The sequence below is a fragment of the Hippoglossus hippoglossus genome, chromosome 3, assembly GCF_009819705.1.
Source record: "Hippoglossus hippoglossus isolate fHipHip1 chromosome 3, fHipHip1.pri, whole genome shotgun sequence".
Classification (NCBI taxonomy): Eukaryota; Metazoa; Chordata; class Actinopteri; order Pleuronectiformes; family Pleuronectidae; genus Hippoglossus; species Hippoglossus hippoglossus.
The window spans coordinates 4,415,492-4,529,658 of NC_047153.1; the positions used below are offsets into that span (position 1 = coordinate 4,415,492).

At 41.4% G+C, this 114,167-nt stretch overlaps 5 protein-coding genes and 1 long non-coding RNA gene across 9 annotated transcripts; 4 read left to right on the plus strand and 2 right to left on the minus strand.

Moving 5' to 3' along the window:
- The first annotated feature begins 29,523 nt into the window (after nucleotides 1-29,523).
- On the plus strand, nucleotides 29,524-33,846 carry slc35c1 (solute carrier family 35 member C1). Of its 3 annotated transcripts, none has more exons than XM_034581137.1 (3): nucleotides 29,524-29,620; nucleotides 30,648-31,159; nucleotides 32,946-33,846. In XM_034581137.1, the coding sequence occupies exons 2-3, from the start codon at nucleotides 30,655-30,657 to the stop codon at nucleotides 33,524-33,526; spliced, it is 1,086 nt and encodes a 361-aa protein (XP_034437028.1). In that variant the 5' UTR covers nucleotides 29,524-29,620; nucleotides 30,648-30,654; the 3' UTR covers nucleotides 33,527-33,846. The 3 variants fall into 3 exon arrangements, with proteins under 3 accessions (XP_034437028.1, XP_034437027.1, XP_034437026.1); XM_034581136.1 differs by lacking the exon at nucleotides 29,524-29,620 and having other exon boundaries at nucleotides 30,546-31,159; nucleotides 32,946-33,546; nucleotides 33,588-33,846; XM_034581135.1 differs by lacking the exon at nucleotides 29,524-29,620 and having other exon boundaries at nucleotides 30,546-31,159.
- On the minus strand, nucleotides 33,653-33,936 carry LOC117759180. The gene is made up of 2 exons (XR_004613443.1): nucleotides 33,815-33,936; nucleotides 33,653-33,774 (listed from the first exon to the last, which is right to left on the minus strand). It is a non-coding gene; the product is annotated as an uncharacterized LOC117759180 (long non-coding RNA).
- Nucleotides 33,937-35,600: 1,664 nt separating this feature from the next.
- LOC117759178 (inactive serine protease PAMR1-like) lies at nucleotides 35,601-43,732 on the plus strand. 2 transcript variants are annotated; one of them, XM_034581133.1, is made up of 10 exons: nucleotides 35,601-36,186; nucleotides 36,704-36,874; nucleotides 36,966-37,091; nucleotides 38,151-38,265; nucleotides 38,923-39,140; nucleotides 41,045-41,236; nucleotides 41,341-41,541; nucleotides 41,741-41,944; nucleotides 42,228-42,568; nucleotides 43,098-43,732. In XM_034581133.1, the coding sequence occupies exons 1-10, from the start codon at nucleotides 36,093-36,095 to the stop codon at nucleotides 43,650-43,652; spliced, it is 2,217 nt and encodes a 738-aa protein (XP_034437024.1). In that variant the 5' UTR covers nucleotides 35,601-36,092; the 3' UTR covers nucleotides 43,653-43,732. The 2 variants fall into 2 exon arrangements, with proteins under 2 accessions (XP_034437024.1, XP_034437025.1); XM_034581134.1 differs by having other exon boundaries at nucleotides 43,141-43,317.
- Nucleotides 43,733-51,684: 7,952 nt separating this feature from the next.
- Nucleotides 51,685-62,696, plus strand: slc1a2a (solute carrier family 1 member 2a). The gene is made up of 11 exons (XM_034581333.1): nucleotides 51,685-51,750; nucleotides 53,905-54,044; nucleotides 54,701-54,853; nucleotides 56,211-56,461; nucleotides 56,562-56,670; nucleotides 57,199-57,325; nucleotides 57,432-57,665; nucleotides 58,181-58,375; nucleotides 58,734-58,868; nucleotides 59,782-59,992; nucleotides 60,949-62,696. The coding sequence occupies exons 2-11, from the start codon at nucleotides 53,912-53,914 to the stop codon at nucleotides 61,021-61,023; spliced, it is 1,623 nt and encodes a 540-aa protein (XP_034437224.1). The 5' UTR covers nucleotides 51,685-51,750; nucleotides 53,905-53,911; the 3' UTR covers nucleotides 61,024-62,696.
- Nucleotides 62,697-65,142: 2,446 nt separating this feature from the next.
- Nucleotides 65,143-68,113, minus strand: LOC117759330 (putative uncharacterized protein DDB_G0290521). Its single transcript, XM_034581395.1, has 5 exons — nucleotides 67,956-68,113; nucleotides 65,988-66,266; nucleotides 65,808-65,903; nucleotides 65,424-65,705; nucleotides 65,143-65,309 (listed from the first exon to the last, which is right to left on the minus strand). Exons 1-5 carry the CDS (start codon nucleotides 68,026-68,028, stop codon nucleotides 65,143-65,145), a joined length of 897 nt encoding a protein of 298 aa, XP_034437286.1. The 5' UTR covers nucleotides 68,029-68,113.
- A 9,612-nt stretch (nucleotides 68,114-77,725) lies between these two features.
- apip (APAF1 interacting protein) lies at nucleotides 77,726-87,326 on the plus strand. The gene is made up of 8 exons (XM_034581313.1): nucleotides 77,726-77,873; nucleotides 80,589-80,659; nucleotides 81,761-81,861; nucleotides 84,870-84,918; nucleotides 85,049-85,166; nucleotides 85,779-85,914; nucleotides 86,537-86,704; nucleotides 86,811-87,326. The coding sequence occupies exons 2-8, from the start codon at nucleotides 80,594-80,596 to the stop codon at nucleotides 86,902-86,904; spliced, it is 732 nt and encodes a 243-aa protein (XP_034437204.1). The 5' UTR covers nucleotides 77,726-77,873; nucleotides 80,589-80,593; the 3' UTR covers nucleotides 86,905-87,326.
- Nucleotides 87,327-114,167: the final 26,841 nt, after the last annotated feature.

Consider the following 114,167-nt stretch of genomic DNA (forward strand, 5'->3'; position numbering starts at 1 on the left):
TAATGAGTTCTTCTTTGGGTCAAACCACTCCCCTCAAAACAATTTCATGGAAGTCGGTTCAGTAGTTTTTGCTTAATCCTGCTTGCTAACAAATCGACAAACAGTGCAAACCTTGCCAAGAGCCCAACAGTCCCCTCATGGAACCACATCTAAATTCACTCGATCTGAAAGATGTGATTGTTTGATTGTCTGTGAAATCAACGAAAGAAATCCCCTCTGTAGAAATGTCAAAGAAAGTGAAAACAATTCCTGGATTAGCCCCAAATATTTAATGGGTTCTTTCCTCACCCATGTGGCTTCCTTCCACCAAATCGTGTTGTAATCCATGCAGTAGTTTTTGCATAACCCTGTGTGTGGGTGTGTGGGTGTGTGTGTGCGTGTGTGTCTGTGTCTGTGTGTGAAGAACACAACTGGTTAAATGGTTCTCGTGCCACTTTTTAAAATCCATTCCTGGACAAAACACAACTAATCGACGATGCATCTCATTAAGTGAAGTGATTATTCTAAGTGTTGTTTCTACGTGTTGTCTTTCTTCAGGAGCGCCGCTGAAACACGACTGGAATTAATCTTGAAGCTCTGTGAAACCAAGAGAGAGATCCCAAGGGTGCGTGCGCTTTAAACACTGTGTTTATCGGAACATATGAAAGAGGAAAACCTATTTATTGCGACATATATAAAAAAATATCTATAATTAAAAAACGAAGATAGTGATGAGACCCCACGTAAGAAGCGAGTTCCGCTCTTTTAACTTCCTGGAGTGTTACGGTAATTATAATGATGGTGGCGTATTATCACTTTTTAAGTGGTTACTCACATCAGCCCATGAAACACATTGTTCCTTTCACACAGAAACTAATGGAATAAAAAAACTGACTCACAATAATCAAAGAGACAACTTTAGACCTTTGTGTTAAGACGACATCTCCGTGATGATCTCATTAAATATGGATATGTCAGTTTATAATGAGTTCAAAATAAACCAAGGCTGAATTAATGATATTTATAGAGAGCTGTACAAATATGCAGGTTTGAACAATGGTTTTCCTGCCAAATCTGAGGTATATAATGTCAATACTACATTTACAAATCTCCAAATTTAACCAAAGGCCGTCACAAAAGAATTCCCGTTCACATTAGGGTTTAAACAACTTATTTAGAGTTATCTGCTGCTCAGTTTATCCTCGACTTCGTGCAACTGCCTCTGATGCTGTTCAGTCCCATTTGACTCAACTTAAACTGTCTGTTGAATGGAGACAAATCCAATTTCAAGCTATATCCAAAAGGCTGGTTCAGCGCTGCTTTGTACCGGTAAGAATTTGGTCCAAGTCCGAGTCCTGCGTCTTTAAAATTACAGTGTAGTCCACTTTAAAGGATCAGGAAGTAGCTCTTATGGTCACTGTGGACGCTCCTATAAGTTATTATTGAAATTCTGCTTGGAAAATTGTATGTACTGTATGTTGTGCACGCATGTGTATGACCTGTATTTGTCTGTTTGTATTGATTTTATTGATTTTGCTGCCTTCTTTGCCAGATCTCTCTTGTAACAGAGATTAGAATCTCAGTGAGACTTTTACCGCGTTAAATACAGGATATATATCAATTAGAAAAGTGCTGCTCTAATTAATACAAATGAAAGTCAGGAGCAATTAAATTTAATATAAATTCAGTGTTGGTGCCTGCATGTAGAAATATGAAGTTACTGAGGAGCTGGAGGTGATAAATTGTGTGAGAATACAAGTCTATAAATGCTGTGTTAAATACACAGAGAGAGTCTGATCCAGTAGGATTTTGAGTAACAGAAAACATGATGAGTAAAACACTGTATTCACGTGTGGAGCGAGCGGTGGCCGGTTTGTTTAAACCGTGTAGTTTGAGAAACAGATTACGTGGAGAGGAAAATGACTTTTTGACCCCTCGAGGAAGGTGAGCGAGAGCTTTTTGCAAATTGTACCATGCGGGCAGAAGACTGTGTGCCGAGAGAAACAGAAAGCAATAATTCAGTTTCACCTACTGGGGTGGTGGGGGGGGGCAAAGTTCAACCTGCAAGGATGGAAAACAAGTGCTGCTGTTGGAAAAACTCAATTTACCGAGCTGCCACACTGTGATATGGTCGCAAATTAGGCGCTGGAATAGGAGAGGGAGCAGCTTTCGTAAGAGTTAAATAAATAACACAGGCTGTTTCACACCCACGTAGAAACATACAGGCCCCGGTTCATTTTATTGTGCTTTGTCTTGTTTGTTATTTTTCTAAAAAGGCCCAGAGACCTATACATGTTTCACAGCAGCTTTATTTTCTGAGACTACATACGAGAGTGAGCTGGGTGGTATCTTTAATTAATCTGTGAGGAAAGGTGAACAGTGTCTGGAAGATGAATTACTGTTCAGACAGGGAACGATATCACGTGCACACACAGGAACAACAAGCCCAAACTAACCCAGTCAACATTACACACTGTGTAATTTAAAAAAGGTCACATTTACAGCGCTCGCATCTTTTGTCTTGTTCTTGTTAATTAATACAATGTAATACGATAGTGGCTCAATAGCTGGTTTTGAATTTCGAAAACACAAAAGTAAAACTCAAATATAAGACATTAACATGATACATTTGTTTGCTGATAAAAAATTGGCTGATAAAAGGCCTTAATAGACATAGAATGGCCATAGACACCAATATGAAAATGATTTTTACATTATAAAGAATACAGAAAAGAACTAGATTCATGTTTTTACATATTACATTATATATCATTTAGCTGACACTTTTTTTATTTATAATTCATACATGGCTAATAGCATTATTGGCTTTGTCATCAGTCCATATTGGTCAGGCTTGAATATGTAAGAATAACTATTTAATAAACCAACAATAAATGTGTCAATAAATAATTATATAATCAAAAGCTGAGCTTGTCTTCATCTGTTCACCTTCGGGATACATGATTGATTTTAATGATAAAAGAAAAAGGGGAGGAAAATGATATGTTCACCTGAGAACTTTACTTTTTCTGTTAGTGACTTATTCATTTTATTTAACATTTCTATTAGCTAGAGAATCTTGTTTATAAAAGTGGTATCATCTCAAAAAGGACGACCTCGGGTGGCGATACAAGATACAGAATCCAAACAGCCGACATCTGACTCAAAACTTTGCTCAAAGCCTGTTTGGGTTCAAGAAAATAAAAACATCTGTTTGCTCCAGATGCAGGAAACATTTTTCTTTCTTTAAATTGGGGCATAAGTGGCAGAATTAACATTGTGTCTACAAGATACACGTTGAGTAAATGAAAGAACTTCTCCTCCTCAGCCTGGCCTCATGTAACGCCCCCTCAAAGGCCAGTTCTCTCAGAGTAAAACTATTTTTACATCGACCTGAGACAAAGCTTTTCAAGGTGCTAAAAACATCTGTGGAACCAATGTGCACCAAAACAAGCTGCATCCAAACTGGTCGACGTAGAAAAACATTCTCCTGCCTCAATATTTGTACTTATTTTTATAGAAATAGGTGCATTAGACTGTTTTCTGTATCACTGCATTAAAGGCTGTTGTAATATGTGTAGTTAAGCTAATGTTTCCCTAGTCCTTGTTAGTGCTGTCTTGGCAGTGTGTGTGTGTGTGTGTGTGTGTGTGCGTGTGTGTGTGTGTGCAGATGCTTTGGCTCTGCATGTGTCATCTGATAAATGTGCCGCCTCTCTGGCACTGAGGAATGTCTCGCTCCCACGGACAGTCGGAGTCTGAACATCCTGACAGAGGCGAAGGTGAAACAGCTTTCGGCCATAATTAGAATGAATGTGAGGGAGAGATGTGGGGAAATGAACCGTCACAACAAAACATCACTTCTTCCTATGAATCACTTATTTAGTTTCTTTCAAAAAGTGTAACAGAAATTGCTTTTAAGATGCTCAGATCTATCTTCCTCCATCAGTTTCTTTTCCTTGTCAATTAGGATGCAAATTCTGTCACTGCACGTGTTTTGCATGTTTTACAGGTTTTCCAGGGGTCAACCTCGGAGCCCGTTGGCTGTCGTCTGATTACAAAATAGCTTCTGCGTGGAATGGACAATATTTGGAGGCATCCGGTGCCGTTAACCGGGTCAAGACTCCATCTTCTGTTTGCCGTACACGGTTTACAGTCCGAGTTAAACGCGTCTCCACCGTGATGTGTGTCCCCAGCTGCTCATATTCCCACAGGTAACTTCTCTAGGTGGTCAAATGAGTCTTGTATTAGAGGGACGTGAAGTACGACTGTGTTCAGGTTCGACTGAAATGAGCTCCTTCCCCTTATCGTCTCCACGCCAGAGCTGCTCATTACTCTGCAGCATCTGAGCAGAGACAAATGCAATTTGTATGGAAATGCGCAGCGCTTAGTTACGGCACTGTCTGTGGGTAGCGGCGTGTTGTGTGTCTTCTGTGAGCTGATGGCGTGTTCACATCATATCAGAAGTCAAAGACAAGGGACGACATCTCACTGCTGCAACTTGGAATCAGTCATGTGAGTAACGTGTGGGACGGGTCGCGTTTAAATGAGTTTGTATCTGCGTGTGTGAAGTGCCCGTCAGCTCAAATGGACCAGAGAGGAAAACCAACACATATCACTTTAATTTAAAATAGTCTGGACTGTAAATAGAGATTTGGTCATTTGCAGGTGAAAGTTGCTTTAGTGTATAACATGAAACTTAAAGAAATTATTATTATTTTATCATATTTTCATATTGAGCTCTTTCTCTCTCTCTTTTCTATCACATTTTCTACATTCGTTCACCATCAGAGGTTTCATCTTGCATCGCCCTCTTCTTCTTCTTTATCTTTTTACTGACACACATCTGGAGGATTAGCGGCTCCAGCTGTTCCCATCAACAGGATAACTCTTTAGGTGCCCGTTCTATGTGTCGTATAGTTTTTATGTGCATATTAAAGGTGAGCGACAAAGGCCAAAGTCTGTGGCAAAGAGAGTCCTCCTCTCCCACAGAAAATGAACTTCAGCAGTGCTTTCCTTCTGTAATGGAACTACATCCAGAAGTAACATGCAGTTTTTATCACGACGTGGGATGAGACGATTACAACATTGCAGTCAAAATATAGAAAAGAGACAGAATCTGTGAAATCTCCTGCTCAAATCATTTTTACAAAGATATAACTTATATTGAGCAGTAAAAGAATGAATCTCTAAATGACTGAAACATGTGCACTTTAATGTTCACATTACAGCCGTGGATGGAAACACAGTAATTGGCTTTTTCTTTGGCTGAATTTATTTAAAATGTGCATTTCATTGGATTTCATACAGGAGTCTTTTCTCTTCTCTCTAAATGCTTTAATAGAACCATTATCTGTAGGTGGTTTATAGATAGACAGACAGACAGACAGACAGACAGACAGACAGACAGATAGATAGATAGATAGATAGATAGATAGATAGATAGATAGATAGATAGACAGATAGATAGATAGATAGAGAGATAGACAGATAGACAGATAGATAGATAGATAGATAGATAGAGAGATAGACAGATAGATAGATAGACAGACAGACAGACAGACAGACAGACAGACAGACAGACAGACAGATAGATAGATAGACAGATAGATAGATAGATAGATAGATAGACAGATAGATAGATAGATAGAGAGATAGACAGATAGATAGATAGACAGACAGACAGACAGACAGACAGACAGACAGACAGACAGACAGACAGATAGATAGATAGATAGATAGATAGATAAATAGATAAATAGACAGACAGACAGACAGACAGGGAGATAGAGAGATAGGATCTCGGTAAGTCCTTCTTTCAAGTGCTAATCCTATCGTGCGAGTTCATGTAAGAGGCTGTAGGAGTGGATTTATTAGACAAACAAAACAGTGAACCTCAAGAGAAATAAACATGAAATTGATTTAAATAAATCTGAATTGATTAAAATAAATCTCGGGGAGAATGCGCTGCAGTGAGTGGTGGAGGCGATTTAAATCATCTATCAAGTTGCCAGCAGAAATGCTATTTTAGCATAATTCAACTAACCAGAATGGAGGCACTTAATAACTGTGCTCTCTGGAAAAATATGAACTGACAATCACATGAATTTAATGTGCAAGGTCAGTAGGAAACAGATTTGTGCGCTCGGGATTTACCCAGTTGAGTTCAGCATCCGCAGGAACCTTACACCGAAACCAGCCATCGGCTTTATCGCCGGGCCACAGACGGTTTCTTCTCCGTTCCACAAACGCCAAACCGCTTCACCCTCACACATGTGAAGGTCACAAAGTGGGATTACACGCTGAATTCACAAACATGAATATGTGAGCGTTCTGAACCAGAGGAACCTTTGAATCACGTGTCCCCCCCCCCGGTGTCACTGCACCAGGAGCTTCGCAGGGCAGCTTATAGAGGAAAATCATTTGAAACCAAACCAGTGGAAACCACACTGCACATTAAAGAGGTGATATAGAGGCAGATGAGAGCAATTAAGGAAAAGCAGGAAACACATTTGGAGGCGAGCTGCTTGATTTACTGTTTAATGCAGCGTTGCAATATACTGTCCGTCAGGCAAAGCTAATACATTGAGCAGGAAATGCGATGTGATTTCATTTAAATTGATGAGATTGTCTATTAATGTACAGAGGACGTGTTACTCGTGTTTTGTGTTTGGCTGTTGTGTCTATAAGAAAGTTATAGGAAAGCATAGCTGATGTGATGAGACTGTGACGTTAATGGGGAAACTCTATGCTCCTTATATTTATGGATGAATGGTCTGATAATAAGTGTAATGGATTTGCAAAATTCCATATTATTCCAACTGTATTTCTTACAGAGAATAACTAAACAGTTTTTAAGGGATTTTTGTGCAGCTGAGTTTGGGGAATAAACTTGCGACTTTGCTTCAGCCGTGCAAAAACCAGGTTCAAATCTTATCATTGAAGCTGAACTGGTACAATTTGTTGATGCTTTATCTTGTGGTATGTGTGTCAGGAAGTGGAGCGGCCACCAGGGGTTTCAGAAGTTTGCTGGTTTGATTCCTGCCTCCTTGTGTCCTTGTGTCCTTGTCTCCTTGAATGAGACACTGAACCACACACTGCTCCTGGAGCTGAGTCACGAGCGTGTGAGTGAGACGTTCATCTCAATCGGCCTTTTGGTCGACACTTGAAAAGTGGTGTATGAATGCAGTCCAGTTTAATGCAGTCCATTTAGCATTCATGCATATTTCATAATACGCACGGACCAACAATTTAAAGTGCAAACATGCTCACACATAAAAATGTCTCCATTGTCAATTCGGATGTGCTCAGGGATGAAACAACCCAGAGTGTGTCCTGCAGCGAGGCTCCTGTCTCCATGTTTTCCACGGCATGTTGTGAGGGAGCCGGCAGATCATTTATCTCAAGAGAAGTTTTTTTCAGACACGCCGAGTTAAAAGAAAAATGAATAAATATTATGAAACAGCGACTGAACTGAATCAAACATTTGTGGCAGCCTAAGATGTAATGAAGGCGAGACGAACAGAGAAGCATGAACAGCCTCAACAAGTCGTCCATGGAAGTGAAGCCGTGATGAGAGATCATAAGATTCAGAGTCTCGGCTTCAACGCAGAAGAAATAACAAACGACTCGTGTCGGTCCAAGTTGTCTGTGTCCCTCTGTTCCTCCCTCTCCTTGATTCCAACTTAGATGTGAATGTTTTTGTTGAATCAAATTAAATTTAAATAGATCTGCCATATGTATTCATTTCAGAGAAGATTTACTTTTTTGAAGTTTTCTTTTCCCTCTGGACAGCGACTGCATTACCATAATGCACGTTGGGCAGTTTCCATAGAAACAGTCTTTCTGAACCTTTCTTTTATGGAGCTGATGTTTTTTATAGAGTCTGAGTTTTTGTCATCTGACAAAAATAAAATTAATTTTAGAAGAAGTGAAAGTAATTAATTAAAATGACAGCTTGCACAATAGTTTGTTTTGGGCTTTGTATGAACCCACAACACTGTCTTTTCCAGAAGTATCATTTAATTAAGGATGTATTGTCACAAATATTGATACTTTTATTGTTATAACTTTATGAATCATGGCTTGTAAACAAAAACCGCATGAGACTGACACCTCAGCAATGTTATTGGGTATAACAGCTGATTGTACTTGTCCTTAACTAGAACATTTTAATAATTATTTTATATATTAATGCTGAATGACAGATCCATACAATTACAACTGCAGTTCTTGGTCGTGATGACAAGTTGTGCATCATCTGCGTAACAATGTCATTTATTGCACATGCGTTCTGAATGACATGCAGTCGTCTCTGATGTCATCACCTGCACAAAGATCTTGGTTGTGAAGAAAATAATCTTCATCATCTGCATAGAAATGTAATTTGTATGTAGCTTTTTATACATAATGACAATGAATGAATGGCAGCTGAACTGACATGTGCATGTTTAGTGACAGAAGGATGATTTATTTATCAAATCTAACATTGTAAAAGTTATGTGGGTTTTAACTTAATGCAGTTTTTTGTGCACTCGTCTTTCAGGTCTGTGTTTTTTTTACCTAAATGTGCCACAGTTGATTGAACTTTGATGAAAACAGAGCTGCTGTGTCACCTGATGTTGTAATAACGATAAAAACTGACTAAATCAAGTTGCGCATATTCAAAGGACCATAATTTCCAAGAGGAAGTATTTTAGTTTTCTGCATATATACACACCTATGTGTTTATACTGTACATTGCACTCATCAATCCAGGTCAGATTTGCCCTTGAAAACTGCTCTAAGACGTGTTATGCAATACAGAGAAGTTCACGTTGAGTTTAATTAATTCCGAGGGCGTTGCAGGATTTTGCCAGACAACTCTCAGGATTTCCATGAGGGAATAATAACACACTGACGTACAGTGCGCTGCTTCGTGTACACATTTAAGTCTCTCTTTATAGATGAGTCTCTGTGGTGGCACATCTTTTAGTGATGTAGTCTGACGAGGTAATTACCAGCTCTGACTATCAAAAACATGAATAGTCGGCTAATCATAGTACATCCTCGTGTAGCAAATCCAGACAGGACACAGAATACAGCCACAGCTGATCCCCGGCCCCAAAAGAAACAGGACATGTTCAACATGTCAGGCAAATGAAATGGAATTCAATTCTTTCTCATATTAGCCTACATCTAATACACCCCCGTTCTCTTTGGCCTCGCCGGAATATCTAATGCTTGGGGAAAAAAAGGCTGGAGAGGATGTTTAAGAGAAATTCTGTTTGATATGTGCCTCTACAAAGATAAGAGAGTTAATGAAGTTGGAGATAAGTAATTTAATTTCTCTGCCACCTCGGCGCGGCGAGATAAGAGGAGCATAATGGAGAGAAGGGAAACTGGAGGAAAAGGCCGAGCTGTTCGCCTGCAGGAGAGGATTTCTACCGGTCAATAATTAAACCCCATTTGCCAAATGAGAAATGAACTTGGAAGCTACCGTCGAGCACCACCATCGAGTAGTTTGGATATTGTATTGTTTATTACATCCTTCTACATCAGCTGGGCTTTGTTCTTGCTAAAATAACCTTGGACTCCTCTTTTTGTTCCGACATCTCTAATTAAACACCCGCTGATGCTGTGTATCGACGGATCTTGTGTGTGAGCAGCGGCCAAGCTCGCTCCTTGAGCGTGTTCATTTGAAAACAGGTAAATGTGTGGACATAATGAGCATCGTTCTAACAGCGAAATAATGAGGTTAAGTTGCATTTAGTTTGGCTGCAGGAGTGGTTTTCCACAGTCCCTCCACAGACAAGTTTCCCTGCTGATGAGAGTTTCTCTGTCTGTTGATCCCAGAATTACAAACTTTCACTCAGATACTTCTTCACCTCAAACAACAACAACGTCCAGAACAAATCTTCTGCTCTTCTGTTGGTCTCCACTGGCGTCTTAGCCATCACACACTGGGAACGGGCTGTTTCTTTGAGCCTGTGGTGATGCTGGTTGCAGTTTTCTTAAATCGTAAATCAAAAGTAAAGACCAGCTGCTGGAACCGAGTTGAGTGAAGATGGACTCATCCCCAAACTGGAGAATCAGTCGTCCTTGTTCCACATCACTTCTCGACGCTGCTACAGAACCCTGCTCGCCTGTTTATTCACAGTTTATTTAAATATTGAACATCTTGTTTGTCCAAATTTCACCGAATTCCACGCTGCACTTCCTTGGGCCCTTAATACTCACACACAGTGTGCAGCTGATCAAATGAGCGGTTGTAGAGATTTGTGATCCACGAGTCTCTGGTCTTTGCATTTTGCTCTGAAAAACCACTCCTGCCCAGAATGAAGCTGCTCGAAGGAGGAATATCAAATACATATTTTTAGAGTTGAATTTGTCCCAAGTGTATTTTGGTGGTACTGAACCGTGGACTCTTGTATTATGAATCAAAGTGTGCTGACTGCATCAATGCCCCCCTCGAGAGGACACACATTTTAGTGGAAGCAACAGGACCTTCAGTGGAGGTCGCGCCGCAGCTCCAGAAGCCAGATTTTATAGAAAAGACAATTAATCGCTATTTGACATTTAGTGTGGGTCAGTGTTTCTGAACACTCCAATAAAAGTGAAATAAAAATCCTTGTGGCAGCAGCAGACAGCGAACACCACATCGTCAGAAAGTCTCAATGCTCCAAGGGGCCTTCTTTCTTTCTTTCTTTTTCTTTTTTATCCGTAAGAAGATGCGATTGTTTCAAAAATCGTTTTTCAAGCTGTCTGTAAATCGAAGAGGTGTCACAGATTCAGGACAGGAACAAACTCATATCTCATCTCAGAGTAATAAACGTTCAGCGCGGCGTAAACCTACAAGACACCCCCGACGTGGAGTCCGTGGAGCACACGGGGAAACGGTGGATTTAAGAAAGAGGCCAGTGTGATTTCCCAACGGACCAGAAAGGATAAACTCCGAAGGGATTTCTTGCCGCATTTTCTCTCCTGTTGCAGTTTGTCTGGCAATCGATCCAGTGCCACACGACTTCCTCCCAAGAATGATTACTACTTGGATGCCGTTTTACCTTTTATCGCTCGCTTCCTCTTTTTCTCCGCTGCTAATAACAGAGATTTCTATTTTCGAGCGGCTGATGAAGTGCTTCATTTCCTCTGCAGAGGAAAGCAGATATAATAATAGATCGACAGCTCAACCGACAGCTTCTTTGATTGTTAAGTGATTTCAAATTGTGACACCACAAAAAAAACATGAAGTATTAGGTGCATGATTTTACATTTTTCTTTTTGCTATTCGTTCCTTTTTGTTATATTTACTGCGGGGAGTTTTGCAGAACGTAGTGGGCGATGAATAGTGCTGCCAATTAAGGTAATGCATTAACAAGTTTTTGCTTTTGATTTATTTTTCAACAGTTCTTTACTTCACTCCGGTTTTACAGTAAAGGCCAAATTCGCTCTTTGCTCTTTCCTCTTTGAAGGTTTTCGGGTAAAGGCAAAGTGTGGGAGGTAATTGTGAAAACTCCCGACATGAAATTGCAAAGTGAAAGTGAAAAGTAGAACATGACTGCGACACGTGCACTGCAAGGTCGACAAATCTGAGCGAGGCGATCGCTCAATGTTCAAAGCGTTTGATTGGAAATGCTGCATCGTCAGCTCTCTCTTGCGTTATTCTACCTAAAGCAATTCTTTCAGCGGACAAAGGAGTTTATGGAATACATCCGGGGGGTGGGTGGGGGGGGGGGGTTATTAACTTATAGAGGCTGTGGTAAACCCACCTAATAAATGCAGCCGAGCAAATGGTACATGGTAAAAGCAAAGAGCGTTTGTACAATGATGCAAAGTGGATGATCTCACCTTAGAAATTTACAACAGCATCAGACAGCGATGAAAGAAATTTACTGAGCTTATCACTGCTACACGGCCACGGTCAGCTTCAGGACTTTGTTGGAGTGACCATGATCACAACCTGCATCCAGTGGAACTGCTGTTACACACACACACACACACAATTTTATCTAGCTGAATTCGGAGGACATTACATTTACTTAGATTTATTACCGTGAAACTTACTTTAACGTTAACCACCATAACCCTTAACCTAAACCTAACCAACACTTGAGACATCTATCTAATAAATCTGTAACCCTAACCTATCCTAACTTAAACTAACCTGACCTTAACATTACCTAACTTAACCTAACCATAACCTAATATATCCTAACTTTAACTAATCAGACCTTAACCTAACCTAACCAACACTTGAGACATCTATCTAATAAATCTGTAACCCTAACCTATCCTAACTTAAATTAACCTGACCTTAACATTACCTAACTTAACCTAATATATCCTAACTTTAACTAATCTGACCTTAACCTAACCTAACCAACACTTGAGACAACTGATAAATCTTTAAACCTAAACCGTACTTACCTATCCTAACTTAACCTAACCTATCCTAGCTTAAACTATTCTAACTGAATCTAACCCTAACCACTCCTAACTTATCCTAACCTTAACATAACCTTTCCTAACTTAAAATTACTTGATCTTAACCTAACCGAAACCATTCTGACTTAAACTTACATTAACCTAACTTAAACTAACTTAACCTTAACCTTAACCCCAACCTCACCTATCCTAATACATTGAAACATGCCTTCAACCAAGAATTTGAGTCCCTAAAATGTGACAGTGTAAACACAACACATCAGTACTACTTAGACAACACACACACACACACACACACACACACACACACACGCACACACACACACACACACACACACACTTGTGCTCCCCAGTAGGCAGGAAGTCCTGAAACTGTCTGCTGCTAGCCCATGAAATAAGCTGCTCCCACACTGTTCCACCATGTGCTTTAATTTTTGGCTTCACTGGTCAGAACCTCATTGTGTGACCTGGTTTTTCTCAGCTGAACTTCACAGCTTTGGTTTCTCTCCAAACTCACTTTTTGAATGTCTTTTAAAAGTTAAAGTGGAAGAAGTGTTGGTATATAACTCCTCATTATTCATACATCACGGAGGGAAAATGATTACATGCGTGTAGTTAATTGAAGGTGAGCGATTGCTGTTATACATTAACATATAGACACTTATAAATAGATGTTATATTCAAACTGCTTTATAAGCCAAGAAAATGAAGATGAAATTAAGTGTCTACTCATCCTCGTGTTCTTCATCCAAATGTTATACTGTAATTTAACATCTACTTTATGATGGTAACTGGTAAAACTAAGTTTTGGAGCTATTTACTTCCGTCCGACCTCTAGATGTCGATTCAAGTCGTTTTCCCTGCATGTAAAAAGCAGATCAGATAATTTTTAATTCATGAACATTGTATTTCGTAGGCCGTGGATCAGCTGCAGCTGGCAAATTATAGATTCTGGCTCGGCTGGAACCTTTCCAAGAACTCTGCATTGGGCCGGAGCCACATCTGGAGCTGCTGCCAAGTTTGTGTCATAGAAATATGCCTAGTATGGGTGTTTCTCGTTTGGGTGCTGCATGTATAATACAATGCCAGGACACATGCAGTGTGATATCAAGCGTGATTTCACAAGCTACTTAACTAGCTCGGCTTCCCGCAGCCGCTTATTGACAACCTACTACAGTATCCTGGCTCCTTTTCACATGGGATTATAAATCACAAAGTGCAGCCATCACGGTTCATTTTATCACCAATCCTGCTAATGAAATCACTGAGTCGCTGCGAGCTTTTTATTCTGTAAATAGTTAGAACCACTTAGTGTGAAGAGTGTAGAACATAAAATGTCTGTGGAAATCTACTAAAATATCTGTTCTTATCCTGAACCCAGTGATCTACAATCGTAAAAGGGACATGTGTTAATTACTTTGGACTTTCAAAGACAGAGGAAAGTATAATAAAGTTGCTACAGTATCCCGGTGGAGCTGGATGTACCGGTGTACTTTTTTTTACATTTACAAGGCTCCTATTCTCCAACAGATCTCTCCTACTTTTTAATTTATTTCATGAAACAAATTATCTCACTTACTTTAGTGGAGGATAGTGTCATTGAAATAGTCATTAAAATTACAAACGTATTGGATTTTGCATTAAGCAAATCTCCTCTAAAGCTTAAAGCATAATCTTGGTAGAATCGAGTAAATAATTGATTAATATGTTAATATTAACCACGGAATATGTACATTTTTTATATTAATTCAAATCATAGTGTAATTTATCTTGCAATTTCTTTTCAAACTTTCCACGGCCAAAGAGCTTAAGGACTCTTTAATACCATTAAATAACTACTTAGAACCAAACGTTTCAGAAACAAAATATTATTGGCCAAACATCTGTGTGATATTAACGACCTAAAATGACAGAAACAATCTTTCTAACATGATCTTCGACTTTTAATCTTGCTCATTTATTAGACAGCGTGAGATAATTGACACTTTCTCTAATTAGACTGTTAAAGTAATAATTCTACACTACGCACAGAGTTGTGAGTAAAATCTGAAAAGTCCCTTTTCCTGAAATACAAAATTCAATAGGATCAATGTGAGGAAACTGACGTCCACAGAGCTGCTGACTCTGGTTACAATGAAATCAGTCTTGCGGTGCAGAGCCCCCCCCCCCCACACTCCCTCCATTCCCAGTCAAGAGCCCATTAGTAAACCTGTGACAAGAGTCCATTCTGTTCCAGTAATATATGGCCCTTCACTGACCTTGTTTGATTACATCGCTGCTCACCATTTCTCTTTTGTGTGTCCAAGACAGAAGCTCCTTAGTCAAGTTACAGTCCCTGAATTGATCTCTCGGTCGCTCTTCCCATCGAGTGTACGAGAGGATTCCCTGAGAAAGCCGACGTGGACGGGTCCTTTGCATTTTCAACCTACAGCTTTACAGGATAATAAAGAAACTGCCTCATATATTACACAGAAATACCACAAGACAGCTGCAAGGAGCTGATACTGATCAATACTGAGGCCACATGGCACCTTTAATACCTCCCCCCTGGGTTTGAGTGACACGTGGTTATATAGTGTTAACTAGAAGAGCTCAGAGAAGTGAATACACCACATGTAAATTGATTTTTAAAAACTAAATAAAAAGCTGTTTTAATTGGATCTGAAAAATGCAAAGACATCAACAAATATGTTGAAAAACACAATATGTTAAAGAAACTGAAGAAAATATTCCTGGATCTCGAGCTGCACCAACATTTTCACGTTTTGTGTCGATCGGTTCTTTAATTTTTCCGTAAACTAACAGACAAACAAGGAACACTTAGATGTGAGGAACCAAGATGAGGGATTGATTTTTATTTCTACTGGATCTCAGTATATTATTAGACCCACTGGAAAACCGGGTAGGACTTTCTGGCAAAGCGCTATCACTGGTTTAAATCCTAGGATTATTTTTATGTTTATTGGTAATTACACATCTGAGCAAATAACATGTGGAATCCCTCAAGGCTCCATGTTGGGGCCCCTTCTGTTCAACATCTACATGCTTCCACTTGCTCAGAAAATGGAAAATATCCAAATGTGTTACCACCACAGTTATGCAGATGACACATACATTTACATAACTATACCACCAGGGGACTATAATCCCGTACAAATATTGATTTAGTGCAATGAACAAATCAATGATTGGATGAGTCAGAATGTTCTACAGCTAAACAAAGATAAAACTGAAGTATGTGTTTTTTGGAGACGGTGAGGAAGGATTTAAAAGTCAGTGCTTGGCTTGAATCTGTAAAGTTAAAAACCTCACACCAAGCCAGAAATCCTGTTGTAGTCATAGACTCTGACCTTAACTTTAACAGCCACATTAACACAATTACAAAGTCATCTCATTACTACCTCAAGAACACACATAAAAGGACTTAGCACCTAGAAAGTGGATCACATCACACTTTTAAAGATATTTACACTTGCTCCCTGTCTGACAAAGAATCAACTTCAAAATCCTGCTGTCAGTTTGTAAAGCACAATAATATATCTCTCACCATATGTTGTTGAAATGTTCTAGACAAATAAACTTGCCCGGCCTCTAAACAATAAAAGAGAACAGCAAATAAAAATAAACTCTCCATATAAATATGTGACGAGCTACTTGTCCTACCTGCACTGATTTATAAGCTTGAAGGGCATTTGTCAGGCTTCACACGCTTCAATGCAAATCCATCATTTCCCGTTTGATTCCTTGCATCTGTGCACATCGCAGACGACTGTGAATCCACCGACTTTAGTGTAACACAATGGCGAGATGGGAGATGTGCCCACCGGTCCCTTTCCCGTGACACTTCCTGAATGGCGAAGTAGTGAAGAACGGAATAAAGGACGAGACGACGACATTGCTTTCCGGGCTCAGTCATCAGTGTCACATTTCACGAGGCAACAAAAGAGATTCGCTGGCAGTTCAGTTGAGCCAGCACCCCGGCTCCCTGCGCTCATCCATGATAACAAAGAGCAGAGTTAACAGGCCGTTTTGTCCGGGACGGGCGGCTGTGTGGCATCTCTGATTCATCCAGGGCACATTGAAGACACAGCCTGTGTTTGGATACCAACCTGTTATACTATACACTCCGCTATACTGTTACAAATCAAAGCTGGTCCCAGTATCCACATGCAGCGACTCATATTGTAATGTGGGGAAACGGCAGCCTCCATCTTGTGATCCTGACCCTGATGCCACGGCAGCTCAAAGAGAGATGTTTGTGCTTTGTTAGCCTTTTTAAAAAGCAGTGGCATGTCCGGCTAAAGAAGGAATGCAGTCCTCTGACCGCGGAAACAAATTATTATCGTGCAAATATTTCTACACTGTCCCAATTTTGACTGCCGTTGAGATGAATATTTCTCGAGATGTGTTCCAAACACACACAGACAGACAGAGTTATCTGGAATTTGTAGACAGATACTATCACTTCTGTACACTTCTGAATATTTAAAATAAAAACAGGCTCTGTAATCATCAACTTCCCAAATACAGTAGACGTGTAATCATCTGGTAAATGACATGTGCTAGACTCAATATTCACTCACCCTCAAGACTCAATTTAGCACAAGATCCAAAACGTGTTTGTCGTCACCTTGAATAACTGAAGCAGTTTTGGCCTTGAAGCACACGCAGCTCTGGAAACTTTGCAAAAGGGTCACCCACTTACATGTGTGAACTTGGGAGGTGACAACCCACCACAGCAAACAGACAGATCCCAATAACAAACAAACACGGCCATGTTTGCCCTGCAAGCTGAGCGGCTGCGATAATTCTCCTCGCACAGCTTGTTGTGCAAACAGGTAACAGCACATGCATACATTACCAGTTTACGACTTTGAAGTGATCCGTGGATGCCAGAGCGATATTAGCAGCGTGATAGATTATTTATCCCTGCAGGGGAAATGTTTTACCTTTTGTCTCCCTCGACTGAAGTCAGGGGGTCAGCTGTGAAAATGTTCTGTCCCGAGAACAGACGCACTCGATCCTGGGAAATCGTTGGAAGGTATAACTTCAAATGCATTGCTCGTACATCAGAACAATATAAAAATTATGACCAGATTATGACGAGCGCATTTCCCCCGTAGTGTCGGATATAAATCTGTCCACGCAGCAGGGAAGTGTTTTCCATATGAATCCAATGGTCTAGTTTTTACCTGTGGGCTTTTATTTTCGGTGTCGTCCTGCTGAGATTCCATATGTCGCTGCAAACTGCTTATCAAATTTTATGAGTCATTCACAGAGCACACAATTCGCATCCTTATTCTGAACTCCATGCAAAGCTGTTTTGTTTAGGCCAAGTCAGTCTCATACGGAGGCACCAACCACAGGGACAAAACAGAGAGTGTATTGGTAACGCAGATGAAACGCAACACATGAATTTTATAGTATATATATATATAATTATAACAATAATAAAAATAATATTTTTTTGCAGGAAGTCATCCATCTAGACTAGGTATCCTAAGGCCAGAGTCTCCAATTAATCTAAACCCAATCTGTGAGAGAGGCTGGAATACCCAGAGAAAACCCACCAAACACTGGGACAACATGCAAACTCCACACAGGAAGACCCCGGCCGAACCTGGATTCAAACCGATTCAAAAGTCCTGCCTACCAGAATACTTGGACCGCTGTAGCCTGTAGGACAATCAAATGTCCTCCCTTCCTGATGCAGTAGTTTGCAGCATTGTCCCTGTGAGATGTGAAGAAAGAAGAAGAACTACATTGAACTGCAAGCAGCCACTGGCAGCTGAACAGCATGAGGAGGATGGTTAGATGTCAGTCAAACTCAGCTGAGGGAGACATGGTCTAATGTGATTTGGGTGGAAAACAAACATCAAGAAACATTACATCGCTCCAACTTTACAGGCTCCATTAGAATATGCACCAGTGGTGTCGGAGACATCACATAATATTATTCATCTTCTGAAAATGATAAGTTGTGCTTACAAGAGAAATATTTCACACACGTCTGCTGCTGCAGCTTGCGTCGAACATCTGCATCGACATCAACAGCACTTAAGTGCAAACTCGTAAATCGCCCACTGTCTGCCATCTGTATTTCCTTCGTCCCACTCGTCGCCGATGTGCTGAGGACAGAAGGGCAGATTGTTTTTGATCATCTCATCAATCAAATCCATAGTTAACCCAACGATTCTATCCCGAGCAGGGAAATGAAGAGATACAAACACTTTTCTGTAAATATTAACCTGCAGCATGATTCACACAAAGCTAAGAGACTGTTGCTGGACAGAGTGATGAATTCCACAGATCTGTCTCTTCTATGTTTATTTAGCTGAACACTGGTGAGTATATTCAAATCCGTATGTGTTCAATCTGAAGAACTCTTTATACATATATAGCCTTTAAAGATGTCTTGTTTGATTATTTATGTGCTATATGTATTCATGGACGCCGTTGGGACATTTGTAACTTTGTGATGACACATCTGTCACCACCGCAGAGTCTATATAAAGATGGACCAAAACCTCTTGATCGCAAAAACCCTGCCTCCTCCATGTTAGTGGATGAGACGTGGGCCAAACCAAAAGGGGATCTGTTTGTTTTAGATGTTTGATGGTATAAAAAGATGTGAAACGTCTTCATTGAGGATTATGACTGATTCAGGATCTCGACCATGATCGCTGCTGCACAGACTGTGGCTTCAAATGATGTCAAGAAAGCAAGATGGTGGCACCTGTATATGCAATATTTTGGATTCATTTTTGACACGTTCATCTCTACGCTCTACGGCCCACCCAGATCCACAGTCCACTTTGCAGTTGCTATATTTTATCCAATTTCCATTACGGACTCTTATTAGTGTTTTATTGGACAATTTTTCCAGCTTTCAATCATATTCTTTTCAGTTCTTCTTTTATGACTTTAATTCTTAAGATTCCTGAGTGACTCTTGGACTGAAAACTTGATTACTTACAGGATAATATCGGCTCCCTGGCGTTGGAGCGCTGAAAAATATAAAAGCTAAAGTAAGTTGTTAAGTAAAAGTGAGTAAAGGTTAAAGTTAAAGTACTTCTCCTGGTAATCCACTCACCATGTTCCACCCCTGCTGTCCCAGCTGCTCAGTAACACACCTCAAGGATGTCTGTGATGGTCTCGTATTGTGCAGCCATGTATGCTTCCCTGGATGACCTTGACACAAACTGGCACCATACGAGCTGGGGAATTTAAAAACCGAGGGGGGTGAGCACGAGGCAGTGCCAGTTGGCTCCAGCACCCTTACATTGGACCTGAATGCTGCAACAGTACCAAATGGTCCAGGGTGTTTGGATAATGGCCGATCAGAAGAGAGGACTCTGAACGTCCCCTCTGATATTCCAACCAACCTGCTTTTACCAGCTCTCCAGCTTGAGAGGTTGAGAAATACAGATGTTCCCAGATGATGATATTTTTTCCACTCTAAATTTCATATTATATAACCTGTAGGTGAATCAGAAAGTTACGAAACTAATAAATAGATGAAACTACTGCAGTTTACACGAATGACTGTCAAATATATCTAATACACAAGGAGACAGATAAGTTATTCCAGTTTTCCACATATCAGCACATGTGCGTTTTCCCAGCAGTGCAACAGGACCTATGTAATGCTATTACAATTATCCCACACTACCCGGGTCCATTGCACAATTCACCCTCTGCCACCATAAAGCTCACTTTCATTGACGCGTTGAACAAAGGTTCACATTTAAAAGCCGCCGCATATCAGAGGGAACGACCGTGTGGCTCAGATCAAAACCTCCCCTTGACTGAGGAGAAAACTCAGCTAATTAAATGCTTCCTGATTAATTCAGTCACTCTAATTAGATGGGAATTTATTCCACACTGTGTCAGCAGAAACGCCGGCGTGGCCACGAGAGAACGGAGAACACAACTTCTTTCTACGCGCCCGCCTGGTCCGCCCCCGCCACCCCATCACACTCCGTGACACACACACACACAGACACTCACACTGTGACTGTGAGCACACACACACACACACACACACACACACACACACACACACGCCTAAGCTGTCCCACTTATTTAATCATTTGTCTTCTCCCTCTGATGAGTTATTTCCCCTGGTGACTGATTTTGAGGTACGGGGCTGATGCAAGAAATGAAAAGTCAAAAGTTCACCAAGTCAGACCAAACTGCAACTGAGCAGCTTTTAAAATGATGATGACTGCAGACGTGAAATCAAGTACAAGATGCTCTCCTGCTTTATTAAAGTAATTATTATTCTGAGAATTCAATCATTGTTACTTACCATAAAGATATTTATTGATTAATTCCACTGGTTTAATCATATTCTGCAGGCCGATGCCCCTGCTGTTACTCTTGAGCTGATGCTGAGTGGATACAGATCCGTTAAATATTTTAATTTTCTTTTCTTCAAAATGAGTTTTGCTGGGACTTTAAGAAATAACCGACTTTCTTTGATAAAGTTCCAACAGCTGTAATTGCTCGGATGCTGGAGGCCTCCACATTAAACCTTAATGAGTTTGGGCTTCGTCCATGCAGAAAAAAAGGCTTTGTTCGGCAAAGCTGATCCCAGAGTTTATTTAAAACTTCTCTCAAGTGAAATTAAAAAGGTATTTACTTTGTGCAGTTCTACATTTGACTTGTTTTACAGTAGCAGTTTTTTTGGGGGGGCTGTGTTTGTTTTAAAGACTTTTTCCCACATGTAGTTCTCAACACAAGGGACCAGAAGAGAAAAGCTGCATATATGCTTCTGGTTTCGTCGTTCATATCCTGATCGTGTTCAGATCATAGCTGCTGGTTCTCGTTAACTGTACAATGAGGATTATCACAAACAATTCAGATGATCTGTAGAGTCTGTGGGCATCACCACAGCACTTAAGGATCTCTGCTACACCCTGGAGACACATACACACATACGATACACACTCACATTGGGAAAAGGTATGAAAGAAAAATAACTTTATCATCTACCAAGGGTGGAAAACGGCCTTCGGCTCACCAGTACAACTTAAAATCAGACGAACAAGTGAAAGGTCAACTCATCAAAATTAGTTTCTGTGGGTTGAGGTACAACTAGTGGAAAAAGCAGTTACAACAGTTAAAAGTGCAGTTTGGTGTTGAGAGTGGAACAATCTCAGAGCTGAGACACTTTAAAAACAGTCAAAACCTTAAAAAAGTAGGACAAAGACTGAGGGTTAAAATGCGGCGATCGCTAGGTTGAGTTAAGAAAGTCGATGGCACATGGGATGAAAAGGCTTTTTGAAAACATCAGAGGAACTCTGTAGCGTCTCCCAGAGTTCAGGAGCTCAAACTGGCTGCTGAGAGGACGAGAGTTCTCTGTTCCCTCAGTGAAAAGTTGGTTCAAAGGTCTCTTCTTGTCTGCCAACTATCTTGCTACAGATCAGTACAATGTTTGAACGTTTTGCTTTTGTTCTTACAGTTAAAATGACCGATACCAGGCAGGAGGATGGGTTGTTAGAACATTCTCAACAAGGCAAATGCAGAGAATCTTCCTGCTGACACCAAGGCTTCTTAGAAGGTAGATGCGCTGTGAGCATTTCTTTAATAAATTGTCTGTATATTCCCAGAGAAGCTCAGCTGGTAATCCAGGACAGTCCCGAGATATTTGAAGTTCTTTCGGATCTCTACTCGTTGCCCGGTTAGTGAAACTGTCTCCGTATCCAGATAGATTTTTGTTGTGATGATCATTTCCTTGTCTCTCGGGCGTTGGAGTGGACCAGATCGGGCAGCTTACATAAACTCACAGGAATCTTCTAGTTGTGAGAATATTGTGTTTTATTATGATGTTTGATTTTAAATGTTAAATCATGTATTTAATGTGAACAAATGTGACGTGAGTAGTTAAGACATCCTTTATCAATGAAATGAAATTTGAATTTCAAGGGAAATTGGGCTGAGACAACAATGGTCCAACAATGGAACCCTGGGTAACCCCACGGTCGGACCTTGTTAGAAGAGAAACCTTCGACACTAACAAACCTTCCTCTGATATTTTAACAGTTTAGAAGCAGTATCATGAAAACCACATTCCCAACATGGCACTTCACTCCACACTACAAACAGGAGAAGAGGCCTGATGACGCATTTCAGTTCCTAATGGAAGAAATAGATGAAAATATTAATAATTAAATCACAGGTGTTGAAATAAGGTGACTTCTTTGTGCAGGGTAACCCTCCTTCTTGGGTGTAAAGCTGAGGGCTCAGAGAAACTTGGAAAATGAAGCAGGAAAGTAAAAAAAATAAGCAAGACAAAAATAGGGGGAATGATTGAATGGGAGAAACACAAGAGTCCTATTATCGATCAAGCACAAACGGCTCATTCACCCCTCTAACAACACATTCAAGGCTGGTGTGAGACCAATTTCAAACAAAGGAGATAATTAACCAAGCCCGTGGGCAGCAGTGCAGGAGAGTGGAAACACAAGCGTGCAGTACACAACCACTTTAGCTTCATTAGCGGTGTTGTAACCAGTGAGTCACTCAGTGAGCTGCTCGGCTCGTGACCTTTGTAAAGCACTCTTATGCACTTTACGCGCTTTGTTCCGTTCCCCGGGACGAAAGTAGTTTAACTTAATTCACCAGAAATTATTACCTCAACCAGAAATGTGTAAAACAAACGGAAACGACTTGTGTGTATTCGCTTTTCACTGGTATCATGAGGCTTGAATCATGAGTGTTTCAGGAAACTACGATATAACTGCTCAGTTGTTCTACGTCTATGTGTGATTGACTGCTTCTCATTAAAGGAGTTGGCCTTTCTTCTTCTTTTCCTGGTGAGTCATGTTCAACATCACAAACAACACATGCCAGTGTTGTAGCATGATGTTCCCAAGATGTAAAATATCAATAAGTACACAAAGGTAATGGCTGTTTACACACCAGCACAATAGTCAGAGGATTCATCTTTTCTGTCTTTCACCTCATCACATTTTATGCAACGACATCATCAAGTTTCGTTGAAAAACTTTGTTGATACCACACGGTGGCACCAGAGAGGAGCAAAAACAACAAAACAAATAAAAAATGTGCATTGTTTAAGTTTCTGTAACTAGAAATCTTTGGGATCCGTGTGTTTTATGTATTTATTTAGCAGAATATGGTGAGAAAGATTTTTTGGTTTTCATAATACTTTTATTCCATACTTTTGTAATTTATATGGTTTATTAACTTACATAACCTTTTAGCTTGAGTTGTACAGAGTTTATACCAATATCGCCAACTTCAAAGAAAATGGCAGACCAATAAATGAGCAAAAAGAAAATTAAAATCTCTCAGGATTTGCTTCACTTTCTCTCTTTTAGCCGTGACTTTGCTTTAGTTGATAATGTGTTTGAGTGTTATATTGTTTGACCGCTAACCTATCGGAGGTGTATCGCCCTCCCCCACTGCATGCTGGGATAGACACCTGCCCTCTCCACGAATGAATGGGAGTCACAGAAGATAACGGATGAGTCTCCTAAACAAAACGACAGCAGCATTGTCATCGCGCTGCTCCTTTTGTGCGACTCACAGAAGGATGAGTCATCATCACACCCGTTCTGCCAAACATGTCGGTCTGACAGTGACGAATACAACATCTGCACACACTACGCACTGCAGCTGTATTTCATGTAGCCGAGCCAAGAGGACGATGGCCAGCGTATATACTGAATAGTTAACGAGGTTCTTATTAGCTCTATCGTACTATTTCATTCTGAGAGGACGGCTCATTCATGTTTTATGATCTTGGTTCTTCGGGAGGATGTCGTCCTTTCTTGGCTCTAAAACTTTTACAAGGTTGGGATGTTTTATGTGGCATGATGGCCGATGAAATGTCCCCTCATGGGGGATTGTTGCCATTAGCTCTGCACTCGGGAGGTTTTCGACTCGCAGATGAACAATGAATGTGATGATATATTGTGAGAAAAGGCAGAAAATCTAACCGTGATATGTGGTGCGATGGGAACAAACACTAAAAGCTTCGGTGGGACGGTAAAACAGGTTTTTAGTATTTTCTCTATTGCACAATTTGTTCCTGTCTTTCTCAACAGTCTCCAAAGAAGAAGAACGACTCAGGTTGTTGTGGTTTATCTGTTTTTAAATCAATATGATGTCTGGGTAAATAATGTGAGCCACCTCTGAATAAAACTAAAGGTGTTTTATCGCTAATAAATAACAGCCTGAATGCTAATTAGCTCATTTAGGTCATCAAACAGGACTATAAAAGATTTTACAAGGAAACTATTTTATTCTGTCAAGTAGTCACACAACATAAATTGGATATTTAAGTTGATTGTACTTTTATTTTTTATTTTTCAGTGAATTAAAATCAATGTAAAAACATCGGCAGGGTTCAACAATACAGATGAAATAATGTGAAGGGGCCAGAATCCGTTTTTCACTCACTGCTAATGTTGATGAAATTTAAGCTGTTCATCATTTCATAACTTGATCAGAAATGGGAACAACAGCATCTCTGGATTTTTAAAATTCATCTGTTCTCCTTACGGGGATTTGGAAGTAAAAAAAAATAAAGTTTTGCAATGACTCAGTGCAAAATAAGTTGGTAAACAACATAAAAATTGTAATTGAGATTCGTGCGTTTCAAGTCAGACTCTCCTTTAAACTCTCTTCAAAGCCAAAACTGTTTGTTCAGGTACTTCTATAATTTAATATCAGTGAAAGATTTGTAGAGTTTTCTTTTCATTGCAAAAATAAATCCAGGGCGCATTAGTGTATTTCTACAATTTGTTTTTTTCCTTTATCTTTTTTTCAAGCCCGCTTCAACACTCCAGCTTATTGTGTCTCGTTTCGACACAGTAAGAAAAACAGAAATTGTCACAAGCACAGAAATCAAAGTGGTAAAAGCAGCATCACTAGGTAAACCAGCGTTGGTCAAACATGGAGGACGATATATGTTGTTTTAAATGAATCTGCCCCGTGAACTGTGTCACGTCACAGCCTCACCGGCCCGATATCAGCTCCCACTACTCGCTGGGCGGTTCAGCTCGACTGTAGCATTCAGTTCTCCGTGCTGATACTGAGACTGTAGTCACAACGGCCTCATTTAATGATGGCGGTGTCATTAATAATACATAACCCACGGCTCCTGGGATAAAGCTGCTTCCTTGACTTTTCTATTCGCTCGGCTCTTTCACCAATTAATCATTCATCATCCGACTTTAACAAATAACAGAATGTGGGTTTTTCCCAGTTGCTTTATTTAATGTTGATTTATAGAGTTGATCCTGGTCATACTGAAGAATGTCCTCGACAACAGGTGTGGGACACTGAAGACGGACGAGGAGGTAAACTGCTCTAAAGCAGATTATGTTTTATTCAAGCTGATTTAATTATGATAATCATCTTCTTATATGTGTGATCTTGGCATATTTGTCCCTGTTAAACAACCGTCCACGGCCCTGCACCACTTTCTTGAAAAGATGGTACAGTCCAAATGGTACAAATGCCCATTGCTGGCCCGTACGTGGGCCACGGTCACACAAACAGGGATGCAGGTAAATATCAGGGGGTCAAAGTTCACCAAAGTTGTTGATTTGCTTCACCACAGGAAGTGAATGTTTTATTCGCCCACTTGAAGGAAACAAGAAGCTGCGTGTCTTTTTTGTGTGTTTATTTTTGCGTTGCTCGCCATGTCCTCCGTACCTCAGCTGCTGCATTGGCCTCATACAGAGTTCTGAAAAGGACATAAACCGATGCGCCTCTTACCGTGACACTCGAGCAAACAGCAATGAAGAGGTTGTTAAGATGAGCACATTTGTCATTTTGATTATCAAGTGGCCGTCTTTCACAAACGTTTGTTGAACGAGGCCCTTGACATTTAACAGAAGGGTTGCGGGAGGAAAAAAAGCCTGTAAATTCTGCCCTTGACGCGAACATGTGGGGATTCAGAGAACTCGTGGTGATATTTCACCCGCTGCTCAATGACCGTGGCACTTTCCACTGATTGATTTGAGCCGACGGAGCGGCAGCATCACAACAGGTTGACTGATCTATGTCATGTTTCAAAAGAAGGTGATGTCTTCATGAAGGTGTCGTTTCTTTCTGTGATTACAATCTGTGATATATCGCACAAAAGATCTCTTCAACCCGTAGATCAGACGCAGGATTAGTGTTTCGCATTAAATGTTAATTATTCGGAACAATCACTGGAGGAATCATAGATCACTTCCTGTTGTAAAGGTGCCATCTGGACGGAATGTGAAATATCGTCTCTTAGGAGGCAGAAGCTTCAAGCTGGAATTCATTAAGACGGTTTTTATAACATACAATTTGCAAAGGCTCATCAAAGTTAACGCAAGTCACACAACATGAGAATAATCTGGAGGTTTTAAAGTGTTAAAGTGAAGCATTAGGCAGTTCTGTGGCTGTCAATCAAATTATATTTGTATAGCCCATTTTCACATCCTCACATCTTCGCCCTTAACCGTTGAAAAGAGTGAGGAAAAACTAAACAAAAGCTTTTGTCAGGGGGAGAAAAAGAAAATATTCCCCACAGTAAATGGAGAGCTGTATCAGCGTTTGAAGTATTTATACAAAAGAAAATGTCCAACAGAGATAAAGGGAGCAATAATGACAATTGTGGTGATAGCGGTATTGCCAGTAATAGTAAAATATGATATATCATTGTAATCAAAATCCACGATCAGCTGCCACCACCAAGAGACAATGTCTATTCCTCTGTTCACATTAAATTTGGTTTCACTCTAATTTTCTCAGTTTCATTTGTTTCTCTATAAGAATCTCATGATTGACATGTACAGTGCTTTAAAAGGGGCAAAAATAAATAAAGATATCTAGAATGAAGAACTGTGTTGCATTTCATCCACTTTAACTATTATGTAAAAAAAAATTATATGGAGCCACTAAAGTCCCAATAGCTGATATATATATATATATATATATTTTAATCTTGTTATCTTATGCAAACAAATCATTATCTTGCACACACAAGAAAAGAAAATTACTTGGCGGGACTTTATAGGGGCTCCGTAATTTTCAGTTTGGAGTTGACAGTTATTACTTATTTACTTTACACACTGACATGCTGGACGGACCTGTGCTTACACACACTGTAGATGCTTCATGATTCACCTGCAGCATCTTCCCTCACTTTTTGTGCTTGCTTAATAAACCCTCCTCAGCTGCCAGGGGTCGGGGGGGGCAGGACAGTAATGTGAATACTAAACTCAGCTGCAGCGTGACATGTTTCTTCTTGAAAAGCCTGAGCAAAGGGGGGGAACAACGAAGGGTCAGACACCCTCTGATGGACGCACAGGCTGAGTCAGGCTGCACACACGCTGCCTGTGCTCCTGTAGGAAGATTGATGCACCAGCAAACTGACTACCTATGTATTGTTGAAGAAGATACTGTGTGTGACACCAACACACAACGTTCACTCACAGCAGATTTCCAGCATCTTCAGTGTTGCTACCGGAAAGTGAAGAGCAAGTTAAACCTCACTCGCTAGATTTTAGTGAGACGCACTTATCAAGATATTTAGAAAGCAGCATGAAAAATAAATGTTGCACGCTCTGCTGTGACAGCACCGACTGGATTCAGCTGGATTCACTGCTCCACCTGCTTCTTCAACATGATCTCTGTCACAAACCAGACTAACAAACACATAACCCACACTGCTGCCGACAACATACGTCCTCCCACACCCGACATCACTCCCCCACTCCACTGCCACTTCTCCGTAATGCCGTCAAGACGCAGGTACATGAGAAGCAACCGGGCCCTCGTCTGCAAATACCTGGTAGACCTGCAGCCGTAGAAGCACTTAATGAGACATTCAACCGCTAACTCAGCTTTGCCCTTTTACTGTATGTCACTGTGATATCCTTGTTTATTATTACGATGAGGTGCACTGTCTGCTGGGACGTGGTTTCACAGGACGTGGCTTGTCGGGGGTTATTGCACTGAAACTGAATTTCCTCCTCCAGGACAATAACTAACTAAACTAAACTAACAACTACACGTAAATACATATGTGTGCAAATGAAACGCAGAGCACACACTCGATATTCAGACAGTATAAAAGCAATCAATACAACTAAATCCTACATGAAATGGGTTTTAGGCAGTCAGCAGCTGCACCTGATATAGAAAAATGTTTTTTATGATTTCGCAGCCACTTCTATAGAATTAAGAAAATAAGGTGTTGTAGAGCTTGTAGAGAAATTAAAAAAGTGTCTTAATATCTATTGTAAACTTGGGGCGTGCTCAGAGTACGTCAAATAAAAAGTACTGCAAATATAACTGTAGGCTTCTCTCATCACAAGTAACTGTTTAAAATGTAAAAACTGTTTTATACTATGTGTTGCTTCATGTAACTTTGATACAGAAACAGGTCATCATCACTATGCAAGTACATGTTGTCTAGTTGTGTGTGTGTGTGTGTGTGCACCTGAGTTCCTACAGACAGAGTAAACATTTATGGTGTTTTTCTGCCACCTCCTGTCCTGCGGCAGTAGTACAGGCGGAGTGGATCAGAGGAGCTTAAATACCTGTTGCTGCCTCTGTACAACACACAGCATGAGACTCAAACTATTCTTTTCCATTCCACAACACACAAACATGTTTTAAAGTCAGTGACGGGGAATCAGATAAATGACGACTGGAAGAAAAGTCTTTATAATAATTGATTCTATTAATAGTACTAGACTTCATTTGTTTTGTTTGCACATTGCTTTTAAACACCACAAAGATACGTCACGACTCCTGCATCTGCTCGACTCTTATTTCATTCAGTGATTTTCCTGTTCAATCATCTGCTGACTGATGACATCATTCATTTCCTTTTCCTTGGTGGCCTGTGGAATTTTAAAATCAATAAGGATTTCCTATCTTTAGGGTGAAGTCTGAGATGCTCAGATTTAAAATCAAACAGATACAGGTACATTTAAATTCCCCTAATGCCTTTGCACACATCAACCCACATGGAAATCAGTTGAGCACTGTTGATGATTCTATTTAATTCATTTTAATCCTCCCTCAAATCCCACGTATTGTCTCCTGACGTGGCAGGACGTGTTTGACAGGAAAGTCTGGTTGTTCAAACTGCACCTGTCCTGTTTCCTCATGGGAGGAGCAGCACGAACACACGCACACTTCCTTGTTGAAGTTTCCTCAAGCTGGGCATCACGTACATAATCCAGGACAGCTGAAGGTATGGAGACAATTTCTAAATATCACAGCAATAAATCCAATGAAGAAAAATACAAATCAAAACGTGATTAACTCACTTCAGCAGGTTATACATCTGGTTGGTAATTGGATGAGAGGGTAAATGCAACAGTGCAACTTCAGATGGAGCAGAGAGGAAATGGATGGATGAGTAAACTAGTTTCAATATTAACAAGCTGGAATTATTTATTTTAAAGAAAAGCGCATAAATGAAATAGAGTGAAATTAGTTATTTTAAGGAGCCTGTGTCTTTAAATTAATATAAAGAGTTAGTTCAAATGCGGAAGTTGTCTCGCTCCAGATTTCTGGTTGGGGCACCTGCCTTCAAAATAAAAGCATTTATTCATTCGTTCAGTGAAAAGTTGTGTGTCGTGAGACAAAATGTAAAAATGTGGCTCGGTGCAGTGTAAAATTTAAATCCAAAATGTATATAAATTTCTTCCACATACTCTTTCATCATTATGCTTGTTGTTTTGCTTTTGTTAAATTATTTTGATATTAAAATACAGTGGTACTTGTACAAGAATAAAGCTGTACTTGCACAAGAATACAGTGGTACTTGTACAAGAATACAGTGGATATCTGCGAGCATGGGTTCTCCTTGCTGCTTATCCCCTAAAAAAAGTATTTATCACTATTCTTGGTTAATCACGACTTTATTGTTGTAAAATTACCATTTATTTATCCTATTATATATTTAAAAAAACAGCCTGTGGACACTGCACTGATGTCATCGCTGTTTCTTTCTTGTGTTTTACTTCATACCCTGACATGCTCTATATTTGGGCCTTGGAATTAAATACAGTTGTTTTGAATTAGTACGCGAGGAGTGGGGGGCGCTTTTATTCTGAAGAGGTCTGACCGGAAGTGTTAGTTGTTGTTGCCCCAGGCGGAAGTCATGTCCGTGAAGTTCCCTGTTAGCAGTTAGCACTTAGCTTCCGTAGCTAAATGTAAATGCTCCGCTACTCTAACTCCGGCCGGACCTTCCCGCTCCGTGTCGCCATGAACAGGACGCACATGAAGCGGTTCAATATCTTGAAGATGGCGCTGTGGGGCTCCGGGGGCTCGGAGCCGGGCGGCCAGGAGGAGACCTTCCTGTACCGGTCGCTGAAGATCGCGTCGGTGGTGGCGCTCTACTGGTTCATCTCCATCACGATGGTGTTCCTCAACAACTACCTGCTGGACGACAAGGACCTGGAGGCGCCGCTGTTCGTCACGTTCTTCCAGTGCCTGGTGTCCGTGGTGCTGTGCGGCTTCATGCAGCTGCTGGCCAAGCTGTGCCCGTGGCTCATCGACTTCCCCCCGGTCCGGTTCGACCTGAAGACGTCCCGGGAGGTGCTGCCCCTGTCCGTGGTCTTCATCAGCATGATCACCTTCAACAACCTGTGCCTGAAGAACGTCGGGGTGGCCTTCTACACGGTGGGTCGGTCCCTCACCACGGTGTTCAACGTGATGCTGTCCTACGTGATCCTGAAGCAGACCACGTCCCTGCAAGCTGTCATGTGCTGCGGCATCATCCTGGGTACGTGCCGTCCCTTGTTTATTACTCATTATACTCTATTGTTTATTACTCATTATACTCTATTGTTTATTACTCATTATACTCTATTGTTTATTACTCATTATACTCAGTGGTCTCCAACCTTTGCGAGCCCAGGATCACTTTTTAATTCAAAACGTAAACCGAGATCTACCACCCTGATGTCTTCCAAGAAACCCACTTAGGAGGCTCATACTTATAAGTTTTTTTGGCAATTTCTGTTAAAGGCTGAATGTACGAGCATTAATATACACAAAGAAAGGCGGTTGTGCAACTTTATCTATTCAATGCACAATACTCACATTAATACCAAATTCATATTTACAGCATCTGTTCAGTGCACAATATTTAGCTTCAGTTCAGCAATATGTTCTGCTACTGCAGCACAAGGTTTTTACATAAGATTTGCCTTGAATATGGCCATAAATATGAATATTTCCTTGTATGAAAATAGTCCCTTGTACTCAAATAAATACAAGTTCTGTACAGTATGAAGCCGTGTGTCTTCCGCTCCTGCTAATATTTCACAATGAAAGAAACGTTGCTTTTAATTTGAAACGCATACAGAAAGTGCTTTTAACATTTTAAAATGCATGTTTGAGACATAATTTCAACAGATAAACATTAAAACTCAGATGAAATATCATTTTCTCTGTTTATTCTTCTGTGAAACACAACGTTTATCTGTTTATGACACAAACGTATTTACAACTCCAGCGTTTCACTTTCTGAAACCATTCATTTGTTCTAACGGGGCTTTGATTGTTATCAACAGACCAGAAGATGCACGTCTTCGTACCGTAGTGTCCTGGTGTTTAGTTTAGTACATAAAAGGACTTGTTTTGAAGGAGATCGACAGTGAAGACTGCGAGATCAACCGGTAGATCAAGATCGACGGGTTGGCACCACTGCTCTATTGTTTATTACTCATAATACTGTGTAAATACTGTAATACTGTTCCTGAAGCTAATGTGAGTATCTGATATGTCCTCAACGAGGTCAGGGACGGAACGTAAAACCTGCCACTGTTAGTGTTCTTCAGTTAGATTCATCACAGGAGTCACCACAACAGAACAGGGTTGTGGTTTTATTAGAATAAAGTCGTGGTTTTACCAGAATAAAGTTGTGGTTTTACCAGAATAAAGTCGTGGTTTAACCAGGATAAAGTCGATACATTTACATTTAAGTTTCTAACTCTTTAAACAGCTAATATTTGCATTGTCATATCAGTCAAACATACGTACCATTGTTCAAGTTATATTTGATGTTAGGCTGAGTCATTGTTGACTCATGATTCATTTAATGTCAATACAACATAAAGGGCATCCGATACGTTGCTGTTTCAGAAAGTATATGTTTGGAAATGTGGCAGAAGATTAGTGCTGATCTGTAAACCTACACAAGTCTCCTGTCAAGCAGATCCGGGAAACGTTTGCATTTGCAGGATACGACACAAACTTAAGCTTCAGGAAAAGTAAACTTCCTTGTACCTGAGAGGAAACTTGTCATCGTCATACTGCTACACACCTGGACAAGAATTCCAGGGGTTGAAAGAAAAGATTCATATTCAGCACAAAAAAACATTATTATTGTTCTTTAAAAAGGGGAAACAAAGAATTGTTGCAGCTCTAGTTTGATCAATAATTCAATTTGTGCCTGAAAATATCCATTAATCCAATTTAGAGTTAATAATTTGTATGGCTCCAGTTGTGAAAAAGCTTTATTGTGTATTGATGTGACTGATATCCTGTGTGCTCTGTCTTCTCAGGTGGATTCTGGCTCGGTGTGGACCAGGAAGGTGTAGCAGGGTCCCTCTCCTGGTCGGGGATTTTCTTCGGGGTCATTGCCAGCGCCTGTGTTAGCCTCAATGCCATCTACACCAAGAAGGTGATGCCAGCAGTGGACGGTAACATCTGGAAACTGTCCTACTACAACAACATCAACGCCTGCCTCCTCTTCCTGCCGCTCATGCTCGTCTTCGGAGAGTTCGGTCGTCTCTACAGCTTCAACCGTATCACTGACATGGGCTTCTGGGGCATGATGATCTTCGGAGGAGTGTTCGGTTTCGGCATCGGCTACGTCACGGGTCTCCAGATCAAGTTCACCAGCCCGCTCACACACAACGTCTCGGGGACAGCGAAAGCCTGTGCGCAGACTGTCATCGCAGTGGTGTATTACTCGTCGACCAAAAGCCTGCTGTGGTGGACCAGTAACATGATGGTTCTCAGCGGCTCGTCGGCCTACACCATCGTGAAAAGTCGAGAAATGAAGGGCAGCCCCCGTAAAGAGCCTCAGGACTCAACCAAAGAAAAACTGCTTCCAGAGGAGAAAGACGGCGTTGGAGTTTGACCACCGGCTGAGAAACGTGTAGCATTTGTCCGTGTGGTGAAATGATGTGAACTGATGACACAGTAATAATGTGATATGATGTGATACTTTTCCTTCGTGGAATCAGAGTGGGGTTTGTGGGTCTTATTTTTTTGTATGCACCTTAACTCAAGGTGTAAAGGAATTTGTACATATTATTAAATTAAAGCTTCATATTCATTTGAGGCCTCTTTTAAATTCTTTTTTAATAGAGAAAAATTATAATGTGTCTTTAATGGTGTAAGCTACGAGTGAAGGAAAATATATGACGTTTTTTTATTCAGCGGGAGGGGAGAAAACATTTACTTGGTATCACGTTTAAAATAGCTATTTAATTCTGATTGTTATATTTTTAATAGAAGGGATGTTGAACATGCAAATTGCAGTTAATTATGAAAAATAATGAAACAATCATGTCAATGATTTGAGCCTTGGGCTATAAATCTATTAGTTATCGCAAATATGAATAAAGCCAATGTTTAATTGCTTGTTTTTTAACAAAGGTTTGCAAAGTTCATGTAGCTGCTGCTGCAGATCTTAGTATCTGTGTCTCAGTGGGAGTCCCCACTGTGCATTTACGTTGTTTGGTTATTATCAATGAGTCTCCAAATGGAATATTCCTCCGGGCAACATGGAGGGTTGAAAATAGCTCAGGGCACCAGGGGTAATTACACGAGCTGAAAAACACTGGTCTCTGATGTCAGGAGCTCATTTCAACAGCGAGTTTGGCCTCGTGACATAAATGAAAGTTTTGTAACTGTCAGAATTGGGACACATAATCTCCCAGGCTTCCATCTTTCTCACGATCAGTGTTGAGTCCAAGACTTTGATTCAAAGGTTTCAAGAATCAAAAAGAACCCACTCGTGTTTCTGTATATGTGGTTGTGAAAAAGTCCCTTAGTTAATTATTGCCAGCACGTTTTCAGTGTGTCACAGTTTTATCTTGTGTGCAGGAACATTTTATATTATATGTTATGTTGTAAACACCTGTTGTAAAAATGATTTCTTACGTGGTTAAATATCCTGAGCAGCCATCTCGTCAAACTGAGACTGAACCAAAAGAGCAAAGCTGCAAGTTGTAAAACAAAAGCAAGGAGCTGAAAGACACTTAACATCTCACCCTTTGTTTTTATACCATCAAATAAGTAATTAAATATATTCTTAGTGTGAAAGTAAACACCTGAATACATCAGCGGGAGAAGAACTACCTCAAACTACAGAAACCATCTTTCAGGAAAAAAATTAAGACCTATATACTGCCGCCAGCCACCAGGGGACGATCAAGAGGCTTTGGCTTCACTTTTAGGGAGCAGTCATGTCGTCCATCTTCATATAGAGTCAATGGTTTTTCCCGTTCCCCCTGAACTTGGTCCTACATGTTGTTGAAACACTTTGTGGTTTTCACCGATGCGATTCTATGGGAGATCTATGTCCTCCATCCATCTATCATCCATATCGCTTATCCTTTGAAACAACGGGGCTGGAGCACATCCCAGCTGGTGAACGTTCATGTTCACCTAGGTCGTGGAACAGGTTGTCAGCGGATCACAGGGCTGACAGACTATTCACACCTATAGGCAACTTGTGTCAAAGTTACCTGAGCTGCATTTCTGTGAACAATCATAAAACAAAGAAGAACACAACCAGAGTCCCAAAGTGTCTCAATCCTGTCTTGCAAGAACAAAATAAAAGATAATAGTCTTTCTAAAGAGCAGTTGAAGTCACATCTCTCCGTCAGTCCATCTGCAACCTGCTGTAATGCAGAAGATGAGAACTGGTATCACAACATGGAATCTCTCAGGTAACGTAATGTCTTAGGTAATGGAAAAGCAGCCCTGGTCCTGCGATGGGCTGTGACGCTGCTATCAGCCTCATTGCTCCTGGCAGATCCGCGGAGACTGACATCATAAACATTTGAACGGGGTCATTACAGGCAACATCTGGTATTTGTCTACAAAGAAGCTGCGAAGCCGTCATGTCTGGCGTCTGGCAGCTGGTGTGTGATGACACATCAGTAAACTCGTTTGTCTTCGTGCTCGTGCACGCACGCACAGCGCATATTTTATATTTCTAATGACTGACTGTTTGGAGCAAGAGGAAGCTTCTGCAGCTTCCAAGAAAAAAAACATGTTTCCTCGAATCCTCTCCCTGAACTGATAGATTTTATTTTTCCTCTGCACTTTCTTCATCACTGCTTTTCTCATTAGCTTGTCTTCATTTCCCCTCAAATGCTCTTTCCACTCACTTTGCCAGCGAGTGTCCCCCCCCCCCCCCCCCGTTAGTCACAGTGTGCTCTGATCAGTCTGAGCTCATAACGGGAGCAGAGAAAGTGGAACCAGTTGCAGATGGAACACTGATTGGGAGCCGAACAATCGCAAAGCAAATGAAAACATCCCGGGAGGAATGGGTTAATGATTTCTGTCCGTTCTGCCGAGATGGAAGAATTCATCATCCGCAGCTACGCAGTGTTCTGAGCAGGAGAGGATGATCTGACTCGGAGCTGGAGATACTTCCTCTGAAGCCTTGTTGGACGGCTGCTGCAGCTGAGATGTTCCCTTTCCTCACGAGGAAGATGAACGTGGCCCCTGAGCTCTGCTGCCTCCTCTTAAATATCTGTTTTTGTGTCACAGCTTGGCCACGTGGTGAGTGAAAAAGCATTTGTCACAGCTTCGATTGAATGTTGTTCTTACTTTACACAACTTTATATTGATTGCCTTCATATTTTGTTAGAATTCTGCTAATTTTTTTTTACAGAGAAGCCTGTTTACTGATGTGATGACTAACTGTGGAGGTATTTATTGGTGATGAGTCATTTCCTCTGCTCCCAGTTCGTGCAGCAGACTGAAATCAGAAAAACACTTTTCTTCTCCTGCTTCAACCTCTGTTCAACCCTCTATTGTTAATAAATGTAGATATCAGACGTATTAGCGAAGGTTCAATATCTGGGAGGATTTGTTATTTACACTTAACACAGAAATCCATAGATATTGATGGGTTGAATTAAACATGGGACGATGACAATTAGCTGTGGCCTCATCTGAATCAGGGGCGTAGGAGGAGCAAAGCAGGGAATGGCCCGGGGCCCTGAGGACCAATAACTAAGAGGTCAGATGTTTCTTGTTAAGTTTGATCCAATGGTCTCTCGTCTGGTTTCCACAGCTCCCACAGGGGACACCTGTCCGAGCGCTGAGTGGAGCATCATGTGTCGTCCATGTTGTGAGTACCACCTGATCCAGTGCCAGTGTCCCTCCAAAGGGTCGAGGGTGGGTTACACCGTCCCCTGCTGCCGCAACGCTCTGGATCAGTGTGACCCCTGTATCATCCACCCAGGTACTCTCTCACTGTGGCTCGTACAAAGTGTTGTTGGTCGATGACCTGAAATCGTTACCGTCGTCCTCTTTGTGCCCTTTGACCCCGCGAGGCTGCAGCCTGTTCGAGAACTGCAAAACCTGCCACAACGGAACGTGGAGGGCCAACGACGACTTCTTCGTCAATGGGAAGTTTTGCACCGAGTGTCGCCAAGGCTGGAGTGGAGGGGACTGTAAAAGTGAGTTGCTGTAAGCGCTTATCTTGCTATAGTATAGGTCTGATGTTCTGAATATCATCGATGATAAGAGAATGCATTGATCACATGGGGCAAACACTGCATTTGCCAGTTTGGTGTCAATGTGGTTAGTGAACATTTGACATTTTAAGTTTATATGCAACTGCTGACAAGTGAGTGTAGCCAGTGACTGCGACTTATATTCGATTAATTCAAACTTCTTCATGTATTTCAAAGTTTTACAATCTTAATTTATAATTTCCAGCATGTATATTTAGACATTTATTTTAGTCTAAAGTCTAAAAACATAATCCTCCACTTAAGATTACATTTCTTTAATATCTATCATAATATATAATATACACATTATTTTGGGGATGTAATCTTTATCAAATCTGTGTCGTCACCCTTTATAAACTTCAACTACACATTTGTAATACACCACATGCTCACTTGGTGGCGACAGCGTCCTTTTTTTGTAGTATCTCCTTTTTTCTTTTAATAAACATAATCATCAGCATAATGTTTTGCCGAAGCTCCCGCAGCTAAATGATTTGAATAAAGTGTGGGCTTGTGACGCTCATGGTTTAATAATAGATGAACACAAACAGGTTGAACACGTTGCCACTCCTGCTTTTCACTGTGAAACCTTTCTCTGGTGGAAAAATACCTCACACCTGATGGAGTTATTTCACACAAGAGGATCCATTGTGCTGCTTCTGTTGTCCTGAGCAACCTGTGTGGTGTCTCACTGTCAAACTGATAAAAGATTTTTAATTAAATTGGCTGATTTATTTGACTGATGATTTGGTGAAGGAGGAAACCTTTGTGTATTCTTTTAAAATTCCAAAGAAAACCTTAAACCCTCAATAGTGAAGAGTGATAGAAATCAAATTAGAGAATTTACCTTATCTTGTTTTTGCTTAATTACTCAGTAGTCAATAATCATGGCTTTTGAAGTTGGTGGTTGTTTCCCATCATGTCTCCACCTGCCACATTAAAAACACACGACCCGTGAACCCATGAATTTACCAATCGGAAGTGACTACGTTTCTCTTGCAGCATGTGGAGGCGTCATCCAGCGAGCCCAGGGTCTCGTGGTCCTGGAGAGTTACCCGACAAACGCCCGGTGTGAGTGGAGAGTGCGAGTGCAGAGGGGCAGAAGCATCGAGCTCAGGTGAACGTCACTCCTCCACAGCACAGAGAGAGAGAGAGAGAGAGAGAGAGAGAGAGAGAGAGAGAGAGAGAGAGAGAGAGAGACCAGTTTCCCAAACTACACAGACAATATGTATTTAATCTGAAAAGCCCAGCATGTTTTTGAGAGGACTTGCTGAGCCCCTGGTGATACCAGAGTGAGTCAAGCCGTCAGAAGATGTTACCGTCTCTGTGTTTGACTTCCTGGATTCCTCGGGGTTACGTTTGGCTCCAGTCGGGGAAAATATTTACCATAAACACAGCGAATAAGCAAGTCGTACATGAGCGGCATCATTGGATCTCACTCGAAACCGTGTTCAGATTAGAGTGAGGAGTAAATACCTGGAACATGAAGTGACATGTGTGTTAGTGCAGTACTGGACCAACAACCCACGTAGAGTGTGGTGCATGCTGGGAAGGGCCGAGTCCCTGAACATGATAAGTGATTATTAGTAAGTTGTCGGACTGTAAACTGCCACATGCATGAATGACTGGGATCATTTCTACCATCAGCCAAAGAGGTTCTGATTCAGCCCCATGCATTTGTTTGTTGGTTGGTTTGTGTGTCTGTAAGCAAGATACAACAAGAACAACACAAATTGTAACCTCACCATAAAATCTCTGTGTGTTTGTGCTGCAGGTTTTCTCTGCTCAGTTTGGAGTCCGACCACACGTGTCGTTACGACTACGTCGAGGTGCGCAACGGCGATGACCTGAGCTCCCCTGTGATTGGCCGGTTCTGTGGGGATCAGCTGCCTCCACCGATAAAAAGCTCCGGGAATCGCCTGCACATCCTGTTCACCTCAGATGGCTACAACAACTTCGATGGATTTGCTCTCACTTTTCAGGAGAGTTCAGGCAGGTATAATATATATATATATTGACACGGCATAGGAGAAATTACACAATCACTGACCAGTTTAATCAACTGCTTCCTTTCAAAGGTTTATGATGTGTGTCTTACTTTGAGTGAGAAAGTTTCTGCATTATATTGAATTATAAATCAAGACAGATTCATTTTTGTAGCATGTTAAAAACAAAAGTAGTTGATTCCCAGTGCTTTACATTCATGGCAGAGAAAATAAAAAGCAAGTATGGATAAAAATTTACTGTACAAGTAACTGTGCGACAAAAAAAACAAGATAAAAGTAAATTAGATACAAAAATTAGGGGCATTAACAGAATCATGAGACAGAATCAGGCGGAAATAAAAGCAGAATTAAAAATACATATTTTTCTATATGCTGTTCCTTCTTATTTTGTCCACACAGTCTTGGCAGAGTCGTCTTATTCCCCGTATGAAGCTGGTTTCCTCTGTGGAGTCCACATACACAGAATACTACCGCACCAGTCTGATTTATTCTTTTTCATGGTATACTGAAGGTGTCTACTTCAGATATCATGAATACACGATGATTCTCCGCTGCCCCTCCATGCATAGTGCAGCACCTCTCTCCTATGAAATGCAGCACATTTGCTTGTGGACTTTTTCTTTGTGTGTGTGTGTGTGTGTGTGTGTGTGTGTGTGTGTGTTCAGCGATGTGAGACGGGCAGTCAGTGACACAGATTTATCACACTCACCTCTCTCTCTCTCTCCGTTTCTCTGCAGCAATTCATGCATCTAACTTGCATCCCATTTATTCTGTGTTTTCTCCTCATGGGCATCTCTCGGCCGCTCACCAAACCGTATCATTTCACCGCTGCTGCTGCACGAGAGGGCGTTCAGGCATTTTTTTCAGAAAGATTTCTGGAAAGATTTACATCAATAAGTTACAGAAGAGTTTTTCTTTTTAAGCATAGAACCTCTTCCCTTGGGAAAAAGAAGGGGCCTTTGAAAAGCTACGAGATAAAAAAAAGATCAAACTAAAAGGTGGTGGTTTTCAGAGATGCTTCAGTAAAAGAGGTCAATTTCTCTCTCAATGTTAAATTCTGTCAGGTTGAAATAACCTTTTTTTATATTCGCTGCATAAACTTCTGGTTAAAAAAGTCTCAGTCTGTGTTTTTCCAGCTGTTTCTGAAATTAAAGCCTTGGACAAAAAATAAATGTAAATGTTTCAGTCCCTAAACACATTTTTTCACCAAGACCCATGAATTATTCTCCCTAAGATTTTGCAAACATATTGAAAAATTAATCCTGGATCTGCCTCCTGATACAGGCAGAGGGTTTTGTAAAAGTTTGCAAAAGAACCTGCGTCAACCTTCAAACCGTCAATCACCTCCAGTGCTGCAAATAAATCATTTATTTAAACCCTTAAAACATATATTTTCTATATTTACTCAAAAAAGGTGTTATCTTTTTACCTTGGGCATCTTGACACGTTGTACGATTTAAAAACTGTTTCTATTAAACTGATTGAAAAGTGACATTTTATTACTATTTAAACATTTCAGTCAAAAATATGCTGAACACACAACAATACATTTGTATTCATCACATTTTCAACAATTCAAACCCAATATGTCAAATATCTGCAGAGTGGAAGATGTGTTTTTTTGTTTTATCATCTGTATTTTTCATATTTCCTCATATATATATTGTACTTTTACTTATTTATTACTTTTACTGATGGTTATATTTTTACAATCTATAGTTTTAATACATTTGTACAATCAAATGTCCCCATAGTGGGACAAATAGAGGATTATCTTTACCTGGTCTCATTTTCAAACTTCATAATCAGTTTTTTTACTGTTGATGGTAATAAAATGTAATAAAACTAACCTGTTGATTGAGTGTAAGTTTGTTTTCTCCTCCACTTCAGCCTCTGGGGATCCAGGGTGTGCACCTCCAGATGAACCAGTGAATGGATACTCGCTGCCAGTGTACGGCCTCCAGCAGAAGCTTGTGCTTGTGAACTACCAGTGTCGTCCACCTTTCACTCTCAGCGGCTCCCAGCAGAGGAGCTGTCTGCCTGGTGGCCTGTGGAGTGGCACCGCTCCCACGTGTGTGAGAGGTACTTTCTTCCACCAGGTTTTCTCTGGGCTTCATTTCTGATACTAAAAGCCACACGGTGCATTTGCTGGGAAATTCTTCGTCTCTCCTTTATTGCTCACACAGGCCAGACGAGCAGAGTCCAGTGTGCCCCTCCACCCAAATTGCTCAACGGCTACTACAGGCCGGCTCAGGACACAGCGGGGGGCGCGGAGGCGGAGACGATGGAGTTCTTCTGTAAAAACTCCTTCGTTCTGAGTGGAAACCACCAGAGCACCTGTCTCTCTAATGGATCCTGGAGTAGCAGGCCACCAAAGTGTGTGAGAGGTTAGTTGTTTTCAAGAACACACCAGAGGTCGACCACTCACACGCGCTGGTACACACACGATGGTCACACACGATGTTTCCACTTCATCACAAAGACGAACTCCAATTGTGTAGTTGTACCTTCTGATCATCTTTATTCATGTTATTGAAACAGTGGAAGTGATTCCTATATAACAACAGTCGCTCTTTTGATTTGCAGCCTGTCGAGAGCCCAAAGTGTCTGAACTTGTGCGACAAAGTCGACATGACGTCTCTTTGGACGAGCTTCCTCGTGGCTTTCACTCAGTTCACACGAGCATCAAGTACAAGTGTGCCTCGCCTCTCTACCGCCACACGGGGAGCCCCCGGCGCACCTGTCTGAAGAGCGGCAGGTGGAGCGGGCGCCACGTCTCCTGCTCGCCAGGTGAGAGCCGCCGCAGGTCACACTGTGAAGTGAAAGATGAGTTAATGTCAATGTATATTCTTCTTTTAAGTGAGTAATGTGAAGCATTAAATAGATGAAAAGTTCAATAAAACATGTTTCATCAATGTAACATACCTGAGTGTGAAGGGCCTTGAAGTATTTATTACAAATGTCCTTGTTGCTACAGCAGAATTATGTCTAAACCTATATTCTTCACATATTACTGCAGTTTTACTTGTACCTTTTGAAACTTCTTCCTCTCTGATTGTTGCTTTTTCCACAGTTTGTGGCAAATTCGACACTTTCAGTCCTCACAACCTCTCGGAGACTCAGTGGCCGTGGCACGCAGCCGTCTACGTCCGCTCGCCCCCTGACCGCACGGCCCACGGCCACAGGTCCCAGGGAGTGAGCGGCGGACGGGAGGCCTCGGAGGAGTCCACGTTCTGGCTCCTGGCCTGCAGCGGGGCTCTGCTCGCCCAGCGCAGCGTCCTGGTGGCGGCTCGGTGCGTGGTGGACAAGGACGAGCAGCGGCCGCTTCACCCTGCGCACGTGAAGGTCGTGATAGGCGTGCAGCAGCAGCACCAGGCGTCCAGGGCTCAGTCGAAAAGCCTGCACCACCTCAGGGTACAGCACAGTCGATAACAGCCCACACATCTGAGGGAAACTCTCTCACATGTTTGCATTTAATTACTGAAAATAACTGTTTCATTGTAAAAGGTTTGTGTTGATGGTGGATTTTATTCCATTTAATTAAACAACATTTATTTTTACTTTTAACCTCGAAGCATAAACATGTTTTCACATAAAGTCTTCCACTGACACTGGTTCTATTTTAAACATTTCACAAAGTTTCCCTTGAGCAAACAGCAGATGCAATGAAGAATTAAGCAAGAAATCTTCATTAAATAAATATAATCCTCTGGACAGGGTTTTGTTTTTACACGGTGACAGGGAGAAATCCTTCCGGCATCAGCATGTGCACTTAAAGCTTTACCGGGATACAACTGTATTTGATTTGGGTTTTAAAAATAAGTGCACAGCTTGATGCATATTATCTGATCTCAACACTTATTGCAAAACTGAAAAATGGTGGAGACAGGTTTTCATCAGGTATTCTACTTTTTAATTCCATTTTTCTCTTTTTCCTCACCAGGTCTCAGATATTTTAGTCCATCCAAACTTTGACTTCACACCAGACGCCAGCGTGGCCGTGCTCAAGCTGAAGGACAAGGCCAGGATCAGCGAGCGCGTGCTGCCGGTGTGTCTACCCAGAATGCACGGCGGAGATGTGACGGAGCGGCAGGCCTACACCTCCAGGTGGATTCCACCGGACAATCACAGGCACCTGAGCCGCTACGCTGCCCCGAGCCAAACGGAGCTCGTTGAGTTGAGTGATGTGGCTCATTGTGAAGAAGCTCGGGGGGGAACACGTACCGCAGCAAGCACACTGTGTGTCGTCGAGAGGCCGTCCAGTCCTGAAAGCCCTTGTGCCGTCCCGGGCCTCACCACCCTGCCAGCTGTGTTCCCCCCCACAGGTCGAGTCTTGTCGGGTCAAGAGGAGACTCGGGGAGCCTCCAGCAGCTCGGGCTGGCAGCTGCTCGCGTTGGAGGGTTTCAGCTACGAGGAAAACAACTGCCACCGACAGACTCACTCAGCTCAGACACGAGTTGGCAGTTTTCAAGACTGGATAGAGGATAACATGAATTGAATATGTTTATCATCTTTAATCTGAAATTAGTTAAATCTCAGAGTTGGTGCAGACAAGTTGTGTGTTGTGCTTCCTGTGTGTGTGTGTGACTGTGTGAGGTGAGATCTGTTTAAACGGTAAAGTTCTGTATTTGGGTCACCTCCACTTCAAACACAAGGTGCACATCCACCTTCTTATTAAATCTACACCTTATGGGTATGTGGCTTATTTTTCACAATAAATTCTGTCGATAATCCTTTTTTCAGAAAATAAATTCCCCATTTTGACAGTTGGACTTTTTAAAAACTTTACTTGTTGTCCTGTTTTTGCTGATTTCTTTTGCCAAGTCAGTGCCGAAGCCACTGTCAAATCTAAAAAAGTGCGCAGGAGCTCAGAGTGTCCATCCTTTAATTCCACCTCTCCGTCCTGCTGACGTGTCCTTGGCCGCTGAATCTCTGTCGGCTCCAGGCCTCTGACCTCTGACTAACCAGGAGATAACAATTTTCCAAGAGGGATGAGTCTCTATCTGCACATCGAGTCGTAATGTTCATGCTGCAGGAGTGCAAAACGTGCATGTATTTATTTTCTGCTGAATTGATTTTATTATTCAGTTTACATGCATACTTTTAATTTACACATTAAAAAACATGCACATTTAGTCGTCAGTTTAAGAGCACGATCACGGAGGGGCCATTCGCCCTTACTCTGGAGCTATGCATGTGTGCACGTGCATTGGCGGCACACCGTGTACAGACTGCATGTTCATCTTAATATGTACAGTTTGTCTGCAGCGTGTTTGCATGTGAGGGCATTGGGAAACAAACACACTGAGAGGATTTGCTAAACTTAGCTCTTACTCCTGAGACGCAGACACCCGCTGGGCCGTCCGCGGCTTTGTGCAGGACACCTTTTAATCCCAGCCAATTAAACAATGAGTATAGTTCAGTAGTCACTCTCTGCGAGGGGGAAGACAGAATAAAGCAGGAGGGATTCTGTTGCTTTCTTCTCACACAAAGTAAAGTCACACACAGAAGTCGAGGCTAGTAAAATGCCTCATTGATTCAACTGCAGAAGAAAAATTCAGTGGCTCCGCCGCACATTTGAGAATCAAAGAAACGTAATGCATGCACTGTAAAAACAAAGGCATTTAAAACTGTTATGTTTATGAGGCGATTTAACCGACGTTGGGCCTTAATGTCTCCTACTAGCAGGAGGTCTCCATTTTACTGTCTGGTGTCACGCTGCTTAAAACAGGGGCCAAACTCTGCTAATCTGCTCCTCTTTAACCGAGAGGAGAACACCCCACCCACACCTGACGGGAGGTGCTGACCTCTCATCTCGAGTCCCCACCCCTCAGTCTGTGCATCAGTGTGGATGTGCAGGACGCTCGTTTAGGTCGCAGGGGGGAAGGAGCAGGGATTTCTGCACCTTAGCGCGGGAGAGGAGGAGAAACCTGCTGCAACACCTGTATGAGCTCACTCCACAGACTCTGCACATTATTGATTTAAGGAAATTACCTTTTTTTTTTTCAAGTCAGGAAAGAAAATTTAAAGAATGCAAGACTTCCACAGGTGAGAATTATTATTCAAGGATGTTATGAGGTGCAGAATTAGACGATACTTTTCTTTACATGTTCATATGCGTAGAACTTTTACAAATAACTTCCATCAGTGTTTCTTCCTCATGCTGGTTTCTTGGTTCGAGACAATTCAATCGTAGCTCTTGATTTGCTGTGCTGTTAGAGCTGTCACCCATTTCTACAGATACCTGAGTGTACTGGTTGGTGCTGTGCTTGGTTTTACTCCCACTCCCCTTCTCCTGAATCAATGGCTCATTGCAGGTCACGTTAGGAAACTGGCGAAATGCCTGTACCAGAAAAAAAAGAAAAAAATCATCATCAGCGCCCAAAGTCTTGAAATAAGCTGCGTTGGTGAGAGACACATCTGTTCGTGAATTAAAAGATTAATGACTTTACATCTCGGGACAGGAACGAGTCAACTCATGCATTTTTTTTTTCTGGAAGTGACAGTTTCTTAAAGCAATGCAAAACTGATGGCCCCCGGGCCACATGTGCATCATTAGAGATACTGGCGCTCTTTGAGATTCAATCCCCCCCCCCACCCACTCCACACACACACACACACACACACACACACACACACACACACACACACACACACCCTTCAACTCAAGAGAAGATGAAGTTCAAAAGAATCGCCAGAAGGATTACACTGTGGATCCCAAGTGAAATTAACTGGATGAGTTGCACATCACTTTTCTTTTTTCTCTCTTTCTGCGTCTTATTAGTGAACGTGACCAAAGACACGATCACATCTTCTTTTGACACAGTATAAATTAAACAATGCATTTCGTACCTTCAATGCAACTTTGTCGTCCGCGTGTTCTCTGCAGACTCTGACACACAGAGGAAACACACTCAGTGACAGACGGTGGATAAAGACATTAATATATAACATTAATATTATGTCATAGTAATAGAAATAAACATTAGTTTGGACATTTAGACTGTAATCAAGGGAATAACTCTTTCCACAGAGATTACGTGATGAAGGAAATCTTGTTTTTCTGGAGGTAGAAAATGTTCTTTCACAGAATAAGAAGGTGGTCAGTAAAATAATTGTCCCTTTTATTCACTTGTGCCTGAAAGAGACTTTCAAGTGTCTAATCAGCAGAATAACTGGAAATCCTGAGGAGAAATCTCCAGGTCCAATGGCTTGGATCAAAAATACATCAAGTGCAGTTTGTAGAGAGGCACGGATTTACTCAGTTCCCATAAAAATCTGTTTTCAGCATCTTAAAATGACAGTTTCATAAATGTTTTGTGTTTGATTTAGTTTTCTTTGAATATAAATACAACTTTACATCAGGATTCAAATGTTGCATGACTCCTTAGACCTGTGTGTTTTATTTATTTATAGAATTACAGATGAAACGTTCTTCCTCTATAAGTGAATTCGAATATAATGAATAGATGTGAGAATCTGAGTAGTTTCCCTGCACGTCGACACTTCCTCTCAACACCGTGATGCATTTCCCCTGTAGGTCAATCTCTCCTGCTGTTAAGTGTGAACGACTCTGCGATGACTCATCTTATCCCAATCGAAGAAAAACCTCCTGACATCGATGATATTTTTGAGACACAAAGTCCAAAAGACGACAGAAAGACACTAACAAATATTTAATTCAGTCACAAAAGCTTTAATCGTACAGCATCTCCTCTCTATTCTAATTTTAAAAGGTTGTTTTTTATTTTCAGTTATTTAAAATTCCACCTCCTCCATATTTCTATTTACGGCCTCGGGCACAAAGCAAATGATTGTCTTCTAAATGTGTAATTACTCTCAGTGGGCACAGGAAGCGGTGGAGGGACCTTGGCATGTGTCACGCTGTCATTTCCATAAGCAACCACTCAATTCACTTTCTTTTGGGAATTGACAATGAATCAAGTGATAGTCGCCGTGTGCAGTGTTGGAAACGGGTCATCGTGGGACTATAAAGAGGTTTTTATTCTGTTTCCTCAAGACTTGGCTCCTAAAGCAGGTGCCCATTAAATTTATAACGCAGGTTCCCACAGTCTTACAGCATTAGATCGTTCAACTCCTCAGTGAAACTGTGGCACTTAAATGCTTCAGGAAAAGATCTGAAATTTAATCACATTTTGAGCAATGAAGAATTTTTAATTTCTATAAGTAAATCCATGCATATTTATCTATTTGTCTACCAGAGAGGTAATTAATTAAGATTGAGATATAATGACAGCAAAGAGAAAAAAAAGACACAAACAAAAACATGAATACTCATTTAATTATTATAATTATAATAACTTTAATAATACGTTTATTTACATTGTACGTTTCAAAAGCAGAGGTTAGTGTTTATTTCAGATCATTCACACTTGTTGAACTCTAACAATGATAGAGTGAGATGATGAAAACCATTGTTTACAGACAGAAAGCTCAGTGTCGTGTCTCCATTGTGAAGTTTTCCATCTCACAAGATCCCAAACAAAACAAGGCACAACCCCCAGTTAAACCAAATCAGTGATGTCTGGTCGCTTGTTCACGATGTTCAAGATGTAAACAAGATTTTAGATCTGTTGAAAGATGGATTTTTCTGTTTTGGGCCGAATGGAAGCTGGTTTTCAGTGAAACAAGTCAAAGCCAGTTTTGCGCAGCGAGCTTTTCAATGCACAGAGATGGAAATTAATAATAATCATCTTCTCACCTCAGCCATGATAAGACTGCAGAAAAGTGCACCTTCCCATAGCTTCATTAATTAGCTTCACTCTGTGGAAGGGATCGGTCGAGGAGACACGGGGAAACGAGTCTGGGTAAAAACGACGTTTCCTTTCGCAGCTTCTTTCTCAAGTGGAGTCAAGAGCTGCTCATCCGATGGGAAATGTTTTAATTGTACATCTCCTGCATAAGTAAGAGCCGTGAGCTCTCGTAATCAGGAGCTGTGACTCAGATCCAGCTCCAGTGCTGCTCTTATCAGACAGATGTCATTAAATTCATCACTGAAACACCATCATCAGCCGCGCTTCCTGATTGCAATCCAGGCCTCGGCGATGCTAAACAGGGTTTCTGTTGACTAATGACTGCTCCCACTGCAGAGCCTGTGGTCCACACTGAGCCACTGTGTTGCATTTATTAAATCTAAACTACAAAATAATACGGTTATTCTGTTCCAAAAGCTAAGATTTAGATTATTTTCCAATAACATTTTTACTTGGTCTTTAGTTTTTGTTGAATCTATTTATTACACTGGGAAACTTTATCTACTTCCTGCCATCAAGTTTTTGCAGACAGGTGTGAATCCATATTTTTGCAGCTCTTAGTTTATCGACTCATGTTTTTCCTTCTTGCTCTCAGAAAGAGTTTGAGTTGAGTTTGAGGTCAGCGGAGTGTAGGAAGAACCCTAAACCCCCGATACCTCTCAGGTTGATGTATTCTGTTGAATATATTATAAAGTATAGTATATTATAGTATATAGTATTTTGCTGAAGTAGCTTAATGTCAAAGCTGATGATCAGGACCAAGGTTCATTTACCATTAGCAACATATTCAGCTACTTGTCAAGTCAAAGGCTTTTTTAATCTGTTATCTGAAAATACTTAATTGTTACCAACTAATTTTATCAGTGGAAATAATTTCAAAATCATGTGAAATATTATCCTCATAAATTCTTTCTAATTCCACTTAAGTATATTACGATTATTACTTTTACTATTAATGAGACTATTACTATAAATTGACTGTCTCACATTAACATATTTCATTTCTGTTGTAGTTGCTGTGAGGCACCAGTTCTACATTCACTCTGTACACACTTCACATTTTTTATTTTCACACATACTACACTTTATATCTTTATTTTCTTGCATATTTTACATTTGTAGGTTTATTTTTCACTTATATATTTATACTAAATACTTATTTTTTATTGTATTATTATTGTTTTAATCTCGGAGCAAGACGGTTCAATAATTTCCTTCAGGATTGATATAAAGTTTATTTTATCTTATCTTAAAAATAATAACTTTTAGTTTTTTTTACACTTCCACTTCAATCAATTCCATTAAAAACAACGATATTATGGACTGAGTGTCTGTTGGCTCCGTGTCAGTGAAACTCAAGACATCAACACAAGTAGGATTTGTTGCGTTTGTGACTTTGTGCAGTGACGTGTGCAAAGCTTTCACACAGAAACCCTCCCACATGGAATCACAGGCGGACGTATATCTGAAGACGCATCAGTGTTATCGTTAACTGTTTTTTATTATCTGATCCCAACGAGGTGATCCACCATCAATATCAACGTGTGTCCGCAGCATCTGAAGCAGGAGGCCTCGGTGCCGTGATGTGTGGGAAATATGTTCTGAGATCTCACAGCTGCCGACCTGTTCTCGGACCGTGTGTCTGATCCATCTCTGTGTGTATGTGCGCTGGATTAGCGTGGCTCAGGACAGATTAGATAATTATAGCCACCTGCTGTCTAAGCGTGCTGTGTGTTGTCAGGTGTTGCAGCATGAGGTCGGCTTGGTGCTGAGGGCAGGAGAGGTGGAGCGAGCTGCGGAAGACGCACGGACGAGGGCTTTGCCATGTGCCCTCCTCCGTCCTGTAGAAGCCCTGAGGATGCTGGGTAATGGGAGGCCTCGCGCACGCCCTGCGGATGTTGAGGGTCACCTATCCGACGCACAGGGGCCTCCTCACACAGCAGGGATAATGGGGCCTATTTCCTGCAGCAGTTTACATACGTGCTCCTCCTCGTCGCAGACCACCGTGCAATCAGACATTCAGTTCACCTTCCAATTCCGATCCTCTGATTCCCACGTCGAGGGATGAAGTAGGAAAAAAAAAAACGTTGACATGAGAGACTGACCCGTGATAAAAGAGCAACTTTCAAACGGCTCCAGACGCCTCGGTAATCATCTTGTCCACACGCAGTCGCTCGCCCCAGCACAACATTAATCAGTGCTGTGAATGTGGCCATGGCAACAGCATCGTGGCGACGGCGGGCACGCACAACGGCCGTGTCACTCTAAGAGAAGAGACTGAAAGAAGCTACGTTCGATTCCAGGAAGAGAACGATCACACCGAGCACTAAACACTAAAAACTCGTCAAAAGATGTCGTTCAGGCAGATGAGCACAAAAAACATTCATGTATGATAATAATAACAACAAACAAAAAACTATAAACAGTTTATAAAATGATAGAAAGGTTTATGTTTTCTGTGATTTTTCTCTTTGTTCGCAACAAAACTGACAAACGCTAAAAAATCTCCCAGAAACTAGGTCTATTTTTGCATAAGTCATAATTAGCGAGGTTATATGTTAGATCGAAAGTTCAAGAATGTCTCGAGGAAACAGCAATTAATATTTCTCCTACTTTTATTCCGACAAATTACTTTTCATTGGAGTGTTTTGCTGCTAAATTGGGGCGATACTGTCTGTGGTGAACTCAATGCAAGAAACTCACTGCGAATCAAATGTTAACTAATTTATTAATTTCATTCGTTCTTTCAATTGAATCTTTCAAAAAATAATGAGAAATGCAGATGAACCCAATTAACATTATAAAAATAGTTTGCACAAACTTTAGTTTGCACAAACTTTTAGTCTAGTTTTCAAATGAGTAAAGTATAAATTTGAGTCAAAAATAATCAGCTGCTGTTCCTCTTGTCAAAAATGTCCCCGAAAAATAAAATTTGAACCATTTTTCTGAATTAACGAGATAATAAACAGTTTCTATGAATTATTCCTGCTTGAATAATTGAATTGAATTGAACTGAATTAATCTTCTCAAGTTAATACATCGCACCTCCATATGTTTTGAAGGTGTTTTCTTTTATAATTCATGGATTGGCACATTAGGAGTAAAGTAATTAAATGTTCTAATTGGCACAAGGTGAATATGAGAAAACTTGGCCACAGATCTGTCACATGAAAGCCTTTTTTTTCTTTAAAGGATAAATCTCATAATTGATTGGTCGAGATTTTTACGCTTTAAATGTCACTAAAGTTCCTCAAGTGGTCAGTGGAGCCAAGAAGATAAATCGTGACACAACTACTGATAATATCAAAGTGTTATTTTATCCACTGAGGTCGACAAATAGGTTTTGGAGAGGAAGCAGCCATGTTTGTGTTGTGCTCAGTTTCCTCTCTCGGCCGCGAGTAACAGGACCCGTAAACGAAATAAAAAAACTTCTGCAAACAAAACAATTTGCGCCCTTTAACGCTGGAGAAGTAAACAAAACACAAAAGTTATAAAAAGACCACCACCAGGATTTTCTACTCGCTGGTAATCTCAGCTGCTTGACTCCGCCCTTTCCTGTCTGGGAGGCTCGTGTCAGACCTCCATCACTTTCCCTTTACACGCCTCCCTGCAGCCGAATGAGCAGGTGACTGTGGATTTACGCCGAACGCTGAGGACGAAGATTTTAAATTACCGAAGATCTTTTCTTTTTTCAATCATGTTCTGATTGGATTTATTAATGCACGAGTCATGGCTTTGTTAATGTCTTCCCCTGTGAAGACGGCTGTGTAGTAGATCTCCACCAGTTTAATTTCAATTCCAAAACAACTTGCAAGACAACTGGTGAGTATTGTTTTTTAATGGGATCATCTTCATACTGTTATAATGAAGAGGTCCTTTTCAAAATAAAGTTCAGTATCTCCTGAGCAGCTTTAAATTTACATATATTGATGTATAATCGATGCAATAATGCAAAGGTGTATTATGTATATATGTGGTATATAAAGGTTATTTTTATACAGTTATACATCTGTAGTCATGCTGTTAATGATGCATATTGATTTCAAATTTTCAGATTTTATTGTTGAAGCTCTTTAAATGTGGCGCGTCCTGTTCTGATCTTTGACTTGTTTGCATCAGGTGTCCAAACCAGAGAAAAATCAGAACTTTATAAATGTTTCCTTCGTCACTCGTGCAGATTGTTTGGACTCAAACTGATTTGTTGTCGTTGCCTCTTTGCCCCAAAACAACAATAAATCCTGTAGCGAACGTGGCGGTCTTGTTTTTAAAAACGAGTATAATCTCCTGCATAATCGTAAGTATGCGGGTGGAGGTGACACCTTGACTTTTCCTGGGAAGCCCCTTTTCTGTTGCATAACTCGGTGGCTTGTGTGCTGGAGGCGCTAATTATATCCTCTTTAAAGGGCTTAAGTCTCATTAATGCTGGAGCACAGTGTATCAGACAGGCGTGATTGACTTGGCAATTTGTCCTCACCTCATATGTTCCTGACCCCTTTTCTTTTGCCTTTTGCAGAAACTAATTCACATACGAGTTATTACACGTGGAGCGATGTGTGCTTTATGTTTCTGTGCTATTAGAAATCAATCAGCTTTTGTTCCTGCTGTCCGTCGTTCATGGTTCTCTGAAGGGGAAGCACTTTTTCTCAGAGGAAAAGTTTCACTTAATTTACAACCTCTCAGGAGAGAAACGTCTTTTTTTCTTTTCCTGTAGCGTTTGCCGCCAGCGTTAATATTCCAGTTGTTGAAGGCATGAAGGTCGACGGTGTCCCAATGAAACAGATCTACGCTGTTACATAAGTGTGCACGTCTGTGCTGCACAGAGGATTTAAAGGCTGCACAGGGGCGAGCTGATCTTTAAGTCCAAGAGGCTTTACGCCAGACCACAACAAACCTGAGATGCTTTTTGCTTCGGTGACACGATGGAGCAGTGAGATGAAGAGGTGCCAGGTTCATCCAGCACCTCTTCATCATCCTCATGATCAGCAACATCTGCACATTATGCTTATGGACAAATAAAAGAAATGTCCCGAATATGCATGTTCTTTTTGCTCGAGTATTTTAATGCACACGTAATAAACTGTCATGGATTGCATTTGAACAGAAGCAGCAGCAGAGCGGAGGACAGATGGTTTATGTGTTTATTCAAAGTCAGCGAGAAAAAAAGTGGAATAAATTGCTCAAAATGCCGACTACAAAACAAACTCTTATGTTGATTCTGTGCTAATTGTTTGTGAATGTCAGTCCCTGATTATAAAAGTCCATCTGTGAACTCAGAGTGAAGAGTGTGCAGAATTAATTAGATTTAATCATGTGTACATATGTCTCTTTTGGTAAATTATAAACAGGACGTAGCAGTTATCCTTTTCCGTGTGCACCATTTCTCCATCACCAATGAACTCTTGTGCTGTAGCTCCTGTGGTCTAAGTGGAGATACAGATGGAAATGAGATTCCTCCAGTGCACATGTTGCTGCTAATCAGCTGCTTGTGTTTTCTACCCACACCAGCAGTGACCCGTTGGGTACCGTGTGGGAGCTTCACGCCTTTTCAACGTCCTCAAGCTTCATTTATGTCGCAAATAAGTGTTATTTTTATATCAAGGAATCAGCCAAGGTCCAACAGTCTCCTTAACAAATTACACACACTCATAGATTTCAGTCCTTTTAATGTGAGGATCAAGATCTATCAATTATTCCCTGGAAAATTGGCAATGTGAAAAAAGTGGAAGAGAGAAGACTTGATCTTTCCCTTCTGTTCTGATCGAAAATGTAATGTTTTGGAGTTTTTTTTGGTCCATATCAATACTTCCATCAAGTTTTGTGGAAATCCGTTGAGTAGTTTTTGCGTAATTCTGCAAACAAACTAAGTAGAGTTGCACTCAGAGCACCGCCAACAACACACCCATAGATATCCGTCCTGTAAATAGTTGTTGGAAACCCTGTGATGAACACTCCTCGTTGTCCCTCTTCCTCTTTTAGTGCCAACATGATGAAGAAGCAAGTGGAGGTCAGGATGGACGAGAGCCACCTGGAGCCCATCGTGAAAGATCCCGAGGGCATGTGTAGCAGTTTCTGTGACAAAGTCATGAAGCACATGGTTCTCACCCTCACCATCCTCGGTACGTCTACAGTCACACAACTCATTTACTAATCATCACTTATCAAGGTCATGGGCGCAGGTTTTCCCAGCATGCATCGGACAAAATGTAGGTTTGCTGCACACAAACACATCTACAGCTCCCGGGCGATTATCCCACCTACATGAATTTGGGTTGTGGGAGAAATTCCACCCACACGAGGAAGAATACACAAACTCTACTTTAAATGGCTGCTGTGTTTTTCAACTCCTGCGGTTTCGGCTGAGAGGAAATTTAATAGCAAGCAACATATTTTTTGATCTTAATGGATTTAAATTACTCTGAAGCACTTTATATTTAATTTGAGTTTTTTTTCATTTATGCTCATGTGTTGACGGATAAAATCTGATATAAAGTGGTGCTTTTATTTCATTAGCTGCTGCAGAAGTAAAACGTAACAAGCTCATGAGTTTAACGGTTTTATTCATCACATATGTTGTAATTAGCCGGGAATCTAAAGTTAACATCTTGGCTCTGACTCAGATGACAGTTTGTGGCGATAATTAACAATTCTGATGGGAAGAAAGTGAGATTTTATTCATCACACGGTCGTTAAGGTATTTCCATTAAGTCACATTAAGTGTTCACGTGTCTCAGAGTATGATGCTGATATTCGTTTTTTCTCCTCGCCGGCTCAGGTGTGTTTCTGGGCTCCATCGCTGGAATGCTGCTGCGGCACATATCTCCTCTGCCCGCTGATGTCATCATGATCATCGCCTTCCCGGGGGAGATCCTCATGAGGATGCTGAAGATGCTGATCCTGCCGCTCGTTGTTTCCAGTCTGGTCACAGGTACGAGACGCTCACAGCTTTCTGCTGCACTTAGGGACGAGTGATACTCGTGGTGCAACCTGTTGCTGGGGAGAAATGGAGGGAATAAGTATTTTACTTTCCCCTCAGGAAAAATTATAAAATGCCTCTTAAAATACTGTCATCTTTTCAGAACTGTATAATGTGTTATTAATGATGTGTATCTTATATTTATATGTATTTGCTTTAATTTGAGTGGACTGTTTTTTAACCTAAAGTGTCTTCGAGCATCGTTTAAAGTCTTTTAAGATGAATTAATTATTATAATTATTGTTGTTTACTGTTTGTATTAGAATAAAATACATGTTAAGTATATACACAAAAACAGTGTGAAAGACAGGAGGTCTTTTGTTCCATGATTATTACTTATTTATATTATATTTTTATATTAAGTAAAAACTTCAACCTGACATTAGTTTTAAAAGTAGAACAACACAACTACAATCTCCCACATATAGAAATAACACACGTATAGTTGTGTTGTCATTTCCTCTGAAATACATAATCAAATGAAATAATACATTTTAGTTCTTTATAAGAATATAAGAACAGTGTTTCTTGTTCTTTATATTACACTGGTCAGGTGTATTTGTGTGTATATAAATGACCACAGACCTGTTTTAACAAACTAATTTAACTGTCTTTACTGATGCATACAACAATAAGAAAAATACCAAATAATCACCAGCTATCCAGCGCATATGAAGATTTAATGCACATATTAAATTGTATATTGTACAATGTGCAGACTCATATAAAATACGTCCTCTCCACAACTTAAACACAACCTCTGACTCACTCTCAGTCACCATCCCTGCAGAGTTCACGTGCAGAAGACAGATGTTGTCGGCACCGTGTGCTGTTCAGGAAGTGGAGACACCTTGTTCCCTCCATGAGTCAACAGAGAAACTGAGTCACAGTCACCTGCTGTCACGCTGGATAATTAAACCCTGAATTCAAAAGATAAATCCAATTGTCTAACTAGGTACAAACGTGGGGAGCCGAGGTTGTTCTCGTGCTTACATGTGCTCGAGCAGCAGTTTCCGAACCGAGTCGTCTCACTTTGATTGTAATTCTCATAAAACCGCCAGGTGCAGAATTTGTTTTTTCCAATATATTCGCACAATACGTCCTCAGGGAGAAGTCACAATCACAACAGCTCCTTCAGTGGGTGAGATGAGCTGCTGTGTGCACAGGCTGCAGGTGGGAGAGAACAGGAGAAAGTCTCACTGTCAAATAAATACAGAAATCATACAAACACGACTGATCTTTGCAGTGTTTCAGGGTTTTATCCTTCTGATTGTGGACATTGTCTTTATTTCTCTCTATTTCTTAACAGGACTCGCCGGTTTGGATGCCAAGTCCAGCGGGCGCTTGGGCACCAGGGCCATGGTGTACTACATGTCGACGACGGTGATCGCAGCCGTCCTGGGAGTGATCCTGGTGCTGCTCATCCACCCCGGGAACCCCAAGCTAAAGGCGAACCTCGGGCAGGGCAAGAAGAACGACGACGTGTCCAGCGTGGACGCTTTCTTCGATCTCATCCGCAATCTTTTCCCGGAGAACCTGGTGCAGGCCTGTTTTCAGCAGGTAGGAGTCTCGGAGAAGAAAAAGTTCTCGCCCACCACGTCAAGTCTGATTCATTTGCCACTCGCCCCAACTGCTTTCTTTTTGTTCGCTTCTTGTCCAGACCCAAACAGTAACCACTAAAGTACCAGTGCCCACCAACAGGACCAAGGCACCCCCACAGTTCACAGTGAAAAGGTCGCTGCAGTTCAAGAGTGGGATGAATGTCCTGGGTAGGTGAAGCGTTTGGAAACAGAAATAGAAATAGAGAACAAGTACATAATAACTCAAGTTCCTCCACCAGTGCTGCACAGTCAGACTTGATCATAGAAAAGGGTTTTGATTCTTCATCTGGATCCAGGTCTGTGTCGAAATACTTGTAGTCAAGGGACACGTGCCAGATTTTTTTATTTATATGTTTTGAAAAGAGAAAATCCACAAAAGTAAAGCTCTCGTTAAAGGATTTATTTGGTCGTGATGTGTTGAGCATTCTGTGATGTGTCAGAAATACGGAATAGATACGTATCATGGTAGATATCATAATTAATAGATAGAAAAACAGTGTACAACATACAAAAGTCATGTTGGTTTCCAATAACAGCAAAAAAACAAAAGAACAACGTTCCTACATCGTCTATACACAGAATATTATCTTTGTTTTCGTAGTAACAGACACACTGAGGAATAAACCTCACTCTTGTATATTTCTACGCAGGTTTATTTGAGACTGACTCAATGTCTCTGTGTTCTGCGTCCTCCAGGTCTGATTGGGTTCTTTGTGGCGTTCGGAGTCATTATGGGCAAAATGGGAGAAAAGGCCAAGATGATGCTGGAGTTTTTCAACGTCCTGAACGAGATCGTTATGAGGCTCGTTAGTGCGATTATGTGGTGAGTGCTGTCCGGCGCAGGCATCGATCCACGATCAGTGCAACTGCCAATACTCAGAGTATCACACAAACAAATGCGACTCCTAATCACACACGTGTATCTTCAGGTACTCCCCGTTCGGTATCGCCTGCCTCATCTGCGGAAAGATCATCTCCATCGCCGACCTGGAGGTGGTGGCGAGGCAGCTGGGGATGTACATGGTCACCGTCATCGTGGGCCTCCTCATCCACGGAGGCATCTTCCTTCCGCTGATATATTTTGTGATAGTAAAAGAAAACCCCTTCAAGTTCTTCATGGGAATATTCCAGGCTTGGGTGACAGCGCTCGGAACAGCGTCCAGGTTTGCAAACATTTTTTAAAAATATTCTCTCCTGCTTTAAATTCCACAGGTTTATATTCACACCTTCACGTCTTTCTGCCGTATTTTAAATAACAACCACAACTTTTATTCCAAGTGGCGACTACGCAGCCGTCTCGCCAGCAGCGGCTTCTCACTTTGCCTCCATGTGGGATATTTCTTTCCTACACTCTATGTTTTATTAATGATATGAGATACATTATTTGGCCTCCTGAGGTGAGCTCGCTCGCTTCTTTCAAGTTCCTGCCGGCTCACTGCGGCGCCATCTACACAAGAAACACTTAATTATCAGAGTAACCCAAACAAAACAACTGCTGAGTCACAACCGACGTTGTCTCACCGTCGACTCATGGTGAATTCCAATGAGTAGAAGTTTTAGTTTCTTCGGTGAAGTCAAACTCATGAAAGTGGATTTATTCCAGTATAAATACAAGATTAAAAGATCCAGTCAAATTAAGTTGTTTAAGACAAAACCCCTTCTTCCCGTTTTACCACAGTGCCGGCACCCTGCCCGTCACGTTCCGCTGCTTGGAGGAGAACCTGGGCATCGACAAGAGGGTGACGCGGTTCGTGCTCCCCGTGGGCGCCACCATCAACATGGACGGCACCGCGCTCTACGAGGCCGTGGCGGCCATCTTCATCGCTCAGATGAATGGGATCCAGCTCGACTGGGGACAGATCATCACCGTCAGGTGAGAACGTGGCTACAGGAAGATGTCACAGCACGTTTGTGAGGGAATGTATTGACAATAAATCAGACGGATTCTGCTCAAACAGTGAATATTATAATTTTAAATAATTTGTTCCCCTGTAAATACCCATGAAACATGCATAAATTCAAAAGTTTTTAAATATAGCAAATGTATTTTTTGACATTCTTAAATAAAACTATGGTTTATATAATTGAATCTCTCAATCGACTTAGTAAAGAGGATTTTCTTTTAGTAGAAATGCAGTGACTGAGTGTGAAGCGTGTGCAGTGTGTGTGTTTGTCGGAGGCCGTGAGCCTGCTGTTTGTCCCGCTGAGCGTTGGACTTGTCTCCCGTGCAGTATGACAGCCACCCTGGCCAGTGTCGGAGCAGCCAGTATCCCCAGTGCGGGACTCGTGACCATGCTCCTGATCCTCACGGCGGTGGGGCTGCCCACTCAGGACATCAGCCTCCTGGTCGCTGTCGACTGGCTGCTGTGAGTTCAACACCAACACAAAACCGGTCCGTCGATTTTAGCTCCATCACGGGTTTGTTAGAGTCACAGATGCCAAGACTCCCTTCAGACAGAAATAAGTTTATTTCCTTTCATTTCATCAACTCGACAAAACTGAGAAATGTAAGAAATGAGAACCACATCATGCTCAGTTTTAATAGAATAACAGTAATGTTTGTTGGCTTTTAAGCACAACTCTCCACAACCTGATTCCAAACTCTCACTGTGTAGTTGCTTCATGATAAGATAAGATAAGATAAGATAAGATAAGATAAGATCAAACATTACACCGGGGAAATTAAGTTGTTACAGCAGCCTCAAGTCAGAATGAGGTAGACAAGAGGAGAAAGAAATATAGAATCTCATTAAAAATAAACCCACACCTTCTTTAACATAATGACTGAAATAGACAGTCTGTGTAGTTAAGAAACTTTATCTTTCTCTGTCTGACTCTATACATATATTTATGGATTCTTCACACACACGCAGAAATTGAAACAGATGCTTTACTTAAAATTGAATTTAGGTTTGTGCTGTGTCTCATTTCAGTCAGTGAGCACATTGCTCGGGTCTCTACCATATGTTTTGGGGGGGATGTACACAACTAATACAACTCTGGCTAAGGGGCCGAAGTCACTGAGTTACGGGGGTTAGCCTGACCCGAACCCATCATCTACAAACCATCACTGTCTGTACAGGGGAAGCCATCCCATAGCTTTTAAGAGGCTTCACACAAAACTAGAGGCAAATGTCAGGGGAACCAAAATCATCAACGCTAACCCATCATCTGCAAACCACAGTTTCATATGAATCCCTCCAAAAATGGTTGGGATGAGACGGTGCAGTGTTAATGTTTTGGTTTGTTTCCTCGCTCCCTCTCCTCTCCGACACGCAGGGATCGTTTCCGGACCTCGGTGAACGTGGTGGGCGACTCGTACGGCGCGGGCATCGTCTACCACCTCAGCAAACACGAGCTGGACTTGTTTGACGCCCAGCAGGCCCGGATGGACGAATTCGAGATGGCAAAGACACAATCCTTCTATGAAAATAACAGCAACCAGAATGTATACACTAACCACAACTCAATCTTGATAGACGACTCCAAGGTACATTTCATGTTAACGGACATAGAGACGTGTATGTAGAGAATCCTTCCCCCGGCTCTGTCCACGTGTTGTGCTCGTGTTTCTTTTTTCTACGTGACTTCCTGTGTCGGTGCATTTGTGACCACGTGCATAGTGACTGTCATTATGAAAAAGCAGTTTTTTTGTGATACCAGGTTCCAAAAAAAAAAAGCAAAACTCACATTCTACATTTGTTTTTTTTGTTTTTTATCATCCATCAAAAATTCTCGTATAAAACTCCAAATGAAAGTGTTTATTTTTTAAACATCAATCTTACAGAAAGCGTCGTCTTGTACACGTTTATACTTTAGTCTGTACTTTGTTGTGATATGTCTTGATTTCACTTTTGTCTACCCAATTGGACATGTATTTATGGCAGCCCTGACCAAATTACAGTTTTCTAGAACCTTCTCAGAGTTTTTGTGGTACACATAAAGACTGCTGTTTCACCATGTCTCATCCAAACTGATGCATTCATTCATGAAATGCTGATCTCAGATCCTCCCCCCCCCCCATCTATAGCGTAGCTTTAGCGTTCTAAACAAACAGAAGCTCGGAGAATTCTCATGCATTAAGTTTCTGTTGATATTTCATTGCCTGTGTAATGCAACTTTTTTTTTCTTTTTTTTTCTGATGCTATAAAGTTGCATTGTGATCATTTTTGATAAGGATTGTAATTCGGTTTGGGCAGAGAATCCATAAAATACATGGCCAACACTGGAAGACAGCTCCTCTGTATAATTCTGTCAATAACAATATGTATCAGTGGATCAGAGGACATGTTTGTCAATGCCGGGGGATTCACAAACTAAACCCAGCCCCAGGGCCAGTGGCCTGATGTACTGAAGCTATGGCTTCTCTGCCCACAGCCGGTGACGGTCTGTGACTGAAGGTGCCTTGGCCCCCAGTGGTTAGATGTTCTTGATAATTGCTTTCAGGTCACCATGGGGAAAAATGGCAAGACTACAGACTTCTCTCTTGTTGAGGAGGAACCATGGAAATGCCAGAAATAAAGCAGACTCAGATGCTGCTGCGCCTTACCCTGAGTTCCACCATCTTTTACTCCTCTGCTGACGACACTAGAAAAAAAACTACAACCCAAAAAAATATATATATCATATGCAAAAAGAAGAAAAAATAAATTTAGCAGAGTCAACAGTTCTGCGAGAACAGAACAAAGTCGGACATTTGTTTTGTTTTTGGTCAGTTACCCGTCCGGGGAGCTACCGGGACAAACCACACGAGACTCACCAACCTGTATTAGATCTTTGGCTTTTGCACCAACTGGACACAAACTGCATTGAACGGGTCACGCACTCGTTCCAGAAGAATAAAAAAAAACCCTCGCTTGACAACACTCAGGGCCTTACTCGGTGCTGCTTCGAGAGCATGGGAGGAGTGAACAGTGCTTCATGTGGCATTATGATGTAAGTGCAAGAAGGTTAAATACTGCTATTACCTTTGACTGTTTGACTTATGAGATTACGCCTTGGTCGTCATGGTCAAGCCTAAGAAGCAAAGCTTAGGACTTAGGACCATAAGGGGAGAAGGGGCGTGGCCTCTAAATGTGGTAACAAACAGTACAGGATGTTTTGCAAAGAGCTATACAGCCAGAGGATAGAGTACGACAAGGGTGCCCTCCCTGTTATGTATTTATTGACGTATTTATTTTTTGTATATATGTTGTTTATGAGTGAAGCACTGCGATTCTTCTGTTTGTAGTAAAAAAAAACAAAAAACAAAACAAAAGTATGCCTGTGTACTTGAGTTTATGTGTTTCTGAGAGGGGAAGAGAGAGGGAGGGGGGGGAGAAAGTTTGAACGGAAGCTTGTGATTGTGATGCCTCTCGAACTCTCAGCAGGCCGGTGCATTGCTCTGTGTTGTTTCAAACTGTTTATTTCTTTGCTGTTATACAACCTTGCCTTGAAGACGTCAACTGCCGAGCGCAGTCAGTATGATTTCTGGAGAAAAGTTACTCCGGTTCATGAATGACAGTTTAGCAGAGGAAATTTAAAACAGCTTTCCACCTTCCGGCTTCACTGACCTCTGGGTGAGGACGGCTGGGCCTTCCTCACCACATATCAACTTGGATTCAGCAGATTTTTAAGTTTTCTTTCGCACAGTAGACATAACAAGGCTTGCAATTGCATGTAGAGTTAAGAAGCTTCGGTTAACGTTTGTTTAGCGCACACTAACTTCTGCCTCCAGTTCTCGTATGAATCAGAAGCCGTAACAACAAGGTCGTTGGATGTTGATGCTGTATTTGTACATGTTTTTGAGTTTAAGTCTGTGTAACAACCTGAATTATTTATTTCTCTTTCCATATAAGTGACAGCTTATATGTTCATGTTTAAAGTGCCTCCTTGCACTTTGTGTATATGCTTTCTTTAGATAACGTTTATAAACATATGTATAGAATTTGACTTGTTTTTTTGCTATGCTAAAAGTTTCTATAAAGACCATAGCTCTCTCTCTCTATTTAAATATAAATACGTATGTGTGTAACAATGTTAGTACAGTGGAAATGTTCTTTTAATGGGCCACTAGTTGTGACAGGTTGTGAACGTAGGGTGATTTATTTTATAACCATACATTAGTTTTATGTTTTTAAAGCAACACTGTGTAACTTTTACCGAGCAACAGCGCCCCCATGTGGTGGTTTATTCTGTTGGGCTCCTTGTCAGAGCGATGAAGTGTTTTTTTCATGTAGAGAAAAATCTAAATCTATCAATGTGTTGAGTGGAGCTGTGACTGCGTCGTCCCGCTCATTGAGCTGAAACACAACGGAACGCTGGAGATTACCCACGATCCCCGGCTTCCTGCCGCTGTAACAAATCCACCAAACTCTGTTCAGAATTCTTCATATTTTAAAAGTTTCCTGCTGAATATTGGAGATAAACTCTGTTTTTTAATGACTTCTAAGTCTTTTTAACTGATCTACAGTTCTTTATTACTCTTTAAAATGGGCTGGACGTGATTTTGACAATTTAAGCTTCGACTATCGCCCTTTTTCCAAACCCACCAACACCTGCTAACATCTGGCTGTTGTCTGCAGTGGGAATGGAAACGTTTTAATCGACTCCAGGTCCGAGACTCCAGACGTCACAGGCTATCTTACCCAAAGTTACATAGAGCAAGGAAACATTCTCCCTTTTCCAAGTCAGTGAACCATCAAACTCCTTTTGAAGCTGTGATTTTTAAGGAGAAAAAGTTGCATGTTGTTGCTTTAAGAGAAACGACTGAGCTCCCAACGGTTGTCACAGAGGAAATCTGTCTCTTGACAACTTTGTATTGCTATTGATTCACTGCAGATGTAGTATTTTAAGGTTATGCAGTGTTGTGTGCATGATAATATTGGTGCTGGCAACTACACTTTGTCTGCATGTCGTTGACCTCGAAGCTCAATCATCACCTACCTGGAAAATCTGGAGAAAAGAAAAACAATCGTAAATCAATTACACCAATTTTCCATTGATTCCATTGGTCCTTTTCCTAGATAAGAATATGCTGTTAGTCAGCTGGCCGAGTGTGTTTACTGTTTTCTATGAAACAGGTACAGTTGTACAATCTTTAGGAAATAAAAGTTGTGTTTTCTATCTTTTTCTCTTTGTTTCTATGCACATATTGGTCCCAGAACGTTTTCAACACCTCTCCTAGTGTCGGACTTTCATTGTAATGCACGACTTCTTTCTGACGTTGACTGACTACATGCTAATGCCAGATTGACCGCACTTGTTCTACATGAGCTACAGCAGAGCACAGAAACATTTCTCAGGCTGACGGACTGGAAACGTGTACATGCTTTAATACCTGTGTGTGTGTAAATATTAATGGGAACAAATAAACGTTTATTGAATGAGCCGCTGCTGTGTTTATTTCTCCAGTGACGCGATGCGGTTACGTGAACGCTCATCAAGTGCACGTTAGAAGAGCTGAAGTCATGCGTAGGTTGTGAAGAGAAGCTAATTGGTTGGTGGGCTGAGTTCTTTAGAGCTTACATAGCGAACGTGGGGAAAAAAGCTGCTTTATTTACAATCCACATCACAGTCTTTAATAATATTATACAAAGTGATTTAAGTTACATTAGAAAGAAGGCACTGACAAAAACAATCATTTTCTCACAACAGAGATTTAAAAACTGTTGTTATTAAGTATTTACAAGGACACAAAAGGAAATGAAGCGCTGACTTTTCTTTAGTCGTTTTTTGAAATAAAGGGCATATGTGCATCTCACCCCAGACCGATTTGGTTTGTTACAGATAATGCCAGAGTTGAAATGGAAATAAATAAATCAACCAAAGTGTTGCTGTAGATTCAAAGGCAGGGTGTGGCGAGGAGTTGTTGAAAGTCAGCAGGAAAAACCAGATCAGGATTATTGCTCAGAACGGGCTCGACGCTGTGGCCGTCCACAGACGTCCTCTGCTCAAACAGTTTTTTTTCCTCTGGTCAAATCTGTCTGTTACAAAAACAGTCGCGTGGTTCTGTGATGAGTCCCAAGCCCCCCGAGGGTCTCTCTCTCTCTCTCTCTCTCTCTCTCTCTCTCGTTCTCTTGCTTGTCAGTGTGACGAATAACTCTCTGGAAGTTCCTCCAGAGGGATGACTGTGTACTCTGACTTCCCGTTCTCCTTGGGCTCGCTGCGCAGGAACGTCTCCATCTCTTGTTCCCTCGGCTGGTTTGAGGAATCAGCCTTGGTCTCTGGCTTGGACACCTGGCGAGGTCCATTCCACCTGCACGTTGAGGAAGAAACGGGGATTTAATTCCACGCTCAAAAAAAGTCAGAAATAGTTTTCTTTTCTTTCTGATTTTCGAGTCTTACTTGTCTCTGGTAGCGATGGCGACACACAGCATTACCAGCATTGCAACACCGACGACAAAACCAAGGATGATGATCCAACCTGGAGATATGGCAGAGAATGGGTTGATTAGTTTCATGCCAAGATGCTATCGTGTCCAAAGCTGGTTCATTAAATTTGATTTTTGTCCTGGACTCACCTGGTGTACTGCTCACTGCCCCCTGCTGCGATGGAGAATTGCCATCTACAATAATGGGTAGTTTAATACCTAAAGGAGGACAAACACTCTTAACATCTTCCATAGGAAACAATCAAGACAGTATAATAGTGATTTCAGGTCAGAACTGTTGGGGATAGAGGACATTACCTGCTCTGTCTTCCATGGCTGATAAGTTTGAAGAATCCTCCATGGGTACCAATCCTGACACTTCAGTGTCTGTGAGCTGTTGTGTAGTTTCGTATTGGAAGAGAATAGCCGTGGAGGTCGATGGTGCGGTGCTGGTTTCTGTGAAGGAACATTAAAAACACAGGCTTAAAATCTTCATAGGCAAAGAATTAAGACGACATGATGGTGATTGGAGGTGAAACTATTTTTCGAAAAAACTCCTCTCTGACGTACCTTCTGTCAATCCTGAGCCTGATCCTTCACCGTCTCCAAACAGTCCTCGATGGATAAAAGCAGCCGTGGAGGTCGATGCTGCAGTGCTACTGTCTGTGTTGGACACAGGGGTCGTGCTAGAGCTCGTGGTGGCGTCCTGGTCGGACTCCTCTCCGTCTCCAGACCCCGAGTCTGAACTCAGAGTGCTCAGGAAGCTGGAGACAGCGGGGTCAGTGGTCTGGGCGGCCGAGGTGTGGGTGGTGGTGGTGGTTGACGGTTTGGCGTCATTTGGCACTGATGAGGGCGTAGAGCCAGATGGAGAGCTGTGAGTGGTAGATGAGTCTGTTGTGGTTGTATTGTGGTCACCTCCATGCTGGATGAACACGGCGGTCGTGGACTCCTCGCTGGGCTCCTCGCTGGGCTCCTCGCTGGGCTCCTGGCTGGGCTCCTCGCTGGGCTCCTCGCTGGGCTCCTCGCTGGGCTCCTCGCTGGGCTCCTCGGTCACTGCTTCGCTGGGCTCCTGGCTGGGCTCCGCGCTGGGCTCCTGGCTGGGCTCCACGCTGGGCTCCACGCTGGGCTCCTGGCTGGGCTCCTCGCTGGGCTCCTCAGTCACTGCTTCGCTGGGCTCCTGGCTGGGCTCCTGGCTGGGCTCCAGGCTGAGCTCCTCGCTGGGCTCCTCGGTCACTGCCTCGCTGGGCTCCTCGATCACTGCCTCTTTGGGGTCAGAGGGCGGCTGCTGGGACGCGTGGACAGTGGCTTTCGTTTCGGGCGATTCAGTTGTGAAGAGGTGGTTGACGAGGAACCCGTCGGTCACCGCCTCTCGGAAAACGTCCTCCTCAGCTTTGGCCGGGATCTGGGTCACAGCTGAGACAAAACAGAGATGGAAAAACCCACAGGTCACGTGAAGTGTTTACCAACCGGCCCTGACATGAATGGGGAGGAAAGTTACCGAGCTTTTTTTGAAGTGTTACAAAGTTGTCTTATGTGGGCTTATGTGCTTCGCCCCATATTCTTGTATAAACTTGTGCTGCGGGTGTGGTGAGAAACGGTAATGATTAACATCGTCGACTAATCATCAGTGAGTGGGTTGACAAAAGAGAGGCCGGCTCATCAAAGCATCCGTTTGGCTGAGAACAAACCACACAGCGCTGACGCACCTCGCACAGCAGAGTAAACCACCAGCGCTCCGTTCTGTGTGAGTTGGACTGAAGCCACTGACATAGTGTCATGTCACAGAAAGACGAAGAAGCAAGAGGAGGAATCAGGCCACGGATTTGATCACATGACGAATATAAATATTCATTCTTCTCTCATGCATTTTAATGTTTTTTTAGCTGCCTGTATAATACCAGTTTAATAGCGGTGAGGTTATAGCTTATTTACATAATCAGTGAGGGACAATACTATATTTTCATTTTATGCTGTACTTTCTATACTTTTCTACATTTCAGAACGAAATATTTTAATTTTAATTCATTATATGTATAGATGTTGCCACTAGTTATATTTCAGAGTCATATTTTATATTTAAAACACCAAAGAAAATCAGTGGTTTCCAACTATTTGTCATGTTTCCACCTACAAAAAAAGTGTCTATGAGCAACAAATGAAAGATTTTTCAATTTAACGTCTGAAAATATTTCATTTGAATTAATATCTGAGGCCCAAGGAGGTAAAATTATAACATTTCCCCCAAAAGCAAAGATTAGAGGATAGTGAAAAAGTATTAATTTATTTTAATTAATATTTTTTTTCCCAATGCTTGAATTTCATTTATAATACAAAAACTACATTGTTACGTTCACTTGAAGAACCGATCTGTCTCACTGACCTTAAAGAGCCTTGTGAAATCTCAGTCGCTAGAAAAAAGATGTTAATTAAAAAACTAAAGGAAAAACCAATAAGAATCAAATCACACTTCTCCATTTTCCATTTCTGCCCTCATCATGTTCTGCTCCAGTGAACACTATGAAGTTACCATTCGCCAAGACTGGTGTAACAGCTCTCTGCCGATCTTTGGTTTCACCTCATTCAAGCCGTACGCATTAATGCACCTCCTGGAGCAGCTCGGAACATTTCACAAAGGCGTCTGTGTGTAATCTGCAGGTGCGAGTGAAACCTGTGCAGCGACTATGAAATCCTATTCTCACAGAGAGAGTCAGACGTGGAACACAAGGAGCATCTGAGGTGGCGGCAGCGAAAGCGCTGACTCACGAGGTGGCGAAAGGGACACTGTGGGAATTATTGAAATTTCAGGGGTCTGCACAGAATAACTTCTGTAGTTTTCAGCCTTCATTGCCCGTGAGTGCGGCCTCGCGAGTCCTGAGATACAGACGAGAGTCCGGAGTTTCATTGACCATCAGTGAGAGTGACGACGTAGGAGTTGGACCTTGATTTTTAAAGTTTGATTCTCAAAGGTAACAATCCCATGGCTGATAAATTGATTCTCATACAGTTGCAAAGAGAAAAAGAAAGTGTTGGTTTAAGCTTTTAAAAGAGATAAACTTTTTTAAAAACCAATAGAATAAGAAAGGAAAAGGTATTTCAACTTACTAGGAACTGGTGTCATCTGGACAACAGCAAGAAGTCCAAGAAAAAGTCCAACAAGAACACTTTTCATCTTCATTCCAGAAAGTGAAGGAGCTAAGGACTGACGTTATTAGTTCACAGGTCGGAACTGTTTAGCTGAACCGATTTGAAACAGGTGAATCATGCATTTCCCTTTTATAGACAGCAGCAGGGAGGTGTTGCATCAGTACAACAATAGCTGGCAGCACAAAGCATACACACAGGAGGGCCGGCGCACCTGGGAACACACCCTCTCCCTCTCCCTCTGACACTTTCTCACGCTTCTTTCCTCCTTCTCCCGTCAGACACACAAAAAAAATATACACAGTAAAAAAAAATCTGTTGTTCTGGAAGTTTCTTCATTACCAGGTAACACAAATATAACAAATACAGCAGACAAGGCTGTAAATGTTATAAAGACCATAATGTGATCCAGAGCTGCCAGACACTAACAAAATACCAACAACAAATACAGTTTGCCTAATTTCATTAGAGGAGAAACCGCAAGAAAATAAAGGTTACATCAGTTTCTATTAGATTGAGTTTGTACGGAAGCGTATTGCATTCACTTGAAAAAAAAGAAAGTTCTAAGTTTTATTTATTTATTTATTTTTTATTAAGATTTATCTCGGAATTTCCGAGGAAGTAGGAAGTCAGAGAGATGCTGCATCTGTAGTTTTACATACTTTCCCATAGTATCACTCACATGTTAAGTCGCAGATTATTATTGAAAAACACGAGTAGATATAATAATAATACATCTGTGGCTCATTAAAGACCATTTCAGTTGTGTGTATGTGCTTTCAGTGTATTTCCCATGCATTAGCATTGACCTTTAACTTTGATCCCATGCTGTGACCTTGACCTTTTGATGGATTTGAAGAAATAAATCAATAACACCAGGTCCCGACCTTTACCGCCGACCAACGTGTCAGGTTTAATCACGTTTAGATGAAAACTGCCAGAGTTATTGCTGTGATCAACAAACAGGCATGTGCAGTTTTAAAATAGCAGGAACATTTCAAGACAAAAGAACAATAATCTATTTCAGTTTTGGTAACATCATTTTCTTATTGAAGAATGTTTAACCAAAAGAAAGAAGTGTTTAGAACCTGAAAAGTAATTCATATCATCAGGAATCTTTTTTCTCTTCCTCCCAACCTAGTCATGAGCTGATTCCAGACACACAAAGAACAATTTCTCTGTAGTTTGTAGCTTTTTAGTTAGATTAATATATAAAACTAATTATAATTTAAGTATTATAGGTACAAGCTGCAATAAACAATGAAACATGAAAGCTTATTATTGCCATCTTTGCTGGAAAGAGCATTCCGATCTTCATGTCGCGACAGACAGGTTAGAGACCTCCACCACAAACACACACCACAGACCGTCAGGGACGACCACAAAGCTGTGTGATAAAGCTCCAACTTAATTATTAACAACAACAACAAAAAGAGAAAGTTCTCTGTGCACAGTTGGAAACAGCTTTCAGAGAGATGCGGAATCTGTTTCCCCGACAGCAAACTCCTCAGAACGCAGCTCAGGTAGAGATGATAAATCATGAGCGGCTCTGGAGACACATGAAACAACACGCCCCCTCTCATTAGCACTTCCTTCCGGATTCTATCTCCCGCCAGCCGGGGGATTCGAACCAACCAAGAATCTTCACTTGTGGTCTCGTTTCGACATTTCGGAATACGCAGTTTTGGACTCAGTATCAACTTGCCTCAGGCAGTGTGCAGCATATAATGACTGTTGTGATATGCTGGTATCTGACGAAAATGGATGCGTCACCGCAGAAGTTTGGCCCCGGGCTTCCTGGCACGTTTCATGGCCTTACGACACTCATCATTAATTACTCAGCGTGTGTGGGTGAGCGCTCGTCCAGACTTGAACGCCACACCTTGAAAGAGACTCGTTACAATACAATTTCTTTAGCTAGGGTGAGTAACTGGACTGACTTCAAAACTTGCGTGCAGCAGTCGGCTTGCACCGGCTAGACTTGTGAGTCAAGATTCAAAATGCTGTCAGTGCGCAGTTGTCTGTGGGTGACGGAGGAGGGCTGTACATCAGAGTGTGGGAGAGTTTGAATCCTCTGAGGCTAAATGTGAGGAAGTCAATGACGTTTTTTATGAGAATTATCTAAACATATGTCAAAAAGGTAAATTATCCAAATGATCTTCATCCCACAGAGTACATAGAGCATGATAGAGGCCACTTTCAGAATGGCTCTGATTCCAGGAGAAAATTATTTTCTACTGAAGTGTAAAGATTACGTTCTCTGGAAGTTTGGAAACTAAAAAAGTAAAAAAACCATTGCAACTGATCCCTCTCCAACGACTTCCAGCACACTTATCTGTTTATTTTACCTTGTTTCTAATATACAGTTGCAATATATTGTAGTTTTGTATGTATTTATACAGCCTTTCATATAGTGTGTGGTATACTAACCTAGCTGAACGATCCGATCAGTCAAGGTGATTTTCATGGTCGTGGTAAACATTTCCATGAGCTGCACCAATCAGAGATGTCGCTATTACACCTGAGGATTGTGGGTAGTGTCGTAATTCTCCTTGACATTGCGAATAAAACACGTTTATCTTAAAACGCAATCAGACGAACATGTCACTGTTTGTCACTGAGCTCTAATGCCTCTTGAATAGTTGGGTTAAAGCAGCTTTATGTGGAATTTGTTGTGGACTTTTCGTGCAGACACATAACGTCAGTGTTCTGGGGGAAAAGGCTTATGAGTAACTGTGGAGGCTTTAACTGGCGAAGAGTTTCATCATCCTGCAAAACTTCAATGGCTTTTCAACTAACATGAGGGTGAATCAGTGATGACAGGATTCTCATTTCGAGTTGAGCTGTTGCTTTTACATTTTCTGAGATATTTGGACTCAGAGCAGCACTTCTCTTTGGTTGAGTGTTTTACATTTTTCAGCAGCGAGCCTTGATATGGAGCCCTGAACATCGGGCCCCCGCTGGTGCAGGGCTTTTTCTTCAAAAAATATTCCAGTGCGTTTAAATCTTGAAAAGTGAAATAGCCTGAATTTCAAAAAGCACGGCCTGAACATGAGCACTGCTGGACGATTTCCAAATGTACGAGTAAAAATCTTTGATGTTCATCTTTTCTCTCAAGTGGTTCAAAAGTAAAAGACCCAACACACACTCGAGCGTGGCCCCGCACACACACACACACACACACCTCAGGACTACCACATTTTCAAACTCACGGTGGTTTTCTCTGTGTTCATGTATAATCAAACGTGTGAATGGACAAACTTTTGCAAAGCAGCAGAACACAAGGTCTTTGGAGGTAGATGTGCCGGGCATGTGCAGGTCAATTAGCCGCCTGTGCAGACTCCCTCCCTCTGCTCCGCTCTTATCTCATGTTTCACAGCAGCCACCATTGTTGCTGTCCCTGAAATCCCCAGATAACTGAGCTATTCTTATTACCACCAAGAATAACCAAGAGAAAACTACCGCGGACAAATATCCACTTCAGTCCGTCAGGCTCACAGAGGCACGACAGAGACAGCAGAGCTTGTTCCTGCCTCTTACCTCAAAGAAAGATCTGGGGAGGAAATCACGTTGCTTTACTACCGTCCCATGTTGACCTCAATGAGATGTAAAGGGAGATTTATTAACTCAAATATGGAGGCAAGAAAACTGGAATGGAAAGATTACATTCAATGGAAGTATGGAAGGTTGATGCTACATTGTTCACCTTGTTGCATCCAGAATACACTCTTAGGGATGGTCTCCATGAGTTCCATTATGGTCGGCTGAGGCTGAGGGAGCGGGTCGTCCACCAACCAGAAGGTCAGTGGTTCGATCTCCGGCTGCTCCAGTCTGGATTCCAAAGTGTCCTTTCAGGATACTGAAGCCCCAAATTTCCCCTAACAGCTTTGAAGGAAAATAAGCACAGCATAAAGTGTGCGAATGGGTGAATGTGATTTTGGGTGGTAAATGAAAGTGCTAGTACACTATTTAATCTGATTCTATGTTTTCATTTCTTTTGTACAACTGAAACTTCATAGTAGAAATTGCACAATGATAGAGCTGAATTAAAATATGTTGGACAATGGGTATAAAATCCTGCCAAATACGAATAAACTGAATTTAAGTGTTCCTTAACTAATCATAGCACGGACAATAATAGACTTGTTTAAAGTTAACGAGTTAACATTGGAAATAACACTATTGCTGCGGCTTGCAAACCGTCACCACTAAGTCAAAGTTGCTTTAAAGCTGTATTTGTGTTTATTCTAGCTGAATGGCATTTGAACCTCTCTCCCTGTTTGACCCATATTGGATGAAGGCGAAGCGAGGGAACACGAAGCGTGCAGGTAGCAGCTATTCTGCTGAATCGTTCAATTCACAGTCAAAGGTAAATAAGTGGTGCGGATTAAGCAACATATGTTTTGGTCCGTGCCAGTTTTTCAAATGTTCGAAAGTGGAGTACTTGACTAAGTGTCTTTAATTTGAATAGTGAGTGCCAAGTTCATTAGATTTTGTTAACACGCACTATGACTTCCTGCGCTCTTCGCCACCTGGAAAACCACTTTTGGGACACACCCAATGTTTGTGTCTCCATGTTGCTAACTGCTGAAGTTAGGCAGGAGCCCAATACGCTGACGTCTTCATCCCAAATCTGGCTCGGCTGGATTTATTTACACCACTGACAATACTTGACATGGCAAAACATGGCAGGCAGCTCGATTCAAAAGGTGCCACTCCTTTTTCGTTTGTAGGTGAATTATGCCTCAAGGGTTTAAGGAACTATTATATCCAGGATGGGCTGATTTGCATTTGTTTCAAATCCACGAATAGACACGTAACCTTATGTCTGTATTAACTGTTCCCATGAACACAAACAAGTTTATATGGACGATGTAATAATAATGTGCGATAAATATTTTTGCATTACTTGCCGATCATGGTTTCACTTTGATTCATGTATAAATAATCTAGTCCAAGTGTTCTGCAGTGGTTTTACCACTGGGAGCTTCAAAAATACCTTAATCTTGTCATATTTAAATGACAGTAATTCTGTAATTCCACATTGATTGAAATGTTCTTTTCCTTGTTGATCAAATTACAAATATGAGAGTAGATGATGACTATGAGACATCATGTTCACTCTGAAATGCTTCATTATTCGTTTGTTTGCATGTCTTTTATATCCTGTATTCAGATTTACATTTACCGGGTTCTATTTAAAACTTTACTACATTTTATTACATTTGATATTTCACTCTGGATGAAATGTTTACTTAATGAAAGCCCCAGATAATACAAGTGAGTAAGGGAATCCTCAAAAGTCATCAGCCTCATTGTCTCAGAATTGGCTGTGTGCGCCACATTTTTGCACTTATTCATTCGATTGATTTTGAAATATAAATGAACCTTTAACCTGCTGCTGGATGTAATTACTTAATTAATTAAAGTTATATGGGTTCATCCTCATGGGACCATTTATATCTGTAGTTTTAATTGCAAATCAATCCATTAGATAATTGGTGACATACAATATTGAAGTCAATTCCAAAGTGGTGGACTGACCGACTGACCGACTGGCACCACCATCCCTAGAGTCTGTCACTGATTAAATGACTGAAAAGAAGATTAAAGTTGAACTGTATGAATCCGTATGCAGTCCATACATCTGCCCATATAGATATAATCGTATAGATACTGTAATAATATCAAAGATTGAGCTGTTTCAACCAATTTCCCACACACCCAGCCTGTGTTTGTGCCACTGGTGCAGTTTGCAGGGTTTAATGACACTTCACTGTTACACAACTCACTCGCTCATCTCTGATGAGGCCTCTGACGAGAGGTAGACCCTCGGTGACATCTGCCAGACTGTAGATCGACCGAAACACATTACTCACAGCATCATTTTCCGTTTCTCATACAACCTTTTGGGACCTGGAGTCTTCTCAACAGGGAACAAAGCAAAAGTTGTTAGGAGGAGTGGCTGCCCTGCACGGAGCAATCGTCATCAATTCCCGGTAAAGTCCCTCAAAGCAATTGAGCGCACATCAGCCAAACAAGATGAGTTTTTCCATAAAAATATTAATTAAAGCTCTTCTCCCCTGCCGCCTTTGTTTTCCGTAACCACATCACAGTGTCTTTGTGTGAAGTCGGTATCCAGGTGATTATTGGTGACTCACCACACAGTGAATTGAAATCTGGGAAGCATGGATCATCACAGTATGGACAATAATAAACATATTTAAAGTTGTGGAGTTAGCATTGAAGATAACATTATTGTCGTGGCTTGTAAAACCACCAAGTCAAACTTGACCGTATAAGCTGTCTTTGTCTGTCCCTGTTTGACCCGTATTGGATGAAAGCAAAGGGAGGGAACACAAAGTGCAGGTGGCAGCTATTCTGCTGAATCATTCAATTCACAGGGTTGTTCTCTACATGAGGGAACACGCGTTATACTTTGCAACCATCAATAAAATCAATATGCAAATTTTCAAATGCCGTAAATGTTTATATGACAACAGACATATTAAATAGTCTGTTTACTGCACATATTCGATTGCTTGGGCTCAATATCAAGGTTGATTTAGGAGAAAAAAAGGGGGGAACAGGGGCTCGTTAATTTACATCATTTAAAGGTATGAGATTGCTTTAAGTAACACGTGGCAAAAAGAAATCATCCAACCATCCATCATCTATTCCGCTAAATCTTTGAGGCTCACATATTCACACCTATGTGCATGCTGCAGTATTCAGAGAAGACCCCCCCACACACGTTGGGAAAAACAATCCCATTAATTAAAAGTAATGATTTAAATGCATGACCATCTTTGTCCAGCTGTTATCTCCTGGTAAACGTGTAGTCTGTGTTTATATAAAGGGACTGAAACCTGAGTTAAAAAACTAAAATAAGTGAAATGTCAAAACTTACAACATAGAGTCTGATGTAGAACGGAAAGTTTTATTAAGTCAATGAGCAGAGATGCGTGATGTAGATTTAAAAAAAAGTATGATGTTAACTCTAATTGCATTACTGTGATCTCAGTTTAAGGAAAAAACATCTGGCAGGGCTGATGTGAACCCCCCCCCCCCCCCCCCCAAACAGACGAGGCTTTACACACAACTGAGCAGAGTTGAACTGCTGCACACTGGTGATATGAAAGAGTTTGATGTAAGACCAGAGTGGATTACTTTTCATTTTATCATCATTTGACACAGTAGGTAGCAGTGCAACAAACTGCAGTTCAGCATCTAACCAGAGAGAGCGACCGGAGAGCGACCGGTGCATGTGTATAAACACTAATGGAGGTCCAGACTGAGCTTTAAACCAGTATTGAGAGTGTGAGGGGATCTATATGTGTAAATAATGTAAGTAAAATGAGGATTTATACAGCCTTGTGCATGTTTCAGGCAATAAAGATTCTTATCCACCATGCAGTCCAAACAAGGTGTCTGTAAATCATTCATTCATCAAATATATCCTCTGCAGCGACAGGGAGTCCTGCAACAGATGGTTGAGACGCCCACAGAGCAACGATCTCCACATCATGGAGTCGCTCTAAGTTACAAGAGGAGACAAATGAATCCACAGAAGAAATGTGGCAGGTTCTCCAAGATGCTCGGAGCCTCCTCACCTGCCAAACACTACCCTGGGGGACTGGTGCTGACACTGCACTTTGTATGAAGCTAATTTATAAACTATTTATTGGAAAGCATCCTTACTTTATTTTTAGAATGCAATTAAAATACATGTATTTTTATAGCCTTCTTCTACTTCTGTTCTTTTAGTTGAGCATTTTTTATTAAGGCGAAATTGAATATTTACATGATTCTACTTCTTACACGGAATAATCTCAATACATCTTCCACTACAGATGATTCAGTGATATGTACAGTATGAACAGAAGTAAAGATTAGCCGACACTAAAAACACACATTTCATGTCTCGTGTCTGTGTCCCCTGTCGATATGTTTCCCTTTACTTGAGTATCAGCCAAACCTTATCTAGTGTTGGGACACTTTTATAGGTACTGATTGGCAAAGGGCAGAGATATCACCATATCAATTCCGTATCAGCAATAAGATTAAAGAAGGAAACATTCAAACTTTACACAATATATAGCCAACAAATCTATAACTTTCCAAGTGTTTAGATATTGGAAACAAATGTAACTTTTGCAATGAGGCTCCAGAATCCTTCTATTTTACAATTGTACACATTCAGTTACTTTTTGGACTCGATTTAAATTTTGTATATATTGTGTAACGACTGATCATAATATTGAGGGGGGTAGTTTTTATGTATGCTTATTTCATATTATTTTACAATTCATTTATTTGACTCTTATTTAATGATAGTATTTCTGTCAAATATTTTTTCCACTCGTTTGAAAATCTTTGCATTTTTATTTAATGTAATTGTGATTACTTTTGCAGAAGATGTGTTATTATCGGCTGTTACGTGTCGTGTGATTTGCCTTTATACATAAGATACCAACAAACCAATTTAAGAAAGTATTGGTCAAATTCTGACAAACAATCTGAAACACAGGTAGCAGCACGAATCTCTGCCCGTCTGACTGACATCTCTCAGTGGATGTCTTCACACCACCTGAAATTTAGCCTTGACAAGACTGAACTACTTTTCCTTCCAGGGAAATACTCTCCCAACCATGACCTGACTATTAACTTTGACGATTCCTTAGTAGCCCCCACCCAGACTGCTAGGAACTTGGGTGTGAAGCTCGACAGTCAACTCTCCCTTACTGCCAACATTACTGCAACAACCCGTTCCTGTTGATACATGCTGCACAACATCAGGAGCATGCGTGCCCTTCTCACTCAGGAGGCGGCGCAGGTTCTGGTCCAGGCTCTGGGCATCTCACGCCTAGACTATTGCAACTCCCTCCTGGCAGGTCTACCTGCTAGAGCCATCCGACCACTGCAGCTCGACTGGTCTTTAACCTAAGTTCACTCACACTACTCCGCTCCTCCGCTCCCTCCACTGGTTACCAGTGGCTGCCCGCATCATTTCAAAACACTAGTACTTGGGTACCGTGCTGTGAACGGATCGGGTCCAGTCTACATCCAGGACATGGTCAAAGGTTACACCCCAGCCCGTCCACTCCGCCCTGCATCGGCCAATCGGCTTGTTGCTCCCTCACTGCGAGCTAAGCACTCAACAGAATCACGACTGTTTGCTGTCCTGGCTCCTAAATGGTGGAACGAGCTCCCCAGTGACATCAGGACAGCAGAACGTCAACACATCTTCCGCCGCAAACTAAAAACACATCTCTTCAGACGATACCTTGAATAAAAATAAAAAGTAGCACTTTAGTAGTAATTGTGTGGCACTTACATATAGCACTTTGCAGTTTGGCTTTCTTGGTGAAAATTGTACGTTCTTGATTCTTGTTGTTCTGGGTTTGTACCCTCATGGTGGAATGCACTTATTGTAAGTCGCTTTGGATAAAAGCATCACCTAAATGAAATGTAATGTAATGTAAGGATCAGTAATTTATTGAATATATAAAGTCTGGTATCGCCGTCTCTACCAGGCACTGATCTGGACCACAATCCTGTATTTTTTAAAACATGTATACACAGAAAGTGTATAAATATATATAAACAAACAGCCATTTTATCTGCTGTTTATAACTTCACTTTCATCCTAATCAACTATTTTCCAAATCACATAATCCCATTTTAACATAATCCCATCCGCGTGGATTGACACCAACTACAGGGGGACGAACCATTCTCTCCACAACACTGTATTCCCCGTTGGTGTGTCGCACGTTGACGACGCAGCGTTAGCATACACACTAGCGTTAGCAGCAGCGGTTAGCATGTCAACACGTCGCTCTTTTTAAATCTCAGACTGGATTTACAACACGAGGAGGTAAGAAGTTGTCTTTACCGTCGTCACGCGTCTGAACAGCGAGTGTGAAAGCGGCACGAGTGTGTGTGTGTGTGTTTTCTTTTAAAAGTTAATCCAACAGCCGAGTCAACGTTAGCATCAGCTAGCCGCACGCAACGTAACTTCGTGCTGTGTTGCACGAGCTAACAAAACTACCCAGCTAGCTTAGCCTAGCTTCACCTGGCTAGCTAACCCTTAACCTCTTCGATGGAGAAAACGTCGCTACTCACGTTTGTCGTTATTTCCCCGGGGAAGAGTTTTACGATGTGCGACGTTACTTCTGTGATTTAACTTGTAAATAAAACATCCAACAACAAGTTTGTCCCTCAGTCAACAACACCAGCTACTTGTGTTCACTTTTTAAAATCTATACTTTATGGATTAATTGGTTTATATGTTGTTCAGTCAAAGCTGCAAATTCATTCGTATTATTTATGACAATTAACTAGTTTATTTTTCATCATAATACTGTTTTGAAATAGTTCCCCCTCAAATTAATGTTTGTGCCATGAAGCTACATATTAAACATCTTGAATTGAAAGTATGATCATATTATATTAAAAGGAAAAACTTAATAGAAACCACAAGGTAAGAGATATTAAAATGAAAAAGCCAAATAGACGCAATGACTAAATATTGTTTGATAAATATCACAGCTGCCAAGAGAAAGCGGTGACATAAGACTATTTAATTTAGTTATTAATTTCTATTTGATCTAAGTATACTTTATTATCACAAGACGATCGAAGATTCACATACTTTAATCTCATCAAATCATCAGCAACATATTCAATTTAGCTAAAGTAGTGACTTCACACATTTAAGAACCAGAAACCACCAGAAATTATGTATATTTAGTAAAATAAATTAAGTAAAACTGCTTAATTAAATTATTTGAATACCTGTAAGAGAAAGCGGTGATATAATACGATTATTAAATTGAGTTATTTGGTTATTACCTGATTTAAGATTACACTGTATATCACAGTGCTTTTCTGAAATTTGTCCCAAGACGTTCACAGATTCACAGATTTGAATCTTATCAAACTATTTGTTTTGTCCAATAACAGCAACATAGTGAATTCATTTAAGAACCAGAAACCACCAGCAATGTGGTATATAAGTCAAATAAATTAAGTAAAACTCAATGAATTAGTTGAATATCTTTATTTTCAGCCCCTTTTTTTTATATTCTAATCTAAAGTAATTGCACTTAATGTGAAAGTGTTTGCCACATGCACCATATTAAAATTGCCTGCTAAGGAGTAAGATAAAAAAAACGACAATGTTGCATCTGTAAAAACAACATGGATCCAGTTCGTTGAAATGAATGGAGTATATACTGTGTATGTATATATATATATATATATATATATATATACTCATTTACATCAGTGACATCAGCGGCTCTGTACTAGTTAGTTCGGTGACGTCAACACTACTTCATGTTCCTTACCATGGGAATTCTACGGTTTACGGTTGGATGACACATTGATTGGCGTACGTGTGCTGATTTAAGTTTTTCCAGATAAGCAACCACAGAGTTTATTAGCAGGAAACAGGTGCAAAACAATCTGGGAAAACACCCCGATTAACATATCATCTCCAAAAGCAGGTATTGAGAAATACCGAATTTGATAATGTCATGATAACTGTCAGTACAACTTTTAAATGTCAAATGTCACCCAGGGTCAGTGACATTTAAGTAACTTCAGATTTCAAAAGTTATCTCCACTGTTCCTCTTACAGTAATTTATCGTACATTAATCACTTTGCGTTGTCGTCAGAACAAAGGTGACATAAGTAACGATCAGTTGTCGGCTTTAATTAACGCTCCTGTGCTCATCCACTCAGCTCCTGAGGGAATTCTAGCTGTGTAGCTCACAGGCATCACACATTTGCGTATTCTCCTCCACTAAACCGGTCCATCTTTACTGTAAACTCCAAAAAGCTAACTAACACTATTTACCTGTCAACACGCCTCAATAAATCCCTCTGACTGTCTGTTTGTACAGTTTCCTGCAGCACCACCCGTCCCTTCAAACCGTAGTCAAACATAAAATAAAACTAAATGTTCTCTCAATACTGGCGTCTCTGCATTAAGCTAGTCCGCAGGTAACTGTTGATTTGTGTGAAATGCTCTTCGTTTGTTTTTATTTGGGCATTTTAAAACTAGAAAATACTTTGTGTGTTTCCTGTTTAAACTGACGCACAAATCAGCTGATAATCTGCATATTTACATATATGCTGGATTCATAGAAAAGGACGAATGACGGTGGCGTTGTTTATTAACTGTACAGCAATGTATTTCACATCTACAATGAAGACACTGCTTGACTCCCTCAACACACCAAAAGAACATCAGTTTATTTTCCTTTCCATCATCCGTGTCATCATCCTTCCATACAAGGAAGCTGCCACTTCTGGCTAACTGACGTGTGGGAGGTGAAGAAAAGAAAGGAACGACTGATTCCTGTGTATTCCGCCATGTGTTTTTCTAACAGTATCTGATTCCAACAGGGAAGAAATCAACTGAAGGAAGTAAAACAAACAAAAACACAGTTTTCTTCTTACGTAAGAGCACTAAGCCAGTCTCATATGACAACAAAAAAAAAACCCAGTGTTGCTGCAACCATTTCCCTGACATCTCTCTTGGCATTCTCAATTGTTATTAATGTTGTCAACTGTTTTCTCACAGGAGATGTCGTCTGTGTGTGGTACCGGCAATGGCTTCCAGGATGAAGGTCAAGGGGTCGCAGAGAAACAGGCAAGCATCAGCACGACAGATAAACACTTAGAACAGCATGTGTGTGGGACATGATGATCACACCTGGTGTTAACATGCATCTCGGGGGATCCAATCACATGTGAGTGTACCTCCGTTCACCCCTGACGTTAAAATGCGTCGTCATATTGATCTCGAGTGACCACTTGTGATCAGATATCATTTCTCCACTCTGTATGCAAATAAAGACGTGTGTGTTGGAGAGAGAGAACCCAAGCTGCACGAGAGGCCGAGCTAATCAATTTGCTGCGTGGAGCTCTTCAATGAAATTAGATTTTAGCAAGAAAGAAATTGAAAATCAATGTTGATATCGTGGTGGGCAAATAAATCAATGTATGGGAAACAATCTGTAAAGATATTTTGGGTTCATTGTGTAACTGTAGCACGTCTGCTGAGTAGACGTGGGTCAGTGTGGCCTTGGACGCATTTGTATTCACACAGCTAAAAAGAATGTGGCCACATGTGTCCCAGACCAACTCCGAGTGTGGTCTGATCCAATCTCAAATGTGTCCTCAATGCGTCCTGCATGCGTCTACACCTGTACTTGGGTTTGAACTCCGTACTTTCTCCTGAAAGTTTCTGGAGGGGCCGTATGTGAGAAAGCAAATGTCCTGTTCAGTTGCTCCGGTCGTTCTTCAGAGTTTTTCCTGTCAGCCCTGTGGTAAAATGTCTCGGAGAATGTCCGAGTGAGCCCATATCAGAATACTCTGGGGGAATTCCCAGCAAGTGAGTGTAAATAACATTTGTAATATGCAAAACTGGGAGAAAAAAGGGAGAATACAAATATATCAAGTCATGTCCTGAGTCATGCATGCTCTACCCACGCACCAACCCGTCACTGTGACAGTTCCGGACATTTTTCCTGTTGTGAACAAACTCCTGCTGCGTTCTTTATATGTGACGAGCAAAGTCATGTTTCCAGATGTTAATACCAGGTCTGAACAAGGCTGTGGAAACACACCTGAACTTGTGAGAAATTAGAAGATATCTTTCAGGAGAAGTAACACTTACACACTGATTTTTGTAAAGTGCGATAAACCTGAGCTGTGATAAAGCCGTCAACAATTTTTGTGTCTGTTCCAGGACCTGGAGCATCCGCGACTGCTCATCCCTGAGTTATGTCGACTCTTCTACCAGCTGGGATGGGTGACGGGGACGGGCGGAGGGATCAGTATAAGACGAGGGTATGTATCAAGATTAAGTCTTTGCAGAATAATGCGGAGGATCAGAAATAGTACATGTTTATTAAACTCAATCACTTATCTATCCGTGACTGTGTTTTCCAGCTTAAACGCTGCTAAATGCGCTTGTTATTCCACTTTAATTACTAATTGGCATTCCAATCGTTTAACTTCTGAATTTGCATAACTTTGACAGTTGATTTTTTTAAGAAACTTTGTATGCTGACAAAAGTGCAGTGGGGGCTAATGTGAGGTCAGTTTTATTGGTTTTGACAATGTGTGTAAATTTGGGGGAGAAGATGGAAGGCCACGGTTTTGCCATAATGAAGCCGAATTCAAACTGAAGACTTTGACAGGTTATTACAAACGTCTTTGAACTGTGTTATTTTGGATGGCAGCTGCAAAGAAGGCACCACCCATTAGCAAATCCCTGCTTGAAATGGGGACTGGCAGACATTTATTTAAGCCCTGCAGGGGAACCTGATGAAACCTCACGATGAAACCAAATAAGATTTACTGACGGCTGCTGCACGTATGCTGCTGTTTCATTCTGACAGAGAGAAATAAAAACCTCTGTCACTCTAACGTGATTCAAGAGAGTTTTCTTTCATCTTGTTAAATGATTATACTTTTGGATTTAGATAGAAAATAGGCGGTTCTCTGCCGAACTCCACTGCGAGATCTCTGTAAATGATCATTTCTCAAAAGAGCCGTGGGTTTGATGGCTATTTTCAAGTTGTCGGCAGGTAGAGCGTGTAGCACGAGGCTGAGCTCGTACTGCAGCTGCCGGGGTTTGAAAACGTTTATTAGACCAGGAGGCAGAGTCACAGGCTTTCAAGCTTCTGTGCACTTCTATTTGAGGGCTTCTACATTTTACTTTAAAAACAAATCAATGTTGCTACGTCTACACCGACCGTCTACAATAATCAAAAGTTTTCAAGCGTGTAAAACAGAGAAGTTTGGAAACACTGCTGGCCCCGTGTTTAGTTAAATAACGCTTTGCTTCCTGATTGGTCATGACAAGCAAAACTAAAATGTTGTAGCATGGATGTAGCTACAGAGTACATACATACTATATATATAATATAGAATTAAATCCAGCTTAGGCCCTTTACTAATAAAAATCTATAATCAAAAAGCGTATTGTAAAAATCATGTAAAAGTCTGTGATGGTCTACTTCCAGATATGTAATTTGTGGCTGCTAGTAAACTGTTTATAAATGGGAGCTTTAATGGATCATAAATTTACTTATATGTATATTTAATGAGCCTTAATAGTGCTCAGGAATCTAAGAGCTGTATGGTTTAGATGCAGTGAACTGAAGAGCCGGGAGTGTTGTCAGACATTTCCCACAAAAAAATAAGTGTATTTATATTTTCAGTGAGTGCAGCTCTGCATTTTAAGTTTAGAAACCCTTTCTTTTTTTTTTTTCTACAGTTGCTTTGGTTTGACTCAGAGATGAGTCAGAGCCGGAGGCAGCCTCACCAAAACTTGCACTCAAAATCAATATGCTGCTCCTTTATCTGGTGCGTTTGTTGTGAGATAAAGACGAGTACAGTGACTATATCCTCTACATTCTGTGGGGAAATGTTGAGCCGCTCAAGACTTTAGTAAAAAAATATGATCACTGTTCATGTATGTTAAACATCGCAGTGCAGTATTAGTATATTTTTCATTTCAGTCTTCTTTCTCCTTGGGTTTATTTTGGGCCACGGCCATAAAACGCAAGACTTTCCAACAGTGACAAGACCTTGTTAAGGAAAAGTGATGAGCTGACTCACAACACGAGTCACTCAAGTTTTTTTACATTGCATGTTCGCGGCTCAATGTGTATTTCAAGAAAATTAAAGATAGGAGCCTGATCCACAAAAAGCAGTTTAAGGAAAAATTCAAGTTAAGACTGAAAAACATCCGAAATACGAATAATCACTTACAATAAGTGCTTTGGTGGTTTTGGACCTTTTTATGGATAGAAAAGCTTTTGTGACTCTGTCAGGTTTTGCAATAGCTGGAGAGTTTCAAGCCAGCACACGACAAAACATTTTCTTTGAGGTGAAGAGAAAAGACGCTCGGACTTGTTCTGAAATCTCAATCTTTCCAGATTGACATCTGAATTGGCGCCTTCTGAGTGCGTGGGTCCTCTGTGTTATCCTGAGATATTTGTATTCTCCCTTTTTTCCCCCAGTTTTGCATTTGTTGCATATTAGAAATGTTATTTACACTCACTCGCTGTGAATTCCCTGAGTATTCTGATAGGGGCTCACTCGGACATTCTCCGAGACATTTTACCAAGAATGACCGCAGCAACTGGATGGGACATTTGCTTTCTCACATATGGCTCCTCCAGGAAATTTCAGGAGAAAGTACGGAGTTCAAATCCCAAAATTAAGGCCACATCCAAACAACTATATTTTCATCTGAAAATGCACCAACTCTGCTGCGGATACGCTTGGTGTCCACACTTCTCTGGAGTTTTAGAGCTGCTTAAACAAAGTTTCGGTTCGGTGCTGCATTCCAGCAGAAATTGAGACGCTTGGAAACAATGACATAGACACTCCGCTTGCTGATTGGGTGTTTTCGGTCATGATGTAGCCTTCACTGATTCGTCAGGCTCTTATCACATGACCTCCTTTTGGAAGAAAACAACCGGCATCAGCCTCGACTATCAGTGCAGCAACATGGATAATCAATTACAAGCATTTCTGACCCTGTTCTGTTGGGCAGTTAAATCCTTCATGCGTAGCAGACGAGCTATTGTTCGTAGCCTAAGTCTTTCTGCACCTATCAACCTAATGACTCTGTACACAAGTGGTCACATGATATTCGTTTTCAGGCATGTTAGTATGGACGAGGAGTGAAACTGATACAGAGCCAAATTAGCTTGTGACGACAGACATCGTATTAAACCTTTTAACACAAAAACATATCTTGGATGTAACTAAAACAACAACTGTACTGTCCCTTTCCTTGATATGAATACCAACCATGTTGTATGTCCTGTATCTCATAGCGAGCACATCTTCATCGCACCATCCGGTGTCCAGAAGGAGAGAATACAGGTGAGCAATCTTTTTACCACACTGTGAAATCTTTCTCTGCTTAACAGAGACGCTGAGTCATATTCAAGCAGTTTTAAATAAGCAGTATTTTTCAAGTAGTTTCTACCTTTGTTCTATTTGTGCTGCTCAGCCCGAAGACCTGTTTGTGTGTGACATGGAGGAGAGGGACATCAGCTGTCCGCCTCCCTCGAAGAAGTTAAAGAAGAGCCAGTGCACGCCGCTCTTTATGAATGCCTACACTATGAGAGGTGAGTCACCGCAGTGCCGTCATACACCATGTCCCCCATAGGCACCACAGTATGAAGTCAGTGATGGAGCTGACCAGTAGTCTGACTCCCACCTATTTCCTTTCAGATGAAGTCAGTGATGCAGCACAAAGAAAGACAATTACATTGAATTTAAATACAGATAATTGAAAAGGCTGATGGAAATGAGGTTTTCCTCTAATTTTAAAAAGACAATGTTCTGGAGAAGAAAAGAATGATTAAACAATTGTATTCAACGTCATAACTCAGGAGCAGAAGAGGAGGTTGTGACTTTACTTCCTGAAACTTGACCGTTTGTTCGACGCATTCAACTGCGAAAAGCACTGATTCTAGTCTTTTGGATAAATCTGTAATATTATTTTCCACAAAATAAAGGTTGTCCATTTGGAATCTGTGGTTTCTACCGAAATTGTAGTTATTTCAATAAATTAAACAGAGAGGACTTCACCGACATGATACCACCGTGGGCATTGTAATTCACAGTCATCGCTTTTTTCTCCTCTTGCCTTGTTACAATTATCATTTCAGAAAGCCCACACCTGTAGATAACATGGAACAAAAATCCAAATCGGCTTTTCCTTTGTTAAAATACAGGGGCTCAGGCAGTAATACACACCCACTCCAAGGCTGCTGTCATGGCAACGCTGCTGTATCCTGGCAAAGAGTTCAGGATAACACACCAGGAGATGATCAAGGGGATTCGTAAGGGCAGCGCCCGTACCAACTATCGGTACGTAGGAAAGTAGCTTTGTAAAGTTTGTCATTGTGACGGCATTGAGGCTGTGTCCATTGTACAAAGTTCATATTCACTCACTGTGACTGATATGGATTCTTGAGGGTCGATACGGATAGTGGGGAGTAAAAACTGTCCTATAACAACATCTAACCCTATTGAGAAGAAAATGTACAAAGATCAGAGACATTTCCAGCTTTGCCTAGTTTGGCAGCTGCAGACTTATTACCTTCATTTGGGTTAAGAAAAGCATAACCAAGGTACAACCGGTCAACTGCGAGAAGAGGAACATTTCATAACACGCTGTCGGTGTTTACACACACATGATAATATAAAAAGATCTTTGTTGGCATCTCAAGAATATGTCCTGTCTTGCCTGAGTTTCTCACCAACTAACAGGATAAAACCTGTTGATCTGTTTTAATACCGTGTTGGACTTCAAAAAGAAAGTGAATTTACAAAGAAACAAACACTCTTCATTTCAGGGATTCACTTCAGGATTTATTATTGTCTTGTCTGAAAAGTTAACTCCACTTTAAAAGCTGCTGCCAAATGTTGACGTCTTAAATAGTTTCCAACCTGGGTGTAGTTTATATCTCTGTGTCCTGCACTTACACAGGTACGATGAAACCTTGGTGGTGCCAATTATTGAAAATACCCCCGAGGAGAAGGACTTGAAAGAGCGGATGGCTCTAGCGATGGAGGAATACCCAGATGCATGCGCGGTCCTCGTGCGCCGGCATGGTGTTTACGTCTGGGGCGAGACGTGGGAGAAAGCCAAGACCATGTGAGTATTTACCCCCCCCCCAGTGCTATTAACCTCTCTGAGCTGGTTTATGACTAAGAGTGTAAAAAAAACTGACTTTCATGCAAAAATACTGCTTCACTTTTAGGTGCGAGTGCTACGACTACCTGTTCGATATCGCCGTCCAGATGAAGCAGTGTGGACTGGACCCCTCTGCCCTCCCGCTGGAACACAAAGTGTGACACTCGCTGCCGCTGTTTAAAGAGACGTCTGTCGCAAGAACGGGCCCGGTGGAATTCAATCAGCAGAGCAGATCGTAATCATTTGCCTTTCACGCCGGTCTGCTTCAAATTGGATGAAATTTGATGCTGAGGGCTGATTCAGGATTGAAGGAGATTGAATGCTCGCGATCCAGAAGCACCCGGAGGTAAGCTGCAAAGCACTGTGGGACGACTGCAGTCAAATCAGCGTCCTCGGGTTCAAATGCTTTCCTGTTCAAGTCCGACAAGTGCTGGAATCGAGGTCTCGGCTTGAACGTGGTGTAGCCTTTATTTAAATTGTGCTGTCTTTGTTTCAATCAATAAAAATCGGATGGAATGTAAATCGTCGAGCATTGAAATTCGGTTTCTCCTCCCACAGACGAACCCAGAATGAACCAAAAATGTGCCAATTTGCAACCAATTTATTTCTCATGCTGTTATTTTCTCACTGTATGTAAATGACCTATAGGAGCATCAATCATTAACAGCTGCATGCATATCCATTGACAAAGCACTGACAAAACTAGTGTCAGACTTTTGAGTCATACAAGATGCTCTTTTAATACTCACATTAATGAGCTATCGAAGAAGCTGAATTTGTGTTTCTTTTATAGAAATAGTAAATGTTTTACTTTCACCAATAGATTGCAGATTGTGCAGGCAACATTTCTATCAGTGCTACACTACGCAGATGTGATTTACATGCATGCTGCTACACGTACTCTCAAGCCACCGGAGGCTTTATATCACAGTTCCCTTTATTACAGGTGACAGTTACCGGAGCCATCATTGTCCCTTGTACCAGAAAGTAGCGTGGCCTTCACTTGCCACACGTACAGAGCTGCTACTTTATTTATCATCCCTTTTAAAAAAAATAGAAATATGGATCACCACACTCGTTCTCAACAACACGTCCCCCTTGACAAACCCTACATGCGCACGGATTCAGATACCACGCTCCTCATATTTGGAATAAACTTCAGGAGTCAATAAGGGTGGATCGTTTTTCAACCTTAGAACAGTTAAGGTTTTTGTTAAAGGAAGTTTTAGTTGATGAAAGCTCCTGTCTCATCCCTTTTTTAAGACATTTAAACTCCTCCGTATTTAAATTTTTACTTGTTTATGTAAATGCAGGGCACCATTGTAAACGAGAGCTCTGATGTCAACCGGTTCATACCCTGTCTGAATAAAGGTTTTCTCTCTATCTCTATCGCTCTATCTATTTTTTCGAAAAAAGCAGAGTGATGTTTGCTTTTGTTTTCTGAACAAAAACATCAAATACCTTTTTTGTTGCTTTGTGGTAAATGCAGCATACGTACAAATGGCTTTGGTCATTTTGTCAAACACCTTTCAGGGAAAATAACGCTGCACTGAAAGGACCCTCGCTGTGTCCGTGGATCCTTTCACTCCCACTGCACCACGCTGGCACAGGCAGGTCCATTTGGCGCCGGCATCGCACAAAGCCTGTAGATCTTTGCTCAGCGTGCCTTCAGTCGTTAGCGCACTCGTTCTCCCATGAAAGCTGGAGCTGTTGTTCTTTTAACAAGCTCCCTCTGCTGCCACCATCCCAGCGCCTCCGCAACTGCTCTCTGAAAACAGAGCTCTGTCAAATGTGCCGCAGGCTCATTTAAAATTGGAAAAACAAGACATGTATATACATTAAAAAAAAATTGTACTAACAATGCCGAGATACCCCGTCTTCTGATTACTGAGGCATTCTGGGGAAATGATTTGAAAGTAGAAACTGAATGTAAGACCTTGTAAAGACATAAATGAATTGTCATATTGTTATACAGTTTTCTTGATGCTGCTCAGTGGTTTTATCTACAAAACACAAACTAGTATATAAACAAGAAGAAAGAAAAACGACTCCGCAAAATATTCAGCAATGTCAAAATCAGATAAACATTTCAAGGGGGTCAAGTGCTTGCGGCAAATGTTGGGTGTATTATACAGCATATTACAATATTCACTATGTATTCACGTTAATATTTATTACCTGTCAGCTGGAAAGATTCAACAACAGACACATTAAGAATTAAATATGAAGGTTAAAAAACGGAGTCACAACATAGAGGCTGTGGCACATTAACCATTCTGTGGTGACACCTGCCGCACGAATACTTAAAGGGAGGGAAACTGCTGCAGTTAAACATCCATTTTGGATTGTGGGAGCAGCCCAGCGCTACAAAGCACAGGTGGTCACTTTGGAGATAAGCAGGAACTAAGAAGAACGAGGATTTGAACTGACCAGAGGTGCATTTTTAAACCTCAGTGGCAAAAACAGTGGGTTTCTGACATTTTCTGACACCACAGCGACAAGATCACGTGTTTGTGTTTACAGCACATCTTGGGCTTTTATCACCAGAAGCTCTCTTGACCTCGTCCTCGGTGTCTTCTACGTCTGAGGCTCCACTTTTTCATCCTGAGATATTTGTTTTCTTTTTTGTTTTTTCATTCCTGCATGTGTCCGTTGTTAGAAACTCCTGTTGTGATCTCTCCTCTGGAGTTTCTGCAGACTTTATGCCAGGGGGACAAAGTACGATATATGTACAATATAATTAAGCTGCGTCTCAATTCAGGGGCCACGTCCTTCTGAGGACCAGGTCGACTACTACATCCTTCATCAGCCACTTAGAGCGGACGGACTGAAATGAGATGCTCTGGTTTTCTTATTTCATCACCAGCTTGTCCCGCCTTTCCAGCCGCAGCCTGGCAACAGAGCTATGAACAAAAAAGTTCTTTGGTTAATTAAAAATGTATAAAAGATGTGGTTCAATTAGCTGTTTGGTTGAGTATTCACTTTTAAAAATAAACTCCAGATCTCCAGAGTTCAGTGCCTGCAGTGTGAAAGCAGCTGAGGAGAAGCACTGATGGAAATAATGAAATGAATGACTGGGCCTCTTGAATAGAACAGAGTCATTATGGAGGTTATCAGGAACACGACTGTCTCCTCGTTATAATAATATAATGACGTTATTGAACGCTCTGTTCTCTTTAAGGTGCGCGCCCTTAATTCATGGGATTAGCAGCACCTTGGTTTGGTGGCTTTGTCAAGTCAAATGGGCGGCGGTGAAAAAAGCTCTAAGAGCTGGAGGCCAACTGCAGTAACACAAGGAGAAAACCTCCCCCCCCCCCCCCCAAAATCAGGTCGCTCACTCTGACAAGAATCAGTTTGACTCTGAAAAATCATTGAGGAAACGTTTAAATGAGCAGTAAAATAAATCATTCTGCGGAGCCTCTGAAGTCCCGACAGGTGATATTCATTCATCTGGTGCACACGACATATTTATCATGTTTTGCACATGATAAATATCCTGTGCGCACCACAATGGAGAGAACTCTGCTTTTATTTTCATCTCTGAATGTCATGTAATAAAATTCTTGCTGCTCTTGTAGGGAAATCCTTTGCTGCACATACATGAGCTTCCACGTTATTTGTCTTGTGTGCACGAGATGTTTATTGTGTGGGAACAAGTTATTATTTTGTGCATACAAATAAAAAATAAATACAAATCTTCTGTCAGAAGCTGTCTATTTGTTCCTCGGTCAAAATAATCACACAGCAGCCATTCAGCTATTTACACTCGTGTTAATTTCTCTTTTTAATTTGCTGTTACAGGACAGGATGTGCCAATTAATAAGCACCGTGTCCCGGGTGGCGCTCTAAACGTCTGCCACCTTTTCAAATGCCACTCTATAGCAGAAAGACTGTGGATGAGGCTGAGTGGTGGAGGTAAAGAAGTCATCACCAAACAGGCAGGAGGCACGCCACCAGTTTAGCACCCGGGGGAGATTTGAGCACAGGTGATCCACAGGAAATCCATCAGCTATCAAACTGGCAAACTTGTCTGGTAATGACTTCAACAAAATGAGCTGCAGCTACGATCACAGAGAGAGAGGGGGGGGGGGGGGGGGGGGGGGGGCATCATGTGACTACAAAGTCTCTCTCTCCCTCACCTGAAGAGCTTTCCCTGGATGAATGTATCAAGCGGGGGGGGGGGGGACTTTCATCCTGGAATCCCGGGATTTAACGTGTGATCAGGAGTTGATCATCTTCAGACTTCAGTGACTTACTTTGTTTTTTGGTTTTCAGGCACAGATTTAGGGAATAAAACCAGTTGATTAGGTTCAGAATTAGGTTAATTCCGACTCTTTCATGACATTAACCACATGAAGCCGGGCGTCTTAGGCCCAGGACACCCGACCTAAACGGTGGGGGTGAACAAAGAGAGTGGCTGCTCCACTGTGGGAGCAGATTGTGGGGCTACATAAACTGAATCGTTCTATTCACACCAGGGGGCAAAGTGTTTTCTGTTAATTAGCCAGATAACACAAAAAAGCTCCTGGACGGATCACCTGGAAACTTAGTGGAAGGGTTCTGTAAGGGTCAGAGAAGAACCAGGTAAATATTGGTGCGGATCCAGGAATTTAACGTTGCAAGAAAGGGTGTTTTTCAAAAGGTGAGTGGATTTTTGAGAGAATAGCTCGTGGATGAATCAATCAATCCAATTTTATTTGTAAAGCCCATATTCACAAATTCACAAATGCGTCTCATAGGACTTAACATGATGCAACATCCTCTGTTCTTATCCCTCAACCCAGGTATGTTTAGGGCCCTGATATTTACGAGTGTGTGCAATCTGCTGCAGATCTAGAGAATTACATGTGGTCTCATAAGGAGATGGTTGGGCCCTTAGTTCTCTACTGGTTTGCAAACAGCATCTGCTATGGCTGGATACACCCACAGGCCCAGTAAACAGCCACACTAGCTGTCCACTCCAGGTGCAAATAGCTGTTGACCAAACAGCATCTGCCAGAATGAGTGCTGAGGAGAGTCAGAGGATAACTGACCTACAGGTTTATCCCCACTGTATACTGTAAGAGGTGGTAAACAGCCACAGATGGAGCAGTTGGTTTGTCGGGACGTTCCCTGAACTACACTTTGTGATTACACTCAGAGCAAAGTGCAGCTTCCTTTAGGTCGTTCCCTGACACAAGCTCTGAGGCAGAACTTTGCCCCGTGTTTGCATTTCTGTTTGAACTCCATCAAAAAAGGCTAATTTTAATTTACGTGTGTTCATGAAACTTTAGATGGTGAACACAGTGTGTTGCCTGGCTCGGGAAAACGGAAAAATCACACCCGTGTGTTTGATCCTCTCCTCCTTCATCACTGCAGCCATTAGCTGTGTGTGGGTTTTTTTTGGAGCACACTATCAGTTGCTGTGCAGGGCATCTCATTACGAGCGCTGCAGAAAATGTTGTTTTCCTTTTCAATCAACCGAGGGACATAGAATAGTTCAAGTGGCGACGTGGCGCCGATCAGCACATAAATTATGTTCAAGTTGTATTAGCGTGTTTGGCACCTGTGTCTCAGGAGACAGGGAACACTCATTGCTGCACCATATTTTTCAGGATATTGATTAAATTGTAAAAGTGTTTATGATTTTTAGCTCCAGTAAAAGCCCCGTGACAGGCCAAATGGTGACATAAATTCTGATTATTGACGGTCAGACACAGAAGCAGCGCCCGGTCATGTGTGTCCGCCGCTACGGACCCGTCCACGCAAAAAGACAAAACACGTGAAGCTCACCATTTATCTTAGGGTCGACGTTTGAACCACCATTTCTGCACGTTGACGTTCTCATGGCGCTTCGATCTGTTCTCTCGTTTGTCCGTTTGTCTTCATTTGATGGAAGAAGAGTGGATTTGACACCAGAATATTATTATTTGTATTTTCTTTAGTAGTTTGTCACTTCACATTTAGTATTATGTATTATGGGTAACATGTATTTCTATTAATTATTTCCATGATTCATGTGGCAGAACTATAACTGTACACAAATTATTATCTTCATTATTTAGGTTGTTTATTTATTCTTGGTTTAGTTTATCTTGAATTGGCCGCTGCAGCCGATTACTTTTACTTTACAAGTTTTGTTTGGTTACATTTTATATTCTGCAAATTCGATAATGGACCAAACACAAACTGTGAGTCAGTTGTCGAAGAATAAGTTCATACGCATCAACTATTTGCATAAGTATATGTATGTAGAAAAAAAGGGGGTGGAGCATGACCCAGGGGAGGAACCCACAAATGTTTGGATGCAGATCTGGATCAGGGAACGGATCCAGGATTTATTTATTTGAATCTAATAATTAATTTATCACTTTCTTTCTTTACTTCTCAGAGAATAATTCATTGATAAAATGACAAAAATGCAAATTATGTAATGCAATTTGGTGCAGAGCCAAATAAACATCCTGTCATATAGTGAATTTTCATATATTATATATTGAGGAATAAGGTCGGGCCTTACTGGAGAATTCTACCTGAATATTCCAGCTGCAGATGAATTCCACTTCATGCTGATCATTCTTCTGTGGTGGTATCTGCTTGGTGGGATGGAGGCCGTGAAGATAAAGACAACCAGAGGTTCAATGGGTTTGTATCAATAAAATATTGATAAAATACTTAAAATAAATCAGAGCTGCAGGGAAACATAATAAATTTTGACCGAACATTGACTGAATTTACCTTCTGCCGAGGATTTATGAGAAATATGAACGTGTATTCAGACTTAAAATCCTGAGGAAACGTCACTTGTGATTCAGTGATGCAAACACATCACCTGTGAATCACTGATTGTACTGATTTAAATCCACTGGGGGAAAAAAACCAACGCAGGACTTTGAGAGGGATTAATTTCTGATTCAGGACTCGAGGTGTTGCTGCTGGTTCACGATGGCATTGAGACTTAAGCCTCTGCATCAGGTTTGATTTCCTGAGCTGCACGCCACACCCTCTAACCTAGATAGCTGCTCGATACGCTCAGAAATCCATACGAATCTCATATAAACAAAAGGGTTGTTGTTATAGATTTGTTTTAGCTACAGTTAGAGAAAAATGAATCGTCTACTTATTTTCTTGTGTGTCCTCTGCAAACAGAAACGGTTTGATATACGTTTTAAAGTGAATCAGCCGCCTCAGAAAAACTTATCGTCGCGGCAGCAGCACTTCGCTCTGGGCCGTCGTCTTCTTCTCTTAATCCCTCCGCCCAGACCTCACTTTGTTTCCTCGCCTGCTCTGACTTTGCTGATAGAGATGTGACGAACCTCCCCTGAAAACCTCTGTTTGCAGATACACCCAGTTTCACTTAAAGCAGCTGAAAACAACCCAAAATGTCTTTTTAAACCACTTAATATATCATTTAGCTTCCAAACGACACTTAAATTAGAGTATTCTCTCAATGAGTCCAACACTTAGATTGTAGAAAGCTTAATGATCGCAATGTTGATGAGGTTTCGCAAGTCATTTAGAGGTTAATGAACTCTAGAATCTCAGTTTATTAAAATCCATATCAGATAAATCATATTGTAGGGTCAGGTAACCATGGAAACCATTGAGAGATTTACTTTGTTTAATCTAGAGAAAAGGTCATTAAAATCAAATTAGTTCGTCCTCTTGAAGTGAAAAAATGTTCTCAGCTAATTTTATGGTAATCTGCCGTGCAATCTAAAATTAGGTTGTGAGAAATGTAGCATGCAGAGTTGATATATTTGCAAGTATATGTATATGTATATTTATATATATATATATGCCATGTGACAGACCAAAATCTGAATCATCAGTCTGAGACCCATCAGTCGACTGTGATTCTTCTATTCAATCATGTTGTGTTTATATCTTATTGTTTGTCAGTGTGCAGCTGCTTCTGTCGGCAAATCATGTTGTTGCAGATTTCAGATAAGAGTCGTTAGTAATGTGGACACATTAGTTCAGAGGGAAACTTCCCTTCTTTACTACATGACGTGAAAGTGTTGTTTAGTTTGGATTTGATCGATCAGAGGAGTCGACTCAACAGTCCAGTGTTCTTCACAAAATACTACTTCAACCTCATTCTCGACATTTCAACTTTACTTTTGACATTTTGACTTCATTCACGAAATGTTATTTTAACTTTATCCTCAACATTTTCCCTTTAAACTCAACATTTTGACTTAATTCTCTGAATTGTATCCCAACTTTATTCTTGAAATTTCAACTTTTTTGCAAATATAGTACTCTGACATATTGAATATTAAACTGTACTCATCATTTTTAATTAACTTTTCCTAAATTCCAAAATATAAATATTGGGTATTTTGTTAAAGCTTCTTTAGGTTTCTGTGTTAATCAGGTTTAACTGTGCAAGCGAATGTGAGATGAATGTAGCATCAATGAAAAGTCATTCAACTGTGATAGAGAATCTTCGGGGGAAACATACATTCATGTGATGATCAATAAACAGACATTTGCATGAACACCTGATCAGTTGTGTGTTTTTCACAGACGCATTTTATATGTGAGTTTGTTTGAGGAGACGCCGAAATGTCTGCCTTCAATCATGGGGCTTCAAACAGGCTTTGAGAATATAGCTCCGACTTCAGCTTTGGTTTCCTCCTCCTCTGAGGCCCGTTTGGTCCCCAGGGCCCTGAACACAGCCTCAAACACGTGGATGGAACAAGAAGGCTAATCAGGGAAAACACAGAATTTACATCAATCAGACGCAAAACATTAAAAACGGCCGAGGCAGATCAGTGTCAATGCATAGGCTGCTTCGATGCATTTCATCCTGACACGTGTTTTAAATCTTATTGTGGAGCTTCACACGATATTTTCTCGTCCCTGCAAGTAAAGACCTGCTGCTGGACCCTGAGGCCGTTGCTGTTCAACTGTTTATTCAAAGATCAGTGAAGCTCGAACCTTGCTTGCATTGACGAGTCCCGGCTGCCGTCGCTGCAGATCGCCGGTCACCTGTTCACATGAAGTTTATTCATGTTGAGCGTATCAAGTGTCAAAAGTGACCCTAATTCTCCACTGCACTTCCTTTGGCCTTCGTCAGACACGAAAGAAAAAAAACACGAGAGTGGATATGTGACAGATTATGAGCCAGACTTATCACTGATTGACAATAATTCCCTCTAAATCCTCATTTCTAAGTGACCACCAGACCCTGGATGAACCAAAGCCATAAATAAAGTGGATGCTCCAGACTTCAGAGAGAGACACATAATTTCATTCTTCATCTAAAAGTGCCCTAATGCTAATTCCCCCAAGGAGATGCCACTAAATAACGACGCTGATATCAGCTGAAGCAGAGACTGTCCCTCCAGAAGCAGCAGAGATGAGTTCATCTCATGAAGTGTTAGGTAAAAAGCCTGGATTAGAGATGGTGTTAAACCCCAGTCTGGCAGACCGGGTCACTTTATCACGGCCAAGTTATATGTGTGTCACCTGTCGAGGATCAAATGGATTAAAAAAGAATAATTTCATGTTCACGTTTCATTCACCCGCTGACATTTTACACGGCATTAGTTTGAAAATGTGATCCGTGCAAACCTCTGGTCTTTTATTGGTGCGTTTTAATTAGCCGCTCTAACTGCAAACCAGCTTCATCCTGAACTGCACAACTTGGGGGTGAGGGCTTTTTTTAAGAGGGGTTAAACGATAAACATAATTAACCTCAATCTTTAAGGTTTAGTGTGGAAAGTACAAATGGAGAGTTACAGGATGTTTAGCCTGCTGATGCTAACGGCAATAATAATAAACGCTTTCTCTGAACTAAGGTTAATTAACTTCACTACGAGGTATAAATTCAAGAGATAAAAGACAATGGGGATTATATACGAACAACAGTTATTCAGCAGAGCAACAATTACACGTGTTGTAAAATGGCTAATTCCATGTTTTTCTCACTACTTGCATGCAATAAGAAAACTTAAACGCTTAGATTAAATTGAATTAAATGATATTACGAGAGCCAGTGGTGCAGATAATAGCATATTTTCCACATTCAAGAAACAGTTATTCAAAACTAATGTAAAAACGCAGCCTCCAGATTCTCCTCTAACGTGCACGGCTTTCACACAAAATGTCATTTCACCTGTAATTGTTCTCTAAATACTAAAACCCTTTTTAAAATCACATTGTTACTGAATATTCTTCTATTAGACTAAACATGAAGTTGTATTATCGGCTCCATACTGTAGCTTTTCCTGTATTTTCATAAAGGAAGTTGTATTTTTGGGCTATTTTTACTTCCCCTTTTGGTTTGATGCCTTAAATGTAAATGAGCCGCACAAATAAAGTTATTATCATCTTACTGATTTTTCCCATCTGCACGCTCTGTACATGCACTTGAAATCGCACACAGTCAAATACAGAGCGATGCATTATTCAACCAGCTCTTTTCAAGTCTCGTCTTACTTTACAAGTCAAATCCAAGTCCCTTTATTCTCCTGGATTTTCTATCTCGTTAGGAAACAAAAGAGGTTTCAGATTTCCACGGTTGGTGTGTGATGAACGTTATTGATTCGCCAAAGAAAAACGCGTCAGAGCCTCCAGACTGTGATATTATGTAATATACAGTAGCTTCAGTAGATCCCAGAGACTCTCACACACACACACACACGCACACGTTTCTAATTTTATCCCGGATGTTTTATCTTTGCCCTTGTTTGTTCAGAGTCTACAACACTTATTTCTCTCCTGCTTTCTGGGTCAGCCTTTATTTTAATACATCCACTGAAGCGGAGCCTTTTTTAAAATTTTGTAACAAAAACATAATGTATTACGTTTCAACAGACTGGTTTCTTCACTAAGTCGCTGCTTCATTAGTCCGACTGTCTGAAAGTGGACTTCAACACTCACACAGCTACAATTATTCTCAGACATGATTTAAACAGGATTTTAGCAGGACCACCAGGGGACTTCTATTCCTTTTGGACAGCCTAACCAAAACCTGAACCGTAAACATGACCAATCCATATCTAACCCGAACCTTCACCTCACCACGTTTCACATCTTAGTCCTGACCTCAGAGGTGATGTGATGCCTCTTCAGGATCAAGCTCTGGTCCCCATGAGGTCTGCTGGGCCTGACAAGGTCAATGTTTGTACTGGAAAAAAGCCCTGAAGAGGCAACACAACAACTACACAGATGTTTGTGCTACACAACTGTTGACTGGAGATTCAGCTGTAATATCTGAATCTCATTTCCACTCGATGATTTCGACACAATGAAACGCTGACGTGCTGTTTGACCTGGAAGTTGATTTGGTGAACTTGTTACCTGACAGATGCACATTGAGCAGAGATCTTTCATTTGAAGTTGTGAATCTGGCAGTTGAATCTGATAATGACGCATTCAATTTCGATTGTAATTGTAATATTATGAAAATTAAGTTGTAATTGAGAAGAAAGTTCTAATATTATGAGAATAAAGTTGAATTTAACAAGTAAAAAATGTCAGTCACGAGAATGAAGTCATAGTTTAAGATTTAAGACTCAGTTTCTCTTTTCAAAGCTTTGATATTTATGTGAAACATTACGTATTTAAATATTTGTGAAACTAAGATGTTGCACATTCCTTATTTTAACACAAGCGACAGACAGATCTTCTGATTTTCCCCCTTTAACATGTCACGTGTCCTAAAATAAGACGTATTTAAATATTTTATAATATTACGATTTTATTGAGTCTTTCCCTTTGAGTCTCTCTAACGCTTCGTGGTAGAAGAAGCCAACGAGACACAGAGAGTAGTTTGTACAGAGAGGGGCATCAGCTGCTGGGTTCGAACCCACGGCCTTCTCACTCAGAGCCCCCCCCACATATCCACTGCACACTGCAGCCTAAATCCATTAGGCTTCACCCGAGCTGCATAAAGTGTCATTTCAAGATGAAGTATTACATTTATTAATCAATTGTTTTGTATGAGCCCTGGGAATCCTCCTCCTCACTCATTTAGCTTCTCCGGGCCTGTGCGTCATTCACCTCCTCCTCCTCCTCACCTCCCCCCCAATTGGAGTTCAAGGTTCTGTCATGCAAAGCACATTTTGCCAAATCAAATTTGAATGGATTGGAGGGATGACAACCATTCCCAGTGAATGGATTTGCAAGGGACTTAGTTCCTTCTTGGCACACGGCCCCGCTCCAAGAAAACAGCCATGAGACAGGATGCCTGTGCAGCTGCCACCGCACATCTCTGCCGCATCACACTGGAAATATTTTGTATTCCTGCCGTGCATTTCATACATAACGTGATTGGATGCATCCAGTGGAGATCTGGCAGGCGTGCTCCTAATCTGGTTACTTCCACATCTGGATTAAATTAACTGCGAGGCCAAGAAAGATGTTGGATGATAGTTTGCTCTACACATATTTTATAATCAATGCAGATCCTTGTTTATCTGACATCTCAGGAGCGGAGGTTGTTTGCTCGGGGGAGGGAGGGAGGGGGGGGTGAACGGTTGGATGATGGCATCATTACAATAGAGCTCACTCTGAACCTCAAAGGTAAAACGGTTAATCTCGACGCGCAATCACAGAAAAGAGCTGCAGCGAGAGGGGCCTCAGCAACCACATCTCCCACAGTCCTACCCACAGCGGACTGTGATTGCCTCTGAAGCCAGACGTTTCTGAGACAGCCAGTTACTTTCCAGTTGTGCCTGACTGGTGCTTTTAGGTTTGGAGCGAGCTGACAGCTTCACTACTGCTCCGCAGCACAACATGGCAGGAATATGTTGGCCCGACTTAACTGTCACATTTAGGTCCCATAAGCATCTGATCGGCCCGCGGCTCTCGCCTCTTCTTTCCCGGTTCCTGCCTCCTCTGGGTTCTTGTTAAATGCGGCTCTTGGAGGTGCCCTACAAACGGCTGCCGGGGAGGATGATGCCTTATTGATGCCCTCTGCTGGTGCCTTGTTGCTGCTAATTGATGATATTAATGATGCTGTGATTTACTGAAATGAATTAAAAAGGACGATTGAAAACAAGGGAAGCCTCTAATCCACAGATATCCTCAACGTTTGATCATCATAGATACATTTACGTGACTTAAATTGTAATTTCTTTTAAAAAAAACATATACTGGACATCTAGAGACTATTTATTACGAAGTGAAGTTGTTAATTTCATGCATATTATGGATTTTCCTCAGGTGCAATCTCACAAACTGGAATTCTGGACAAAAAGGAAGGAATGTCCCTTTAATACGCGTGAAAAAAAGTCTCCAAAAGGTTCAACTCGCTCAATCGAATGACGATCACACACAAACTACTGCAAAAGATCTGCAGCTTTGCAATGTGCTCTCAGAGCCGAGCTACAAAACGTGCCGTGGGACTGCAGAGCGGCTGCTGTATCCATGACTTGCTCCAATTTAATTTGCAAATACATGCAAATCTTGTAGACGCTTTATATTTGTTTAATTTCCGCTCAGAAGAGAAAAATGTCCACTTTGTTGTGTTTTGTTTTTCGCGTTGTTTTGCCCTACTTTCCCTTTCACACCAGCTTGGCATGCAGAAGCACCCACTCAGCACTGCAGCCCACGGTGTCTGGCAGGAACATGTGTCGAGTTCACATTTCTCCCAGTGTCCCTGCCAGTTACGCTTCATGGGCCCCCGGTCAAACAGGAGGGGCGGCGGCCTCGCCATTCCGAGCTCGCAGCGAGGGAGTCGGCCCACAAGGGAGCAGATCACACTCGGCCCGTGTTTTGTTTTAACTCTTGCATTAATGAGCGTGTGTGCGAGGATTCATCATTAGAGCTCGTTTGTGTCAAGTGTTTGATAACAGGAGCCGGCTGCTCGAGAGACATGCGAGTAACATGACCGCTGAACATGAGCAATGAGTGTTGAGTCAAGACGCACGTGTGCTACATGTGTTCTGTGGCAGCTCGTGTGGGAATAGAAAGAACACACGAGTTTCAGATCTGGGGTTTTCTCTCCGTGTGAAGCATCTGTCTTCCCTGAGAAAATCACCTGCGCTTCCATGTTAGAGTTCAGGAAGAACATCACCAGCGATTATCGTACACTCAAGTTGAATTTTCAAATCACAGCCTCCAGAAAGCAGCTGGCGTCTGTTCACTTAAGCAGCACGGGGTATACGGATGATTATCTTATTATCTGCAGAAGGTGAATGATAAGAAGCAAAACAGATTCACCAGCTCACAAAGGGTCTGCTGTCTTGCAGGAGGAACACAAGACGGGGCCGAGTGCTACAAACGCCTGCGAAGCTGAGGTAATAATTTAGACGTGCCGCCAGAAGACAGGTCTTACTGAGCTCTTAGGAAACCATGACGGCACCTCATCTGTCATCTGTCATCCTCCCTTCAGACCATCTCCCGGGCCCGGCTGGAGAGCACCCTCCGTCTCCCTCTCCCTGCACATAGACGGGCGGATATATGATGGATGAGGGGAGCGTGCACACCAGCCTCAGTCTCTCAGCAGAGCATGACTCCATTTACACCTACAACATCAGCAGTGAGCACCGTCTGGCTGCCCCGGCGTCGTCCTCATCCTTATCCTCTACACTTTTATGAGCCTAAGGCAGACAGACACCACCCCCCCGTACTTTATACGATTTGAGTCTACTTTACTTTAACGTCCTCAGCACTGTCGCACTCTGACAGACGTTTCTGGAAGAAGAGAATACATCATGAATTATTCCTCTACTTTTTTAACTTACATTAATTATGACAGCTCTTGTGTTTTCTCGCAGCGTTTTCACTTTTCACTTGTTGGGATTCGCTTTCGAGGGGAAAATGTGCGTTACAAAGCTCTTTCCCAGCGGCTAAGACGGCACAACTGTCAAAGCCTGTTTCATATTTGATTTGTTTGCTTTACTCCTCACTTCCTCCTGGAGCTGATCAGACTTCACAGGTGAGATAAAGTGATCACATGGCTGCAGGTTACTCCAACAGCACTGCTGTTTGATTACTGACTATATAATGTGCCTATATGTGGCTCAAGCACTTCTTTTAATGAATATAAGAACATTTAATTTGATGCAGTTTAACTTTCTTGAATCAAAGTACAAAGAACAGTTGTTGCAGCTATTTCTCAACTTTAAGGCGAACATTTTATGATACAATAGAAAATAATACTAGAAGAAGTCATAAGCCTGCCCCCCACCCCCCCCCCCCCCCCCCACCCTCATCATGTGCATGTCGTTGGTATTAAGCTGAGAAACCATGGTGATGTGTCGCCTCAGTCACAGAACAACCAGGCAAACGGCAGCGTCTCTTTCTGCTCTCATGTTTTCTCATATGCAAACATGTCAAACTGCTTCATGCAACACAACACTAACCCCAACCCAACTCTATATGGTCATGTGTATGTGTGTATGTGAACTGCGGCATGTGTAGGGACGTATTATTGGCCAATGTGTAAGAGATTTTATTATATTTTATGTGAAACTGAAATGGCAAAGTAGTTTTATAAACATGGTCAGGCCAAAAACCCGACCTGGTGTAAGGGAAAGGTTGTGGTCATGGCTGTGGGAATGAGAAAGGAATTTAAACACAGACTCCTGTAACACAGTCAACCTCCTTCTTCTAGTTGCAATTATGACTTGATAATTATAAGGGAAATGAGAATAATCCTCATTTTCCATAAGAGACTTCACATCTAATCACATCCTGATTCAACGGTTTCTGTAAAACTGGAGTTTATTCATCCACGAGCAAATAAAACACTGAGGAAAAGCAGCACGGAGACAGAAAAAACCTTATCTAAGCTTTTTTCATTACCACAGCTTGTAACTGGTGCCCATTACTCTGTTATATTCAAAATCGTTGTATTCATAACTTAACTACCAAGGCACTTAGCACATCATGTTCTGTGCCGATTAAGGCCCAATATTCTTCTTAAATTCAAACTTTCGCACACTTAAGAAAATGCCCCAGAAATATGCCAGATTGTCTTCATCAGGATGAAAAACTGGTAGAAAATGTGATTGTGAAATTCTTGCAATGTTAGAGAAAGAGAGAACAAATTTCATATCTGCATCCACAACCAGGTTTTATGGTTTTTCCCTGATCAAAGCACATCCAGTAGTTTTTTGTGTAATCCTGAAAACTAGCAGACAAACAGGAAAACAAGCAGACGAAAACATAACATCCTCTGCGAAGGTAACAAGCGCCACCAGACGACGACGCCGGCAGTCCGCCTCCATCTTTGTTTTTATTCTGAGGTCATGTTACATCACGCTAGATCGTCTGGAATCGCCACTCAGACACCATTTGGGTCGGGTCAGTAGTTTTTGCGTAATCCTTCTTATAAACACAGATACAAACCAACCAACCAGCAAACGGACACAGGGGTGAATGACTTCACCTCCATGATGGAGCTAAATATTTGTTTCTTTTTATTTTGAAAGTCAGGATGTTCGAGGGTCAGACGGAGTCGTTCTTCAAACTGTTAAAAATAAACTGTTGTTTCCAGGCGAATCTGTATCACTTTGTTTTGTCAACGGTCGAGAGCCAAAAAGACTCTGAATGAAATAAATACAAATGAACGTAAGGAAAAGCTTTTGCTGAATGAATATATCATTATATATATGCAATAAATCATTCCCCATCTGTATGTAAATAAATGACTGAGTGAGTAAACCCAGGTATAAGAGGAAGTGTTGTCATAGAGACCTCAGCAGCCTCACGTCTATCCACGTTAAGTGTGTTGTCCCTGATGTTGTGTGGATTCCGATGTGTCTACCGGGGACGTGAGGGACGTGTAATGAGCTGTGACGTGAATGAGGAACGTCAGGTGCTGCGGTTATATAACCTTCTGCAGGAAATTTGAGAAAAAACAACATGAACTGAGGCGTGGAAGGTGCAATAAAAGCTGTGCAAACGTAATGTGCGTTTAGTCGTGGACGTGCAGAGTTTTCATTTCATATATAAACACAAAATCTGTCAGGTCAGAATAACCTCACTGCTCTGCTCCTCCAAGTTCTTCTTCATCTTCCACCTTTAATGTGATATCATAATCCGCCCCGTGCTTTCTAATAATCCATTATGCACCTCTCTGTTACCTCCGGACTGAGTTAAGATAATACTCCCACTCTGCCTTTATTAGTTTGAATCTGGGGGGGCCACGCTTATTCAATTCCAATATGCTTTTATTTTTAATGACAGGGATACATGGAGGATTGGCCCTGAAGAGATCCTGCTTGTCTCACACCACACAGACTGCACAGCTTACATAAACTCATAAAAATCGACCAACCCGTTAAAATTAACAGCACCACAGTTAAAATGCATTTTCTTTTTCTTGCCGTCATCCCTAAAAAAAATGTAATTTTTGCCATTTTCCTGCCTCGCATTTAATTTCTCCGGCAATTATTCTTGGTTATTTACATTTTTCTTCCCCTTTCCTGTTTTTTATTTATTCCTCTTTTTGCTGATCCTGCTGCTATTGATTGGCTGCACTCTGTTGCAGCGGAGAGGGATGGGTAGGTGGTGCGTGGGCGTTTTATGATCCGTCCTCATCCTCTTTCCATCCTGTAAAGTGCTTAACGACAATCAATCTTAACTCCCCTCCTTAGGAGATAACGTTGACCATGAGGTTGGTATTGATTTGTGAAGAGGCCTCCAGGTGGTCTTTAGTCATTCCGCAAACCTCACCTACACCCGCCGACGGAGGGAAAATACTGATCTAGAAGGGAATCCGAGCGTCGGTGATGAATTGGGCTCGGTGGCGTCGGTGGTAGCTAACACAACACCGGCAGTGAGGAGCGCACATCTGATAACCCAGGAGACATAACCTCTATTAATTAAATTAGCTGGCTGGTGAATGGCGCAGTTAGATGAGCTGGTCGCGTAATGAATTGCGCTGCCTGACTGATTGTCACGCAGATTTATGCCGCAGTCACTATTTGTGGGCGAGTAGATCCTTCTCCTGACATGTGAATCGGGCTCCGTGTGTGCGGCTGCTCCGTCCGAAATGTGACACAAAAGCCTGGAACATCAGATCCTGCGTTTTGATTAATACGACCGCCTGATCACATCTGTCATCCATCCGCCATTTTACAGGATTTCATGGCAGAGAAAATGGTTGTTGTTAAGGTGACAATTTTATCGACAAGACAACTAAAGGATGGTTGACTAGACCTACGTTTTAATTTATTTCTTTCCTCCCTTCCGAGGCATTGATTTGGAACATAAATGCGTCCGGCGTCCAGAAACGATTTTAGCTGAAAGATAAGGTTTAAAATTCCGCACATGAGCATCGGCAGATCAATGTTGCAGGAGACTGGCTCGGCTTGTAAGAGGCAATCCTACAAATGGAAGGTCACTGCTTCGGTCCTTTATGACACCCGCTGTCCATTCTGATTAAGAAGGACATTGAACTGCCACTGCAGGAGCGCCACCAGTATCTTAACCTGCTGCGTGATTCTCACAGTGATGAATGCACATGTTCGTCTGCCTGTGATTAATGTGGAGAGGGACAATTTTCCCTTTTCCCACTCGGGTGAAATTTGAATTTTCCAAACCCTGGATTGAAAGAAATGGACCTGCAACCTAAAAAACACAAATACATCTTCAACCCCCATCTATCTAAACGTTATCCTCATATTCCTTTTCCTCCCTCATAATGTTAAATCACCCCACAGATCACACAGGGATGTAAAATGTATGTACTGCCTGTAACGAGCTGTGATTTCTCCGCGCCGCGAGCGCTGCATGTGGCAATCTGCGATCACTCAGCGGGTTGTGAGTGCTTCTGCTTTATTGTGACATGCTACAGCGTTTATGACAAAATAACAGGACACACTAAATTCCCCTTAACTGCCGTCCCTGTCCGCACCTCGGCGCCCAAAGCATCTGCATTCATCACCGTCCTCGTGTGTTTAGCCCTTTTCCCGAGCCGCACCGCAGGTTCACGCGAGGCGGTAAAACTGTCGAGAAAGTTAAAGATAAAAGATAAAACACCGGAGCCCGTTTTAGCGGTGCCCTATCTCCCTCTCTCTCTCTCTTCATGTTTATGCTAATAAGCCTCATTATCATGCTTTATAGAAATCTGGGCCCGTACAGGAAGTGGCATGAAGAGGACTTGGTACGCTGCTTTGGAGGTCGTTCAAATCCAATGGGGACCTGCTGTAATTAATCAAAATAATGTATTCTGGAGAAACGAGGCCTGTTGGACAGCGGTGTCGAACAACAATGGGAACACGCAGCGTGTTTGACCGAGCGCCAGTTGGAACGCCGCGCGAGGGTGTAGCGTTTGCAAACCTCCTCGCTGTTTCCTGCTCAAATAATAATCTGCCCCCGGAACCAATGACAAGGTTTAAAATATCATTATTTTCATCCTCACGTCTTTTTCTTTTCATGCGCCTTCTTCTTGCAAGTGTGTCACAAAAATCAGCGGCGTTTTGCATAATTGGCTCCTCGCAAAGCGGCGACCAGAAAGATTTAACCGTCTGACTGTTGCGTCACATAAACCAGCATTTATTAGACGTGTTGACATTGACGGTGGGAAAACCCTCAGTGTTCCTCCTAATTGACAACACCATTAATCTGAAGAACATAGGTGCTTTAGTAGGAGAATAACACACGGAGCTGTTAAATCTTGATGTGCAGATACAGTTTTCTCTTCCTGGTTTTCCACTTGTTTTTTGGCTTCAGATTAATTCAGCGCATAAAATTAAACGATCAGCTGTTTCATTCACAAAGGCCCCAAAGAAATGCAGGCTTTTGTAACCGAGCAAATAAACAACTTTCTTTGACCTACATACACATCATGTTTGGAGCCTTTGTAAACCGAGGGGAAAATATATACACTCGCTAGACTCGGAGCGCTGCGGATAAAAGCTGCTTTCAGAGAGGCTCTGAACTCCGGATAATCTCCTGACTTTCTCCTGAGGGGCTCCTGACTTTCCCGGGAGTTTCTCAGAGAACACGGCCCAAGATTCTCCGGATGATTCACCTCGAGCGAGGGGTGATGACATTTCTAACACGGGACAAATGCAAAAGTGAAAAAAACTAAAGTAACATTTACACGTAGAAGACACGGACGAAGATGTCAAGAGAGATTTTGGTGGTGACATCTTTCCTCCGCCTGCTGCTCATCTCTCACCTGAATCCTGCAGAGATTTACATTTTGTTGTGAACGTGTCTAAGCGGAGAGTCAAAGTGAAACTCCGGAGAAAGTTCCGACCCATTGTGCGGACATTCCCCGGAGTTAATGTCTAAAAACAGCTTCACTGAATAACTGCACACACAAATTCAGATATTCTTTTAATCTAAAAATTGTTTGGTTTCACATTAGAAGTGGGGGAGTGTCCTCAGTGCGTCTGACGCCTCTCCACTCACCTCCGAGTGGAACCATGTGCAGCCCTCACAGTCAGTTCAGCAGCGGAGTTGTTGTTGTTGTTTCTCTTTTCTTTAATCCACAAAGGGGCTTTAGTGTAATATGCATACACAGAAACGCCACTTCAATTATCTGGAACTGCTGTAATGAGAGGAAACACGGTCCATTAAGGTTCATCCTCCTACGCGGCTCACTCTGATCACTGAATACTCACGAAATGAAATGAAATTTAAAAGAAAAAAATGAATATGGAAAATAAATTCAAACGCCTCGAGGGCTCTCTGGGGGGGGGGTTTCAATTGAGTCATGTTGGAGCAGTAAGACGTCCTCAGTCTTGTGTCTTTAGAGAAATGAAAGTGACAAATCAAAGGGGAAATATGTTGATTACACATGTGTCCACACAGGGAACATGGACACTGAAAGGAGACTAAATACTGTTTTCCTGCAGAGGATCCTTAAACCAAGCGTTTCCGACAGAGGCTGAAAGAGGAGCTGCAGCAGTGGACCGGATTTGTTTTTCTGAACTTTAGAGACTGGAAACCTTTTTCAATGAATAACCCAAATTAATATTATGAACCTGTACATGAGCAGAATATTTCTCCTTTAATGGTTTAGATGAGAATAAGAATGATGTGAATCAAAAGGGAGGAATAATGGTTCAGAAGATGTTCAGGAGGTTTATGGTGAAAAAATAGGAAAAACATTACTAATCACAATATGTTTTTATATTTGTTGTATATAAAGTCTGGAGACCATTGTAGTTGCACTAACAAATAATAATAATAATAATGGTGGGGGGGTTCGGGGGGGGGGGGGGGGGTCACATTCATTTGGCAAACCACTTGTATCTAGTTCCATACATACACGGCTCGAGCACACTTAACCTCCACTAGAAGTAATACGTTTGAAGTACAATTTTAAAGTACTACTCAAAATGTTCAAATGATCACTCCCACGATTTTTATTAGACTGATACAGTTTCTAGGATTCACTCATAAAATATGAGTTCTTCATAAAATACGATGTGTTGTTCTGGATTACTTTACAACATGAAAACCCTGCTGACACTGGATAGTGCTAAATGAATACGATTTATCTGCCTTACCTACATTTGGAAGCAGGTTCTTTGTTTTTGTTTGACTGCAAAACAGGACAAAACATTACACAACAAACGGGGGACAAAACAGTACAAGTACACAACACGGAGGATGGTACTGAGTACAAACAAAACAGTATAAACAGAGTGTATTTGCCATCGGTTGGCTTGACGCTGGCATGTACATGTGTATGTGAATGTGTGTGTGTGTGTGTGTGTGTGTGTGTGTGTGTGTGTGTGTGTGTGTGTGTGTGTGTGTCAAAGAAACAAAAGCAAATAAAAAGAAATTTGTGGAAGAAGAAGCAAACAATTTGGAAGCAGATCCAGGATTATTTTTTCCTTATTTATTTGTCTTTAACTATGTTTTATAACAGATAAGTAATGGAGGTAATCAGACCACGTGTGTGTCGGCCTTGGTGGAGGTATGTGAACATTAATATAAGAGTGAGGGGGGGGCACGCTGCTGCATGATACATCGATCTTTACTTTCATATTACCTTCTCCTGAAGTTTCTTTAAGATTTTGAATGTAGGGCTTCAGTTTAGTTTTACTATAGTTACTTCATTTTGATTAAAATAGAAAATGGACTGTGTTTTGCACTTGTCCAGTTTTATCGAGCACTCAAAGTTACATTTACCCGTTCAACCATAAATTCATACAGCTTCTGTGCGCATTGCATTTTCTATCACACCATTCATACACACAAAGCTGTCAGAAGCAATTTGGGGGTTTTCAGTATCTTGTCCAAGGACTCTTGGGAACGCAGACTGGAGGAGCCGGAGATCGAACCACCGACCTTCTGGGTAGTGAACGATTATCTCCTGCTCCACAGCCGTCTAGGAAAAGATCACATCGCCTTGTCTGCAGCCTCATTACCTGGGTACAGTTTGTTTTACCTCATGACTGGAACATTTGCTCCAAGGTAAATCCAAGCACTTCCTTTAAAGCGGGTGACGTCTCCTCCGTGCTGCGTGTGAGGAGGATCATAACGTCTCATAATCTCTAAAGTTCACGATTCATTTCACAAAATCTCATCAGGCAGCGTTGGACCGGGGTCGAGCCCCCAATGAAAGGATCGCGACCTCTGTTATTCCACCGTGCGCTCGTCGTAGAGGAGGTGACATCTCCTGTCCGCTGGGATAAGAGTACCACCCGCTCTCCTTGATGCTAATAACGCAGTTCGTCAGCCTGTCTTTAATGGAATTTAGGCCAAACGTGACAGGAATACCTCCCTCTTCAAAGTCATGCAGTCGGTTGCGCAGAGAGTCGCTCGCTCATCGACTGCTGTGGCGGGGAAGCGAGGAGTCAAGCACCCTCAGCCTTTGCTCTCAGCGTGGGATTTGTCTTCTGGATATCTGTCTCTTTGGGGGCAGCCATTTTAATATTCAAACCAAGCAGAGAGAACATGTGCAGAGGGACAGCGGCCATTTGAATAATTGAAGAGGCGCCGTAGTGCTAGAGGATCCTCTCTCTCTCTCTCTCTCTCTCTCTCTACCATATTTTCCCTTACATCTTTTTTTTTTTCCAGTCTGTTTTTCTTTTTTTTACGCCGCTTCTTGAAGTTTGTCCCAGAAAGCAGACTGGGACACGAGCTACCACAGCAGCCGATCCGACAATCCCAATAGGCTGATGGAAGGAGATGGGAAAAGGAGGAAGACGGAAAAGAAGTGTCTCACAGAGAGAAAGAAATATAGAGGCCAAATCTCGTTCGACGGAGAAGTGGCTACGGACCAAAATGTGGGATGAAAAGGAATCGACCAAAGCCATCTCGGCCCATAATTTGTTATTAAACGCTTTTACATAGTTGTTCCCATCTGCGTCCTTCAATTTGTTTGACAGACTTTAAAGCCAGGATGTTTTAATAAGTCAGTGGAAAAGGCCTCTGTCCTCCCAAAAGACTGGATGAAGCATAAAGACGTTTTTTTTAAACTTGCAGTATTCCTTCTTATTTTTTTTCAATCTCAAGCAGTTGTACTAAAAAAAAACGATTTGAAGCTCGGCAGACGTGATAAGAAATAAAGCGATTCGAGTTTTGCTTTCCGCTGGTCACGTGAGAGCTCTCCGTTGAAGTTGAAGTCCATCTGGGTCGTGTTTGCCTTTAGCAGAGGAGAGTGAACGTGTAGGCACAGCTTGACGTACAGTATTTTGATCTGCTCTATATTTGCCTTTCTGCACGAAGACTCAAAGCAAATGTCTGTTTGTCTGTCTGACGGAATCCTCCAGGAAAAAAAGAGGCTCAGGAAACAAAAAGTGAGATCCAAACTCTTTCCAACTTTTGCATAGAAAAACCGACGTGAGCCGCGGCTGTCGAGCTGTCACACGTTCCTCAAACTCTTTGTGTGGAGTTACCGCCCAGGAAGCTGCTTGTGGGCTGTTGTGAGGATTCAGAGGGAACATGGAGGCTAAATAAGAAATACAGTATATTTATATTGTCCCTGCATGAAAAACAATGTAATGAGGGAGGGCATTGTTGAAGCAGTGTGTGGTTGACATTGATTTGATTGTGCAGATCTGCTGAGGCTTTCATTTACAGCAGTGCAGGGTGTGTGTGTGTGTGTGTGTGTGTGTGTGTGTGTGTGTGTGTGTGTGTGTGTGTGTGTGTGTGCAGCCCTCCCCCTTTTCCCTCCCACTTTTTATTTATTTATTTTTTTTCCTGCTCAGGGGATCTCGAGGAATTAAAATTCATGTTTCATCAAAGCGTGAATAAAATGCTGATAACAGAAAATATATCAAATGTATCTCGAGTGTTTGTACGGAGACTGTGAACGTCTCAGTTATGTAACGGGTGCCACATTAATATTGGGGCCGCGTGTGGAAGATTACATTGAAGTAAAGAGCAATATAGGTAATGAGAAACACAGCAGACGTCCAGTTGTGTGGAGCGAGAACTGACTTTACACCGAGGCAGTGAAGAATTCCTGCAGATGAGATTTCCTCTGATTTATGGCTGCTGCACACGAGAGGAATTTCAAATCTTAACTGATTTTTAAAAAACGTGGGAGACCACAGACATAACGACGGATGTAACCCGACCGATTTCTTATCTTTTAATTGTGAGAATGCACACGCCAGACAATCCAGTCGAGACCCAGGACCACACACACACACACACACACACACACACACACATCCCAGAGACTTGGTAACTCACAGAAAGTCACGTGATCAAACACGACTTCAGAATAAAAACAAACATGGAGCTGGACCAGTGTCGTCATCTGGTTGTGGTTGTTTGGTACAAACAGGACAAGTTAAAGGTCCAGTGTGTAAGATTTAGGTGAAAGGGATCTATTGGCAGAAATGTAATATAAAATAATCAGAGTGATTGTACATATTGTTGTTTTCTTTACCCTAGAATGACCCTTTATATTTCAATACTTTATGTTTACATCTGCAGTGGGTCCTCTCTACGGAGGCAGCCATGTTTTTTACAGTAGCCCAAACTGGACAAACTAAAGAGTTTTTGAGTTTTTATGACAACTGAAGCCAACACAGGTGAGGTGAGGGGTATTCAGCTGCAACATGCAACTTCACCACTAGATGTCACTACATTCTACACACTGAACCTTTAACTAAACCTCCGTACTATTGCAATATTCCACAAGTTTGTCTTTTTCGACCGTCCACCTGGTTCAGGAATCAAACGTCTTAGTTCCGGTTCACAACACAAGTACGCAACATCCAGTTGATGGCGCTTCCCGGTCAGTTCTCTCATGGCTTTAGCAAATAGCCTCAAACGTTGGACTTTGGAACAACGTACAACAGCGTTTTTTCCGTTGTGTCGGTTTCCAGTGGCTGTTTGACGTCAGCAGGACTCACCAGAAAACCCCACATTTGAATAAAACTGTGAATAGCTGCTTATTTTGGTGTAAAAGACTTAATTCGGAAATTGGCTTTTGTTTTGAGAGGCCACACTTTTAGTTATTGCATAAAGGAGGAAAATTCCGACTGCCACAGAACTAAAATAATTTCAGTTGGCAGTAAAAGCAAGGGAGTTAAAAAAGATTTGAATTGTCCACCGACTGAAAACCTTATTACTCATTGTGACCTTGTTGTGGCAAATCCCACTTACAAATCGTTTGTGTTTAAAAGAAAGTCTCGGCAGCAGAGTTCTAACAATGACGAACGGCAGCACAAGGACAGAGTTTAGCCTTACTTCTAAAAATGAGTCTGTGACTTTGATTCAGTCAAAAAACATTTTTTTGAAATCTCATCTCTCGCGATCCACCCCCACACGCTTTTTCATCCCGGCTGTCGATAAAACTGTCAAACTCACAGGTCGTCATTATGAACACAACGGCTTCTAGAAACTTTCTCTTTCAGTCGACTCCCGTGATGTGTTGTAGACAATCGTCGTGACATATTGTCATAATTGATAGATGACGAAGTGAAATAACTAATTAAGGGAAAATCCAACATCAAGTGTTTGTTTGGAAGTGTTGGTTTGTTGGCGTGTTTCGATTCTCCCGTGTTCCTGAAACTCAGCTTCCTCCAGAGTTTAATCATTAATCAATCAACGGAAATTTAATCTGCAGCTATTTTGAAAACAGATCAATCATTTAAGTAATTTGCAGCCACACTAACTTTTCAAACACTGATGATGTCATCGTTTGGTGTGTTGCCCAGGCCGTCCACATTGAAATATCTACTGGATGGAGGATGGTGATGTAACCTTGAACAGACAGTGATGGTGACTCCTCCTGGCATAGGTGATCCCCGACTTCTCATCGAATACAAGTACACTTTGAAAGGTGCAATACAAATAACGATGGATTGATTGATTTCTTGTACAATATATATTTTGGTTTTTCAAGGACTATTTCAGCCTCAGTGAGACATTATTGTGAAACGCTTGTGTTGAAGTCAACTTGTTTAAATATCTTCAGACTTTAGACAGAACAACTTGGGCTTTGGGAAGTTGTGACATTTTTCACCCTTGCTTTTGTGTGTCTCTGTAACAAATAACACAACAATGAATGGAGGAACTTTCCCCAAACTTGATGGGATGTGTCTTGGGAAAGAATCTCCAGATGATTCACTTTTGGAGTTGGAATTTTCGGAGGTCAAATTCAAGGTCAATCAAAAATCTGGTCTGAAATGCATATTTTTCAAGCTGTATCTGCAAATGATAGAGAGACACTTTAAACCTTATATTGATAAGGAAGTTATTCCCCATCAGGTCCATCATTCATATTTGCATTTCCGTGAATCCCATAATCATGAGATAAACCTATATGGATAAGAAAACATAAGTGATGATTATATGATGGGATTGGGAAAGTTCCACTCCAAAAATGAGGGCTGAATAATGGATGATGGATGGATGGCAGGAATGGCGATATTGTGTCATTATGAAAATGATGTCACATAGAAATGCATAAACTTTGCATCCAATACAATTAGAGACACGATCTACAGCTCATTCAGATCATCTGTCATCATACTGTATAAATGACATCCTGATAACTTCACTATGAAATGGCATCATTACACTGTAATAAAGTTGTCACTCACAGTTCATAGATAAAACGATTAATCAATCCTGATGTAATGAAACTAATCATTAGTTGTTGCCCCATTTCTCTCATTTGGTGTTTTTGATGATGACGACATGTCCAACAAGCGTCTCCTCCATGTTGTTTCTCTGGCAATTCATCCACATTGTTTCCTACCCTTGCTCGTGCAGATAAAGTGTAAATACTCACCTCAGGTTCCCTCAGAGTCTCTCACTTGATTTTTTTCTTTTTGTGTGTGTGACCAAAACAATATGTGATACATTTCCATTATATGGCTGATTTATATTCATCCCTGTTCTCTGCCTGTGTCTCACTCAGCATCACGACCTCGGCGGCCAGGAGCCACTCTGTCACGTAGCTGAATTGTGGTCCATTATGTCACCTAATGAGACAGGCTGTTCGTTTCAGATCAAATGAACTCTCTTGTCTACCTGCAGGTCGGCAGAGTCACCGAACCTCCTCCTCCTGCAGAACCACCCAGTCTGCACCACTGGTTGAAATGAAATG

Excerpts from the sequence above, each read along its gene's own strand:
- LOC117759330 (XM_034581395.1), bottom strand. The coding sequence starts at position 68,028 with ATGAAGATGAAAAGTGTTCTTGTTGGACTTTTTCTTGGACTTCTTGCT. Across the intron at positions 66,267-67,955 it reads CCAGATGACACCAGTTCCTA|CTGTGACCCAGATCCCGGCC; the intron begins GTAAGTTGAAAT and ends GTTTTGTCTCAG. Across the intron at positions 65,904-65,987 it reads GGAGCCCAGCGAGGAGCCCA|CCGAGGAGCCCAGCGAGGAG; the intron begins GCCAGGAGCCCA and ends GCGAAGCAGTGA.
- slc1a2a (XM_034581333.1), top strand. The coding sequence starts at position 53,912 with ATGATGAAGAAGCAAGTGGAGGTCAGGATGGACGAGAGCCACCTGGAG. Across the intron at positions 58,376-58,733 it reads GGACAGATCATCACCGTCAG|TATGACAGCCACCCTGGCCA; the intron begins GTGAGAACGTGG and ends TCTCCCGTGCAG. Across the intron at positions 59,993-60,948 it reads TCTTGATAGACGACTCCAAG|GTCACCATGGGGAAAAATGG; the intron begins GTACATTTCATG and ends AATTGCTTTCAG.
- slc35c1 (XM_034581135.1), top strand. The coding sequence starts at position 30,592 with ATGCTCCGCTACTCTAACTCCGGCCGGACCTTCCCGCTCCGTGTCGCC. Across the intron at positions 31,160-32,945 it reads GTGCTGCGGCATCATCCTGG|GTGGATTCTGGCTCGGTGTG; the intron begins GTACGTGCCGTC and ends CTGTCTTCTCAG.
- apip (XM_034581313.1), top strand. The coding sequence starts at position 80,594 with ATGTCGTCTGTGTGTGGTACCGGCAATGGCTTCCAGGATGAAGGTCAA. Across the intron at positions 85,167-85,778 it reads GAATGCCTACACTATGAGAG|GGGCTCAGGCAGTAATACAC; the intron begins GTGAGTCACCGC and ends GTTAAAATACAG. Across the intron at positions 86,705-86,810 it reads TGGGAGAAAGCCAAGACCAT|GTGCGAGTGCTACGACTACC; the intron begins GTGAGTATTTAC and ends CTTCACTTTTAG.
- LOC117759178 (XM_034581133.1), top strand. The coding sequence starts at position 36,093 with ATGTTCCCTTTCCTCACGAGGAAGATGAACGTGGCCCCTGAGCTCTGC. Across the intron at positions 41,542-41,740 it reads GCCACCAAAGTGTGTGAGAG|CCTGTCGAGAGCCCAAAGTG; the intron begins GTTAGTTGTTTT and ends TTTGATTTGCAG. Across the intron at positions 42,569-43,097 it reads AAAGCCTGCACCACCTCAGG|GTCTCAGATATTTTAGTCCA; the intron begins GTACAGCACAGT and ends TTTCCTCACCAG.